At 33.2% G+C, this 144179-nt stretch overlaps 1 pseudogene; it reads right to left on the bottom strand.

Annotated features, from left to right (window-relative positions):
- Positions 1 to 19618: 19618 nt before the first annotated feature.
- LOC127538731 (transcription initiation factor TFIID subunit 7-like) lies at positions 19619 to 20319 on the bottom strand (annotated as a pseudogene).
- Between the last annotated feature and the right edge of the window lie 123860 nt (positions 20320 to 144179).

The following is a 144179-nucleotide window of genomic DNA, read 5'->3' as shown; positions in this document are numbered from 1 at the left end:
CTACATTCATTTGTCCTTTTTTCCCTTAATTGCCTTGAAATTATTGATGTTTTATTTTTCTCGATGAATTTTATTATTATTTTTTCTAGCTCTGTGAAGTAATTTCTTGGGAGTTTGATTATTATAGCACTGAATAAGTAGATTAATTTAGGTAGTATTGTCATTTTTATTATATTTGCTCAGTCTACCCATGAACATTTGATATTTTTCCAATTGATTAGATCTGATTTTATTTGCATAAAATTGTAGTGGTGTTCATGTAGTTCCTGTCTTTTCCCTTGGCATATAGATTCCCAAATATTTTGTATTATCAACAGTTATGATTGGATGGAATTTCTTTTTGTATCTCTTGCTGTTGGACTTTATTGATAATGTATAAAAATGCTGATGATGTATATGGATTTATTTTGTATCCTGAAACTTGGCTAAAGTTATGAATTGTTTCTTGTAATTTTTACTTGATTCTCTAGAATATTATAAGTAAATCATCATCTCATCAGCAAAGAATGATAATTTGGTTTCTTTATTACCTACTCTAATTCCTTTAAGATCTTTTTCTTCTCTTATTGCAAAAGCTAATATTTCTAATACATTATTTAATAGTAATGATGATAATGGCCAAATTTGTTTCATTCCTGATCTTATTGAGAATGGTTCTAGTTTATCCCAATTACTTATGATGCTTGCTTATAGTTTTAAATAGATGTTCCTGATCATTTCAAGGAAAAGTCCACTTATTCCTATACTCTCTAGAGTTTTTCTGCATCTATTGAAATAATCATATGATTTTTGTTAGTTTGGTTATTGACATAGTCAATTATGCAAATAGTTTCCCTAATATTGAACCAGCCCTACATTCCTAATACAAATCCTATTTAGTCATGTTGTATTATCCTGGGGATAACCTGCTATAATGTCTTTGATAATATTATATTTAAGATTTTTGCATCAATATTCATTAGAGAAATTGTTGTATAATATAATATATAATATAATATAATAATAAATAATGTTGTATAATAATATAAAGTATGGAAAAGAAAAAATAGAAATTGTCTCAAGAAAATTCTTTAAAAGTGGATTTGATGAAATGGAAAAAGCATATAATTCCCTACAAATTAGATTGATGGATGGAAAAAAGCATATAAGTCCTCACAAAAAAGATATTAAAAAGATGTCAATTTACTGAAAAACATAATTTGTGAAATGGAAAAAAATCAATAAACAAAACAATTCAATCAGTCATAATATAAAAGGATCTTAAAAAAGATAACTGAAGAAAATAATACACTAAAAATTAGAATTTAACAAATGCAAGTGGATGACTCAATAAGAATTCGAGAATCAGTCAAACAAAACCAAAAAAAAAAAAGAGAGAGAGAGAGAGAGAACTGAAATACCTCCTAGAAAAATAACTGACCTGGAAAATACATCTAGGAGAGACAATCTAAGGATAATTGGACTTCATGAAATCCATGATTTTAAAAAAAGAGCTTAAACATTATCTTTCAGGAAATCATAAAAGAAAATTGTCCTAATGTCTTGGAATCAGAAGGTAAAATAGCCATTGAAAGAATTCACTGATCACCTTTTGAAACACATCCCAAAATGAAAAGTTCAAAGAATTTCATGGCTAAGTTTGAGAACTATCAAACCAAGGAAAAAATGTTGCAAGCAGCCAAAAAGAAACAATTCAAATATCAACGAGCCACAATCAGGATTATCCAGGATCTAGCATCTTTCACCTTAAAAGGTGAAAGGTCCTGGAATCTGATATTCTGAAAGACAGAGGAACTTGGATTACAGCAGAGAATAAACTATCCAGGTAAATCGTTCATTTTCTTTTAGAGAAGAAGATGGACATTCAATTATACAGGGGAATTTCATTTATTTCTTATGAAAAGACCAAAGCTGAACAAAACATTGGATCTCCAAATACAAAACTCAAGAGAAGCACAAAAAGATAAAAAAAAGAAAGAAGTCTTGAGAAGTGTAACTCTTTTATGGGTATATTAAGAGAGTTTGGGTATAACTTGATTTTATTGTAATAATATGAAAAAGAAACTACAAGTGGAAAAGGAATTGTACTGGAAAAAAGAAGAAAAGGAAGGTAAAATGAAGGAAACCATATCACATGAAAAGGCAAAGAAGACTTATTATATCTGAGGGAAAGAAGAAAGGAATGAACATTGTGTGAACCTTACTCGCATCAGATTTAGCTCAAAGATAGAATATCAGACAAATTTGATTTTACAGAAAAACTAATAGAAGGGAAAATAAAAATAGTAGGGGAAAAGATGTAGTAGGGGAAAAGTGGGGTGCTGTTTGAGGGAGGCAGTGGACAGAAGCAAAATACTGGGGAGGAAGAAACAGGGAAAGAAAAGAGAAAAGCACAACTTGGGATAAATAAGATAGCAGGAAATACAGAATTAGTTATTTTAAATGTGAATGTGAATGGGAGAAATTTTCCCATAAAATAGAATTGGATATCAGACTGGATTAAAAGCCAGAATCCTATAATATGTTGTTTATATTTAAAGTAGAGTGATACATATAGAGTAAAGGCTAAAGCAGAATTTATTATGCTTCAGGTGAACTAAAAAAAGCAGGGGTAGCCATCTTGCTCTCAGATCAAGCAAAAGCAAAAATAGATCTAATTAAAAGAGATAAGAAAGGAAACTATATTTTGCTGAACAGTACCATGGATTAGGAAGCAATATCAGTACTAAACATATATGCACCAAATGATATAACATCCAAATTCCTAGAGGAGAAGTTAAGAGAGCTTCAAGAAGAAATAGACAGCTGGGGGGTCTCAACATTGCTCTCTCAGAATTAGATAAATCAAACCACAAAATAAACCAGAAAGAAGTTAAGGAAGTAAACAGATTTTAGAAAAGTTAGGTATGATAGATCTTTGGAGAAAATTGAATGGAGACATAGAGGATTATACTTTTTTCTCAGTAATTCATCATACCTATACAAAAATAATTGTGTATTAGAGTATAAAAACATCAAAATCAAATGCAGAAATGCAGAAATAGTAAGTGTAATTTTTCAGATCATGATGTAATAAAAATCACATTCAATAAAAAGCCAAGGGGAAATAGACCAAATATTTATTGGAAAGTAGATAATTTAATCCTAAAGAATGAATGGGGGAAACAACAAATCAAAGACACAATCAATAACTTCATCAAAGAAAATGACAATAATGAGAAAACATACCAAAATTTGTGGGATGCGGCCAAAGCTTTTATTAGAGGAAATTTTGTATCTCAAATGCTAACTTGTATAAAATAGAGAAAGAGAAGATCAATGAATTAGGCTTGCAAATTAAAAAAGCTAGAAAAAGAACAAATTAAAAACCCTCAATTAACAAAATTGAAATTCTGGAAATAAAAAGAGAGGATACAATTGAAAATAAGAAAACTATTAAATTAATAAGTAAAACTAAGAGTTGGTTTTATGGAAAAACCAACAAAGTAGATAAACTAACAAAAATCATATGATGATCTCAATAGATGCAGAAAAAGCAGAATACCCATTCCTATTAAAAAACCCTAGTGATTATAGGAATAAATAGACTTTTCCTTACAATGATCAATAGCATCTATTTAAAACCATTAGCAAACATCATATGTAATGAGGACAAAATAGAACCATTCCCAATAAGATCAGGAGTAAACCAAAGTTATCCACTCTCCCCATTACAATTTTATCCAATATTGTATTGGAAATGTTAGCTCTGGCAATAAGAAAGGAAAAAGAGATAAAAGGATTTAGAGTAGGTAATGAAGAAACCAAATTATCACTTTTTACAGATGATATGATGGTATTCTTAGAGAATGCTAGACAATCAACAACAACAACAACAACAACAAAAAAAAAACTACAAGAAACAATTTACAATTTCAACAAAGTTGCAGGATACAAAATAAATCCACATAAATCATCAGCATTTTTATACATTACTAACAAAGTACAGCAGCAAGAGATATAAAGAAAAATTCTATTCAAAATAACAATTGATAGTATAAAATAATTAGGAATCTATCTGCCAAGAGAAAGTCAGGAGCTATATGAACACAACTACAAAATACTTTCCACAAAAATAAAGTCAGATCTAATCAATTGGGAAAAATATCAAATGCTCATGGGTAGGCTGAGTAAATATAATAAAAATTAGAATACTTACCTAAATAAATCTATTTATTCAGTGCTATCTTTCAAATTCCCAATAAATTATTTTATAGATCTAGAAAAATTAATAAACTTTATCTGAAAGATAACAAGGTCAAGAATTGCAAGGGAATTAATGGAAAAAAATGCCAATGAAGGTGGTCTAGTTGTGCCAGACCTAAAATTATATTATAAAGCAACAATCATCAAAACCATTTGGTACAGGGCAGAGCCAAGATGGTGTAGAAGACACATGTGTCATTCTGAGTTCCCTTCTACCCTCACTACAAATTACCAAATTCAGCCTCAGAAATAGTGTTTGACTCGTAAAATCCATGAATACTGGGAGTAAAACAAATTACCAGCTGAAGATAATCTGGAAGATTGCCAGAAAAGGTTTGTCCTGATCAGGGGGAGCAGGCCAGCACAGATAGGAAGATAGACCGCAGAGGCTGGCACACTGAGCAGACCAGGGCATGAGTGATCTCCATAGATGGAAAATTTTCAGGGAGGACTCTACCACAGGTTGGCTATGCTGCTTTAGTTGCAAAGCAGTAGATCAGCATAGAAGTTAAAGCCAAAGGTAGAGTGTACTTCAAAAAAATGCCAGAATCTAACAGGATCTGGCTACACCCACCCAACATCTGGAAGTGACTCAGCATAGACCATACCACAGCTGTGTAGTCACATTCTGCAGAGTGGGAATTTTGCCCAGGACAGTTACACTTCTGCATAGTTCTTCCCAGGGCAATAGAATTTCAGCAGTGCCCAGAGTAGAGACACTTCCAGCGTGGGGCTCTTCCCAGGGCAGCTGCTGATCTGATCTGCACAATAGGGTTCTGCCTGGGTCAGTAACACTTTTGCTGCTTGCTAAACCCAGGGCAACTGAGGATCCACACAGCCAGGCTCATCCCAGGACAGAGACACTTCCACACTGGAAGTGAGAGCCAGAGCTCTCAGCTGTGCTTCCTAGGGCAGAAACACTTCCAATACAGGGCTCTTCCCTGAGCATTCCCACAGCTCAGATGCTCTTAGTAGCCCATTTGCAGGACAGCTGTGTTTTCCCGATAATAAGACCTATCCCAAAAATAAGCCCTCCCCTTACTGTGTAAAATTCCTCTAAAATAAGCCCTCCCCAAAAATAAGCCCTATTGAGATTGCTACTGTAGTGAAGGTGATCCCCTGCGCTACACGCTACATTACAGTACCCTCTGTATGCACCGTCTCCCCCTCCCCCCTGGGTGAAACCCACACCCCGAGCTGCATCCAATCAGAGCTGCAGCAGTGAGCACGTCATCCTGTTCTTCCCCAGTGATTTGCTTGCTGGTGCCATTGAGAGCAGTGCCGCAAAGGAGAGCTGAGGCAGGACAACATAAAAACCCAGTATGTAAGTGGGAGTGAGGGGGCATGATGGAGGATAAAAGGGGCATGATGAAGGATAAAAGAAGAACTCAGGGGGCATCATGGAGGATAAAAGAAGAACTCAGGGGGCATCATGGAGGATAGAAGGAACACTCAGGGAGCATGATGGGGTTAAAACATTATTGAGGGGCATGATGGAGTGAAAAGAAGGACTGATGGTCATAATTTTATTATTCTGTCTGCACGGGTCACCTGTGTTTTGGCAATTCATTTGGATGGAAAGAAAGCCACACCTCTAATCATCAGTAAGGGCAAGAAAAATAAGATTGAACATGTATCAGGCATTTACGTTCTTGAAACCGAAAAAGCCTGGTGTACACAAGCCGTTATAAGAAAGTGGATTGATTTAATGCTGCCACTTGTTATGTGAGATAACCAAAGAGGTTTGATAATCTGGGATTCAGCCAGCACTCACCGCGCTAAAGAAATGAAGAACTTCCTTGCAGAGAGAAGAATAGATCAAGTAATGATTCCTGCAGGAATGACTACCTATCTCCAGACTCTTGATATTGCAATAAACAAGCCATTCAAGGACCATTTGTGCATGGAAGTCAATGACTATATTGAAAATAGAATGGAAAGAAATCAGCGTGGAAACTTTGTGAAGCCCTGTCTGCAAGAAGTCGTAATTTGGGTGAAGATGTCATGGGATAAAATTACTGACAGCTGTGTCACCAAGGCACTACGAGCAGGTTACCTGGACAAGACATGTTCATTTAAAGAGAGCTATATTGCTGGACATGACAAATTGGGTCCACTTCTTCTGAAGGAAATAGAGGCACAAGACATCCAGGATGGAATTCAGAGTATGGACACGTATGACGATGTTGTTGAAGAAGATGACATGATCATTATTGAATAAAAGTACTTTGTTTTGTTCACATTTACCTGTTTATTAAAATTGCTGTCAATGTTCATTAAAATAAGCCCTCCCCTGAAAATAAGCACTCTGGTGTTTTTCTGTCCAAAAAAAAATAATAAGACAGTGTCTTATTATAAGAGAAACACATTATCTATCCCTGCTTTGCAGAGGAAGCTGGTAACCTCCTTGCCTGAAGGCAGACCCTAAGGGCTTAAAAAAAAATGAGTAAAAAAGCCAAGTGTAAGCTAATTATCCATAGCTTCTATACAGAAAGAGAGCAATTTTTCAACCCTGAGGAAACTAATAGCAGACTGTCTCCAGACAAAACCCCAAAGGGGGATATAATCTGGTCCCCATCATACAAGGTTCTCCTAGAAGAAATTATAAAAAATCTTAAAAGAGAGCTAGAAAAAAACTGGGGACAGGAAAGAGAAGCTCGGCAAGACAGTAGGGAGAAGACATATAATTCACTTAAAGAAAAATTTAATAAAGTGGAAAAACAAAACAACTTCCTGAAATGTGAATTGGAAAAGGTAAAGAACTCCCAGTGGAGTGCAGGGAAACAGAATTTGTGAATTGGAAAAGAAAAAGAACTCTCAGGAAAGTAGGATTTGTGAATTGGAAAAAAGAAAATAACTCAGTTAAAAAAAAATTAGTGAGATGGAAAAAAATTCCACAGAATAAAACAACTTACTTAAAAACTCAATTAGACAAATACAAAAAGAAATAAAAAAAGCTAATGAAGAAAATAATTCATTAAAAATCAGAACTGAACAAATAGAAATGAATGCTTCATTGAGACATCAAGACTCAATCAAGCAAAACCAAATAATAATAATAATAAAATTTTAAAAATCAAATATCTATTTAAAAAAACAACAGACCTGGAAAATAGATCTGATATCTATTAATAATCTCAGGATTATTGGAATTACTGAAAATTATGATGAAAAAAAGAGCTTTTACTATGTTACATGAAATCATCAAAGAGAACTGCCTAGTTATATTAGAATCAGAAAGTTAAATAGGCATTGAAAGTATCCATTGAACACCTTCTGAAAAATACCCTAAAAATAAAAACTCCTAGGAATATTGTGGCCAAATTTCAGAACTATTAGACTAAAGGAAAAATATTATAAGCAGCCAGGAAAAAAACAATTCAAATATTGAGGTGCCACAATAAGGGTCACTCAAGATCTGTCTGCCTCCACATTAAAGGATCAAAGGGCCTGGAATCTGATATTCCAAAAGGCAAAAGAACCAAGAATAAACTACCCAGCTAAGCTGAGCATTTTCTTCCATGGAAGAAAATAGACATTTAATGAAACAGATGAATTCCATTTGTTTCTAAGGGAAAAAAAAAAAAACAGATCTAAACAAAAAATTTGATCTCCAACCATAGGACTCAAGAGAAGCAGAAAAAAATAAAAAGAACTCTTGAGAACTGTATTTCTGTTGTGGATATATATAAAGAGTACATGTAAAATTTGATTTTACTGGTATAACATAAAAAAGGGAAATAGAAATGGAAAGGAAAGAGTGTCAGAAAAAGGGAAAAAGGGAAATAGAAAGAGGGAAACTACATCCCACAAAGAGATAAAAGAAACCTATCATATCTGAGGGAATTTAGAGAGGGGGAGGAACATTGTGTGAATCTTACTCTCATCAGAGTTGACTCAAAAAGAAAATAAGTGACATATTTGGTGTACAGAGAAACTTCTCTCATCTCATCAAAAAATGGGAAAGGAAAAGGGAAAATGAAAAGAGTAATAAGGGAAAGGTACAAGAAAGGGGAAGGAATTCAAAGGGTCGGGGAGGGAGCCTAAAGAGGGAGAGCTGCACGATGCAAGTGGTGCCCATAAGTTTAATACTGGGAAAAGGGGTAAGAGAGGAAAAGAAAAAGAAAAGCATAATCTGGGGATAAGAAGAGGGAGGAAATACAGAATTAGTAATTTTAACTGTAAATGTGAATGGGATGAACTCTCCCATAAAGCGGAGGTGAATAGCAAACTGGATCAAAAGCCAGAACCCTACAATATGTTGTTTACCAGAAACACATTTAAAGCAGGGAGATACATACAGAGTAAAGGTAAGAGGCTGGAGCAGAATCTATTATGCTTTAGATGAAGTAAAAGTAAAAGTAAAAAAAGCAGGGGTAGCCATCCTTATCTCAGATTAAGTAAAAGCAAAATTGATCTAATTAAAGAGATAAGGAAGGAAACGATATCTTGCTAAAGGGTAGCATAGACAATGAAGCGATATCAATACTAAACATATATGCACCATGTGGTATAGCATCTAACTTCCTAAAGGAGAAGTTAAGAGAGTTGCAAGAAGAAATAGACATCAAAACTATAGTAGTGGGAGATCTCAATCTTGCACTCTCAGAATTACATAAATCAAATCACAAAACAAGAAAGAAGTTAAGGAGGTAAGTAGAATATTAGAAAAGTTAGGTATGATAGATCTTTGGAGAAGACTGAATGGAGACAGAAAGGAGTATACTTTCTTCTCAGCAGGTCATGGAACCTATACAAAAATTAACCGTATATTAGGACATAAAGACCTCAAAATTAAATGCAGAAAGGCAGAAATAGTAACTGCATTCTTTTCAGATCACAATGCAATAAAAACTACATTCAACAAAAGGCTAGGGGTAGACCAAAAAGTAATTAGAAACTAAATAATCTCATCCTAAAGAATGATTGGATGAAACTGCAAATCATAGACACAATTAATAATTTCACCCAAGAGAATGATAACAATGAGAAAACATACCAAAATTTGTGGAATGCAGCTAAAGTGGTTATAAGGGGAAATTTTATATCTCCAGAAGCTTACTTGAATTAAATAAAGAAAGAGAAGATCAATGAATTGGACTTGCAACTTAAAAAGCTAAAAAAAAACCAAATTAAAAACCCCCAATCAAAATACTAAACCTGAAATTCTAAAATTGAATGGAGGAAAAAAGTAAAATAATTATTGAATTAATAAATAAAACCAAGAGTTGGTTTTATGAAAAAAAAAAACAATAAAATTGATAAACCTTTGGTAAATTTGATTAGAAAAAGGAAAGGGCAACATCAAATTGTTATTCTTAAAAATGAAAAGGAAGAACTTTCCACCAATTAAGGAGAAATTAGAGCAATAATTAAGAGTTGGTTTGCTCAGTTTAACGCCAATAAATTTGATAACCTAAGTAAAATGGATGACTACCTTCAGAAATATAGGCTTCCCAGATTAACAGAGGAGGAAATAAATTGCTTAAATACTCCCATTTTAGGAAAAAAATATATAGAACAAGCTATTAATCAACTCCCTAAGAAAAAATCCCCAGGTCCAGATGGATTTACATATGAATTCTACCAAATATTTTCTTTCTTTCTTTTATTTTTTTATTTTATAATAACTTTTTATTGACAGAACGAACCCATGTCAGGGTAATTTTTTACAACATTATCCCGTGCACTCACTTCTGTTCTGATTTTTCCCCTCCCTACCTCCACCCTCTCCCCTAGATGGCAAGAAGTCCTATATATATTAAATATGTTGCAGTATATCCTAGATACAATATATGTATGCAGAACCGAACAGTTCTCTTATTGCACAGGGAGAATTGCATTCAGAAGATAAAAATAATCTGGGAAGAAAAACAAAAATGCAAATAGTTTACATTCATTTCCCAGTGTTCTTTCTTTGGATGTAGCTGCTTCTGTCCAACATTGATCAATTGAAACTGAGTTAGGTCTCTTTGTCAAAGAAATCCACTTCCATCAGAATACATCTTCATATAGTATTGTTGTTGAAGTATATAATGATCTCCTGGTTCTGCTCATTTCACTTAGCATGAGTTCATGTAAGTCTCTCCAAACCTCTCTGTATTCATCCTGCTGGTCATTTCTTACAGAACAATAATATTCCATAACATTCATATACCACAATTTACCCAACCATTCTCCAATTGATGGACATCCATTTATTTTCCAGTTTCTAGCCACTACAAACAGGGCTTCCACAAATATTTTGGCACATACAGGTCCCTTTCCCTTCTTTCGTATCTCTTTGGGATATAAGCCCAGAAGTAACACTGCTGGATCAAAGGGTATGCACAGTTTGGTCACTTTTAAGGCATAATCCAGATTGCTCTCCAGAATGTTGGATTTGTTCACAACTCCAGCAACAATGCATCAATGTCCCAGTTTTCCTGCATCCCCTCCAACATTCATCATTATTTTTTCCTGTCATCTTAGCCAATCTGACAGGTGTGTAGTGGTATCTCAGAGTTGTCTTAATTTGCATTTCTCTGATCAATAGTGATTTGGAACATTCTTTCATATGAATGGTAATAGTTTCAATTTCATCATTTAAAAATTATCTGTTCATATCCTTTGACCATTTATCAATTGGAGAATGGCTTGATTTCTTATAAATTAGAGTCAATTCTCTATATATTTTGCAAATGAGGCCTTTATCAGAATCTTTAACTGGGAAGATGTTTTCCCAGTTTGTTGCTTCTCTTCTAATCTTGTTTGCATTAGTTTTGTTTGTACAGAGGCTTTTTAATTTGATATAATCAAAATTTTCTATTTTGTGATCAGTATTGGTCTCTAGATCATCTTTGGTCACAAATTTCTTTCTCCTCCACAAATCTGAGAGACAAGCTATCCTATGTTCCTCTAATTTATTTATAATCTTGTTCTTTATGCCTAAATCATGGACTCATTTTGATCTTATCTTGGTATACAGTGTTAAGTGTGGGTCCATGCCTAGTTTCTGCCATACTAATTTCCAGTTATCCCAGCAGTTTTTACCAAATTATGAATTCTTATCCCAAAAGTTAGGATCTTTGGGTTTGTCAAACATTAGATTGCTATAGTTGACTATTCTGTCTTGTGAACCTAACTATTCCACTGATCAACTAATCTATTCCTTAGCCAATCCCAAATGGTTTTGGTGACTGCTGCTTTATAATATAGTTTTAGATCAGGTACAGCTAGGTCACCTTCATTTGATTTCTTTTCACTAATTCCCTTGAGATTCTCGACCTTTTATTGTTACATATGAATTTTGTTGTTATTTTTTCTAGATCAATAAAATATTTTCTTGGAAGTCTGATTGGTATAGCACTAAATAAATAGGTTAGTTTAGGGAGTATTGTCATCTTTATTATATTCGCTCGGCCTATCCAAGAGCACTTAATATTTTTCCAATTATTTAAGTCTGACTTTATTTGTGTGGAAAGTTTTTTGTAATTTTGCTCATATAATTCCTGACTTTCCTTTGGTAGATAGATTCCCAAATATTTTATGGTATCAACAGTTATTCTGAATGGAATTTCTCTTTGTATCTCTTGCTGTTGGATTTTGTTGGTGATGCATAAAAATGCTGAGGATTTATGGAGATTTATTTTGTATCCTGCAATTTTCCTAAAGTTATGAATTATTTCTAATAGCTTTTTAGTAGAATCTCTGGGGTTCTCTAGGTATACCATCATATCATCTGCAAAGAGTGATAGTTTGGTTTTCTCATTGCCTACTCTAATTCCTTTAATCTCTTTCTCGACTCTTATTGCAGAGGCTAGTGTTTCTAATACAATTTTGAATAATAATGGTGATAGTGGGCAACCTTGCTTCACTCCAGATCTTATTGGGAAAGGTTCCAGTTTTTCCCCATTGCATATGATGCTTATTGACATCTACCAAACATTTATTTTTTTTTGTATCATAACCATTTTATTTTATTTTTTTTGAGCATTAGGTAGTGATATGTTTTTCTTTTTAATAATTTTTTATTGATAGACCGCATGCCAGGGTAATTTTTTACAGCATTATCCCTTGCATTCATTTCTGTTCCAATTTTTCCCCTCCCTCCCTCCACCCCTTCCCCCAGATGGCAAGAGTCCTTTACATGTTGAATGGGTTGCAGTATATCCTATATACAATATATGTGTGCAGAACCAAACAGTTTTCTTGTTGCACAGGGAGAATTGAATTCAGAAGGTATAAATAACCCGGGAGGAAAAACATAAATGCAAGCAGTTATCTACCAAACATTTAAAGAACAATTAACTCCAATGTTATATAAAATATTTAAACAAATAAGGAATGAAGGACTCCTACCAAGTTCCTTTTATGATACTGACATGGTACTGATACCTAAACCAGATAGATTGAAAACAGAGAAAAAAAATTGTAGACCAATCTCCTTAATGAACATTGATGCAAAAATCTTAAATAAAATAATAGTAAAAAGATTACAGAAAATCATCTCCATGATAATACCATGACCAAGTAGGATTTATACCAGCAATGCAGGGCTGGTTCAATATTAGGAAAACTAATAACATAATTGACTATATCAATAACCAAATCAACAAAAACCATATGATCATCTCAATAGATTCAGGAAAGGCATTTGCTAAAATCCAACACCCATTCCTATTAAAAACACTGGAGAATATAGGAATAAATGAACTTTTTCTTAAAGTAGTTAGGAGCATATATTTAAAACCAACACTAAGCATTATATGTAATGATAATAAACTGGAACCTTTCCCAATAAAATCAGGATTGAAACAAGGTTGTGCACCATTATCATTACTATTCAGTATTGTATTAGAAATGCTAGCTTCCTCAATAAAAGTTGAGATAGAGATTAAAGGAATTAGAGTAGGTAATGAGAAAACCAAATTATCACTCTTTGCAGATGATATGATGGTATACTTAGAGAACCCCAGAGATTCTACTAAAAAGTGATTAGAAATAATTCGCTACTTTAGCAAAGTTGCAGGTTACAAAATAAACCCACATAAGTCATCAGCATTCTTATATATCACTAACAAAATCCCACACTTATAGTTTACAAAGAGAAATTCCACTTAAAGTAACTATTGATAGTGTAAAATATTTGGGAATCTATCTGCCAAGGGAAAGTCAGGAACTATATGAGCAAAATTGCAAAACACTTTCCACACAAATAAAGTCAGATCTAACCAATTGGAAAAATATCAAATGCTCTTGGATAAGTCAAGAAAATATAATAAAGATGACAATACTCCCTAAACTAATCCATTTATTTAGTGCTATACCTGTCAAACTTCCAAAAAAACATTTTGATGACCTAGAAAAAATAACAACAAAATTTTTCTGGAAGAACCAAAAATCAAGTCTTTCAAGGGAACTAATGAAACAAGGAAAATCAAATGAAGGTGACCTAGCTGTACCAGATCTAAAACTATATCATAAAGCAGCAGTTACCCAAAACCATTTGCTATTGGCTAAGAAATAGACTAGTTGATCAGTGGAATAGGTTAGGTTCAAAGGACAAAATAGCCAATAAATTTAAAAATCTAATGTTTGACAAGCTCAAAGACCCCAGCTTTTGGGATAAGAATTCACTGTGTGACAAAAATTGCTGGGAAATTTGGAAATTAGTGTGGCAGAAACTAGGCATTGATCTACACTTAACACCATACACCAAGATAAGGTCAAAATGGGTTCATGATCTAGTCCTAAAGAATTAGATTATAAATAAATTAGAAGAACATAGAATAATTTACCTCTCAGACCTGTGGAGGATGAATATATGGTATTGTATATTAAGATAATTTAGAAATGATTTCATCATTTAGACATTGAGAATGATATTATAAGCAAATTAGAAGAACATAGGGTAGTTTACTTCTCAGATTTGTGGAGAAGGAAGGAATTTCTGACCAAAAAAAAAGAACTGGAACTCATTACTGAATACCCAAGAACTAATTTTGATTATGTTATATAGACAAAATGAGAAAGGAAGAAATAAATTGAGAAAACTTTTTTTTTAATTTAAGAGTTCTGATAAAGGCCTCATATGTAAAATATAGAGATAATTGAACTCAAATTTAAATAATTCAAGCCATTCTCCAATTGATAAATGGTTAAAGGATATAAATAGACAATTTCCAGATGAAGCAATTAGAACCATTTCTAGTCATATGAAAAAGTGCTCTAAATCACTATTAATCAGAGAAATGAAAATTAAGACAACTCTCAGGTACAGTTTTTATTTGACAAAGATGACAGGAAAAGCTAATGATGGCAGTTTAAGGGGATGTGAGAAAAATAGGATACTTAATACATTGTTGGTAGAATTGTGAATGGATCCAGCCATTCTGGAGAGCAATTTGAAACTGTGCTCAAAAAATCATCAAACTGTCCATATACCCTTTGATCCAGCAGAGTTTCTACTGGGCTTATATTTTAAAGAGATCTTAAAAGAGAGAAAGGAACTCATATGTGCAAAAATGTTTTGGGCAACCTTTTTTTGTATTGGCAAGAAATTGGAAATTGAATGAATGCCCATCAGTTGGAGAATGACTGAATAAGTTATGATTTATGAATGTTTTGGAATATTATTTTTCTATAAAAAATGAGCAGCTGGATAATTTCAGAGAGGTCTGGATTGACTTACATGAATTAATACTAAGTGAAATGAGCAGAACTAGGAGAACATGATACATGGGAACAACAAGATTATATGATGATGAATTTCCAAAACTGAAATGATTGAGATAGTTCAATAATCTTGTAATGAAGAGGTCCATCTATACCCAGAGAGAGAACTGTGGGAACTGAGTGTGAATGATAACATAGCATTTCATTCTTTTTGTTGTTGTGTGCTTGCATTTTGTTTTCTTTCTCATTTTTTTCTTTTTGATCTGATTTTTCTTGTGCAGCAAGATTATTGTATAAATATTTATACATAAATTGGATTTAACATATATTTAATATGTTTAACATATATTGAATTACTTGCCATCTTGGGGAGGGAGTGAGGTTTGGGAGGGGAAAATTTGGAACACAAGGCTTAGTAAGGGTCAATATTGAAAAATTATCCATGCATATGTTTTAAAAATAAAAAAGCTTTTTAAAAAAAGGATTAGATTATTTACTTTCTGGTTAATTTTTGGTCTATTTTCCCCTAGCCTTTTATAATTTTGTTGCATAATGATCTGAAAAAATGCATTTACTATTTCTGCCTTTCTGAATTTCATTTTGTGGTTTTTATGCCCTAATACATGGACAATTTGGGGTAGAGTTCATGTAGTGAGTGGGAAAAAAAAAGTGTATTCCTTTCTGTCTTCATTCAATTTTTTCCAAAGACCTATTATACCTAAATTTTCTAGTATTCTCTTTATCTCCTTAACTTTTTTCTTTTTTCTTGGTGGTTCAATTTATCTGCTTCTGAGAGAGGAAGGTTGAGATGTCTCAATAAAATAGTTTTGCAGTCTAATTGTTCTTGCAGGTCTCTTAACTTCTCTAGGAATTTGGATGATACACCACTTGGTGCATATACATTTAGTATTTATATTACTTCATTATCTATGGTACCCTTTAGCAGGAAGTAATTTACTTCCTTATCTCTTTTAATTAGATCTATTTTTGCTTCTGCTTTATCTGACATCAGTATTACTACCCCTGCTTTTATTATTTCATTTAAAGCATAATAGACTCTCCTCCAGCCTATTACCTTTACTCTGAATATCACTCAGCTTTGCCTCTCCAGTTTAATCTTCTTCCAGTAGAACCCTCTTTCTGCCTCATTTCTTTTCCATATTATCATAATAAAATAAATTATACCCATACTCTCTAAGTATACCCACATCAGAAAAAATAGTTCTCAAGAGTTTTTTTTTTTTTTTTTACCTTTTTATGCTTCTCTTCAGTTTTGTATTTGAAAATAAATTTTCTGTTCATCTCTGGTCATTTTATCAGAAATGAATGAAATTCACATGTTTGATTGCATGTCCATCTTTCCCCCTGAAAGATAATATTCAAATTTGCTGGGTAGGTGATTCTTGGCTTTATTTCAAGTTCCTTTGACTTTTGGAATATCAAATTCCAAGTCCTTCAATCCTATAAAGTAATCCTGACTGTGGCTCCTTGATATTTGATTTTTTTCCCCCTTCTGTATACTTGCAAATTTTTTTTCCTTGATCTGATAATTCTCAAATTTCACTACAATGTTCCCTGAAATTTTCATTTTGGAGCATCTTTCAGGAGGCAATTGGTGAATCTTTCAATGGTTATTTTATCTAAGTTCTAGGACATCAGGGCAGCTTTACTTGATGATTTTCTGAAGGATGATGTCTATGCTTTTTTTCATCGTTGTTTTCAAGAAGTAGAATAATTCTTAGATTTTATCTTCGCGATCTATTTTCCAGGTATTTGTTTTTCCAATGAGGTATTTTACATTTTTTTCAACTTTTTTCATTCTTTTGGGGGTTTTTTGACTGATTTTTGAAGTCTCATTGAGTCATTCACTTTCATTTGTTCAATTCTAATTTTTAACGAATGATTTTCTTTAGTTAAATTTTATATCTTCTTTTGCATTTGGCCAGTTGAAATGTTAAAAGAGGTACTTTGTTCATTGTTTTTTTTTTCCATTTCACAAATTCTGTTTTTCAAGTTGTTTTCTTTTTCCATTTCAACAAATCTATTTTTAAGGAGTTATACATCTTTTCCATTTCATCAAATCTCTTTTGTAAGGAGATAAATTATTTTTTTCCATTTCACTAAATCTATATTAAGGAGTTTTCTTCAGCTATATATTTTTTCTTTTCCAATCTCTCTTGCAAAGATTTCATTTCCTTTGCCCATTTTTCTCCTAACTCTATTTTAAGATTCTTTTTGAATTCTTCCAAGAGAGCTATTTGAGATGGGGACCAACTCATATCACTCTTTGAGGCTTCATATACAGAGATGATTTACCTTTACGATCCTGAGGGTTTGAGGTCTGATGTCTTTCTCCATTAAACTTTCTATGGTCTTTTTGGGTTTTTTTGCTCATTTTTTTTTGAGATTAATGTCTGCTCTTAAGGGAGAGGGGAAATTGTCCCAAGATTCCTCTACAGGTGACGGGGGCTTTAGGCTATCCCTTTAGACTGCTGACTGAATTCCAGTGTGGAGTGTGCATGGTCATGTCCTACATTATTCTGGGATTCAGAGGCTCACTATTTGCATTTTGTATTTGCATTGTTCCACTGGTTTGTAACTGGGACAAAGTAATGAAAGCTGTTGTATTTTGGCTAAGAGCCTCCTGCTAGATTCTCCAGCTTGAGTTTGACACAGCATCCTGGCTCCCTGCACTGCAATTGCAATGAACCAACTCTCACCATGCCTGATTGAAACAGACCTTTTCTGAAATTCTTCTAAAATATCATCTGGTAGAAATGTGTTAAACCCCAAATATTTGTGGATTCTTTCACTCCAAAACCAGTTCAGAAGTTTGATCTGTTATTAATCTGAAGGACACCAGGAGAAACTCAGATAAAGACCTACCCAGTCTCTGCCATCTTGCCTCTGCCTCCCCTCCCCATTTAATTGTTTTCTAAGATTGTTGAACCAATCAATGGAATCGCTTTGAGTTCAGTTCTTACAGAAAAGGTATCACCTGAAAAAAATGTTTTGCCTTATTTACAGTAATTTCAACAACATATTTTCTTTTTCCTTAAAGAAGACTGCATGCAACCCAACTTGAATCTTGAAAATGGATGGTAGACACTAAGATGTAAAAAAGTAACTAAGATACAATGTGTTTTGGCCTTAAGGAGCTTCTTTATGATGATCTTTCTATGGGGACAATAACACAATCTGATGCAAACCTTCACTGAAAAAAAAATGTTCCAAAAGGAAGCAACAGCAGACTTTGGAGTTTTCACTCTTCTATCATCACAAGGAGATATTCAGCATCAGAATGGCCCTACTCCAAAAGTGTATAAGGAAGAAGAATGCTATCATGTGATTTAATCAAAACTTCCTATTTTTTCCTGATTTATTTGAAATAGGTCCATAAGTATTCTACCTCTATTCTTAGGAGCAAAAGGCTAAGCTACCTACAATAAATTTTCTCCATTCCAGGAAATTGGAACTTCAAATTTTTAAGTCTTTGAAGGACTAGCTTCCCTGCAGCCCTATTTGTAGAGAAGTTTGAGAAAGACAGGTTATCATTCTCTTTTTCAGATTTTTTCATGAGACATTAAAGTTCCAGATCCATTTTCTCTAAAGATATTTTGTGACAAAAGCAGAAGTTGAGCTGCATTTTAAAATCCTTTTTCTATCTGCTCCTCTTCCTTTACTCAACAAATCTGCACTTGTCTGATTAATTTCAAAACTGATTAATCCATTAGGAATTAACTGAAAGAGCCCTTTTCTATTTCTACTGAAGCCCCAATCTAATTGGAAGATTTGCTGTTTTTGTCTCTCAAAAGCTTCCATTAGGAAATCCTATTTTGCTTCCTGGAATATCCTCATTAAAGGAATGGAGACTCATTTTTCAGGATAAGATTTTGAAAACCATTTGAAAAAGCACAAGTTGAGAAATTTTCAACAAAGTACAAGAGATAGACTTTTAAATAAAAATATATGACAAATCCAAATGAGGATGGAGAGGGATCATGTTACATTTTTCCTCCCATAGAAGTGTTCTTTTTTGTATAGGCTCAACCTAAGAACTTTCTAATCCACAGAAGTCAAGATAAATCCATTGTTCTTTGGGAGCTCCAAGCTATAGGTTTTCTACAACCCCCCAAGTTAGTGGTGTCTGCAGGCATAAATTGCTGCAAATTCATCCCTGCTCTTTCCTGACCTGGCACCTACCACAATGTAAATGATTTGCTCTTTTTTGAGTAGGAGAGGAAAAAAAGAAATACAAAACATCTGCTAGGCCTCCAGATTCAAATCTCTTCAGACAACGCTGCCCAGTTTTCTGATGCTCTCACAGAGCAACAGAAAACTGAGTAGTTATAAAAGTAACAGGTCAAAATCAATGGCAGATATGGACTTAAATGACCAGGCAAATGTGACTAGTCCACTAATCATGGGATTTCACTGGTCCTCAGCATTTGATCAGTGCAGATATTTCTAGAATGATGCAAAGACAGGAACAGGATGAATTCAACAATCAATAGAAATGTAGTGAGAACAATCACATTTCCACATCCATATTTTCTTCAGACCAGAGGGTGCATCTAATGTTTTCATGTATGATTCTTGCCAGGGTGAAGATCACAGTGAAATAGCAGCCAAGTCGCTCTTGTTTCTCCAGAAGCAAGTCCAGCTGTTCTGCAAGAAGCTGAGCTGCTACTTCTCTTATTCTTCTTGCTCTTTGAGCTCATCTATCACATCTTGAAGGCAGTATCATTAAATATCTCTTAAAGTTCATCATCATCAAGCTATACTTATAGCTACTCATTCCTAAAAAGATATCTAGGTTGTTCAAGGAACCATGATTATCTTTGTTCCTTTGTTTCATTTTCAGCACTGACTACCCACTGAGTACTGGTAGCTTCAGCATTTCAACTCAACTATTTCTTGACTTTCTTTTCTATATCTGGAGATTTGATATTCTTCTTGACAGTTTTCTGGAACCTTCTCTTTCTGACATTTTTCAGTGACAAAATGATGCCATGATTCCATATGAATTTCTTCTTTCTGATAAGTCATTTTTTGTTGTCTTATTTATTTTTGAATCATTAGTTCTTCCAGAATTAATTGGTTCTTCCAGAAATAGATAATGTCCCCATGAACATTACATACAAGCATCTGGCAAATATTTGCAGTATTATGAAAGATTTTCTATCAATGGTTTTCAAGCTTCCAATAATGCAGGGTAGGTCAACAAATTTGGAGGCTAATGGGACACACATATAATTCCATGATGTCCACCAGGGTTTAATCCAATCAGTTTGGATCAATTTGTCTTTCAGATTGACAATTACAGAATATATTCACAATAAAACCATATTCTGAAGATAGACACAAAATACATTGGTTCTTGAGCTCATAGGGAAGTTGCTCTTTTTTCTTGCTCATCTTTGATTCTAGGAAGTTTGGCTATCATAAGCAGTTTTCTGGATTCTGATGACCCCAAGTTTTTCATACACATGCACACAAATATACATATATATATATATATATATATATATATACACACACACATACATACACATGCATATGTACATATATAGATTATGTACATAAGTATGTGTGTATATAGATAGATATGATCTATCTATATATGTAGATATAGCTATCTAGTTATACATCTAAAGCCATCTATCTATATAATCCAAAATTGATGAAAATGAATACCTGCAATGACAACTCCATGACAGCAAGTTGTGTACCTGCTGATCTGCCCTACAAAAATGACCTTCAGTAACCAATGGCTTGATGATGATAGGAAGAACAACTATGTAAATGAGCTGTTTTCTATAGTGGAGATATTTGTGTGTGTGTGTGTGTGTGTGTGTGTGTGTGTGTGTGTGTTTATTTAGCCAATTCTAATTTTTAAGGAATTGTTTTCTTCACTAATTTTGTCCTTTCTTTTCCAAGCTATTGACTTTTTTTTAACCATAATATTCCTGCATAATTGTAATTTCTCTTTCCAAATTTTCTTCTACCTTTCTTACTTAACTTTTAAATTTATTTTTGAGTTTATCTAAAAGGATGTTTTTGGCTTAAGAACAATTCACATATAGGCTTCACATATAGGCATTTTGACACTGATTTTTTCTTCTGAGTTTCCATTTTGATCTTTCCTGTCTCCGTAGTAATTTTCTATGGTCAGGGTTTTTTTTTTTTTTTTTTGAATTTTCACTCATTTAAAAAAATATGTATATTAGCTCTGTTCCTGGAGCACAGGAGTCACCATCCTAAACTTCTTGTGCTGAGGACCATGGACCTAATCATTAGCTTTTTTTTTTTTTCTTTAGGGTCTCAGATGCATTTCATTGTGCATTGGACTGGACTGGTCTAATTTCACAGGGTTACATGACTGGCAGTTTACCTTATTGACTGGAGCTGAAGGTCTCACAGTTGGCAATACCCCAAAATTCATTTCTTAGTTTTCACATTAATTTATCATCTCTTTGTCAAAAGATGAGCATCATTCTTCTTTATTGAGCTTCTGAAACAACCATTCATCATTAAGTTGATCAGAGTTCTTTAATTCTTTCAGAATTTTTCATTTTATTATGTTGATGTTAAAATAGAACTTGCTCGTATACTTCTGATGAGTTTCTGCTGAGTTCACACAAGACTTTTTCATGTCTTTTTGAAACTATTTTCTCATTTCTTACAAAATTATAATATGCACTAAATATATAAAACCATGCAATTGTAATTGTTCCCCAAATATAGGCCTTTGTTTAGTTTTTATTTTTTTATTACAGCAAATAGAATTGCTATAATTTGAAACAAATTAAACTTTCTCTCCTTCTGTTATTTCTTTTGGATGAAGAATCAGAAAAAAATACATGAGTAGGCATGTAGTATTTTTAAAATTATTTTATCTATTTCATTAATTTTTTTTCAATTACATATAAAACTATAACATTTTTTTAAAGTGTTGATTTGAGATCTGGAATTGTGTGGCAATGTTCTTTAACATTTTTTTTAAATTAATACCCTTGATTTTTTTTCCTTATCTTTTACTAGTAAATTTTGTTCCTGTTTTTCCTAGTTCTATGAAATAATAATTTGATAATTTGACAGGGCATTGAATAAATAAATTAACTTTGATTAGAAAAGTTATTTTTTATTATATTGCTTTGGACTATCTATAAACACTTAATACTTCTTCAATAGTTTAAATCTGATTTTCTTTGTGTGAAAAGTCTTATGTGATTGTGTTCAAATAATTCCTGAGTTTATGGCAATTAGACTTCCACATGTTTTATGTTGTCTGTAATTATTTCAAGTGAAATTTCTTTTTATGTTTAAGTGCTGAATTTTATTGATAATATAAAGAAATGTCCATCATTTATATGAGGTTATTTTATATTCTCCAAATGTGCTGAAGTTGGTATTTCAAACATATTTTTTTAATTGATTATTTAGGATTCTCCAAGTTTATCATCATATCATCTACAAAGACGTTTACGCAATGCTTATTTTTATAGCTTTCCTCTGTTTTATATAAAATCCTTCTGACTTCTCTTTAATGTTAATATTCTTAGAAGACACATGTAAAATCTTCCCATGCAGAAAACAATTTAACCTTATTTATTTCCTTATACTTTCTGCATCATATTTATTTTGTTATACTTCCCTTATAATTTTATATTTGAAAATCAAATCTTTTATTCAGCTCTGCTCCCCTACTCAGAAATGCCTGAAAATTCCCTAATGCATTATATTTCCATTTTATCTTGAAGGATTATAATCAATTTTGCTGGGTAGTAATCTCCCAAGGCTTCCTCTTCCCCTTTTCCAGAAATGGTCCTCTCTTTCCTTGAGGTATGATCCAGAAATGTGCATAAAAATGAAATTGTTAAACACTTGCTATTCAGGGATTTAATTTCCTGAAAGTGTTGACAAAGTTCTATGCCTTTGAGATATGACACAGAAGTGGGTATAATAGACAATGCGATTGCCAAGTACAGTTCAGACCTGAGTCTTATCAGTTGCTAAATCTTTTTTTTTTCCCACTCTCTCTGGTTTGAGAACTTCTGAAACTTGTTACTTTTATCACATTTACTGTTCTACCATTATTGTTTCCAATATATGAGCTCTGGACCATTTTACTTACAATTATCAAATAGCTTTCTTTCCTTCTTCTATATTGCTTTAGGCTAGAAGAATGTGTCACTCTAATTTTTTGCTGACTCCTCTACTCTAGAATCCAATTGGAGGCATTATTTAAAGTTGTTTGATGGATAATATGGGAAAGCTCAGCTGAGGCACTTTCTGTACTGCATCATGTTTATTCCTGAGCATGCAGTTTTTTGCACAATTTAAGCAATCTAATATTCAAATACAAATAAATAAGGAAAAATAAAAATTTCCAACAAGTTTTTCTGATGATCTTCTTTCCAAGAATATATGAGTATGGAGTTGGAGCATTGATGTTTGTGGGAGGAGTATTTATGGAACTCATTCCAACATATAACAATAAAAAGCTGTCTTCCTCATTATTAAATGGTTTTAAGATATAGATTAGCAGTTCTTAAAGGAAGAAACCCAAGTTTTGTATAGTCATCTGAAAAAACAATTTCCAAAATATTATAATGATTTAAATGTAAAAGACAGTTTAAAAAAAAGATTCATGATGAGCAAAGAAGTTGGGTCATTCAAATAGCAAAAGCTGGAGATGAGCATATATTTGCTGCAAAGAAGCAGAGTAGCACTTAGAAGACTGACTATCTAGGTTTAAGAAGTTGTTCATAATACAGATTGAATCTAAAGTGAATTTCATAGATCCCCATCCTCAGATTCATTCACTCAGGAAGAAGTGGATTCAAATTCTGTGTCTCTCATGAAATCAAATATGGAAGCATGAATACTTTACTTTGTCTCTCAGCTTTCTAGGCAACTCTCTAAAACCATAATTAATGAGGAGTATTAATTTTTTTCAATGCATCATCTTCATATGGATTGAATCTAGTTCCAGACAAGAAACTTACCTAGAGAAGAAAGAAAAAGACAGAAAAAGACAGACACAGAGTCAGTCAGACTGAAAGATATACAAATACAGAAAAAGATCTAGAAACAGAAAAATAGAGACAAACATAGACAGACAGAGAGGGGGGCAAAAACAGACAGAGAGATAGAGGCACAGAAGAGATAGAGAAACAGAAAAAAAGAGACACAGTAAGAAACACAAACAGAAATGAAAATGGGTGAAAGTTAATAAAATACTGAAGGTATGAATTAAATTTTAAAAAACAAACTTAACAGATACGTTGCATCAACAATTTGTAACTAAAATGTTCTTGAAATATTTACTATATTTTAAATTTAATATTTCAAGTCTTAGATAACATTATGAAAGATATATTTTTATAAAATATAAGATGCACAAAGAAGTCTACTTTTGTCCTCTCCTTAAACATATAAAACATTTTTAAAGTTTACTTAAAAAATCAAAAGGCTAATTTGAGGAAACAGAAAGGTTTCATATATCCAACTTTTGAGAAAACCCAAATCACTTTATATTAATTTCCACAGAGAGGGGAAATGGGGTATTAGAATATCTTGGGATAGCTTCTTAATAGACTAATAATATCCATATGTATGATAACCAGGGACATAAATTTACAATGAATAAGGTGACTAGCTCATTTCACTTCTGGTATCATACATTTCATCATGGTAACTGCCATGTAGCAAAACTTTTTTTTTAACCTTAGTTTGCTTTTATGATATTTGGTGGCATTTCTATTTCATATTCAATAACTATTTATAAAGAAATATATCTAAATGTATTTGTCTCTGTTAAAATAAATTAACTTATTTCTTACATCAAAAACTATTTCCCTTATCATTCCTTGAGTTCTAGCTACTTCCATTTTTCCCCTATAAATGTACCACTCTGGAGGGTTATATGATGACAGAATGAAAATATAAACAAGAAAGATCACATTTATTTATTAATATTTGTGTGGCTTATCCTTCCGTATGTTAAAGTCTTCCCTCCTAATGCCCCCCAAAAAGAAAGAAAAGAAAATGAGGAAGTGTTCCCAAAAAAGGTATTTTAAAATGAAACTTAGCTCAGATTAATACCCTGTCTGTATAGCCTTATATCAAATCCTCCCATTCACATGGAAAATCAAGTTTTGGGATTTTTTCCAATGTTACATTTGAAAGAGGCCAGGAATGAATTTTTAGTATCTTGATTCAAATCTCTTCTCTAACATTTTCTATGAAACCATGGGAAAGTAACCACTTTTGAACCTCATTTTCCTGTTCTGTAAAATGAGAAAAATTAAACTATATGGCTTCTGACTTCATTGCCAATTTACATATATACTCTTATATTCTCCTTCTGGGGCAATGCCTCTAATAAGGCATACATAATTTCACACTCATACTTCAACAACAGATTGGTAAGTAATCTTTCTGGACTCAATATTTGCCATAAGCTAATCGGAATATTTATGTCTTTTAGTATCATTTACATTTTTATTACTATGATGCTGACTCATATTATTCTGCATATTCTGCTTTCTTTAAAGGTGTTTTAACTTTTCTAACCTTGAAGGCATTGGGAGTTTACCCATTCACTATATACAACTAGCAAAACATGTACATTCATGTATACATAGCTAAATATAAATGCATATGTGGCAACTGGTAAAATATGTACAACATATATATATATATATATACATAAAAATATATAACACCTGATAAGTATATATAATATATATGAACATAGCAAATAGAAAAAATACATATATAAATAGATACATGTGGTGATCTTGTTCTCAAAACGCAGCCATGTGATAAAAGTTCAGATCTTTTATTATCTCCAATATAGCCCGGTTAGCTTAGAGGTCTATCTCTCTGCTTGGTTCCAAGAGCTCCCTCCGAATGTTGCCAAATTCAAAGGTTTTGTCCTTCAGCCTCTGCCTCTGCTTTCTTTTAGCCTCCAACCAGCACAGAGATGGAATGAATATCTTGTCTCCTTCACTTGGGGCTCGGCTAGCTTTCTGGTGAGTCTTTCAGACCAGCTTGGTCTCAGTGGGGGAACTGCAGGAGCCCAGCCACCAGCTCCTCTCCAATGCAGCTGAACTCTCTTCTGCAACCAGCCAGCCAAGTGGAAAATATATCCTCTCTTGCCTTGCCTTGGAGAGAGGGCTTCTGGCATAATTCCGCTGAAATCTCAACTTGTAGCTTCTTCACTCTGAAAAACTTCTTTGACTGGCCCATTGAAGCTCTATTTATGCTCCTTCAAGAGAGGGATTGTGGGTTTTCTCCCATAGTGCTCTCTGGCCCAAAGAGCTTCGAGGGAGGTGTGAATTCACGAAGGTACAAAGTTTACTTTGTGAATCTGGCAAACTTGTGAACTCCAATGAATAAAGGTGCAAACACAAGCATTGTACTAATTAATTCTACTTAGTACCTTGTTTCAGGTTCTGCCCAAAACATCTTCTTGTAAGATTAGATCAACTCTAATTAGTTAGCAATTTGTAAGGATTCCAACAGATACACACACACATACACACACACACACACACACACACACACACACACATATGTGTGTGTGTGTATATATATATATATATATATATATATATATATCAGTTGATAAAAACACAAAGATAGATTGATTGATTGATAAATAGACAGAGTCTTAGACACATGAAATGTCTGGAGGTAATTTTAGCACCAAGCCAAGATACTATTGATAGCATATTGTACTCAAGTTGAGTGACAGATTGGGAATAAGTCTACAAAATATATTTTACTAAGAAGTGAATAAAAACTGACTATAATCCATACAATAATACCTCCCAGCTTTCTATCCCTAGCAAGATAATAGCTCAGATATATTTTATTGTAGTTATAGAACACCATCATTTAATCATTTACTTTCATAATCACAGGTTTAAACTACAACATAGTATAGCAGACATGATCTTTGCTATTCAAGAGATAGGAAATAAAAACTGAGAATTCTACACTCTAGAATAGCATTTGACATTTTAGAAAACTGGGCTCCAGCAGCTAATAAGTAAACCAAACTCACCACCTAGGAACTGAAGGAATCTTGAGACTGTCTTTCAAATCAGAAAGGGACAGAAGCTGAAGACTAAAACCTGACAAAATATCACACAATGAATCAACCAAGATGAGGAAGTAATCTCAGTACAAGTCAGGCCAACCTAAGACCTTTGATTTTATTGCAAGAGAAGACAGAAAAGCAACAACAGCCCTCAAGTGATATGCAAAACAAACATTTGATGGAATTCATAATGTGTTTCTGGAAATTATGAAGGTATTCAAGAAGAATAAAATTAGAGCTATAACATTCATTTTGCCCTTTTTAGGAAAAGATAAATTTTAAAATATCATAAGAAAAAAAATGGTATTGTAAGTGATTACTTTTGCATATTTATGTATGTATATGGAAACATATAGGATGGATAGGTGGCACAGTATATAGATCTCTGAAAGACCAAAATTCAGATCTGGGCTCAGATACTTACTAGATATGTGAACTTTGACAAATTGTTTAAACCTGTTTGCCTCAGTTGTCTCATCTGTAAAATAAGCTGGACAAGCAAATGGTGAACCATTCCCAAATCTCTGCCAAGAAAATTCCAAAAAGGGGTCCTGAAGAGTCAGAAATGATCAGAAATGAATGAAAAACCTAAACACACACACACATATTTATTGAATATATATTTTCATATATTTAAGTGTACACACACACACGTGTGTGTATATATGTACATACACACACATACATATATATATATATATATATACACAATTCAAATTGAAGGACAGATATATGCCTGTAAGCAATCAGAAGAATGCAATCATTTTGATTTACTAATTTGTAGTTTGAGAGGAATTGTTATAAACAGTGTGAGAAGCAGAGACTTCCTTTCCAAATAAAAAATACTGTGACCTCAAGTGAGCTGACTATAGGGTATTGGAATAAGTTGAAACTCACTCAATGAAATAGATATGACTTTTTCCTTTTGGTTCTAAGAGATAAGGACATTTTCTTTTATGATTTCTTAAAATTTGGTATCTGGATCTTTTCCTTAAAGATCATTTTCAGAAAATCTGGTAATTCTTAAATAATCTCTCCTGGAATTGTTTTCTAAATAAATCATTAAAAACAGTTGATTTCCCCCCATTTACATGTAAAAAACAATTTGTAACATTCTTTTTTAAGAAAAAGTTTTAAAATTTGGAACTATGCTCAAAAAGTAATCAAACTGTGCATACACTTTGATCCAGCAGTGTTACTACTGAGCTTATATCCCAAAGAGACCTTAAAGAAGGGAAATGGACCTATGTGCAAAAATGTTTGTGGCAGTCCTGTTTGTAGTGGCTAGAAATTGGAAATTGAATGGATGCCCATCAATTGGAGAATGGCTGGGTAAATTGTGGTATATGAATGTTATGGAATATTATTGTTCTGTAAGAAATGACCAGCAGGATGAATACAGAGAGGCTTTGAGAGACTTACATGAGCTGATGTTAAGTGAAATAAGCAGAACCAGATCATTATACATTTCAACAATACTATATGAGGATATATTCTGATGGAAGTAGATATCTTTGGCAATGAGAAGATGCAATTCAGTTCTAATTGATCAATGAAGGACAGAATCAGCTACACCCAGAGAATGAACACTGAGAGGTGAATGTGGACTACTTGCATTTTTGTTTTTCTTCCCAGGTTATTTTTACCTTCTAAATCCAATTTTTCTGGTGCAACAAGAGAACTGTATGGATCTGTACACATATATTGTATTTAAAATATAATTTAACATGTTTAACATGTATGAGACTGCCGGCATCTAGGGGATGAGGTGGAGAGAGGGAAGGGAAAAGTTGGAGTTGTGGAAATGTTTGTTTTATTACATAAATTGAAAATAAAATAAATTTTAAAAGAGGAAAAAGTTTTAAGTTCAAATCCTATCCTACCTTCCCTTCCTTTTCCCTCCCTTGAAATGGTATGCAATCTAATGTAGATTATCCATGTGCAACCAAGTAAAAACATGTTTTCACATCAATAATTTTGTGGAAGAAAATTTGAGAAAGATAAAAAGAAGGAAACAATATGTTTTGATCTGTATTGAGATGCCATTAGTTCCTTTTCTGGAACACAATAAGTTATTTTTGATGGTAGATCTCAAATTTTTATTTTATTTTTCCATATTTTGACTCTGATCTCATATTTTCAGTGTTTTCTTGAGTTATTAAATTCTAATTGTTCTCTTCTTTTTCTAGGGGAGTTTACTACTTGAATGTTTTCATTTTTTATTCTAAACTACTTTTTTCTTTATCAAGACTTTTTTTTTCCTCTCAAGATAATATGATCATATTTTTAAAACTGTATGGAACCTTGGAGGTCATTGATTCTACCATTCTCCATTTTATCAATAAGAAGTTTTGGCATAGACAGATTAATTGATTTGACCTTCTACCCCCACACATTCTTCAAAAAATCATTTGCTTCTTTTTTGCATGCATTCATACTTCTTATGAATAAGCAATTTTGATTCATTGTTTTCCTTCGAGTTTTTTTTTGTTAATCTTTGATTAACTCATAATCTTTTTACATATAAAATCTGTTCATTGTTAGCTGTTTCTTCTGTTGACTCATTTCTCAATTTTAGTTTCTTGATTGAGACATTCTTCTAGGGACAGATCCCATTTCCTCTTACATTAATGAATTATTGTTTAAGTTATTTTTCTAGCTTTCCTTCTATAATCTGGGTATTACTGTTCCTGTATCTTGAGTCAATGATACAATTTTCTATAGTAGCTCCAACGCAGGCCACCAAGGTACTAGTTTTTTGAATATTGGTTCCAGGGTAACTCCTGTGGGATTGTTTCCCAGGTATTAATCTGATTTTTATCTTCTCCTGTGACTCAGAAGCCAATTCCTTTAGCCCTCTTGGAAGACCCAGTATGCATGCCCTAAGTACTCTCATTTCCATGTACAATGGGTAACCAGGTTGACTCTTAACTACTCAGACCAATATAGCAATTGTTTTAGCAGACCTTTTGGATTACTTGTTTCCAAACCTGCTTGATTTATTTATTACAATTTTTTTTTATTTCTCTAATTCTCCAATATATAGTTAAGGATGGCACTAATTAATTGTTTAGGACAATCAGTTAATAAGGAAATATTACTAAGATGTTACTTTATGTAGGTAGTATACTAGACAGTGATATTTGAATTATTATTGAAATAAGTAAACTATTTTATGAAGTAGAGATGAGGAATTAGTGCATTCCAGATTGAAAACAGGGCTGGGAGTGGAGTGTCATGAAAGAAGAGAAAAATAAAAGACCACTACATCTTAGTTTATGCTTTTAGAGAAAACAATACTAAAACATGATAAAGGAAATCTTTGTAAGTTTTAATACTGATTTCTACTATATAAATGAGGAAAATATTTAACAACAATAATAACCAAATTTCACATTAAATGAAAGGATCAGTTTTGGTTCTATCTTGATAAAGATAAAATACTCAGTTTCTTTTTGTTTGTTTATTACTCCAAAAGAGTGCACATATTACATAATAGAAATATTATTTTGCAATGTGGTCAATGATGAGGTTTTGCTGTCATTTTCCACTAACTTATCAAGTATCAAAGTATGTGGACATGTTTTGGAACTTATTCTACTTTTGTTTCTGTCTCTCTAAAAAAAAAAAAGATATGGTACACTCTTCCTTTAATTCATAAAGATAGTGTCAATGTGGATTAGCGTTAATTCTTCTAGAAGTAGGCCATCTTGTTTGTGAGACAGAGATTTCATATTTAGAATGAGAACAATTAAATCAGTATTCTTGAACTACTCTAAAAACAATGTGATTTGGTAACTTTATTCTCAGTTTCTGCAATTTTGTTTTCATGATGGAAATAAAAAGACAATACTTTGGAATTACGTGGCATTTTCATTTGTTTCATGGATTATCATCATCAAAAAATTGATTCTCTCTTGTTGCTTATCTACTACACGATTAGCTAGCAAGTATGGTATAATGTTAGAATCATATAAAAATCTTTCAACTTGATAGTATCCACCAGTGAAAATGGCATAGGCTTAAAAAGCAAAGTAATCTTAATAATATCATGAGAGAGTCAAACTTTTATGAAATAAAATCAAATTAGATATTGATATTTTGGCTCCAAATTACATCACTGAATGGACATCATAGAAGAAAGGGAAAGACTTTTAGGCTATATATACTGACAATTTTTTGTTGTTGTTGTTTTGTCTTTACTATTTTCCAAGACCCACACATCTGTCACTTTTTAGTGAAATTTATTTTAAGGTAGTAAATGAGGAGCAGCTGGACATGGTATTCTCTCATATTTCTCAATTAAATATGATTACAGTTATGCTGGACTGTCAGCATATGTGCCAATGTGAATATGTCCTCCCAGTTATCACAAAGATTACTACCTTCCCATATGGCCCCAAATTAAGGTATAATGAACTGGAAATTCTAGATATCAACTCCAGACTATTGCCTTCCCTGTTAAGCACTATGTACTTAGTCTACATAGACTACATATAAGTCTACATATCAATCTTACATATTCCTATTGACCTTTCAATCTGAGTTCCATCATAGGCTTGTTGCTGTTCAGTAATTTCAGTAGTGACCAACTCTTCATGACCTTATTTGGGATTTTCTGGGCAAAGATACTAGAATGATTTTCCATTTTTTTCTCCAGCTTATTTTGCAGATAGAGAAACTGAGGTAAATGATCATACAGCTAGCAAATAATTGAGGTTATATTTGAACTCAGGTGTTCTTGACTCCAGGCCCAATATCTTTATTCTACTAATTAGTTGCCCACCATGTCAAAGAAACTACAAGTTGTTGTTGTTGTTGTTGTTTTGTATGTCATTCTAATTCTGTTTTAGTTGAGATGTTCCCCAATGTTCATTACATAACATTACTTTGTTACCTTCTGATACTAAATCTTGACTTGAACTTTAGACTTTTTAGCCACCATTAAATATGATGACTTTTAATAATAATTAATGTCATAAACTTGAATGCTTCTTTCCTTTATACAAAACTGAATTCATGTGATCTTCAAAGCCACAAGTTCTATAATTATAACCTAGAAATGTCAATTCCATTGAATGGACTGAGATAAATGTCTTTGGGTTTGTATTACCACCTAAGTATAAGAGTCTCTATATGACTACCTACATATAATTCTTTTTCAGAACCAAAAAAAAAAAATGGAACTTTTTTTTAAGTAATTACAATGTCAAATATTATGCTGAATTCAATCATTTCTATGAGTACACAGACATGGATAAGTGGGGAAATGTTATAGTGCATTTTATAGCACTGATAACTATTCATATACAAATTCATAACACATTTATAACAATGATTACTTATAACTAAACATCTAGTCCTGACAACCTGCCATTTATAGAATTAATCAACAAATATCAGACACAGACTGAGGAATCAGATGAAGTCAAGTTCTTCAGATTAAACAAAGAAGCATCATTAATCATCATAATAGCATAATTTAAAGTATCTGATTGCAATTATGAATCATCACTAAAAATATAATTTAATGTTAAAAACCAATCTTTATATTTTGTGGATACTCATCAATTTTCATTGAATACTCAATTTTGCTGCCATAAAATTGAGGATTATTATAGAAGTCATAAAAATGTTATAAAATTTTTAAACTGTGTTTAAGTAGGTCTTATGAAAAAATAGAGAATCTCTGTCTTTCTTTCTGAATATACCTATATGTGTGTGTATATGTATGCATATATACACACATATATGTGCATTTATGTACACAAATATACATATACATACATATACAAATGTTATCTGTTATTTGAAGGTAGATTTAGCCAGGTTCTGAGAGGTCTATCAGTTTTGCTTTGTAACATTTATATATTTATTCATTCATTCATTTATTTAAAACATAGAAACTGTTCAGACTAGACAACAATTTTACCACGGCAAAATGCAAAATAAAGAAAACATATTTAATGACTTTCAGTTCTACTTAGCTTCAATTTATTTGTATAATCATGGATGGTATAATGGAGGAGGGAAATAAAAAGACTATGACTATATTTTCATACTAAAAAAAATTTATTTAACTTCAAAAAATATGTCTCACTTAGCCAGTGGGGAGGTGGCTGAGTGTGGGAACAGTACAAGAATCCATGGTGGGGGGGTGTCTATGAATTAGGGAATCTACCAGGAGGCTCTTAGCCAAAATACATCAATGTTGACTACTCTGATCTCATTACAAATCAGTGGATAAGCAGACTAGCACTAAGACATCCAAAACAAATGCAGAAGTCAAATAGTGAGCCTCTGAATCCCAGAATAATGTGGGACTTGGCCATGGCCACCAAGCAAAGGAAGTCAGCAGCACCAATCCAGAACAGTCACTGTCACCTGAAGAGGAAACTTGGGACAATTTCCCCTTTGCCCTAAGTGCAGACTCCAATCTTTAAAAAATGAGCAAAAAAAAAAAAAAAAAGGGCTCTGACCACAGGTAATTTTTTTTTTATGAAGAAAGAGAAGAACTAACCTCAAACCCTGAGGACACTAAAAGCAAATCATCTCCAGATGAAGCCCCAAAATTGATATGAGTGGATTCCCAAGGCTCTTTTGGAAGAATTCCAAAAGAACCTTAAAAGAAAGTTAGAAGAAAAATAGGGAAAGGAAATGAGAACATTGCAGGAGACTTTGGAAAAGGAAATACAGAAATTATCTGAAGAAAACTTACAAATTAGATTTAATGAAATGGAAAAAAAGCATATAACTCCAAACAATTAGATTTCACAAAATCAAAAAGGAAAAGAAATCCTTGAAAAACAGAATTCATGAAATGGAGAAAAAATCCATTGAACAAAACAATTAATTTAAAATTTTAACTGGCCAAATGCAAAAAAAGCTAAAAAAGCTAACTGAAGAAAATAATTCACCAAAAATTTGAATTAAACAAATATAAGTGAATGACTTAAGGAGACATTAAGAATCAGTCAAACAAAACAAAAAAAAAATGAAGAAATAGAAGAAAATTTAAAACACCTCATTGGAAAAACAACTAGCATGGAAAATAGATCTAAGAAACACAATGTAAGAATTATTGGACTTTCTGAAAACCATGGGGAAAAAAAGCCTAGACATCATCTTTCAGGAAATAGTCAAGGAAGACTGCCCTGTTGTGCTAGAATCAGAAGGCAAAATAGCCATTGAAAGAATTCACTGATCACCTCCTGAAAGAGATTCCCAAAATGAAAACATCAAGGAATATCATAGCTAAATTTCAGAATCATCACATCTAGGAGAAAATATTGCAAACAATAAAAAAGAAACAATTCAAATATAGAGGAGCCACAATCAGATTTACCCAGGACCAAGTAAGTAGTTTCCACTTTAAAGGATCAAAGGGCCTGGAATATGATATTCCAAATCACACAGGAACTTGGATTGTAGAATCAACTATCAGAATTACCTATATAGCAAAATTGAGCTTTATCTTTCAGGAAAAAAGATGGGATATTCAATGATAATGGGTGAATTTCATTTGTTATGAAAAGATCAGAGCTAAAAAGAAAATCTGATCTCCAAATACAGAATTCAAGAAGAGCATAAAGTAGTGAAAAGGAAAGAACTCTTGAGAACTGTATTTCTATCATGGATATACTTGGAAGATGTAGGGATAATTTCCTTTTATTGTGATAAGATAAATAAAAAGAATCTAGAGATAAAAGGGGGTTATATTGGAAGAAGAGTGAAAGACATAAAATGGGGTAAATTATATCTCATGAAGAAGCAAAAAAGATTTATTATAATTGAAGAAAAGAAGAGAGGACAATGAACATTGAGTGGATCTTACTCTCATTAGATTTGGCTCAAAGACATAGGATAGTTTACCTGTCAGACCTGTGGAAGAGGGAGGAATTTATGACCAAAGAAGAACTAGAGATCACTATTGACCACAACATAGAAAATTTTGATTATATCAAACTGAAAAGTTTTTGTACAAACAAACAAATGCAAACAAGATTAGAAGGGAAACAATAAACTGGGAAAACATTTTTACAATCAAAGGTTCTGATAAAGGCCTCATTTCCAAAATATATAGAGAACTGACCCTAATCTATAAGAAATCGAACCATTCTCCAATTGATAAATGGTCAAAGGATATGAACAGACAATTCTCAGACGAAGAAATTGAAACTATTTATAGACATATGAAAATATGCTCCAAATCATTATTAATCAGAGAAATGCAAATTAAGACAACTCTGAGATACCACTACACACCTGTCAGATTGGCTAGAATGACAGGGAAAGATAATGGGGAATGTTGGAGGGGATGTGGGAAAACAGGGACACTGATCCATTGTTGGTGGAATTGTGAACACATCCAGCCATTCTGGGGAGCAATTTGGAACTATGCTCAAAAAGTTATCAAGCTGTGCATACCCTTTGATCCAGCAGTGTTTCTACTGGGCTTATACCCCAAAGAGATACTAAAGAAAGGAAAGGGACCTGTATGTGCCAAAATGTTTGTGGCAGCCCTGTTTGTAGTGGCTAGAAGCTGGAAAATGAAAGGATGTCCATCAATTGGAGAATGGTTGAGTAAATTGTGGTATATGAACTTTATGGAATATTATTGTTCTGTAAGGAATGACCAGCAGGATGAATACAGAGAGGACTGGTGAGACTTACATGAACTGATGCTGAGTGAAATGAGCAGAACCAGGAGATCATTATATACCTCAACAATGATACTGTTTGAGGATGTATTCTGATGGAAGTGGACCTCTTCGATAAAGAAAGTCTTAATTGATCAAAGATGGACAGAAGCAGCTACACCTAGAGAAAGAACACTGGAAATGAATATAAACTGCTTGCATTTATGTTTTTTCTCCCGGGTTATTTATACCTTCTGAATCCAATTCTCCCTGTGCAACAAGAAAACTGTTTGGTTCTGCACAGATATATTGTATCTAGGATATACTGCAACCCATTCAACATGTAAAGGACTCTTGCCATCTCGGGGAAGGGGTGGAGGAAGGGAGGGGTAAAATCGGAACAGAAATGAATGCAAGGGATAATGCTGTAAAAAATTACCCTGACATGCGTTCTATCAATAAAAAATTATTAAAAAAAAAAAAAAAGATTTGGCTCAAAGAGAGAATATCAGACATATTTAGTTTCATAGAGAAACTTGTCTCATCCTATTGGGAAGTAGGAAGGGAACAGGGAAGGGAAAGGAAGAGGCTAATAGAAGGGAAAACAGAAGTAATAGGGGAAAGGGGAAAGGGGGAAGGGCTATAAAAGGGGAGAACTGTTTGAAGGAGGTGATAATCAGAAGGATAGAAAGTCGCGAAGGAAAGCAAAAAGTATAATTTGGGAGAAATAAGAGAAATTCCATTTAAAATAGCTGAGGATAATATAAAATATTTGGAAGTCTACCTGCCAATGCAAAGTCAAGAACTATATGACCACAATTACAAAACACTTTCACAGAAATAAAGTCAGATCTACTCACTGGGAAAATTACCAAGTGCTCATGGATAGGCAGAGCTAATATAATAAAAATGACAATATTACTTAAATCAACTAACTAATTCAGTGCCATACCACTCAAACTTGCAAGAAATTACTTTGCAGAGCTAGAAAAAAAAATAATAAGGAAATTCATCAGGAAGGATAAAAGGTCAAGAATTTTAAGGGAATTGATGAAAAAATGCAAATGAAGGTAGCCTAGCTGTACCAGATCTAAAACTATATTATAAAGCAGCAGTCATCAAAAAAAGTTTAGCTTAAGTTTAGCTTAGCTTTAGCTAAGAAATAGATTGGTCAATGAGTAGAATAAGATATTAACAGGACAAAATAGTCAATGAATATAATAATTTAGTGTTTGACACACCCAAAGACCCCATTTTTGGCATAGGAACTCACTATTTGACAAAAACTGCTGGGGAAATTGGAAATTAGTATGGCAGAAGTTAGGCATTGATCTATACCTAAAACCCTATACCAAGATAAGATTGAAATGGATTCATGATATAGACATAAAGAACGATATTGTATGCAAATCAGAAGAACAAAGGATAGTTTACCTCTCAGTTCTGTGGAGAAGGAAAGAATTTGTGGCCAAAGAAGGAATGGAACACATTACTGCATGCAAAATGGATAATTTTGATTATATAAAGTTAAAAAATGTTTGTATAGACAAAACCAATGCAGACTAGATTAGAAGAAAAGAAAATTACATCCAAGGATTCTGATAAAAGCCTCCTTTCTAAAATATATAGAGAATTGACTCAAATTTATAAGAATTCAAGCCATACTTCATTTGAAAGGCTATAAACAGAAAATTTTTAGATGAAGAAATTAAAAGCATTTCTAGTTATATGGAAAGGTGTTCTAAATTACTATTGATTTAGAAAAATTCAAATTAAGACAACTTTGAGACACCACTATATACCTTTCAGATTGGTTAAGATGACAGGAAAAGATAAGGACAAATATTGGAGGGGATGTGGAAAAACTAGAACACTAATACATTGTTGATAGTACTATAAACAGATGCAAACATTCTGGAGAGAATTTAGAGCTATGCCCAAAGGGCTATCAAATTGTGCTTACTCTTTGATCCAGCAATGTTTCTACTGGGCTGGTATCCCAAAGAAATCATAAAAAAGGGAAAGGAACCCACATGAACAAAAATGTTTGTGGTAGCCCTTTGAGGTAGCAAGAAACCAGAAACTGAGTAGATGCCTCTCAGTTGGAGAATGGTTGAATAAGTAATGGTTTATGAATGTTATGAAATATTGTTTTTTGTTTTTGTGTGGGGGGGGTTGTTTTTTGTTTGTTTGTTTTGCTGAGGCAATCAAGGTTAAGTGACTTGCCCAGGGTCACACAGCTAAAAGAGTTAAGTGTCTGAGGCCAGATTAATAATAACAATCTAATTCTGAATAGACTACTCTTTAGTTCTTTGTTCACTGTCAGATAGCTTCTGGCCTCAGCCTAGTCCCAGGTACCAAATTCCTGAGAAGATCTCATAATCTGTTGGTCAGTAAGAACCAAATTCCAGAGACCACTCTTTGGTCCTGCCTCTGGGCCATGAAATTAGCATATCTATAACATGAATAATTAGATAACTATGTCTCTTTGCTTCGGTTTCTTTGCTAAATTCTCTTGGAATTTAGGCTACTTTTAATGGTATTACAATTACAATAAACTTTGCCCCTTTACCAGGAAATAGGTTCAAGCCTGCAAATTCTTTTGAGATACTTTATGATACTGGTCTATTATCCCAAAATTTGGGGGTTCCTTTTCCAACCACAACAAGGGAAAGGGAGGGAAAATATTTGGAATACAAGATTTTGCATGGGTGAATTTTAAAATTATCCATGCATGTGTTTTGAAAATAAAAAGCTTTAATAAAAAAAGAAAGATTGTTTTAACTTAACATGCATTGAGTTATCCAAGAAGAAAAAGATCAGAAGCAGCAACACTTGAACTTTGAACTTGCATGTTAGCTATGTGAAAAGAAAAAAAGATGGGGCAAGAGAGAAGAGTTATTTTAGAGGTTAATTATCAGGATTTGGCAAATGATTACATATGGAATGGGAATAAGAGATATTTATTTTTCCTCAAAGATGTCTTTCACTTATTTGAGCTTAGCCATTATTTTTAGAAAGAATAACCATAGGCACTGGACTCATGATTTCATTGGTAAATGGAATCCCCAGAGAGGAATTTCTTTTACCAGGATAGTTCAGCATCTCTTTAATGTATGGACATAAGAGAAGATCACAAAGAAAATACACATCAAGAGGCAAAAGCAGAATTTACTTCTTCCTGGCTACGTAGTCAACTCTATACATTCAGCATGCTAAGTTGCCTTCAGAAAATACCTTTTAAATTGTTGCATTCGTAAAACTGAACTTATATGTTGCTTAAAAAGAGATGATGGAGTGTGGCATAGGCAGTTAAAAATTATTTACTAAATACTCTCTGCCAGGTATTCTGCTAAATATTGGAGATATAAAGTCACAATCACAAATCAAAATCACTCTATTAGAAAAAATCTGAGAGCCAAATACACTAACAGCTGAAGGAACTATGAAAATATTCTTGTACAAGAAGGGCTTTGAGCTGAGCTTTTTGTTGCTGCCATTACTGCCAATGTTATTGTTGCTGATATTTATTTGAATGAAGGAAAGTGAAAATGACAAAAAAAATAAAAATAAGGTACAGTGCTACAAGGTTCAAAGGACTAATGAGTTTATGGATGACAATAAAAGTTTCATAATTAGAATTTTCCTTTATCCATAAAACAGTTGAGAATATTTTTCAGTGACATTATCAGACTGATATTTGAAAATAATGTTGATAACTCTGAAGAAATGTTAATTTACTTCCAGTATTTACATGTTTTTTTTTAATTTACTTGACTTTGACTAGAATCTCTAGATGTTCTGATATATATATATATATATATTTAAAATTATACCTTAACTTTAAAATTGAAAACTTGTTATTGATCATTTGCAAAATATACTGACATGGTTTAAGTTTAATGATCATGGCCTCAAATAATAGCTCTACTGCAAGATGTCATCATATTCTAAAAAAAAATTGTGAAAAGTAGATTGCTGATAGATTCTACTCTATAGAAACAACACTGTATTTAATCACTGAGCAATCTATCTACCAGAAAGTTCTCATGTATCCAATAATTCTTTTAGTCACCTTTATTTAGGAAATGTATATAAATTTTTTTCATCAAAATTGTTTTGTTGAATTTCATTTAATCATTTTATGAAAGATTAGCAGACTTTCTTAATCCCTATGCCATTGTAGTAAATAAGTGAGCAAGGGGGATTGAATTATGCACTACAAACTGAATGACTGCCCTTCCTCCCACCAGATCCCATAGCTACTTGGTAAACTTGCCCAGTAATAGACCAAATATAAGGGCAGGGATCTCTGTGCTCTTAATCAAGTTATGCATGCTCAATCATACACCAATGCCACTTTAGCCCATGCTTTGTCACAGGACTGAAGGAAAAGAGAACCTTATATTTGCATGTCTATGAGTAATATACCATCTGATGTGCTCTTTGGGTATTCCTCTTTCTTCTCAAAACCTTGGTCATGGTATGCTCAGTAAAAATTTATTTATTGTTTTTTTTTTCTTTTGCACTTTTAAAATAATAACAAAATTATCTAGGATTTCTAAGTCGCTCTGAGATTTGTAGTCTTTTACAGATATTTTCTCATTTGATCTTCACAAGAACCATATAAGCTGGATTTGTTTTAAAGATTTGGATACGGAGGTTGAAGGTTAGATGACTCATCTAAAGTGAAATAACTAATGAGTTTTTAAAATGGAATTTGATTTTAGGTCTTTCTGAGTCCAAGTTCAGAACTCTATGTTCTTTGGCTCATAGCTGCCTACAAATTCCATTTCATATGGGTTGGCTGTAAGAGAAAGAAATCTATCAATAATATATAATTTTAATAGATTCATTTGATATTCTTGACTTTTGTTTTCCCAGATAAATTTTATACTTTTTTTTCTAGTTCTACAAAATAATTTTTGATAGACTGGTAAATTAACTTGGCTATTTGTCTGATAATTTAGATAGGTCTTTTTTTTTATGTGAAAGTGATCTGTAATTCTGTTCTTATACTTTTTGGGTTTGTCTTTTCAGAAAGACTCCAAGGTATTTTGTATTGTCTCTAATTACTTTCAATAGAATTTCACTAATTCTTCCGGCTGGGTTTTCTTGGTAGTTAATAGAAATGCTGATAAACTATGGAGATTTATTTGTATTCTGCAATTATGGTGAAGTTGTCTATTTGTTTTTCAAATAGATAATTCTATATTGTTCTTCATGTACAATTTCATATCATCTGCAAATTTTGTTGTCTATTTCTTCCCATAACATTTAACTTTTTCTTTAAAAATTTGGGTATCCTATCATTTGATGCATATCTGTTTGGTATTGATATTATTTATGGTTCTTTTAAATAAGCTATTGTTTCCCTGTTTATCCATTTTAATTAGGTCTTGTTTTTTGAGTAATCTGAGATCGTGATTTCTACCTCTGCTTTTTTTTTTTTCTTCAGCTGATGTATAAATTCTGCTCCAGTCCCATGTTTTCCATTTCCATGTTCATTAAACCAGAAATCCCCATACCAAATCATGATTTACTGATTTTCCATCTCTCCTTCCATCTTTTATTAAAAAATACTAAACTTCATAAGCAATAACATAACCAATTCTTTGATCATTTCAATTCTCTCTAGGCCATATCTTCTACACTAGCCATTCTCTCCTCTATTCCTCCTCTTGAACTCCTTGGTTGTAATGTCCTGGTTAGCTTCCTGAAAATCTTTGGACCAGCCTTCCTTTCCATAGAATAATCACCATGATAAAGGTGATAAGGTCCAAAAGTCTTTATTGTCTCCTTCACAGTCTGTCTCCTTGACTGGGGTCTGGGCTAACTTTCTGGAGGCCCTTCAGATGAGCCTTGGACTCAGTGGGGGAAGCAGGAGAACAGGCCAGCTACCATGAGGTTGATGAAGATGGAATGTCTCTCTAAGTCAGTTCTTGTCCTTGTTGTCTCTTATATATGATATTATAATTACACTATTATAGGTGTGAATCTTGTGGAATAGGTGTCAATCTTGTACAACTATGTTAAGTACGAAGTACATGTAAAACTAGATAACCATTATCTTATCAATTCCACTGAATTAACACCTTGGTGTAGGACTAAATCAATCATACTGAGCCTTAAGTATACTTCTCCAAAGTTCTGACCTATTACATGACTGAGTTGGTCAACCAACTCAGTTTTATAATATCCTCTTCTCTTGAAACCCTAACCTTCTTATCATATCACATATTATCCCCAGACAAATTTCACTTTTGGATCTCTCCCACTATTTGCTGCCTTTCTTCTTTCACATGTGCTATGGAACAAAAGTGGAGAAATTCACTCAAATATTCTCATTTAGTTATACTACAATTTTTGCTAAACAAATGCAACTGGGAGTTCAAAGCTGCTAGATAATCTATACCTTCCACATCATCTCACCATTTTCCTAACTTTTACATCTCTACTGGACTTCTGGATGTTCCATGAATCAAACATTCTGTTTTTAGACTCTGGCCATTCTTTCTGCCTGTTCCTTGTGCCAGGAATTATATCCTTCTTCTCAAATTTTTCTAACTGACTTCCATAGCTTTTAAGTAGCAACTAAAAATCTCAACTTTGATGGGAAGCTTTCTCCAAAGCTTCTTATTTCTCTTCATATTAATGACTTTCTATTTATTCAGTATGTAATTTATCTGTACATATTTGTTTGCATTTTTCTTCACTATTGAATTGTAAGATAATTGAGGGTAGATTCTGCATTTTGTTTCTTCTTTTTTAATTTTTCTGAGCCTAGCACAACGATGTTCTTCAATGTGCTGGGCACACATTCTTAATAAATATTCATTATTTGATTGAATATAACAACATACAATACATAAATACAGTCATATACATTTAATGTATATTACCATTTAATACATAATTATTGAATTTTTTTAAAAGCATGGAAATAGTTTTTTATAATAATGAATGTCTTACATGTAGACTATGAAACTATATCATTTAAATTAGGAAATCCTAACTGAAATGATCTGTTCCTGAAATTGAAGTAGTTATTGTTTTATTCAACTTGAAATTCAATCGGCATGAAAAAGACAGGCAAGAATCCTGGAAAAAGGATAATGTTATCATAACAGAAATTGTTTTCTCAGTCAACATGGGGCAGACTTACTTCTACTTTATCCCTTCTCAAAACATGTTACTTGGTGATAGGTTTACTTTTATCTTTATAAATATGTAATAACAAATTCACTTTTCTAGGTTTCATCTTATTTTACAAAATAAAATCTCTCAGTGGTTTAATTATTTATAACTACCCTTGGATCTTTTCCCCCTCAAAAAGTTTACTTTTTAGATTTAGTAACATTAATTTCATCATAGTAGCAATTCATATTTTAGTTGGGGAAAGGCATATGAACCCAATAATGTGTTCAAGTGAATCAAAAGACTTAATTCTGTTGTTCTGGTTGTGAGATCCAATGGCATCATTAAATATTTAAGATCAAAATTTAAAATGTAAAAATCTTAATTCAAATTATTAAATTTGTAAAAGAAATGTTAAATGAGTTTACAAATATTATAATTTCTATAAGTGATGGGGGGATATAGAACTAAATTTGGAGTAAGGAAGGTCCAAGTTTTGTCTTTGACAAAACTTCTGTCTGATAATTAGCAAGTCACTTAATCTTTCATTGGACCACCTACGTTTCTAGAAATACCTTAGTTATGCATAAATGATTAAATTGTGTCACTATGGGAGTTTTACACACTGAAATTTAACTATACCAATAAAAATATAGTTTCACAACATAGAAACAAACAGAAAAATAAAATCCTGAGTCAAAGAAATATATTATCAGAAATAGAAATAGAACATCCATTTTGGCTATCAACTGACCAGAACTAGCACCCAAAAAAGTAACATATTAGATGACTCTTTTGTGAAGGTTGTTAACTATATTGAAGGAAGAAATACTCACATTGTGAATACAATGTTCTTTGAAATATTAAAGTTCTAGACCCTACATAAAGAAAAGTAAAATTTTCTTTAAATTTTTAAAAGAATATCTTTTTTATCTCAGTAATATTATACTCTTAATGGAAAATCAGATCATTTGCTCTGCAGTTATACAAGTTCATTTTGGCATTTCAGACAAATCAGTATTCTGATTTGTCTGAAATGCCAAAATGAATACTGAAAAGAACTTGTATTATCATTTCTGAGAAAGAAAGAAAAAAATAAAAGGGGGGGCAGAGAGAGAAAGAGAGAGAGACAGAAAGAGAGAGAGAGAGAGAGAGAGAGAGAGAGAGAGAGAGAGATTCTTTGCTCATGTCCAGATAGCTTTTAAAGTGCTCTAAAAATACTTATATAAATGCAGAATCCATGAAAGTGTAATTGCCCCTGGTTCATGTCTCAGTCAGGTTAATAGGTCTACAGACTTCATTTAGCACCACATTTTAGAGTATCATAAGTTTTAAACTTAGTTCCATGTTGACAGCTTAATGGTCAAATAAGCAAGGAGTTAACTTACTTTTAACTTCTAAACCTTATGACCTCTCTTTTAGAACCATAAAATAGACATTTTAGCATATCCCCCTTTTTAATGTAACTTTCAAACTTCCACATGTTGCAATGTCTAAAACAGCTGTCTGTGTTTACTTTAGAAGCCTTCCAAAATATTTTTCTTCTCCCTCCCCAGCTTTCTTTGTGATGTTCTTTGTGAAGATAGAAATGTCAGCAGATCTGTTGTGTCTCTTCCCTTCTATTTTTTTTAAAGTCAAACTTCAAAGTCATTTTATAGATCCTATAAGCAAAAAATGGGAATTCCAGCAGGTTGAGTAGGAGCTCTATCTTTAATGGTTGTCAAGGTTTTTATACATATTAACCCCAAACTCGTCATTGTACATCATCCCTCAGATAACCAAAGGTGAATGGATTATATCATTCCATTCCAGACATTGATATCTTGACTTTCTCTTTGTTAAAATTTTGAGATATTATATAAAATCATCTAAGAGATCTTTAAAAATTTTTATTTTTACTCATTTATAATTTAAAAATGCTACATATATATTAAAGAGTTGATATTTATGAAGCCCCTTAAAGTTTGCAAAACAGGTTCTACAGAAGGAATCATACATGCACTACATATTTGTACAATGTGTTTCATTGTACTATGTATATGTTCATACAATATATTTGTATAAATTGCACCTGTAAAGCAAGTTCTATGACAAAGTATGGTCTCCGTTTTATGCTTTTGAAAATTCAAGTTGAGACTTGAATTGAAATCCAACGAAATTTTTTCAGAGGAAAGATTTAAATTCAGAAATTTGTGACTTCAAACTAAATTTGGGCATTACCTATATTATCAAAGGCAAGACTGAGATAATTCTCTGGACTGTGGCAATGCATGTTCCATAGCCATGCAACTTCACATGAAATGGGAATGAGAGATTGGGGGTGATGGCAGAGAAAAATCATTAAAAATTGCTGGGATCTGATATGGATACTTATATATAAACAGAGAGAGGAAAGAGAGAAAGAGAGAGAGAGAGAGAATACCTGTACATATTTATGCTTTTATTTTTTCTAGGTATTATAATTTCTTAGCATTTTTGATATCCATTTTAAAATTAGTGAATTTCAAGAAAAACAGTAGTATATAAAATTATGTTGATTATCACTTAATTCTATAGGCAGAGACTTGTTTTACCTAATTTTGTATCCTCACCACTAAGTGCAATAAGTGGAATATAGTAGATATTTAATAAGTGGTGATTGATTGATTGATGGAGATAGTATGTCCTATCATTATTTCTGATCTGACTCAAATATTATTGGATGTCTGTATCTCAAGAAAATCACAAAGGAGGGGAAAGCATCCACACGTACAAAAATGTTTATAACAGATCTTTTTGTGGTAGCATAGAATTGGAAAACAAGTGAATGCCCATCAATTGGGGAAAGGCTTATTAAGCTATGTATGCATACCTGTTTATATGTAGGTAATGGGATAATGCTGTTCTATAAAAAAATTATTAAGAAGTTGATTTTTGAAAAGCCTAGACAGATTTACATGAACTGATGCTAAGCAAAATAAGTAGAACCAGAAAGACATTGTACACAGTAACAGCAAGATTGTGTGATATTCAGCTGTGAAAAACTAAGCTTTTCTCAGTGATTCAATGATCCAAGGCAACCCCAATAAACTTTGGATGAAAAATACCATCTGCATCCAGAAAGAGAGTTATGGAGGTTGAATGTAAATCAGCATGTGCTATGTTCAGTTCTTTTTTTTTCTCTCTCCTGTGGTTTTTCTCCTTTTGTTCTGAATTTTCTCTCTCAATATTATTTGGGAAGAAATGTGTCCTTAAAAAGTTAGTAAACATGTGTTACCAGAAACAAAAAAATAAAACAATAAAAAAACTTAAAATACCATTGGATGGATCAGGAAGAAATCCAATTGCCAAGTAGGTAGTGTACACTGCAAACTTCTGTCATCCTGGCCTCACTGGATTCTTCCTAATTTTTTTTTCAAGAACTGTTTGGTTGTATTACAGAATTAGTAAAAGTGAGAAAATTTGAGAAGATAAGATTGGTCCCAAGTTGAGATCAATTGTAAACCCCAAACAAGGGAATTTATGATTAGAACAATAATAGCTAGTGATCTTAGAGTGCTATAGAGTTTGCAAAGTTCTTTATATAAATTATCTCACTAGATTTTTATAGCAACCCTCTGATATAAGTGTTATGATTATCCCTATTTTACAGATAAGGAAATTGAAGAAGAAAGAGATTAAGTCATTTCTCCAGAGTTCCACAGCTAGTAATTGTCTGAGGCAGGATTCACACTATTTTGACTCTAAATGCTATGTTCAGTCCAGTGCAATCCTCAGCTACTATGATTATGCTTTTTCCCAAGAATCCAGAGATAATTAACCACAGAATGGATTGACTTACAGAGTAACCAGGTAAGATGCATGCTAAAGGATAATAATCACTTTGGCAACTTCATGGAAGATGGATTGTGGATGGGAGGGATTTGAAGTAGGGAGACCAATTAATAGATCATTTCAATAATCTAAGAAAGAAGTGGTGGCTATATGAGCAGATGAACGGAATCAGATGTTGATATAGGGGGGATATAAATAACAAAAATTGACAATTGATTAGATATGCAGGATGTCCTGAGCTTCAGTACCACATAATTTAAAGATATTTAAACTGTATATCTGAAAAATATTTGAAACTCAACATCTCCAAAACTGATTTCATTTTCTTCTCCCCCAATCCACTTATACTTCCCATCTCTCATTTGCTCTATTAAGAGTATAAGCTTTAGAATCTTAGCATTATCTCATTATTGATGACTAATCCTTATCTTATCCCATATATAAAATCAAACAAAAAAAGTGTTGTCTTTGTCTCCATGATATGTTTCACAAAATTATTATTTTTTAACTCATAAAGTTCAGACCCTCATCATTTTTTGCCGGCTATCTTATTCAGGCCCTTATTTTTTTTTTGCCTGATTTATGGTGATGGTTTCCTAATTAGTCTTCTGAGGGCAAGCTCCACTCCAACACATCATTCATACAGTTGCCAAATTTCCCTCTCTCCCATCCCCTGCAAAGGGCTAATCGAAATGTGTCATTCCCCTAATCAGTTGCTTCCTATTAACTCTAGGATCAGTCATATCTCATATCTCCTCTACTTGATTTTTATGATCTAGTTTCAATATTTCTTTTTAGTCTGATTTAACTATCTTTTTTTACAACAGTTTATCATTTAAGAAATTTAGACTGCTTGTTGAACAAGACATACCATATCTGTCTCCATATACTTTCACAGCTGTCTCCAAATATTTGGAATCTATTCCCTTCTTTTCTTATACCTGTTCAGATCTCTTATTTTTGTTCAGATCTTATTCATGTGAAGATGGAAGGAGTTTTGCTAACCATGTGGAATGTGGAAGGCCAGTATTCTTAACTAATCTAAGAAAACAACTAAAGGTATAAATTAGATATGATAAAATACTTAATATATTTGGGAAGAGTGATATTGTATAATCATTGAAGGAAGGTAGGAAATGTCTTGTGATTGGATGAAAGAATCAGACATCTTTTTGGACCAATGAATAATAGAGAAAGCCAGCTTGAAATTAAACATTCTCTTAGGAAGCTAATAAAGTAGAGATTATATTCAGTAATGGAACTGAATGACAATTCCATTAACTTCAGATGGTCAGAAGACATATCAGTTAAAGGTAGCTTCAGGACTTTCAAAGACATTAACTCCTGGAACTCATCAGAAAACTGCATCCAAGGAAATATGAGATATCTACCAAGAGGAAAAGATAATTTACTGCCAATTTGTATGTCAATTTAGCCTTTGGATACATGTGCTCTCTACATTTGAGTTCAATCTCATCAAAACCTCATATGTTCAAGAAGAGAATTTTCTTCAATTGGGACTATTTCTATCACAATTGTTCTTGACATTTTAGCTTTGTGGTAACCTGTTTAAAGCTAATAAATATGACTGATAATTACTAAAGAGTCATACTGTGGAGAAGGTGCTAACACAAAATACTACCAGAAAAAAACACTGTGACCCTCATTTTTATTACCCATGAATTCCAAAGGGAGAAGTGAGTCAGCTTCCCTTTAGGGCTCATATACTGTGAGAATCTAGAAAAGGTATTCTTAAGAGGTTCAATTCATTTACTTAAATTCTCAGCTCAAATACCTTTTTAACTGACTCAAATTCTCAACTGTTACTATCCTTCATCTTTTTTTGAAAAGTCCTTGCCTTTGTAATTCTAATGCTGAGCAGAATGCTAGGCTTTTTGGTTTGAGTTAGGAAAACAAAATATAGCCTTTTTATAAATTCTATGGCTTTCCTAAGTTGTTGGAATAACATAATGAAGCAATTTAAAGACATTCAAGAACAACTCCTGGACATTATATACAACTTCAATTTGCTTTTAAAATGTATAGTCTTTCAGATCTCATAGCAAGGAAGAAAAAAAGCAGTTCTTCGAAAGCAGAATATACAGTGTGCTCTCTAGCATATAGAAGTTACATCTTTTTTAGCTATGATAAGCATACCAACCATTTTATTTCTTTCCCAATTCTTAGGCAAGTTTAAAAATTAAATGCTGTTAAAAATTTAAATGCTGAAAACAGACATTTTAAATGGCCCTTTCCATTCCTTAGTCCCAGGAAATGTCAAGTTAGTTTGACAGTATTTCAAGATTGAAACATGAACTCATAATGTATGTTGACTGAGGATTATTTATTGTTACTTTTGTTATTTTTGTTATTATTATTAACGTATTGCTTTTGTTATCATCATTATTTTATCAGACCTGTGCTTTCACTGATATAGATAGCTCCCTATAAGGAATTCTCCTTACCACTGACAAACAGCAAGTATTCTGCAATTTATAGTAATAGAATGTTGCCTATGATTTAAGAAATAGTGGTGTTTTTTGAAGGTCTCATAGAAACTACATACATATATACTCACATAATACACACATATACACAGATGTATATATACACATATATATAGATATATACACATGTACACAGATACAGGTAAATGTATAAAGATAGATAGTAGAGACAAATAGTAGAAATGAAATATTGGCCATTTCAGAAATTGTAAGATTAATTCAGTACTTACTAGTCAAACACTTTCCACCAAAATGTGTAAGAAATTTATACCATCTGTCTTCCAAAATCTTTGTCATTGTTCACATTAGAGCACTGATATATTTTCAACATACTTTTTAATTTCATGGAATTAGGACTTCCGGGTAAGATGGTGGAGAGGAGGCTCACAGCTGCATAAGCTCCACGCTTTCTCTCACTATCCATTTCATTACAAGCCTCTGAATCAATGCTTGACTGAAAAAAAAAACCCACAGTTACCAAGAGAAGCCATCCTTGAGATCCGCCAAGAAAGGTCTGTCTTTACTGGAGGGCTGGGGCGGTTTTAGATCGGGCGCAGGCGGCGGGCAGCGGCAGTGAGGGCACAGGAGCAGACTGGAGAGGGGGTGGAGAGTGATCGTAGCCTTCTCTGCGGGGAGAGCTTCGCTACAGGTTTGGATACTTTCCTCCGGCAGCAAGTCAACAGCCCAGCAGAGAAGCTAAAAACACCGGGGCTGAAGAATACAACCCCAAACAGCTGGAGTCTCTCAGGACCTGGCCGCCCCCCTCTTCCCCCCCCCTCAGTGACTCAGCACGCTTTGGGATCTCAGAGCGCAGGCGCAGCACAGTCCTGCTAGTGCCTCACTGCTGCCCCCTGCAGTCTGTAGAGGAAGCTCGATAACACACCCAGCCCCCCCCCCCCCAAAGAAAGACTCCAGTTTTTTCTGTTTTTCTTTGGTAGTTTGTCTCTGATTAATAGACAGAATGAGCAAGAAGCTGAAGAGGACTTTAACCCTTGACAGCTTCTACACAGATAGAGAGCAGACTCTAAATCCTGAGGAGACTAAAAACAGGCAGTCCCCAGGTGAATCCCCAAAGGAGGAGATTGTCTGTTCCTCAGCACAGATGAACCTCATAGAAGTGATTAAAAAGGCTCTCACAAGGGAGCTAGAAGAAAAATGGGGAAAGCAGAGTGAGGCTTGGGAAAAGGAGAGGGAGGCTTGGCAAAAGAGCCTGGAGAAAGTTAAAGAGAGAGTGGATAAAGAAGTAAAATCCTTGAAAAATGGGATTAGTGAACTGGAAACAGAAAACAGCTCTCTAAAAAACAAAATTGGCAAAATGGAAAAAAATTCCACAGAACAAAAGAACTCAATTGGACAATTAGAGAAAGATTTTTAAAAAGTGAGTGAAGAGAATACTTCACTGAAAATCAGAATTGAACAAGTGGAATTGAATGACTCGAGGAGACAAGAAGAATCAGTCAAGCAAATCCAAAAAAATCAAACAATGGAGAAAAATGTGAAATACCTTCTGGGGAAGACAACAGACCTGGAAAACAGATCCAGGAGAGACAATCTGAGAATCATTGGACTCCCAGAAAAACATGATGAAAAAAAGAGCCTGGACACTGTCTTCCAGGAAATTATCAAAGAGAACTGCCCAGAAGTCATAGGAACAGAGGAAAAAATAAACATTGAAAGGATTCATCGATCACCCACTGAAAGGGATCCTAAAATCAAAACACCAAGGAATATAGTGGCCAAATGCCAGAACCCTCAGATGAAAGAAAAAATATTGCAAGCGGCTAGAAAAACCCAATTCAAGTATCAAGGAGCCACAATAAGGATCACCCAGGATCTGGCAGCATCCACATTAAAAGATCGAAGGGCCTGGAATATGATATTCCGAAAGGCTAAGGAACTTGGTATGCAACCAAAAATAACTTACCCAGCGAGAATGAGCATCTTTTTCCAGGGAAGAAGATGGACATTCAACGAAGTAAGCGAATTTCATCTATTTCTGATGAAAAAACCAGAACTTAACAAAAAGTTTGATCTACAAATATAGAACTCAAGAGAAATCTAAAAAGGTAAAGATTAATCTTGGGAACTATATTTTGACTATATAGATGTATAAAGAATACATGTATACCTTGTTCTAGAAATTGATGTGGAAAGAACATTGTACCAGAAAAAGGGTAAAGTGGGGGTAGTACATCTCATGAAGAGGCATAGGAAACCTATTATATCTGAGAGAAAGAATGGAGGGGGATGAATATAGTGGGTATCTTACTGCCTTCAGAATTGGCTTTAAGTGAAAAATCTTAAGACATATTCAATCTATGGTGAAACTTCTCCCATCTCATTGAAAAGTGAGAAGGGAAAAGTGGAAAGGGAAGGAATAAGCTAAGCGGAAGGGAATACGGGAACTGGGAGGGAAAGGGGTAAGATAGGGGGAGGAACTCTAAGGCAGGGGGAGGGACACTAAAAAGGGAGGGCTGTGAGAAGCAAGGGGTGCTCACAAGCTTAATACTTGGAAGGGGGGAAAGGGGAAAGAAGGGAGGAAAGCATAAACCAGGGTTAACAAGATGGCAAGTAATACAGAATTGGTCATTCTAACCATAAACGTGAACGGGGTAAACTCCCCCATAAAGAGGAAGCGGTTAGCAGAATGGATTAAAAGCCAGAATCCTACAATATGTTGTTTACAGGAAACACACCTGAAGCGGGGAGATACATGCAGGTTAAAGGTAAAAGGTTGGAGCAAAATCTACTATGCTTCAGGTGAAGTCAAAAAAGCAGGGGTAGCCATCCTGATCTCAGATCAAGCTAAAGCAAAAATTGACCTAATTAAAAGAGATAAGGAAGGACACTATATCTTGCTAAAGGGTAGCATGGATAATGAAGCACTATCTATATTAAACATATATGCACCAAGTGGGGTAGCATCTAAATTCTTAAAAGAGAAACTAAGAGAGCTGCAAGAAGAAATAGACAGTAAAACTATAATAGTGGGAGATCTTAACCTTGCACTCTCAGAATTAGATAAATCAAACCACAAAATAAATAAGAAAGAAGTCAAAGAGATAAATAGAATACTAGAAAAGTTAGATATGATAGATCTCTGGAGAAAATGTAATGGAGACAGAAAGGAATACACTTTCTTTTCAGCAGTTCATGGAACCTATACAAAAATTGACCATATATTAGGACATAAAAACCTCAAACTCAAATGTAGTAAGGCAGAAATAGTAAATGCATCCTTTTCAGACCACGATGCAATGAAAATTACATTCAACAAAAAAGCAGGGGGAAGTAGACCAAAAAATAATTGGAAACTAAATAATCTCATACTAAAGAATGATTGGGTGAAACAGCAAATCATAGACATAATTAATAACTTCACCCAAGAAAACGATAATAATGAGACATCATACCAAAATGTATGGGATGCAGCCAAAGCGGTAATAAGGGGACATTTCATATCTCTAGAGGCCTATTTGTATAAAATAGAGAAAGAGAAGGTCAATGAATTGGGTTTGCAATTAAAAATGCTAGAAAAGGAACAAATTAAAAACCCCCAGTCAAACACTAAACTTGAAATTCTAAAAGTAAAAGGTGAGATCAATAAAATTGAAAGTAAAAAAACTATTGAATTGATTAATAAAACTAAGAGTTGGTTCTATGAAAAAACCAACAAAATAGACAAACCCTTAGTAAATCTGATTAAAAAAGGAAAGAGGAAAATCAAATTGTTAGTCTTAAAAATGAAAAGGGAGAACTCACCACTAACGAAGAGGAAATTAGAGCAATAATTAGGAGTTACTTTGCCCAACTTTATGCCAATAAATTCGACAACTTAAATGAAATAGAAAAATACCTCCAAAAATACAGCTTGCCCAAACTAACAGAGGAAGAAGTAAATATCCTAAACAGTCCCATCTCAGAAAAAGAAATAGAACAAACTATCAATCAACTCCCTAAGAAAAAATCCCCAGGACCAGATGGATTTACATGTGAATTCTACCAAACATTTAAAGAACAATTAACTCCAATGTTATATAAACTATTTGAAAAAATAGGGATTGAAGGAGTCCTACCAAACTCCTTTTATGACACAGATATGGTACTGATACCTAAACCAGGTAGGCTGAAAACAGAGAAAGAAAATTATAGACCAATCTCCCTAATGAATATTGATGCTAAAATCTTAAATAAAATATTAGCAAAAAGATTACAGAAAATTGTCACCAGGATAATACACTATGACCAAGTAAAATTTATACCAGGAATGCAGGGCTGGTTCAATATTAGGAAAACTATTAGCATAATTGACTATATCAATAACCAAACAAACAAAAACCACATGATCATCTCAATAGATGCAGAAAAAGCATTTGATAAAATCCAACATCCATTCCTAATAAAAACACTTGAGAGCATAGGAATAAATGGACTTTTCCTTAAAATAGTCAGGAGCATATATTTAAAACCATCAGTAAGCATCATATGCAATGGGGAAAAACTGGAACCTTTCCCAGTAAGATCTGGAGTGAAGCAAGGTTGCCCACTATCACCATTATTATTTAATATCGTATTAGAAACACTAGCCTCGGCAATAAGAGTCGAGAAAGATATAAAAGGAATTAGAGTAGGCAATGAGGAAACCAAACTATCACTCTTTGCAGATGATATGATGGTATACCTAGAGAACCCCAGAGATTCTACCAAAAAGCTATTGGAAATAATTCATAATTTTAGCAAAGTAGCTGGCTACAAAATAAATCCCCATAAATCCTCAGCATTTTTATACATCACCAACAAAACCCAACAGCAAGAGATACAAAGAGAAATTCCATTCAGAATAACTGTTGATACCATAAAATATTTGGGAATCTATCTACCAAAGGAAAGTCAGGAATTATATGAGCAAAATTATAAAAAAGTCTCCACACAAATAAAGTCAGACTTAAATAATTGGAAAAATATTAAGTGCTCTTGGATCGGCCGAGCGAACATAATAAAGATGACAATACTCCCTAAACTAATCTATTTATTTAGTGCTATACCAATCAGACTTCCAAGAAAATATTTTATTGATCTAGAAAAAATAACAACAAAATTCATATGGAACAATAAAAAGTCGAGAATCTCAAGGGAATTAATGAAAAAAAAATCAAATGAAGGTGGCCTAGCTGTACCTGATCTAAAATTATATTATAAAGCAGCAGTCACCAAAACCATTTGGTATTGGCTAAGAAATAGATTAGTGGATCAGTGGAAAAGGCTAGGCTCACAAGACAGAATAGTCAATTATAGCAATCTAGTGTTTGACAAACCCAAAGCCCCTAACTTCTGGGAAAAGAATTCATTATTTGATAAAAACTGCTGGGATAATTGGAAATTAGTATGGCAGAAATTAGGCATAGACCCACACTTAACACCATATACCAAGATAAGATCAAAATGGGTCTATGACTTAGGCATAAAGAACGAGACTATAAATAAATTAGAGGAACATAGAATAGTTTATCTTTCAGACTTGTGGAGGAGAAAGAAATTTGTGACCAAAGATGAACTAGAGACCATTACTGATCACAGAATAGAAAATTTCGATTACATCAAATTAAAAAGCCTTTGTACAAATAAAACTAATGCAAACAAGATTAGAAGGGAAGCAACAAACTGGGAAAACATTTTCACAGTTAAAGGTTCTGATAAAGGCCTCATTTCCAAAATATATAGAGAACTGACTCAAATTTATAAGAAATCAAGCCATTCTCCAATTGATAAATGGTCAAAGGATATGAACAGACAATTTTCAGAGTATGAGATTGAAACTATTACCACTCATATGAAAGAGTGTTCCAAAGCATTATTGATCAGAGAAATGCAAATTAAGACAACTCTGAGATACCACTACACACCTGTCAGATTGGCTAAGATGACAGGAAAAAAAAATGATGAATGTTGGAGGGGATGCGGGAAAACTGGGACACTAATGCATTGTTGGTGGAGTTGTGAACGAATCCAACCATTCTGGAGAGCAATCTGGAATTATGCCCAAAAAATTATCAAATTGTGCATACCCTTTGATCCAGCAGTGTTTCTATTGGGCTTATATCCCAAAGAAATACTAAAGAAGGGAAAGGGACCTGTATGTGCCAAAATGTTTGTAGCAGCCCTGTTTGTAGTGGCTAGAAACTGGAAAATGAATGGATGTCCATCAATTGGAGAATGGCTGGGTAAATTGTGGTATATGAATGTTATGGAATATTATTGTTCTGTAAGAAATGAACAGCAGGATGAATACAGAGAGGACTGGCGAGACTTACATGAACTGATGCTAAGTGAAATGAGCAGAACCAGGAGATCATTATACACTTCGACAACCATATTGTATGAGGACATATTTTGATGGAAGTGGATTTCTTTGACAAAGAGACCTGAGTTTCAATTGATAAATGACGGACAAAAGCAGCTACACCCAAAGAAAGAACACTGGGAAACGAATGTAAACTATCTGCATTTTTGTTTTTCTTCCCGGATTATTTATACCTTCTGAATCCAATTCTCCCTACGCAACAAGAGAACTGTTCGGTTCTGCAAACATATATTGTATCTAGGATACACTGCAACATATCCAACATATAAAGGACTGCTTGCCATCTAGTGGAGGGGGTGGAGGGAGGGAGGGGGAAAAAATCGGAACAGAAACGAGTGTCAATATAATGTAATTATTAAATAAAAAAAAAATTTCATGGAATTAGAAATGTAGGTATTTGGAACTTTGAAATGTCTCCCTTTCTGCTTACTACTTCTCTGTCTCCTTGTAGGATCATGCATGCTTCCATTCTCTTCTCTCTTCCATGTCATGGTACATACAGCTGCCAAAATGCAATTTGTAGGTCACAGGGCTTACCATGTCACTCCCCTACTCAAAAATCAGTAGTTCCTTGAATCTTTTAGTCTGAAATACAAATTTTTATTGACATTGAAGCCCTTTACAAATCAGTTCCTACCTACTTTTCAAAATTTCACATTTTTCCTCTTTATTCATTCTACATTATTGTCACACTATCTAACCACTATTCTTCAAACTCGGAACTCCATTTTCTACCTGCTTGACTTTATACAGGACATGTTCTATGCCTAGAATGTTCTTTCTCATAATCCTAATTGCTTGGAATCCTTAGCTCCTTTTAAAACTCAGCTCTGATGCTACTTCATACTTAAGTTTTGTTTTGTTTTGTTTTTCTGATCTTCACGTGTATTAAAACCATACCAATTATTTTTAGAGTTTATAATTATTCAAGAATGTCTTTGCTTCATTCTTTCACTTTAAATGTAAACTGTTTGAATACTAGACTTTTCCTTTCTTTCTTCCTTCATTTCTTTCTCTTTCTTTTTTTTCTTTCTTTCTCCCTTTTTTCCTTCCTTCCTTCCTTCCTTCCTTTTTCCTTCCTTCTTTCATTTCTCTTTCATCCATTCAATGTTTCTCTCCTTTTTTTCATTTATTTTCTTTTTCCATTTTTCTATTTGTTTTTTTCTTTCAGCTTTTCTTTTCTTCCTTTCTTTCCTCATTTTTTTCCTTTCCTTTCCTTCCTTTTTCCCTCCCTCCTTCCCTCTCTGCCTTCTTTTATTTTTTCCTTTATTCCTTCTTACTTTCTTTTCTTTTCTTTTCTTCCTTTCTTTCTTTCTTCTTTCTTTTCTTTCTTTTCTTTCTTTCTTTCTTTCTTTCTTTCTTTCTTTCTTTCTTTCTTTCTTTCTTTCTTTCTTTTCTTTCTTTACATTGCCATATCCTGTTACTGAGTCTTGAGAAGAACAGGAATTCATTAATATCTTGTTCAGATAAATTCTGGAGTTGGCCTCTCTGGTACATACCCATTTTCTTTATTAATTATCTAACTTCTTGTCAAGTACTCAGGACCTTCATGATTTTTCTTTGAAATCCTCTTGCAATCTACATTTAACCTTCATTTATAAACCTCTTTATAAATGGACAGATCTTTTAGTCCAATTTAATGTAAAATAATCTTTTTTTTTGTTCTTGCTTCCATAATATCCATAATATATTATGTCAATTAAAATAATTTAGTCTTTCCTACTAACATGTATTAGAAATGTCCATCCTGATAAGTTCATTGATCTTTTTCTGTCACTTTCATATATTTGTCTTTTTCTCCAATCTGGTCCATAATCTTTGGTATATTTTAAATTTTATTTTTATATTAAGAAGAGCTAAATTCTATAGGAAAATAATTATTTCTGTTGGTTTGGATAATTGTTTCTATGATACAACAATCATTCAAATGAATTCTATGACAAAGAATTTTTCATCATGTAGAATAGTTGTCCCAGAAAATAACAGTTGTTTACTACTTAAATTATACCTATTACAGACTATCATCATACTATTTATGCCTTCCTGTGATATTCAAAGTGACTATATTATTTGTATATTATACTGGAGTAGAAATAAAAATAATCCTATCAACATTCTCCTTTATTCTTCCATTTTTAATGGTCTAACATATATATATATAGATATTATTTGCTTGGTGCTGAGGCGGATAAGTCAAATTTGTAGAATTTGGATTTGGTTTGGGAGTCAATGCTTAAGCATTGTAAAAAAAAAAAAAAAAGGCAGTTGTGCAACAACTCTGAATATATTCTGTCCTTGAGAAATGACTCTGTGGGGCCAATGTGGTAAAAAACACAACAATGATCCAGTGTCCAAAGTCCATAGTTTTCGGAAGAAAGAGAGTCTAGTTTAAGACATTATCAATGTCAAGAACTGTATAATAGATGGTAGGAAGAAAAGAAAACAGCTAAATGTGTCAATTTGACTTTATTAGTGAGTTTGTTGCTTTATTAGTAATTTTTATGGACTTCTCTGTTTCGTTAGTGCATGGCAAAACCAGGTTAATAAAGCAATTTTTTTTCTCTTTAAGCATTGTCTTAAAGGAATGTGTAATAAGCATTATTCCACCAACCATTATTTTCCTGAATATTCTCTATTTTGTCCTCTATTCCAATTGGAATCTCCTTTGTCCTTAGTTCTTTGTATCCAGACTTACCCTCACTGTCTCTCCCAATTGTAAAGTCACGAATGTTCTGTGATCACTTATCTATCATTGCAGTGAGTTTTCATACCAGTGAGGAGGTCAATGGAGTGGGGTTCTTTCTTCAAAATAATCCTTAATTATTATATATTTTCATTTTGTTCTTTTGCTCCCATCATTTCTCCAAATACTACTTGGGCTGAAAATGTTTTGTTTGTTTGTTTTTTACAAAGAAAATGTTAATAAATTCAGCATTCCGTGATATAGTCCCTGCTTCAAGCCAGATACTACATCCTCATTTCTGAAGCTGTCCCTGATCTCCAATATATAAGTGATATCACCCTTCTCAAATATCCCACTACACTAAATCTGGAATAATTGTTGTTAATGTTGTAGTTTTATTCTAATTTGTATCACAGTTATTTATGGTCACACACTAGCTCTCATATTAGATTTTAAACACTTAATGGCTTATTCACTGCTTTATTGTTAGATGAGAATTGTCAAGTACACAATAGACTTTTGAGAAAAATAATAATAATAATTTAATTTCTTGGTGAAGTTATGTAAGTCCCCATTCCTGAAGGTAACCAGTGGTTAAATGAGAGGACACCATTTCCCCCATTCGCTCAGGCTTACAACCTAGTTGTCATCTTTATGTCCTCACTATTTCCCCTTCTCCTATATCTAGGGAATTTCCAAGACCTTTTATCTCTATTTTTGTTTCACGGAACAGGAATCTTGCCTGATTCCTCTTGTAACGCTAAAACAACCATAGGTATAGACTCTTATTTTCTGAAATAAAGCTTTAGAAGTCTTCTTAGTTGTACTGCATTCCATTTGAATTAGGGCTGGAGTTTTTTCCAAATACTGAGAAAGAACAAGTTACAGTGAAGATATGAAATTGATAAGTGTTGGCAATAAATTGGATATGAAGGGTCAAGGACAAAGGAGAATCAAGGATGGTTCTAGAGTTGGAGATTGGGGGACTAAGAATAGATCAGAAAATAGATCAGAAAAAGGGAGAAAAAAGAAGTGTAAGGTTATATCAAATAAAATATGTATATGTATGTAAGGATGAATAAGTCCATTTGTATATGGATAAGATATGTATCCTTGTGCATATTGTTTACATATATGTTTATTTTGAGCTACACACATAAATACTGATTTTGACAAGTATAAATATGTGAATGAGAGAAAAAGAGACAGAGATAGATAGAAGAAAGGAAACAAACATTTGTTAAGCACTTATTAATTGGTCATTGGCCTTTCTGCTGGAAGAGGACTAAAATGGCACAACTATGTCAGAGTCAAGTTACAGCATGTCTGATTGAGGCTACTGAAAACAATACAAGCTGGAATAGCTCTACCACAGATCAGATACAATTGGTCCATATGAACATTTGGAATAGAGATGTCTCTAAAATTTTGAATCTCTCATTTCTTGTGAGCTACTACAATTCTACTATGTTCAAAGAGCTCAGTGCTTTCTTTGATGTGGACATTCTATGCTGTGTATCCCTGTCACAGAGTTTTCTACAACTTCTTCTGATAATAGAGTGCCAAATCTAGAGTCAGGAAGATTCATTTTCATGAGTTCAAATCTGTCCTTAGATACTTACTAGCTGTGTGACCATGGAAAAATCATCTAACTCAAACTCTTTTCTTAATTTTGTTAATTGCAAAGTTAGAAAAGTAAAAGTAGTTACTCTGCTAAGAAAACCCCAAATGGAGTCAAAAAGAGTCAGACAAGACCAGAAACAACTGAATAACAATATTATGACTTTATATGTATTAGCTCATTTGAACTCATTATGGTCATATGGTAACTCGATTTTAGAGTTGAGGAAATTGAGGCAGATAGATGTTATATGATTTGCTCATATAACCAAGCTAGTAAGGGATTCTATTTAAACTCAGATTTTCCTGATTACAAGCTGAGTGCTCTATCCACTGTGCCTTGAGCAGAAAAAAAGTCATGCAACAAGGCATATTCCATAAAGTTTTAAGGTCACAGTTAAGTCTAGAGCTATTAGTCCATGGGGGTCTTTTAACCTTTGTTGCATGACACATTGCTATTTAGCAATAACTCCAAAAATGCAACAAAATTAGCTTATTTTATCTAACAACAAATCCCATTATAAAAAAGAAAGCAAATAAACATTTTTTTTTTAGAGAGAGAACAGGAAAATTAAGGGTAAGCCATGTCAGCTTTCCAGAAGCAAGATAGAAAACAAGTTAAAAATGGATAATTCACCAAGTTCCAATAAAAGTGACCATCAAGAAATGGATAAAAAACACAAAGCTGGAAATGATTATGATTTTACTCAATTTGAAATAGTGATATTCTTAATTTTCACTCATCAGTCCTCTGTCTATTCATCTACTAAGTCCATTCACCTTCTAGGGCTCAATAGTTCAAAGATTTCTTCTATCTTCTACCTCCCTCTTACACATACACATACACACACACACACACACACACACACACACACACACACACTACAAAGAGCTCCCATTTTGCCTTCTCCAAGTTGTCTAAAGATCAGATTTTATATAATGGAGGGGAGACAAAGAATCAGACAGAGACAAAAAAGATGGAGGCAGAGATGGAGAAGGAGATAAAATACAGACTCAAAATACAGAAAGAAAGAAAGTAGTAAAACAAAATAGGAAAAATAGAGGTATAATGCCCATAATGATAAATGTGGTACCTTCTGAATCCAATTCTCCCTGTGCAATAAGAGAATTGTTTGGTTCTGCACACATATATTGTATCTAGGATATATTCTAACATATTTAACATGTATAAGACTACTTGCCATCTAGGGGAGGGGATAGAGGGAGGGAAGGGAAAAGTTGGAACAGAAGTGAGTGCAAGGGATAATGTTGTAAAAAAAATTACCCAGGCATATGTTCTATCAATAAAAAGTTATAATAAAAAAAGGGAAAAAATGAAAAAATAAAATTATGAAACCTGTCACCATGCTTATAGTAAATCACTGGAATATTCACTCTATAATTCAAATTATCCCAAACTTAAACCCTCATTTAATCTGAGTTACTATAAAGCAAATCAGAATTAAAAAAAGAAAAAGATTTCCAACATCTCCTCTAGATAAACTCACAAATTTTAAAGCACTCAAAGTTTGAAATCCCAATGAAAACATTTTTTCCTCCATCTCAGTGGGGAGTCACCCCATTCTGTGTTTTACAGTACTCTTCTCTTTCTCATGGTGTGATAGATCACATTACCTCTGCCCATGCTGGAAAATGGGATGTTCTGTCTCCATGGTATTGTTATTATTATATGCAAATGACTCAGCAGGAGCTGGGCAGAAGAGAAAGGAGTATGTTGGAGGCCTCAGCTCCTGACTTTCTTTGAAACTTGTGTCCTGTGATTTCATTCCCAGGAATTGATATCTATTTAACTGTCCATTAAGAAGGTCATATGGCCTGCTGAATAGAGATATTAGCAGATGGAGGCTTCTATGACTGGATAATGTGTCAATGGAAAAAGCCAAGAGAAGAAAACCTGTTATAACTTCCAATACTTTAGTCTCTATACATGACTTGGAGGCAACACAGATTTGGGGTCACTCAGGGCTCAAATTAAAGTCCTTTCACTTACTATATGTGGTTCTGGCCAATTTCACTATATCTGTCAAATGTGAGAGTACAACTAGATGATCTAAGTCCTGGTCAGTTATAAATCTGTAGTCCTAATTCTGTTTTCCCACAGTTAATCTTTCTATTTTCAAGGTTTTAAAGTGGTTGTTTTAATCTACAGAAAGAGCCAGAGTTCATAGAAGATCTTTGTTTGATTTCACCTCTGAATTTTAACTAGAATTAACCTCCCAGAACCAAGATTTCCTCCTATCTTAAATTAAGATATTCGTTTTACTACTGATCTCTGAAGATTGGGGGGTGGGGATAGGGTAGTGTGTGAGGATGTAGAATAGAATAATTTGCTATGGAATTTTTCTCTTCTATCACTATAATAACGATAAATGTAGTTGTTCAAAGAACCATACAAAATGATCTATTATCATTATTATTCCCAGATGTATGCTGAATTGATCAAATATGAACTAAAATTTTTGTTATGTATAAATATGAATATGATTCACTTAACAATGTGAAGCAGCATACTAACAGGATGTCAGGGTTCTTTAAATATTCTTTCCTTCTATTTTCCATCCCAAAAGAAAAGAATTTGAAAGAAAAAAATTATTGATACTTTGTTGTTTTTACATTGCAGTTATTTATTCTTTCATCCCACTCCCCTTACTTTTAATGATGGCAAATATTTAAGAAAAAAAAAAGATGAGTGACTTATAATGACCCTACAATTATACATAATTGTGCATATTATATATTAGATAGATATGTATATTGTATACATATATTTTACACATACAATTCTACATTCAGATGCAGATTTTTTAATGGGATAAATGGTGAGTTAAAATGGCTTTTCTTTTAAAGATTGGATCATAGCGTTATAGGTAAGTTATATAGATGTGGAAATTGAGGCCTAGAGAAGTCAAATAGACCTCTTTATTTCAAACTGAGTGTTCTTTGACTATATGGGATGTTGTGTTAGTACAATGAATGAGTGTGTCTCTACAAAACAAAAATTATTTTGACATATTTGTTTTTAACTGTATTTTATTGTTTTTAAAACTATATTGTTTTTAAGTTTTTAACTGTTTTTAATTGTTTTCAACCACATTCTGTGATCCAGCCAAACTGATTTTTCTGTTCCTCAAATATGACACTCTCTCTTACCTGTGATTTTTGTACTAAGCAGCTCATGTGCCTAGTATACATTTTTTTCCCCTATAAAACCATCCCCCTCTATATACAAGTAATTTCTCACTTCCTTGAAGATAAAAGTTTAATCATCCTCTTCTGCATTATTTTTTCTTATTCCTCTCAATTGCTAATGACCTCCTTCTACCCTATACTTAACCACTCCAGATATATTCATGTGTATTAACTTATTATTTGCAAACTATATGTTTTTGTATGTATGTGCCTCCTCTTTCAAAATATAAGGAATTCAATGGCAAAGGTTATTTCATTCTTTGTTTTATATCTTAGTGTCTAGCATAGATTAAGTGTTTAATAAATATAAATTAATTTGTGGTTAAGTGGGGAGGGAAATGAGTAGTGGAAAATGTTGTAATTTAAAAACTCTTAAGATAATAAAAAATACACATACACAAGTAAACTCATTCACATATAGATATGTAGATATCTATGAGTGTTCTTGTAATACATATATTTGTATACATACACATATATTTATATATATATATATATTGGGTGAGAGAAAACAGAGAAGAAGTGAAAGAGGAAGAGAGAGAGAAGGAGAAAAGGGGGAGAAAGACAGAGAAAGAAAGAATGAAAGAGAGGGAATGGAGGAGAGGTGGTGATAGGCAGAATGGTGATACTATGTAATTGTAAAGGAATGGCCAACATCTTTCTTGCCAAGTTTAACAAAGGACTCTGTCCTTTTTCCAATCTAACATTCCTCCAGTCGAGGTAATAAAATCTCTGAAATTTTTCCCATAGTGCTATGTTTTGTTCTACATAAAATTTCTGTAGTCTATGACCAGAGAGAGTGGTAGCTAACAAAGTACATTCAGCCTTCCTTGTGGGCAACTTATTGCCCTGAAGGTGAGAATAAGAATTAGGGAGATCTGAATTCAATTCAGGCCTCAGTCACTAACATATATACTTACAGTAAAGTGATTTCCTAAGTCACTTCATCTTTACAAGACTTAGTTTTCCTGATCTTTAAAATGAAAGGTGGATACAATGGTCCAAAGTTCCTTCAAGATCTAAATTGGTTGTCCTGTGACAAAAGGTCTTTAACATTGTAAAAAAAACTTTTGAGAAATTGTCTAATAATCTGTTCATTTTTTGCCCAAAATCAAATTAATTCCATCAGAAATAAAAGGTCATCCCATTAAATCTGCAGCCATCTTCAGTGTCCTGATCTATAGTTAACCATTGGTCCCAAATGGCTGTGGGAGACAAAGACTGATGACTTTGAAACTCCTTAGATAGGGAGTTGATATAGTATGCCTCAGTTAAGTAACAATTATGCTATGCATTTTATGAAACTATTATATGCCTGGCTTTGAAATTTCTTTAAAAATGTGAACTGTTGCAGAGTGGAGTGATTACAATCAGGAAAACCATTTACAAAATGATTAAAAATGAAAGTAGAAATACCTCTGAAATACTCAAAAATTTTTATCAATTGAATGATCAACCACTATCCTGGAAGAGCAATAAATCAGGCTCTCTAACTCTTTGCAGAAAGGTTTTGGATCAGAGATACAAAATAAGATATATGTTTATTGACATTAGTGACATATCTAATATATGCAGATTTTATTATTTTTCTATTTGTAATAAAAAAGTTCTTTTTAGGGGAATGGTGATGTATAGAGAGTACAAAGTGTGATAATAAGAAAGAAAAGAAAGAAAATATTATCAATAACATTTTTAAATATGCAGAAGAAAGTTAAAAAGGGAACATAACCAAGTCTTTGTTACTATCATCATATTAAATTTAATGTCTAAATATCATGCTTTGAATATTAATTTCATGATTACATATATAATATTTTATTTTATTTTTTTCCATATGGAAATTTGCATGTTGGCTGATGTTTGATAAATTCATTTTTAACTAAGAAACATTTTAAAAGAGCATTGCAAGGACATTCATTTGACTTTATTCCAATGATGTCTCTAAAAGATTGAGAGAGCTTTGTATTCTGTTAACCATCATTTCCAAAATCGCTATTATTTTCACCAAAAGTTACTAATCAGCAACAAATGGTAACATTGTACACATTACCAAACCCCCAAATATGCTGTTATTACCCTGTCATATGTCATCAGCAAACCCCATTTGTAAAAGGAAATCTATTTTAAACAACTTGTCAGATTTAATTGGTATATCCTGTAAAATAATCCCTAATAAATAAATTTGTAAAGACTTTAACATAATATGAATTGTTTTCTTAGAATATCAAATATGGCATTGTCACATTCTTTTAAGTTTTAAAATTAAGGGATAAGAATTCTCTCATGATGTATTATGAACAGATTTCTAACTCAATCTTAGAAGTGTTTATGTTCTGACTATAGACATTCTGAAATTTTCAATTTTAATTGCACACATATGGATGTGTACATATATGCGTTGTCAAATGCATGTTTATACAGTCACACACTTATATGTGCATATTTATATCAACTTTCATTAATTTATACTTTTAAACTAATAAAATATATACAAGTATATATTAAAATATATACAAGTAAATATATGCATGTATATACTATTCTGTCAATTTCTATTAAAATGCAAAATTTCATTTGTGCATGTATGTATATGTGTATAAATTTATGTGTGTATATGCAAGTAAATATACATATTACTTATAGCAGGTGATTTTTCTGAAGGTCAGAAATGAACATACTCAAAAATTACAAAAATTCAAATTTACATTATAATCAAGGAGTATCTTTCTTATAATATTCTTTCATAATAATTTCTTTTTTAATCATAGCTTTTTATTGACAAAAATCTGCATACTGACCCCTGCAAAAGCTTCTGTTCCAACTTTCCCCTCCTTCTCTCCACTCCCTCCTCTAGATGGCAGGGAGCCCCATATAGCTTAAATATGTTAAAGTATATCTTTCATAATAATTTCAAATGCATTTGTATAATATCTGTTTGAGAGAAAATGGGGTAGAGGAATACAGCATGCATTCTCTCTTTTACAAAATAAAGAAATAAGGGGCAGCTAGGTGGTGCAGTGGATAGAGCACCAGCCCTGAAGTCAGGAGGATCTGAATTCAAATCTGGCTTCAGACACTTTTTGATTTTGGGCAAGTCACTTAACCCCACTTGCCTCAGCAATGATAATAATAAATAGAAAAATAGTATTTCAGGGAAATTACCTCTTCTTATCATCTTTTTTTAGTTGAGAGAAACAACACATCTATCAGACACCAAATAACCTTAGACTTAATTTATCAATGAATATCACATGTTTGATAATGATTTAATGAGTCTGAATAAATTATCTTGCTAATTTAATTTAAAATATTTTCCATTATGTAGAGACAAAATCACTAAGCTCATGGAATAGTGGATCACATACTCATCTTAAAATTTAGAAGACTTGAACTCAGTACTCCCACACACCTCTCAGACTGATTAAGATGACAAAAAAAAAAATAGTGAAAAATATTGGAGGGAATGTGGGAGAACTTGATAAAGTTGTGAATTGATTCAACCATTCTGGAGAGCAATTTGGAACTATGCCCAAAGGACTATCAAACTGTGCATACCCTTTGATCCAGCAGTATTTCTATGGGGTCTGTATCCCAAAGAGATCAGAAAGGAGAGAAATGCAAAATATTCATGGCAAACCTTTTTGTGGTGGCAAGAAATTGGAAACTGAGTGGATGACTATCAATTGGAAAATGGCTGAATAAATTGAGGTATATAAACATTATGGAATATTATTGTTCTATAAAAATAATCAGCAGTTTGATTTTTTTAATTAAAGCTTTTTAGTTTTTTATTATTATAGTTTTTTATTTACAAAACATATGCATGGATAATTTTTCAACACTGACCCTTGCACAGTCTTCTATTCCAAATATTCCCCTTCTTCCCCCCATCCCCTTCCCCTAGATGGAAGGTATTCCAATACATGTTAAAATATATGTTAAATTGAATATATGTATGCATACCCATACAGTTATCTTGATGCACAAGAAAAATTGGGTCTAAAAAAAATAGAGAAGGAAAACAAAAAATCAAGCAAACAACATCAGAAAGAGTGAAGATGCTATGTTGTGGTTCACTCACTTCCCATAGTTCTCTCCCTGGGTGTAGATAGCGTTCTTCATTGCTGAACAATTAGTCTGAATCAATTCATTGTTGAAGAAAGCCATGTCCATCAGAATTGATTGTCATATAGTCTTGTTGTCATGTATAATGATCTCCTGCTTCTGCTTGTTTCACTTAGTGTCAGTTTATATAAATCTCTCCAAGCCTCTTCGAAATCATCCTGCTGGTCATTTTTTACAGAACAATAATATTCCATAATATTAACATACCATAATTTATCCAGTTATTCTCCAACTCATGGGCATCCATTCAGTTTCTAGTTTCTAGCTACTATAAAAAGGGCTGGCACAAACATTTTTTGGTTCCCTTTTTCTCTTTTAAGATCTCTTTGGGATGTAAGCCCAGTAGTAATACAGCAGATTAATTGTAGAAAGACCTATAGAGACTTATATGAACTGAAATTAAGTGAAGTGAATTGAATGAAGAATTCATTGTATATGGCAATAGCAAGATTATATAATGATCCATTCTGATAGATGTGGCTCTTTTCAACATGAGATGATTCAGGCCAGTTCCAATGATCTTCTGATGAAGAGAGCCATCTGCACCCAGAGAGAGGGCTATGGGGACTGAATGTGGATCACAACATAGTATTTTCCCTCTTTTGTTATTGTTTACTTGCATTTTGGGTTTTTTTACTCATTTTTTTTAACTTTTTGGTCTGATATCTCTTGTGTGGCATAATTGTGGAAATATGTATGGAAGAATTGCATATGTTTAACATATATTGGATTATGACTGTCTAGGAGAGGATGTGGGAGGAGAAGGGAGGAAAAAATTTGGAACACAAGGTTTTGCAAGGATTTGTTGAAAATTACCTATGCATACGTTTTGAAAATAAAGTTTTAATAATGTAAAAAAAAAAGATGACCTCAAAATCCATGTATGTTAGTGGCTATGTATCCATAGGGAAAGGTACTAAAGTCTCTCTAAGTCAGTTATGTCATATTTAAAACTCATGGAACCCTGTGATTTCTAAGGTCCCTTCCAATATGGTCAATTAAAGAAATACTAAATGGACTGATTAAAATATCTACTTAACCCAGATTAAACTAATTGGACTAAATGTTCATGTAACCACCATATAAATAAAATAGCCACCAAATGAGTGAAAAATTTAATTTCTCTCAAAAAAGTTTTATATTTTATCTAAAAATTGCCAAAAATTGTATTCACTGACATTTATACCCACTGATAGACAGAAGCAAGTATCTGGATATGAATGTAAGATACAGCAAATACATTTGTTTACTGCTTAATATGATAGGTCCACTACTATTATCTTACAATGATACATCTTCCAGGCAAAAAGATAAACTGGAGTTCTAGAAAGCTATGCCATTTCAGGAAAAAAAGAAACTTCTAGTTGAGTTTAGCAAGATGGAAAAAACAAAAGAAAAAAAATTAAAAGTAGAGATCTTCTGAAGGATGCAAGTCCACTGATCAACCTAGTCACATTAGAAAAGATTGAACAACAGGACATAAAGGTTTGCTTTGGCCCCAGCAACTTGGGAATGTGTCTATTGAGTCTTGGATCAGCTGTAATTATCAGATGGCAACAAAGCTTCAGATCTTTTAAATAGTGAATACTACAAAGTACTGAAGTACAGTAAATAAATATGGTATATACATCTATATATGTATATATACATGTACACACATGTATAGAGTAGGCAGATATTTGCATATGGATGTCTACCCTTTCAATCATCTTTCGGAGAACTTTCAATGCATACAAAGATGGATCTGCAGGTATATAGGTGTATAAATACATAAGTAACCATTCATATACATTTATAGTGCATACATGTATGAATGAACATAATAGGTATGTTTACAGATGAATGTGTTTCTGCTTCTTTAGAAATTTTCTTAGAGCCTTTTCATGTTTTCAATGTATTTTTTTTACTTAAAATTTTAGAAAGATTTTGTTTCTCCTAACAAGTGTCCTTCACTAGATCTTCAATGTGTTTATTTCCATATCTGCTTCTTCAAAGATGTTTATTCATTTAGTATTTGTGTGTTTATTTCCTATATTCTTCAAGCTCTCAAAGAGAAGATATCTCTCAGGGTCAAAATGGAGCATACTTCAGATCTTACAATGCTTATCCACATGTTGTTTTGTTGTGTTTTGTTTAACATCAAGTCAAATGGGTAAACCATGGCTAAAAGGACCATATCCAAATGACTGTCAGATTGCATTTCTCATTGTTAATCATTGCCAGGCATTAAGTTACAAGGCTATGTCAGGTCTCATTTGATCTAAGGGATTTTGATTTTATTTGCCAACATTAAATTGATTCTTCTCTAAGATAATTATAGAATGGACACAATATCTTCCTTTTCCTATAGCCAAGTTATTCAATTTCTAGTGTAGGCTCTATAATTATTAACAAATAATTATTAAACTGCCTATATCTTTTGACCTAACAATAATACTACAATGTCTTTTTCCAGAGACAATTAGTGAAAAAGGAAAAGAACTTTTTTTTTTTATTCTAAAACATTTATAACAATTTTCTCTGTAGTGACAAAAATTGGAAATTATGGGGATTTTTATCAATTGGGGAATTATTGAACAAGTTGTCATCTTTGTGATGAAATATTTAATTGTATAGCATCTTATGGATAACATAACTTATAAGAAATATTATATTTCTTATGTTATAAGAAATGTTGAGCTCAATGATCTTAGCAAAACATGAAAGGAAAAAATGAAATAAAGAGCAGTGAGGACTTCCAGCCAAGATGGTGGAGAGGACACATACATCTATCTAAGCTCTTTCTTTCCCTTAAAATACTTTTTTTCATGATATGGCCTCAGAATTGGTACTTAACTGAAAAAAAAACCATGAATACATTACCAACAGAAGATACCTTCAAAATTAGCCAGAAAAGATCTGGTTTTGCTTGCAGGTAGGATGGTTAAACCAGGCGCAAACTGCAGGCAGGCAGCAAGAGCACAGAAGGCAGCTGATATTGAGCAGACTGGAGAGGGGAAGGGTGTGGTCGCAGGCACTGGAAAATTTGCGGGGAGAACTTTACCCAGTGTGAACTTCTTTGCCTTGGAAGCAAGCCAGTAGATTAGCAGAGAAGCTACAAACACAGGGAGTAAAGACTTCAATCTCAAAACACTGGGGTCTCTCAAGACCTGACTAGGCCCCCCCAACACCCAGAGTGACTCAGTATGCTCCCTGAGTCTCAGAGAGTGGCCATTTTGCAGGCAACGCAGCCATTACTGTTCCACTGTTACTTCCTGTAGTCTGTAGAGGAAGTTTGGTTACCACACTGCCCAAAAAGCCGACTGCATTTACTTTTTTGTTTGTTTGTTTGTTTTCTTTTATTCTTTTTTGTCAAAATGAGCAAAAAATTAAAACAAACTCTAACTATAGATAGCTTCTATAGATAGAGAGTAGACTTCAAATTCTGAGGAGACTAAAAACAGATTGTCTCTAGATAATCCCCAAAAGGGGATATGATCTGATCCCCATCACACAAGGCTCTTATAGAAGAAATTTAAAAGGCTCTTACAAGAGAGCTAGAAAAAAAATGGGGAAAGGAAAGGGAAGTTTGGCAAGAGGGTCTGGATAAGTTATCCCACTCATTTGAAGATAGAGTGGATAAAGAAATCAAATCTCTGAAAAACAGAATTAGTGAATTGGAAAAGGTAAACAATTCCTAAGAAAACAGAATTAGTGAATTGGAAAAAGAAAATAGCTTTCTAAAAAAATAAAATTGGTGAAATGGAAAAAAAAAATTCCATAGAACAAAACAATTCATTTAAAAACTCAATTGGACAATTACAAAAAGAAATTTGAAAAGTAAATGAAGAAAATAATTCATAAAAAATCAAAATTGAACAAATAGAAATGAATGACTCGAGGAGACACCAAAAATCAGTCAAGCAAAACCAAAAAAATGAAACAATGGGAAAAAATGTTAAATACCTTCTTGGGAAAACAAGAGACCTGGAAAATAGATCTAGAAGAGATAATCTGTGGATTATTGTACTTCCTGAAAATTATAATGAAAACAAGAGCTTAGACATTATTATCTAGGAAATCATCAAAGAGAACTGCCCAGATGTTATAGAAACAGAGGGTAAAATAGACATTGAAAGAATTCATCAATCATCTACTGAAAGAGACTGCAAAATCAAAACTCCAAGAAATATTGTGGCTTAATTCCAGAACTATAAGACCAAGGAAAAAAAAATACTACAAGCAGCTAGGGAAAAAAAAATTCAAATATAGAGGAGCCACAATAAGGATTACTCAGGATTTAGCAGTATCCATATTAAATAATCAAAGGTCCTGGAATCTGATATTCTGAAAGGCTAAGTAATTTGGTATGCAGCCAAGAATAACTTATCCAGCCAAAATGAGCATTTTTTTCCTAAGAAAGAAGATGTACATTCAATGAAATAGGTGAATTTCATCTATTTCTGATGAAAAAAAATGGAACTAAACAAAAAGTTTGATCTGCAAATATAGGACTCAAGGGAAGCATAAAAAGGTAAAAAGAAATCTTGGGAATTATATTTCTGTTATGAATATACATAAAAAACACATGTATACATATATAAAGAACACAGTTATAATATAAAAAAGAAACTAAAAGTGGAAAGGAAATTGTACCAGAAAAAGGGTAAAATGGGATACTACATCTCATGAAGAGGCAAAGGAAACCTGTTATATCTGAAGGAAAAAAGAGAGAGGGATAAATATAGTATGTATCTTTCATCAGAATTGGCTTAAAGAGAAAAAATATTAGACATATTTGATTTACAAAGAAATTTCTCCCACCTCATTGAAAAGTGGGAGGGGAAAAGTGAAAAGGGATGGAGTAAGCAAAGCAGAAGGAATCCAGAAATAAAGAGGAATAATGTGTGTAGAATCAAGAGAACATTTTACTTCCTAATGATATTGTTTTAAGAACAACTTCGAGTGAATATATAATTTTGACTATTTTACATACCCAAATTAACTACAAAGGACATATGAAAGAAGATGCTGTCTTCATACAGAGAAAAAACTGATAAATAGATTTTACATATAATTAGGTAGATATATACAGAAATATTTGATTTTAGATAGATAGATAGATAGATAGATAGATAGATAGATAGATGGAGAAATTGTTAGGATTCTTATAAAGCACTAAGTCACTGGAATTGATAGAGACAATAATTATCTAAATTAGAATGGTTCAGTATAATTGATCTGATCCTACAAGGAGATGTTATGGGTCAGAACTTGAAATAAGGTAATAAGTGGAATTGAGGAGACAATGGTTAAATCTAATTTAGCATTGATTTAATCCCACAACAAATAATGGTTTCCTATTGATATAATGATTGGTGTATACTCAGTGTACAGCATATAAGCAAGAAGCTTTCAAGGCCAGACACAGAAGCCCACTAGAAACTCTCAGAGCCTCAGCCAGGATTCAGTCAAGCAGATTCACAAGCCAGAGAAGGCAGCTTAAGCTCTCAGAACCAAGACTACAGAAGGCCTCTAAGAAAAACTAGCCCCAAGTGAAGGAGATAAGACTTTGAAGGATACAATAAAGGATTTGGACTTTAAATCCTGGCAGCATTTGGGGTGATTACACTGAACTGAAACTAAGGCTGCTCCCAGAAGCCCCCCAGGAAACTTCATAATTTAGAGAAGAATATTACATTTGGAAACCTGCTCCCAGAGAACTTTATATTTTAGAGAAGAAAATTACAAGAAATATTTGTGTCCAATGGTAACTATTTTAGGACTACCATTTTTTAGGGCAGTGGACAGGGAAGAAAAAAATGAAAGAAAAGAAATGTATGTGATAATTTCATTATATATTTAAAAGGAATAGCAATTTAATATAATAGATTCAAAATGTCATGGGCAATCATATTTTATTACATGTTATTAAAATGATTAACCATTTCATCAATTTAAAATTAAATAAATAAATATTAAAACAAAAGCTCATACTTTCAAACTTTTTCTCATATAAAACACATTTGACCTCCTAATCTTTCTGCATCCCATTGTACTTGACTTTGATGGTCACTTCTGATTCAAAATTTATGCTTCTATGATCTGGAATACTAAAATCCAGTGATATACCACTACTGTAACCTTAACCAAATTATTTTCTGTCTGTTTTTCTTTCTCTTTAAAACAATAATATTGTAATGAAGTTGACTCAAAGTTTTCTTCCAGCTCTAAATCTGTTCAGCTTGCTATTTTTTTTAATTACCAATTTATTTGTTTCAGTGGTTGGTGTACATGTATTTTCTTAGTTTCTGCTTTAATCTCTCTTGAATGTATTTATTTCAAATGTTCTTTTTTGTTTTCAGAAGGAGAAAATGCTTTGCAGTATTAGCATCCGGTATCCAAAAGTTCTTAGATTCAATGTATTTATTGAAGAAAAACTTAGAAGAAAAGGGAAGAGGAAAGAAAAAAATTAAGTTGACCAAGATGTCAAGAGAAGGTATTTATGATTTGAATTTTCTTTTAAATTATAATTGGTCTATTTTCATTTTAATACCACTTTGAAAGCAAAGCTGAGAACCAGCTTCCTGGTAAATGATGGAGAACTCATATCTATCCACAAACAGTTTGATAATCTGAGTATGATTCATAAAAAAAAACAGAGAATCTAAATCACAAATTCTCAATCAAAAAAGGAAGGGATAACAACTTCTTTGATTTGGGGACATTTATTCAAAAAAATGAAATTTATTTCCCTAAAGTCCTTCTTCCTTGATAAAGTAAGCATCTTTCTTGACAGGAGCATTTTTCTCTTTTTTTCTCATTTTGATAATATAACTATTGCAAACGACTTTCAATAGCAATGCATTTCTTTAAAATGTACCAAGCATACCCCATATGCTTAAGAGAAAATGTCACTTGAGAAAGGACTGATCAACGTGTTTGTCCAAACATTAACCAAGAGATTCAGTTCTTTGAGAAATTATTACTTCTTCCATTTTTATTTTTAAATATCTCTTCCTCAGTCCTTTCCTACTTTCCCATCTCAATTTAAGAAATAGGCAATCTAGTTGTCTACTAGATGCCAATCATTTGGAATTCTTAAAGAAAAAAAGAATAAAAAAAAAAAAAACTTGCTCTCGAAGATTACATTTATTTGGGAGGATGCAGTGTAGTGAGGTGGTGCTTTGAATAGTGCAGGGCCTGGAGTCAGGAAGACTCATTTTCTTGAGTTCAATTTTGGCCACAGACACTTAACTAGCTGTGCAACACTGAGCAAATCACTTAACTCATTTGCCTCAGTTCCTCATCTGTAAAGTGAGTTAGAGAAGAAAATGGCCAACCATATCTTTGTTAAGAAAACCCCAAATGAGGACAGAAAGAGTCAAATGCAGCTGAAAACTCAACAATACATGTACCAGATATTGTGTGAAACACTAGGGATTTATTGTTCAATCATTTTCAGTCATGTCTTTCTCTTTAAGACAAGATATAAAAAACCTTTAGAGCCTTCAAGGCACTTAGAATGGAATTACAGACAGCATTTAAAGATGTTTGGATCAAAAGACTTTTATAAAGAAAATAGTAAAGTACCTTAAAATGTTAAGTAGTGTGTAAAATATAAAATAATCATAGTAGAAAAAAGGTATGAAGTTACATTTAACAACATATTCTTTGAAATAGCTAATAATAACATTTACATCTTCTGCTATACATTATAGGACACAGAAATTTTAATTTCATTCTACAATCACAATCTAAGCAAAAGCAAGTCTATTGAGGCCATGAAATTTGGCAGTTGAATTTTCCTGAAAGAAAGGCAGATAGGTAAGGCCAGGCAAAACAGGGTTAAAATTGGTACAGCTGGGGATCATTAACAAAAATCATGATTGAAAATAGAGTCTGCAAGAATCTCAGGGTGGGGTTGTCTCTGATCAAAAAGAAAAGAGAGAAGGAAAAGTGGACAAATCTCAGAAAAGAAAGTATTCTAATGCCGCTGTAGAAAAATGTGATTAAAGCTATTAAAAAAAAAAAAAGAAAATGAGAATACTAAACAATATCTTGAATATCTACATAAAAGAAGCACATTTATATTTTTTAAGTAAAAACACCCTTAATGAACTTTGGATGTTAAATCAGGATGTAATTCCTATAACTACACCATTATTATATAGTGAAATCTTTTCCCTAATCCAACATTCTATCAACTAGGCTATTCATTAGCTCTTTGATACATTTACTGTATGAAGATAATTGATGCTCATCAACATCACCCTGAAATGCCTTCTCAATTAAAGAATGGATAAATTATGCTAAAGATCATTTTAATGTTAAATGTATTTAATTATAGTGCATTCCTTTAAAGTTAGTTGTATATTTTAGCTATTTACATGCTCTGACAAAAAGATAAAATTTTATGAGATTTGAGTTTACAAATTTCTTTCTGCTTATCAATGGATTTTCAAAATGAAGATGCCTTTTGGCTCAGGAATTAGTCCATCTATAAGAATTCTATTTTGGATTCCAAGAGAATACTGAATAATTGATAATTTTCAGTCCATATTTAACTATACCAGCTTTGGAGAAGAAGGAAATGAGATGGCACTGATAAAGACTATTTCTTGTCTATAATGGACCAAAAAATATAAGTGATTTTGTGAACGGAGAGAATCCAGAGAGAGTCCACAAGTTGATATCTGTAATAGCTGCAATTCCCAACCATTTTTAAATTTTGTAATCCATTTATAAAATTTGGTATATTTATTATATTTCCTCATGTATAAAATATAGTTTAGTTATGTATTTCCAAGTTATATATTTCATTATTATACTAATACTTATATATATGTATATATATATATATAATTCTAAAACAAAAATTTGAAATTAAAAGAATAGCATTTATTGGAATTTATTCTTCCTACATATTATGTATATAGAAAATATGTATTTATGGACGTGAGTGAATATATGATATACATGTAACAAATACAGAGGTAACATACATATATATGTATATATATACATATATATATGTTCATATATACAGATACTCTAATGGGTGTGTATTTCTGAATGTATACAATGCTGTTTACTTCCATACTACTTTAGATAAGGATTTATTAAACTTTCTTTTTACAATTGTGACCCCTTTTATCCCCATTTTTTGAAATGACACTGTGTATATAGATATATAATCAAACATTTACTAAAAAGAAATCATAATTTTGTGACCCCCACATTCAGTCATATGACCTCATATGTGGTCATGATCCATAGCTTAAGAGACTTGGTTTTAGAGTCCAGATTATTTTCTTTTTATTTATATTGTAGTTCTGAACAGATAGTAAGGGCTTAATAAATACTTACTTATTAATGAGATAAAGCTAAACTGTTTTAATCCTGGAGTTTATAAAAATAATCTGAATACCCACAGGACAAAATAAATATAACCTCAAAGGAAAACCACAAGAGAAGGAGATCAGCAGCTGTTAGCATCTCACATCCTGGTTTCTTCTCTTTGTTTTCTGTGACTACATTAGATGGAGTTGAGAAGGGGGAAGAGGCATAGTTTCCTTAGATTCTTATAAGGAATTTTTTTATCAGTTCTTTATAAAGAAAAAGAAATATTTTTTTCAAAATAGTCTAAAATTGCTACAGTAGTAGGAGTAGGAATGGTGGTGGTGGTGGTGGTGGTAGTGTGGTAACAATAGTAGTGGTAATAGCAGCAGTAGCAGTATTTTTTATAGTATGATGATAATGATGAAGCTTTATGAAGAACAACATATTTAGAAGAGAAAGGTGATAATAATGATTGAGAGTATCCTCTTCATATCATATCTGAAGCATTGTGTTCAGTTATTAGGATCATATTTTAGGAAGTAATTGACAAGTTGAAGAGTCCCCAGAGGTGACTGAAATCCATATGATAGAATCATTTTCTTCCAAGTACAGTTTTTCATGTGAAAAAAATAAGGCCTTAATATTTCTCCACTTTGATCATTTAAAGAAAGTCAATATGTTTCCTATGCTAAAGACCCACTGATTTCAAAAAGGAAATTGTCCTTGGGAAGTGACTATTTAATATGACTATATTCATAAAATATTTTCTCTCTTACAGATGAAATAAGAAACTCCACCCAGCTCAAAAGTTTCCACAGTCATCATTAGACTCATGTCTGTTCATGCTTTACGTTGCTTTTCAGTCAGCTAGGAATTATGGGGGGAGGGTGTTTTTTATTTAAGTGACATGTCAAAAATATTTGTAGACCTTAAAATATCATTTTTTTCTTTATGAGCTGATATGTAGACAGAGTGCTAAATAGCAGGAAAGAGAGAGAGAAAGGGGGGAGGGGATGAGGAATAGAGGGATAGAGGGAGGTAGGGAGAGAAAAAGAGAGGGAGGGAAGGAAAGAGAGAGGGAGAAAGAGAGGGACAAGAGAGAGGGAGAGGGAAGACCAGAGGGAAGAAAAGAGGGAGGAAAGGAAGGAGCCAAAAGTTATATAAAGATAAATAGAAATCAGAAACAGTTTTACAGTGAGATTCTCTATAAATATATTATCATGCCATAGAGGAGATAGTCCTGGTTTGGGCATCAATTAGTCCTGGATTAAAAAAAATAGCATTGAAACTCATTAGCTTTGTGGCTCCTAGGCAAGAGACAACCTTATTTTGCCTCCAACAACTCCCCAAGATTTTTCCATTAGGTGATAAAAGGGTTTTGATCTTCAAAGGGATTATTCATATAAGGAGCTCTCTTTATTGCTAAAAATCATGGGTCTTTGGCACATATCTTTGTGAAGCTACAGATATAGACACAAATATGCATGTATTATATTGTATAAATAACTACAAGTTGGTACAGTAAATAGAATGTCAAGTTTGGAGTTAGGGAAACTCATCATCATGAGTTCCAATATGGTCTTAGACATTTAATTGCTGGAATTAATAGTCTCTGGACTATTCACTTAACTTGGTTTGACTCAGTTTTCTCATCTATAAAATAAGCTGGAGAAAGAAATGATAAACCACTCCAGTACCTTTGCCAAGAAAACTCCAAATAGAATCACTGATGCGAGTGAACAGCATAAACTATCTAGCAAATGATATGGATTCATGTTATATTGTATGTGATACTTTGATGTCTAACAATATTGTATTCATTTTTGCATGATTACATGATCTGTAATTTCCATGACTGGTGAAATTACCTATACCAATGTTCCTCATTGCCTATTCCACAACTCTTGGTCTTGCTGTCTGGAATGCTGACTAAGAGGTTAATTTACCTACTTATAGTCATATAATCATTATGTGGCAAAAGCAGGACTCAAATTCAGATCAGGATGATTTCAAATTTATATATAAATTTAGGAAAGATAGGTGATACAGTGGATAAAGCACTGGCCCTAGACTCAGGAGGACCTATGTTCAAAATTCAGTCTCAGAAACTTAATAGCTGTGTAACAATGGGCAAGTCACTTAATCTTGATTTCCTTCCTCCCCCCCCCCCCAAAAAAAGAAATTTTATATAAACTCCACCAAGTTGCTTCTCATAATGATTGTTAAAAATATAATAAATTAACATACTTCCTTTTACTCAATAGCAAAAATACCATTTTGTTTCCCCATCGCCTTGTGTATTCCTAAAAACATATGCTGCCTTTTTAGAACAGATGGAAAAGAGCAGAAATAAGGTATTTTATTAGTTAGACTTTCCCTTGTTTGAAAAGAAACGTGTGAAACATTGTAGGAAAATATATTTTTAAAAATATTTTGCTCTCAAAAGAAAGTACATGTTTTAATTTAAAGAATAGCACCCACCCCTGGTTTTGTCCTTCTTCTAGGAAAGAGAAGCACATACTATATTTTCTTCTCCATGAATACCCCTTGAAGGGCTGGCTCTTATTTCCTTCACACATTGGAACATTTGAGTAAGGCCAAACCCTGCCCACATGAAGGATCAGCATAAACTATATGAGAAGTTCAATTTGGTTGGATGAATTTGAGCACATCACATATATCCCACATCCCACATAAAAGTTCTTCTGAGAATATTGGCCATCTTCATTGACAGAAAGGAACCCTTCTATTGCTCACCAACTACCAGTCCTTGGATTTGCTTTCAGCATGGAAAATAAGCTTCAATTTTGCCATTCTCTGACATCCCCCACCCTTTGACCATCCTGGCAGAAAAGAGGACCTCCTTTGCAGTTCATATGATAATACTTCCATGATTTCATTGAAGTTACCTCATAAAATATAATGATAAACAGAAGGGTTGCTCTTTTTTTCAAGTGGGAATATTTTCTAAAAAATAGTGTAATTTCCCCTGTGGTTTGTTGTACCATATGGCTTTCTCCCCTGAGTTAGACTGGAATATTTTTAGAAAAATGATTGGATTTATTATCCTTTACTTTTAAGTTCTTCCTGCATCTCCTCCATTCCCCCACAACCACTGAAATGTGATGCAACTTTCACCTCTAAAACACAATTAAAATTAACATAGGGGACCATTCTGATGATGGAGGACTGGTCAGGCTACCACATTCTTAGAGCTGTCAAATGGTATTAAATCAGAATGAAGATTCCACTTCAGGGTTTGCTAAAATTAAACTTCTCAATTCTAATAACTATTTGCTATTTGCATAAATTTTTTAAAACATGTGTTTGTATACATATATAGTAAATATATCAATCATATATAATGAATATTACATATTGTATGGTGTATATGTACATGTTTTATATATATGAAATGTATATGTATATATTTACCATGTATAGACATTCTAGTCACTTCATTTGAATATTACTTAATTGAAGATAATGAGAGTAGTAAGTGTATTCTCTCTTTTGCATAAGCTGTACTAATTTCTCTTTAAAAGGGTATCATCATCCCAAGATTCTTTTGGTCCCAATGATCTAAGTATCTATCTGTGTATCTCACTCCCTCTCAACATCTATACATTTGGGTGTATATGTGTGTATATACTTATGTATATGTGAATATATACATACATATGCACACACAAAATTAGGTAAGGCAGTCTGTCTACCACAAGCTTCTATTCTCTGTAAATGATTAAAGAATTAAAAAGAAGTCTTAAATTTGGATTTAGCTGTTATTTTTACCCAGTAGATCTTGTTCTGAGATACATTCCCTTATCCAAAGCAATTATATGACAAATATGGGATGAGAATATGGCAAAAATGTATTTCCTTTTTTATATCTTTTCATTTAAAAACCAATTTTTTCACATATGTTTATAATTAATTGTTATAACAATCCCACAATATTATTACAGAAGATTTGAAAGATGGAAAAAATTACCTTAGGATGAAAGAAAAATGTTTATATTCACCAAATTAAGAATGGGCAGAGGTAAGATTAGTATAGTGTTCTTTTCCTCTTACATCACATTGCCAGAAGGGCAAGTTTATGACTGATATAAAACACCCACACAAATGTAAGAAATGAAAAGTTCTGGACACAGATAATAAGACTTTTAAAAAAAAATTTTCTCTGCTCAAGCAGTTTGGGGGGCTTTTATAACCCTGAGATAAAGCAAAAACTCCATTTGGTAGTGAAAATTGAAAAATCTGGTTCCTACCTATCTAAATTCAGTTCAGATTTGTCTTCAAGACACATTCTATATTTCATTCAAATGCTCACAGATCTTGACTCCTGTGTCCCATTTCTGTGTCTTTTTATGGGAAATTCCTTTTTCCTAGAATGCAAATCTTCTCAGTTTCATCTTTGTGCCTAATCTATGGTCCTCTCATTGGTCTGATCAATCACATTGTATCTTAGTTCCAACCCAGTGATGTTATTTTGGTCTTCTTAGAAAATGAAGGACAACAAACAGCACTACTTAGAATAACTATCTCCCTTCAAGATTCAAATCAAGAGTAACCTGCTGTTTAAAATCATGTTTTTAGTGCTTGCTTCCCACTTAAATTATCTCATAAATCACACCCCAAAATTGTAAATCTTTTGAGCAAAAAAATTGCTTGATTTTCATGCCCACGCACATTCTGAATATATTACATAAAGATTTGGAATAGTTGTCAGTAAATTTAATGATTTTTTTAAATTAAAATTGAATTATTTTAGAGTATATAACCAAATCTGATAGTTTAATATAAACTTCCCAAAAGAATTTCCTTTAACTAATTCTTAGTAACTGAGATCAATTTATCCCCACAGTCTATTTTGAGTTCACTGAAAAGAAAATAAGGTCTTCACCAGTGCTTCATTTTAATGAATCTTTGTTCTTTTGAGATTCTACTTTCTAACTTATTCTTGTAACTTTTATTTTAAGGAGACTTTGTAAGATTCATAACAAATAATCATGATTTTTCATTGTGAATTTCTCACTATTCTCTTTTTATATGACTTTTGTCACTTTCCCATCCTGTTGGAATCCTTACTAACTGCTAACTAATTAGAGTTGATCTAATCTTACAAGAAGATGTTTTGGGCAGAACCTGAAACAAGGTACTAAGTAGAACTACCCATAATCCCTCTCTCTGGAAGGAGCATAAATAGGCCAATGGGCCAGTCGGAGAGTTCTTCAGAGAGGGAAGAAGCTACAAGTCGGGATTTCAGCAGAATTACGCCAGAAGCCCTCTCTTCAAGGCAAGACAGATTCAACTTGATACTGGCTCTGGAGGCTGAAGAAAGCAGAGACAGAAGCAAAGGACAAAGCGGCAAGAGCTCTTGGAACCAAGCAGAGAGATAGGCCTCTAAGCTAACCGGGATATATTGGAGATAATAAAAGATCTGAACTTTTATCACCTGGTTGCGTTTTGAGAAGAAAAAGCTCACAACATTTTGGCGCCCAATGTGGGACTGATTCAGATCCATCTGAACTAGATCACAACATTTTGGCACCCTGAACGTGGGGCTGACAAGACCCCCTCAGTGGATTTCAGTGGAAAAGCTCCAATCCTGATTCAAGTGGAAAAGCCTCTGATCCTGATCCAGTGGAAAAGACTCTTCAACCCAGAAATTAGGGTGAGTGCAATAAAGAAATTTTGCTAAAAGAGTTAAAGTAGAATTTCATCTAAGATGGGACAGATATTTAGAAAACAGCCTTCTGTTTCTGTTCAAGGAAAATGTTTAGAGAGCATTGTCAAAATTATGGAAAGCCAAGGTTTAATTATAAGTTTACAGCAAATCACTGAACTTTTACAAACTGTAAAGGACAAATGTCCTTGTTTCTCTCTTGATAAGGAATTAGATCTAAATGAATGGAAATTGGTTGGAGAGGATCTTTGTCAATTCTATGATAAAAATGGCCTAACTCAATAATTAATACATATAATGTCATACAATTGGCTATAAGAAGTTACTTAAGTGATAGAATGATGAAAAGGAAAGTACAGGAGGAAGAAGTGCCAACTTTACTAGGTGAAAAGGAGGACGAATCAGATGAGAATGGAGTTAATTACAATTCTGAGTATGATACTTCACAGCAGGAGGAATTAGGTGATTCCACATCTCATGACCCTCCCCCGCAATTAACCCTTCATGGTGGAACAAGGGGAGGGAGAGAGACAGAAACACAGTCAGCTTCTCCTGTAAAGCAGAATTTCACAAGATTAGAAAAAGCATTAATTAAAGCAAAAAATGAAGGAGAAGGTATATCTGATTTTATAAATGCATATCCTGTGATTGAAGAGCTCAACTCCTCAGGTCAAAAAGACAGAAAATACACTCCTTTTAATTTGGGAAAAATTAAAGATTTGAAAAAGGGTTGCACTCTTTATGGGGCTACATCATCTTATGTGAAGATGTTACTGGATAATTGTCTTATGAAATCCTAACCCCGAATGACTGGAAATCCATAGCGAAAACTTGTCTAGAACCGGGACAAAATTTATTGTGGCTTTTGGAGTTTCGTGAATTATGTAGGATTCAAGCCCAACGCAATAGGCAAACAGGAGCTATTGTACAAGTTGCTTTTGACCAACTAACTGGAGAAGGTCAGTATGCAGAGAGTTCAGAACAGATTTATTATCCCATAACAGTGTATGAGCAAATTTCTAAGGCTGCAATAAAAGCTTGGAATTCTCTCCCTGGACAGAAAGATGGAAATAATGCTTTCACAAAAATAGAGCAAGGTCCCGATGAGCCTTTTGCAGATTTTGTGGGACGTTTACAAACAGCTGTAATAAGAACCATTGGAGACAATGCAGCAACAGAAATAATGACTAGACATTTGGCTAAGGAAAATGCCAATGAGATTTGCAAGAGAATTATATGGGGGCTAGACAAAAATGCTCCTTTAGAAGAAATCATTAGACGCTGTGCCACAGTGGACATAAATGCTTATTATGCCCAAACTATGATGAACATGGAAAGACAAGGTCCTTCTTGGCAGAGGAATTCTAGAGAAACTCGTCGATGTTTTCAGTGCGGAAAAATTGGACATTTGAGAGCTCATTGTAGATATGGAGATAGAGTGAGAAGACAGAGTGAGAGAAAACCCAAAACCCCATGTCCAAAATGTAACCAAGGCTTTCACTGGGCCTCTAAATGTATATTGACCCAGAGGAATGAGAGGCAGGGCCCAACTCTAAAGTATCAATCAAAGGACAGGTGGGGCATGATAGCAGCTGAGGTTACACCCAGAGAGACTTTAGAAATTCAGGATTCTGATGTCATCAACCAACAGAAAAGCAATCAGGATTACAGTTGGGAAGAATACAGGCCTTTTAAGACAACAAGACAATATCCAATGCAAACGACTCCAATGTAATTACCAGATGATGAGGAGAAATCCCACATTTGGTAAATAGAAGGGAATTAGATTAACTGCTTGGGGAAGAGGATCTGCTTATATTTCCACAGGTGGAAAAGGAATCAGATGGCTAACAATGAGACTGTCAAAAGAACTTTAAAATCTTCAGCTTTCAGTTCCTGAAAAACTAGGAAGAATCACTGGATTCCCTGAGATGAAAAATTGTTGATGAGACTTTTTGCAGTACTTCAGAGCTTACAGGAATTATTAGATTCCTGGCGCATGAACTAATGGACAATGGATTCCTTATGGACTATTTCTAGGACTTATGGACATTTGTAAATTTTCAGGTCGATTTATGTTGTTACATTACTACTAGCCTGTGTTATATTGCTATGTACTTATGTAAATTATGTATAATGCCTCCATATTGATGGATTTATGTATACCATGTATATCTGTTACAAAGTTCTGGCCCATATTGATGGATTTATGTGTACCCCTTCAGAAACCCCCTATGTTTTAAAACAAAAGAAAGGGGGAGATGTTGGAATCCTTACTAACTGCTAACTAATTAGAGTTGATCTAATCTTACAAGAAGATGTTTTGGGCAGAACCTGAAACAAGGTACTAAGTAGAACTACCCATGATCCCTCTCTCTGGAAGGAGCATAAATAGGCCAATGGGCCAGTCGGAGAGTTCTTCAGAGAGGGAAGAAGCTACAAGTTGGTATTTCAGCAGAATTACGCCAGAAGCCCTCTCTTCAAGGCAAGACAGATTCAACTTGGTACTGGCTCTGGAGGCTGAAGAAAGCAGAGACAGAAGCAAAGGACAAAGCGGCAAGAGCTCTTGGAACCAAGCAGAGAGATAGGCCTCTAAGCTAACCGGGCTATATTGGAGATAATAAAAGATCTGAACTTTTATCACCTGGTTGCGTTTTGAGAAGAAAAAGCTCACAACACCATCCCATTCTTACAAAAAAATGATTGTGAAAAACTGTACTCAAAGCTCAAGTTCTACAGCTAATGCAATCTACTTGCAATCCATTGCTCCTTTCCCCACAAGAAAAGTGTCATAACATTTTAAAAGTTTTTTTTTTTCCTGTCTTTTAAAAACCTTTCAAAAAATGACCTTCTAAAGAGAGAGTTTATTTTGCTTGTGACTTTATCCTCCATGAAACTACTTTTTCCTCTTCATTATCCCCTCCTCTACTTATTCCAACCTGTTTCCCTGTTGAGGTGAAATATACAATTTTTTAAAAATCTCTATACTCAAACATCCTTTGTCTGATTCAGATGAAAATGAGTTGTTCCACCATTATCCATGTTTGCATGCAATAACAATAATAATGATTATTATGAGAATTTATGTAGTCATTTAAGATTTGCAAAGCACATTATATGTGTTAATTTAATTTCTTCTTTTAACAGTTCAATGTGAGATAAGCGTTACTATTATTCCCATTTTATAAGCAATGACAATAAAATAGACAGAGGTTGCAACTTTCTCACTATTGTATCATGAGTCATTGTCTGGTAAAGAATTCAAACTCAGATGTTCTTGATTCCAAGGATTGTATCTTATCCACTGAATTCTGTACTCATTCTTTTAGATCCTTCAATTGTGCAAAATGATTACACCTATTAATTATCCTTCCCTGGTATTTTACTTTTCCCCCTCCTTTTGTGTCTATTTCTAAGATCAATGAATATGTTTTAAATGCAAGCAAACAACTTGTGAGCCTTCAATCTTATTTTGTTGCTATTTTTCAGTCACGTCCAAATCTTTGTGACCCCATTTCGGATTTTCTTGGAAAAGATATTGGAATGGTTTGCTGTTTCCTCTAACTCATTTTGCAGACGGGGAAATTGAGGCAAACAGGATTAAGTGACTTGCCCAAGGTCACATAGTTAATAAGCATCTGAGGCTGGATTTAAAATGAGATCGTTCTGACTTCAAGGCCAGCTCTCCATCCAAAGCATCAATTTAGCTCAACAAATGACTCTTGAAGCATCTTAAATTCAAAGGAATTATTTGAAATTTCTCATCCTGTTAGATCATACTCTAATCATCATCCCATGGTACCTTATTTGTTTTTCTTTTTTATAAATTCATTTATCTTTCTATGTTTCACTTGATTCTATATTTTCTTTTGATTGTACTATTTGCATTTCAGAGTATCTTTACTTTCAGAGTAGCTTTGGATTCCTAGGTGGCACAATAAATGGAATGTCAGGACTGAAGTCAGGAAGACTCATCTTCCTGAGTTTAAATCTGGCCTCAGATATGTACTACCTATTTGACCCTGGACTAGTCACTTAACCATATTCAGTTTTACCTTTTGGTATATAATATTTTAATATTTCTTGTTCTTTAAATAATAGTCATATAGTATTAGGTATTGACTGGAACTCTTTCACATTTTACTTTTTTAAAATGCCTGGTACCTCTATATTTGGCTATAATATTTCTGGGAGTTTTTATTGTGTGGTTTCTATCAGAAGGAGAACTGAAAGGATTCTTTGGATTTTTCACTCTGCGCTTACGTGCTAATAGTTCTGGGGGATTTTTATTCAGTTCTCCAGAATTTTCTGTGGGAGAAGTTATTTTTAATCGTTGGATAACAGATAATTTCTACTTCACAGAGAACATTTATTAGTCACTTACTATGTAGCAAGTATTAAGAATTCAAATACATACAAGAATATTGCCACTTTTAGGGGTTTATATTCTAACAGTGAAGACAACACATAAATGGTGAATGGAAAGGAGGAGGCATTGGACCTGTAAGGAAGCATGGATATTGATAAAGAAGTGGATAAATTCAAATACAGCACTCAAGAGAAGCAAAAAAAGGTAAAAAGGGAAGGAAAAAGCTCTGTTTATAAAATGTTAAAATTTTTACATCCCTATATGGGAAGATGATATGTTTGCCTCTTGAGATCTATATCTTTGTTAGGGGTATAAGTTAGAGGGGATAGGTATAATTTGACTTTGTGATGATACAAAAAGAAATTAGTGGTGGAAAAGGAATTGTACTGGACGAAGAGGAAAGGAAAGGTAAAATGGGATAAATTATATGACATGAAGAGGTCAAAAAGATCAAATCAACAATGAGAGAAAAAAGGGAGGGGAATGAGCTTTGTGTGAACCTTATTCTTAGTGGATTTGAATTAAAGAGAGAATATCAGAGTTATTTAGTTTAATAGAGAAAGCTGTCTCACACTATAGGGAAGTGGGAGCTGAAAGGGGAAAGAAAAGGGGAAGATTAATAGAAGAGAGAACATAAGTAGAAGGGGGAAAGGATGAGAAAGGGGAAAAACAGATTGAGGGAGGTGATGGTCATAAATAAAACACTGGGAAGAAGGTTTTTTTTAATTATTATTATCGTTTTCTTGGGTGAAGTTATTAATTATGTCTATGATTTGCTGTTTCACCCAATCATTCTTTAGTATGAGATTATTTAGTTTCCAATTATTTTTTGGTCTACTTTCCCCTGGCTTTTTGTTGAATGTAATTTTCATTGCATCGTGGTCTGAAAAGGATGCATTTACTATTTCTGCCTTACTTCATTTGAGTTTGAGGTTTTTATGTCCTAATATATGGTCAATTTTTGTATAGGTTCCATGAACTGCTGAAAAGAAAGTGTACTCCTTTCTGTCTCCCTTACATTTTCTCCAGAGATCTATCATATCTAATTTTTCTAGTATTCTATTTACCTCTTTGATTTCTTTCTTATTTATTTTGTGGTTTGATTTATCTAATTCTGAGAGTGCAAGGTTGAGATCTCTCACTATTATAATTTTGCTGTCTATTTCTTCTTGCAGCTCTCTTAATTTCTCTCTCTCTCTTTTTTTTTTTTTTAGAATTTTAAAAAATAGTTGTATTGTCCTTTTTTTTAAATTTTATTTAATAATTACTTTATATTGACAGAATCCATGCCAGGGTAATTTTTTTACAACATTATCCCTTGCACTCATTTCTGTTCCGATTTTTCCCCTCCCTCCCTCCACCCCCTCCCCTAGATGGCAAACAGTTTTATATATGTTAGATATGTTGCAGTATATCCTAGATACAATATATGTTTGCAGAACCGAACAGTTCTCTTGTTGCACAGGGAGAATTGGATTCAGAAGGTAAAAATAATCCGGGAAGAAAAACAAAAATGCAGATAGTTCACATTCGTTTCCCAGTGTTCTTTCTTTGGGTGTAGCTGCTTCTGTCCGTCATTTATCAATTGAAACTCAGTTAGGTCTCTTTGTCAAAGAAATCCACTTCCATCAAACTATGTCCTCATACAATATCGTTGTCAAAGTGTATAATGATCTCCTGGTTCTGCTCATTTCACTTAGCATCAGTTCATGTAAGTCTCGCCAGTCCTCTCTGTATTCATCCTGCTGGTCATTTCTTACAGAACAATAATATTCCATAACATTCATATACCACAATTTACCCAGCCATTCTCCAATTGATGGGCATCCATTCATTTTCCAGTTTCTAGCCACTACAAATAGGGCTGCTACAAATATTTTGGCACATACAGGTCCCTTTCCCTTCTTTAGTATTTCTTTGGGATATAAGCCCAATAGAAACACTGCTAGATCAAAGGGTATGCACACTTTGATAACTTTTTGGGCATAATTCCAGATTGCTCTCCAAAATGGTTGGATTCGTTCACAACTCCACCAACAATACATTAGTGTCCCAGTTTTCCCACATCGACTCCAACATTCATCATTATTTTTTCCTGTCATCTTAGCCAATCTGACAGGTGTGTAGTGGTATCTCAGAGTTGTCTTAATTTGCATTTCTCTGATCAATAATGATTTGGAACACTCTTTCATATGAGTGGTAATAGTTTCAATTTCATCCTCTGAAAATTGTCTGTTCATATCCTTTGACCATTTATCAATTGGAGAATGGCTTGATTTCTTATAAATTTGAGTCAGTTCTCTATATAATTTGGAAATGAGGCCTTTATCAGAACCTTTAACTGTGAAGATGTTTTCCCAGTTTGTTGCTTCCCTTCTAATCTTGTTTGCATTAGTTTTATTTGTACAAAGGCTTTTTAATTTGATGTAATCAAAATTTTCTATTTTGTGATCAGTAATGGTCTCTAGTTCATCTTTAATCACAAATTTCTTTCTCCTCCACAAGTCTGAGAGATAAACTATCCTATGTTCCTCTAATTTATTTATAATCTCGTTCTTTATGCCTAGGTCATGGACCCATTTTGATCTTATCTTGGTATATGGTATTAAGTGTGGGTCCATGGCTAATTTCTGCCATATTAATTTCCAATTATCCCAGCAGTTTTTTATCAAATAAGAATTCTTATCCCAGAAGTTAGGGTCTTTGGGTTTGTCAAACATTAGATTGCTATAGTTGACTATTCTGTCTTGTGAACCTAACCTTTTTCACTGATCAACTAATCTATTTCTTAGCCAATATCAAATGGTTTTGGTGACTGATGCTTTATAATATAATTTTAGATCAGGTACAGCTAGGCCACCTTCATTTGATTTTTTTTTCATTAATTCCCTTGAGATTCTCAACTTTTTATTGTTCCATATGAATTTTGTTGTTATTTTTTCTAAATCATTAAAATATTTTCTTGGAAGTCTGATTGGTATAGCACTAAATAAATAGATTAATTTAGGGAGTATTGTCATCTTTATTATGTTCGCTCGGCCGATCCAAGAGCACTTAATATTTTTCCAATTATTTAAGTCTGACTTTATTTGTGTAGAGACATTTTTATAATTTTGCTCATATAATTCCTCGCTTTCCTTTGGTAGATAGATTCCCAAATATTTTATGGTATCAACAGTTATTCTGAATGGAATTTCTCTTTGTATCTCTTGCTGTTGGGTTTTATTGGTGATGTATAAAAATGCTGAGGATTTGTGGGGATTTATTTTGTAGCCAGCTACTTTGCTAAAATTATGAATTATTTCTAATAGCTTTTTAGTAGAATCTCTGGGGTTCTCTAGGTATACCATCATATCATCTGCAAAGAGTGATAGTTTGGTTTCCTCATTGCCTACTCTAATTCCTTTAATATCTTTCTCGACTCTTATTGCCGAGGCTAGTGTTTCTAATACGATATTAAATAATAATGGTGATAGTGGGCAACCTTGCTTCACTCCAGATCTTACTGGGAAAGGTTCCAGTTTTTTCCCCATTGCATATGATGCTTACTGATGGTTTTAAATATATGCTCCTGACTATTTTAAGGAAAAGTCCATTTATTCTTTTGCTCTCAAATGTTTTTATTAGGAATGGATGTTGGATTTTATCAAATGCTTTTTCTGCATCTATTGAGATGATCATATAGTTTTTGTTTGTTTGGTTATTGATATAATCAATTATGCTAATAGTTTTCTTAATATTGAACCAGCCCCGCATTCCTGGTATAAATCCTACTTGGTCATAGTGTATTATCCTGGGGATGATTTTCTGTAATCTTTTTGCTAATATTTTATTTAAGATTTTAGCATCAATATTCATTAGGGAGATTGGTCTATAATTTTCTTTCTCTGTTTTCAGCCTACCTGGTTTAGGTATCAGTACCATGTCTGTGTCGTAAAAGGAGTTTGGTAGGACTCCTTCAATCCCCACTTTTTCAAATAGTTTATTTAGCATTGGAGTTAATTGTTCTTTAAATGTTTGGTACAATTCACATGTAAATCCATCTGGTCCTGGGGATTTTTTCTTAGGGAGTTGATTGATAGTTTGTTCTATTTCTTTTTCTGAGATGGGACTGTTTAGGATATTTACTTCTTCCTCTGTTAGTTTGGGCAAACTATATTTTTGGAGGTATTCTTCTATTTCATTTAAGTTGTCAAATTTATTGGCATAAAGTTGGGCAAAGTAACTCCTAATTATTGCTCTAATTTCCTCTTCGTTAGTGGCGAGTTCTCCCTTTTCATTTTTAAGACTAACAATTTGATTTTCCTCTTTCCTTTTTTTAATCAGATTTACTAAGGGTTTGTCTATTTTGTTGATTTTTTCATAGAACCAACTCTTAGTTTTATTAATTAATTCAATAGTTTTTTTTTAACTTTCAATTTTATTGATCTCTCCTTTTATTTTTAGAATTTCAAGTTTAGTGTTTGACTGGGGGTTTTTAATTTGTTCCTTTTCTAGCATTTTAGTTGTGAGCCCAATTCATTGACCTTCTCTTTCTCTATTTTATACAAATAGGCCTCTAGAGATATGAAATTTCCCCTTATTACCGCTTTGGCTGCATCCCATACATTTTGGTATGATGTCTCATTATTATCGTTTTCTTGGGTGAAGTTATTAATTATGTCTATGATTTGCTGTTTCACCCAATCATTCTTTAGTATGAGATTATTTAGTTTCCAATTATTTTTTGGTCTACTTCCCCCTGGCTTTTTGTTGAATGTAATTTTCATTGCATCGTGGTCTGAAAAGGATGCATTTACTATTTCTGCCTTACTGCAGTTGAGTTTGAGGTTTTTATGTCCTAATATATGGTCAATTTTTGTATAGGTTCCATGAACTGCTGAAAAGAAAGTGTATTCCTTTCTGTCTCCATTACATTTTCTCCAGAGATCTATCATATCTAACTTTTCTAGTATTCTGTTTACCTCTTTGACTTCTTTCTTATTTATTGTGTGGTTTGATTTATCTAATTCTGAGAGTGCAAGGTTAAGATCTCCCACTATTATAGTTTTACTGTCTATTTCTTCTTGCAGCTCTCTTAATTTCTCTTTTAAGAATTTAGATGCTACACCATTTGGTGCATATATGTTTAATATAGATAGTGCTTCATTATCCATGCTACCCTTTAGCAAGATATAGTCCCTTCCTTATCTCTTTTAATTAGATCAATTTTTGCTTTAGCTTGATTTGAGATCAGGATGGCTACCCCCGCTTTTTTTACTTCACCTGAAGCATAGTAGATTTTGCTCCAACCTTTTACCTTTAACCTGCATGTATCTCCCCGCTTCAGGTGTGTTTCCTGTAAACAACATATTGTAGGATTCTGGCTTTTAATCCATTCTGCTAACCACTTCCTCTTTATGGGGGAGTTTACCCCATTCACATTTATGGTTAGAATGACCATTTCTGTATTACTTGCCATTTTGTTAACCCCGGTTTATGCTTTTCTCCCTTCTTTCCCCTTTCCCCCCCTTCCCAGTATTAAGCTTGTGAGCACCACTTGCTTCTCACAGCCCTCCCTTTTTAGTATCCCTCCCCCTGCCTTAGAGTTCCTTCCCCTATCTTACCCCTTTCCCTCCCAGTTTCCGTATTCCCTTCCACTTAGCTTATTCCTTCCCTTTTCACTTTTCCCTTCTCACTTTTCTATGAGGTGGGAGAAGTTTCACCATAGATTGAATATGTCTAAATTTTTTCTCTTAAAGCCAATTCTGAAGGCAGTAAGATACCCACTATATTCATCCCCCTCCATTCTTTCTCTCAGATATAATAGGTTTCCTTTGCTTCTTCATGAGATGTAGTCCCCCCACTTTACCCTTTTTCTGGTACAATGTCCTTTCCACATCTAGTTTCTAGAACAAGGTATACATGTATTCTTTATACATCTTTATAGCCGAAATATAGTTCCCAAGATTAATCTTTACCTTTTTAGATTTCTCTTGAGTTCTATATTTGTAGATCAAACTTTTTGTTAAGTTCTGGCTTTTTCATCAAGAATAGGTGAAATTCGGCCAAGATGGCGGAGAGGAGGCACACTGCGGTGTAACTTCCCTGTTTTTCTCTCACTATCCATTTCATTTCATGCCTCTGAATTAATGCTCGACTGAAAAAAACCATACAATTAATTACGAAGAGAAACCATCCTTGAGACTTGTCAAGAAAGGTCTGTTTTTGCACGAGGGCGGCGACGGTTATTAGATCGGAAGCAAGCTGCAGGCAGCAGCAGCAGCGAGAGCATGGAAGGAGGCTCAGAGCCGAGCAGAGCGGAGAGGGGGTGGGGCGTGATCGCAGCCGTCTCTGCGGGGAGAGCTTTGCTACAGGATTAGATACTTTGCTCCGGCAGCAAGTCAGCAGCCCAGCAGAGAAGCTAAAAACACCGAGGGTGAAGAATACAACCCCAAACAGCTGGAGTCTCTCGGGACCTGGCCACCCCTCCCCCACAGTGTCTCAGCACGCTCTTGGATCTCAGCGCGCAGGCGCAGCACAGTAGGACCCGTGCCTCACGGCTACCCTGCCCCTCCCCCAAAGAAAGCAGCCTCCATTCAAGGGTTTTTTTCTTCTGTTTCTTTGATAGTTTGTCTTTGATTATTAGACAGAATGAGCAAGAAACTGAAAAAGACTTTAAGCCTTGACAGCTTCTATACAAATAAAGAGCAGACTCCAAATCCTGAGGAGACTAAAAACAAACAGTCCCCAGGTGAATCCCCAAAGGAGGAGATCATATGTTCCTCAGTACAGATGTATCTCATGGAGGAAATTAAAAAGGCTCTCACAAGGGAGCTTGAAGAAAAATGGGAAAAGGAGAGGGAGGCTTGGCAAAAGGAGAGAGAGGCTCTGCAAAAGGAGAGGGAGGCTTGGCAAAAGAGCCTGGAGAAGTCAGTTAAAGAGAGAGTGGATAAAGAAACCAAATCCTTGAAAAATAGGATTGGTGAACTGGAAAACAAAATTGGCGAAATGGAAAAAAATTCCACAGAACAAAAGAACTCAATTGGACAATTAGAAAAAGATTTTTAAAAAGTGAGTTGCATACCAAGTTTCTTAGCCTTTTGGAATATCATATTCCAGGCCCTTCGATCCTTTAATGTGGATGCTGCTAGATCCTGGGTGATCCTTATTATGGCTCCTTGATACTTGAATTGGGTTTTTCTAGCCACTTGCAGTATTTTTTCCTTTGTCTGAGGGTTCTGGCATTTGGCCACTATATTTCTTGGTGTTTTGATTTTAGGATCCCTTTCAGTAGGTGATCGATGAATTCTTTCAATGTCTATTTTGCCCTCTGTTTCTATGATTTCTGGGCAGTTCTCTTTGATAATTTCCTGGAAAATAGTGTCCAGGCTCTTTGTTTCATCATACTTTTCTGGGAGTCCAATAATTCTCAGATTGTCTCTCCTGGATCTGTTTTCCAGGTCTGTTGTTTTCCCAAGAAGGTATTTCACATTCTTTTCCATTGTTTGATTTTTTTGGATTTGCTTGACTGATTCTTGCTTCCTCGAGTCATTCAATTCCATTTGTTCAATTCTGATTTTCAATGAAGTGTTTTCTTCTCTCACTTTTTTAATATCTTTTTCTAATTGTCCAATTGAGTTCTTTTGTTCTATGGAATTTTTTTCCATTTCACCAATTTTATTTTTTAGAGAGCTATTTTCTGTTTCCTGTTCACTAATCCTATTTTTCAAGGATTTTATTTCTTTATCCACTCTGTCTTTAAATGAGTGGGATGACTTCCCCAGACTCTCTTGCCAAGCCTCCCTCTCCTTTTCCCATTTTTCTTCTAGCTCTCTTGTGAGAGCCTTTTTAATTTCTTCTATGAGGTTCATCTGTGCTGAGGAACAGATGATCTCCTCCTTTGGGGATTCACCTGGAGACAGTCTGTTTTTAGTCTCCTCAGGGTTTAGAGTTTACTCTCTATCCATATAGAAACTGTCAAGAGTTAAGGTACTTTTCAATTTTTTGCTCATTTTGTCAGAAAAGAATCAAAGACAAACTAGCAAAGAAAAAAAAGAAAAAAAACCCTAAATGGAGTCTGCTTTTGGGGGGGAAGGGGATGGGTGGTGTTACCGAGCTTCCTCTACAGACTTTGGGGGCAGCAGCGAGGCACTAGCAGGACTGTGCTGTGCCTGCGCTCTGAGACTCTGAGAGCATGCTGAGACACTGTGGGGGAGGGGTGGCCAGGTCCCGAGAGACTCCAGCTGTTTGGGGTTGTATTCTTCACCCCTGGTGTTTTTAGCTTCTCTGCTGGGCCACTGACTTGCTGCCAGGGCAAAGTATCCAATCCTGTAGCAGAGCTCTCCTCGCAGAGACAGCTGAGATCACACACCTCCCCACCCCACCCCTGCCCCCCTCGGGTCTTCTTGGCTGTGAGCTGCCTGCCAGGCTCTCACTGCTGCTGCCTGCCCTCAGCCTGTGCCCGATCTAAAACCATCCCTGCCCTCTAGCAAAAACAGACCTTTCCTGGCGAATCTCAAGGATGTCTTCTCTTGGTAACTATTTGTGGGGTTTTTTTTTCAGTCAAGCATTAATTCAGAGGCTTGTAATGAAATGGATTCTGAGAGAAAACGCAGAGCTTACACAGCTGTGTGCCTCCTCTCCACCATCTTGGCTGGAAGTCCCTGGGGAGAAGGTTAAAGGGGAAAGGAAAGAGAAAAATATAACTTGAGGAATATAAAAGGAAGATAAGCTATAACAGAGTTAGTAATTTTAACTCTGAAGCTGAATAAGATAAACTGTCTCATAAAACAGAAGCAGAAAGCAGACTGGATTAAAAGCCAGAATTCTACAATATGTTGTTTATAAGAAACACATTTAAAACACAGCAATACATATAGACTAAAGGTAAGAGGCTGGAGCAGAATCTATTATGCTTCAGCTGAAATTTAAAAAAATAAAATAAAAAATAAACAGGAGTAGTGATCCTGATTTCAGTCCAAGCAAAAGCAAAAATACACGTAATTAAAAGAGATAAAAAAGAAAAGTACATTTTGCTAAAGGGTGTCATAGATAATGAAGTCATAGTAATACTAAACATATATGCATCAAGTGGTATAGCATCCATATTCCTAGAGGAAAAGTTAAGAGAGCTGCGAGAAGAAATAAAAGGTGAAACTATACTAGTGGGACAGCTCAACCTTGCTCTATCAGAAATGGGTAAATCAAATCACAAAATAAATAAGAAAGAAGTTAAGGAAGTAAATAGAATTTTAGCAAAGTTAGGGATGATAGACTTTTGGAGAAATTGAAGGGGACAGAATGGAAAATACTTTTTTCTCAGCATTACATGAAACCTACAAAAAATTGACTATGTATTAAGGAATATAAACCTCAAAATCAAAGGTAGAAGTAGTAAATATATTTTTTAACTCATAATGCAATAAAAATTACATGTAATAAAGGGCCAGGAAAAAATAGACCAAAAACTAATTGGAAACTAAATAATCTGATCCTAAAGAATGAATGGTTGAAACAAATCATAGACACAATCAATAATTTCATCCAAGAAAATGACAATGGACAACATATCAAAATTTATGAGATGTAGCAGGTCTTAAGGGAAATTTTATCTCTCTCAATGCTTACTTGCATAAAATAGAGAAAGAGAAGATCAATGAATTGGGCATGCAACTAAAAAAGCAAGAAAAAGAACAAATTAAAAGCCCCAATTAAATACCAAATTTGAAATTCAGGAAAACAAAAGCAGAGATTAATAAAATTGAAAGCAAGAAAACTATTTAACTAATAAACAAAACTAAGAGTTGGCTTTCTGGGAAAAATATATATATAAGCCTTTGGTTAATTTGATTAGAAAAAGAAAAGAAAAGAAATGAATTAAATTACTAGTATCAAAAAATGAAAAGGCTGAACGTTCTCCCAATGAGGAGGAAATTAGAGCAATAAGAGGTATTTTGCCCAACCGTATGCAAATAAATCTGATAATCTAAATAAAAAGTATGAATACTTACAAAAATATAGATTGTACAGATTAACAGAGGATGAAATAAAATACTTAAATAGTCTCACTTTAGAAAAAATAAATTAAACAAGGTATTAATCAACTTCCTAAGCAAATGTTGAGGGCCAGATGGATTTACAAGTAAATACTATCAAACACTTAAAGAACAATTAATTCCAATGCTATGTAAACTATTTGGGAAAATAGGGAAAGAAGAAGTCTTACCAAATTCTTTTTATGACACAGATATGGTGCTGATAGCTAATCAAAATGGGGTCAAAACAGAGAAAGAAAATTATAGACCAATTCCCCTAATGAATATTGATGCAAAAATCTTAAATAAAATATCAGCAAAAAGAATACATCAAATTTTTCTCATGATAATACACCATGACCAAGTAGAATGTATACCAAAAATGCAGGGCTGGTTCAATATTAGGGAAACTATTAGCATAATAGACTATATCAATAACAAACCTAACAACTCATATGATTATATCAATGGGTGTAGAAAAAGCATTTGACAAAATCCAATACCAATTTTCACAAAAGAATACTAAAGAAGATAAAAATAAATAGAATTTTCCTTAAAATAATAGTAGCGTCTATTTAAAACCATCAGCAAGCATCATATGTAATGGGGATAAACTACAAGCATTCCCAATCACATCAAGGGTGAAACAAGTTTGCTCACTATCAGCATTACTATTCAATATTATATTAGAAATCTTAGCTTTAGTAATAAGAGAAAAAAAATAAATTAAAGGAATTAGAGTAGATAATGAGGAAACGACTATCACTTTATGCAAATGATAGATGGTATCCTGAATGAATCCTACTGAATCAACTAAAAAACTACTAGAAACAATTCACAACTTTAGCTTGCAGGGCACAAAATAAATCCACATAAATCATCAGCATTTCTATATATTACCAAAAAAGTCCAGCATCAAGAGATACAAGGAGAAATCTCACTTAAAATAACTGTAGATAACATAATGGGAGTCAATCTGTCAAGACAAAGTCAGGATCTATATGAACACTTTCTATACAAATAAAGTCAGATCTAAACAGAAGAATATCAAATGCTCATGGTTAGGCTGAGCTAAAATAATAAAAAATGACAGTTCTACCTAAATTAATCTACTTATTCAATGACATACTAATTAAACTACCAAGAAATTACAGAGCTAGAAAAAAAGGATTTAAAAAATTCATCTGGAAGAACAAAAGGTCAAAAATTTCAAGGAAACTAATGAAAAAAATTCTTTTTTTTTTGTGACCTATCTGTACCATGTTTAAAACTATGTTCTAAAGCAGTGATCATCAGTTTGTATTGCTAAGAAATAGAATAGTTGATCATTGGAAGAGGTTAGGTTCACAATACACAATAGTCAATGACTAGAGTAATCTAATGTTTGTCAAACCCAAAGATCCCAGCTTTTGAGATAAGAAATCACTTTTGACAGACACTGCTGGGAAAATTGGAAACTACTATGGAAGAAATTAGAGCTGGACCCACAACTAACACCTTATACCAAGATAAGGTCAAAATTGGTTTATGACATAAAGAGTGATAATATAAATAAATGAGAAGAACAAAGAATAGTCTGCCTCTTAGATCTGTGGAGAAGGAAGGAATCTGTGGCAAAAAGAAAGAATGGATTATGAAATGAGAAATTGATAAATTGGCTCAAGGAAGAAAAATACTTATACTTCAACTTAAAATAGGAATATATTTTACCCAAAGTAAGTAGGAATGGAAGAAGATAAGGAAAAGAAACATAGAAAATAAAATTATAATAACATGAAGCTCTGTGTGTGTGCACATGCTTATATGCACTAAATAGCATAGTGTCCAAATTCTAAAAATTAAGTGAATTACAAAAGAAAATAGGTAAATAGTAAAACTCTACTAGGGGAATATTCCAAATTTCTCCTTTCATATCTAGATAAATTTAGAAATAAAACTTAAAAAAAAGTAAAAAATGATAAAATCTTAGAAAACTTACATATGATAGATTGCTGATGAAAACTGAATTGGAATACAAAGGAGTATAGTATCAGTATAACAGAAATGACAATTATATCCAAGTTAATTTACTCATTTAGTGTCATCTCAATCAAACTATCAAAGAATTACTTTATAAGGTTAGAAAAAAAATATAATAACAAAATTCATCTAAAAACAAAAATCTAAAATAGCATTTTTTTTTTGTTTCTTACATTTCAATCTCCATTTGCTAGGTAAGTGGAATAGATTAGATATAAAATACTCAGAAGTAAATAACATAGTAGCCTAATGTTTGAAAACCTCAAAGATTGAAACTTTAAGATAAGAACTCAATATGTAGCCAAAATTTCTGAAAAAACTAGAATAGAGTTTGGCAGAAACTAGGCATAGATCAACATCTCGCACTATATACTAAGATAAGGTAAAAATGGATAAATAATATAGACATGAAAGGTGATATTAGGGCAATAAAGCCAACAAAAATATAAAATGGGGCTCTAAATAAGGAAAGATTTTGCCCAAACCAAAAAAAAAAAAAAAATAGAGAGAGGCTCAGGGAAATATAATACATAATTTAGATAACATGAAATTAATAAAAACTTTTGCACAAACAAAACCAATGTAGCTAAAATTAGAAGGAAAAGAGAGAACTGGGGAAAATTACAGCAAGTTTCTCTAATAAAGGTTTCATTTCTTAAATATAAAGGAAATCCAATCAATGTTATTAAAGTAAGAGCCATTCCCAAGATAATAAATAGTCAAAGGATTCAAAAAGGATATTTTCAAAAAAAGAAAAATGCTCTAAATCAAAACTAATTAGAAAAATGAAAATTCAAATACCTCTAAAATACCACTCAAATGTATTATATAGCTAGCTTGAGAAGAAAATGACAGATTCTGGGGAAGATATGGATAGTTGTAAACTAGTCCATTCTGAAGAACAATTTTGGTCTATATTCAAAGTGGTATAAAATGTGCATAATCTTTGACTTAGCAACACCATTACTAATCCTGTATGCCAAAAATCTAATAAATAACTAATAAAAAGGAAAAAGATCTGTTTAAGCAGTGTGTGTGTGTGTGTGTGTGTGTGTGTGTGTGTGTGTGTGAGAGAGCTTTTTTGGTGATGGCAATGAATTAGAAATTGAGGAGGTGACCATCAATTGTCAAATAGTAAAAACTTTTTTCTATATGATTTTGATTGCACATTATTTGCTATGAGAAATGATGAAAAGAAAATTTTCAGCAATGCCTGGAAGAATTTTTATGAAATTACGCAAAATAAAGGGAACCAAAGGGATTGCATTGTACAAAGAGCAAGAATGTAAAACTTAACAATTGAAAGATGTATCTACTCTGAGGGACCAACAGAATTTGTAACTTGAGATTTTTATTTTTTTTTACTTATAATTGGAAAATATTTGGTGAAATAAATAAAAACATTTTTAAAATAATATTTTTTCAGCACACAAAACTGACATCCATAGTGGAATGAACATTTAATTTAGTAGATTTTTCATTGTATATGGTATATTAAAATATCTGCTCTATTAATAGGAATGTGTGTTAATTTAGACCTTCTGGATGAAAATTTTCTTATCTATAACTCTGAATTCTTAAATATTTTATTTCATGCATGTAAACTATCTGAGAAGCTATTCATAGACTTTAACAGACGGTTGTAGGAATTTGTGATACCCAAAAGATTAAGAATCACCAGAATAAAGTTTTTTTAAGTGTTTTTTTTAATATTTTAATAATTTTTTATTGATAGAACGCATGCCAGGGTAATTTTTTACAGCATTATCCCTTGCATTCACTTATGTTCCGATTTTTCCCCTCCCTCCCTCCACCCCTTCCCCGAGATGGCAAGAGTCCTTTACATGTTGAATGGGTTGCAGTATATCCTAGATACAATATATCTGTGCAGAACCAAACAGTTTTCTTGTTGCACAGGGAGAATTGAATTCAGAAGGTATAAATAACCCGGGAAGAAAAACATAAATGCAAGCAGTTTATATTCATTTCCAGTGTTCTTTCTCTAGGTGTAGCTGCTTCTGTCCATCTTTGATCAATTAAGGCTCTCTTTATCAAAGAGGTCCACTTCCATCAGAATACATCCTCAAACAGTATCGTTGTTGAGGTATATAATGATCTCCTGGTTCTGCTCATTTCACTCAGCATCAGTTCATGTAAGTCTCGCCAGTCCTCTCTGTATTCATCCTGCTGGTCGTTCTTTACAGAACAATAATATTCCATAACGTTCATATACCACAATTTACTCAACCATTCTCCAATTGATGGACATCCTTTCATTTTCCAGCTTCTAGCCACTACAAACAGGGCTGCCACAAACATTTTGGCACCTACAGGTCCCTTTCCTTTCTTTAGTATCTCTTTGGGGTATAAGCCCAGTAGAAACACTGCTGGATCAAAGGGTATGCACAGCTTGATAACTTTTTGAGCATAATTCCAAATTGCTCTCCAGAATGGCTGGATGTGTTCACAATTCCACCAACAATGTATCAATGTCCCTGTTTTCCCACATCCGCTCCAACATTCCCCATTATCTTTCCCTGTCATTCTAGCCAATCTGACAGGTGTGTAGTGGTATCTCAGAGTTGTCTTAATTTGCATTTCTCTGATTAATAATGATTTGGAGCATATTTTCATATGTCTATAAATAGTTTCAATTTCTTCGTCTGAGAATTGTTTGTTCATATCCTTTGACCATTTATCAATTGGAGAATAGTTTGATTTCTTATAGATTAGGGTCAATTCTCTATATATTTTGGAAATGAGGCCTTTATCAGAACCTTTGATTGTAAAAATGTTTTCCCAGTTTATTGTTTCCCTTCTAATCTTGTTTGCATTTGTTTTGTTTGTACAAAAACTTTTCAATTTGATATAATCAAAATTTTCTATGTTGTGGTCAATAGTGATCTCTAGTTCTTCTTTGGTCATAAATTCTTCCCTCTTCCACAGGTCTGAGAGGTAAACTATCCTATGCTCTTCCAATTTATTTATCATCTCATTCTTTATGCCTAGATCATGAACCCATTTTGACCTTTAAAGTTTTTTTTTAAAGCTCCCCTTTCTAGCTACTATGTTTTTATTTGAGAAGTTATTCTGAATCTTTGAGTGTGTGTGTGGGGGTGGGGGTGGGTGGGTGGGTGTGTGGGGGTGGGGGTGTGTGGGTGTGTGTATGAAAGAAAGACAAAGAGGAGAGAGAGTGTGTGTAGTTTATTATCTCAGAAGTTTAGAAGAATCAAGCTTATATAAGATTTAATCAGAAAACCAAATTGTAGATACTAAAAAGGGATAAGTATCCCTTGATAATGGAACGTAAAAAAGGAATTCAAGTATCAGAACAATATATATTCACAAGTTTCCATCTACAGAAATGTAAGCTTTCATCTCTTAAAAATTAAATTTCTAGCTTTCTTGTTGCCAAGATAACCTTGACAACATAAACTGGTGCACTTTTGGTCTATTTTGATCCACTGCCAAATAGATTGAAACAACAGTACCAAGACAAGTGTGAAATTACCTTTTATTCATCTTAATGGGGTGTTAAATTTGAAGTCTAATTATACATTCTAGGATTGTCAAGCATTGTTAAACACTTTGCTGTTAATTATTGCACAGAAACCAGAAATGTGTAGTTAATGCACTGAGAACAGTTTAGGTTAATATGTAATTCTTTCCTTTCTTTCAAGGGAATTATTGAGACATTTATACTCTTTACAGAGACATTCATACAATATACAATCAAAAAGTTCAAGCTCTCATTCTGATGATATTTGCAGCTTAGTTATTTATTAGCTTTTTAAGATTTGCAGAACACATTAATACATTATTTCATTTAATCCTCATCTGAACTATTTGAAGTATTTTATACATAAAGAGACTGAGGCAGAAAGACCAATGGATCTATCCTTATTTAGTGACCTAGTAAATTTATGAAACTTGATTTAATTGAGGATAGTGGGTAATGTGTTGGTCTTTCATAAAATAAATCAACATTTAGGATCTGCATCAGACGCTTATTAGCAATATGATTATAGCACCATCATTTTTGTTATCAGTAAAAAGATTAAAGATATTAAAGGTGATGTGAATAAAGCTCTTTTGCAAAACTCAACATGCTATTTATCATTCATTCCAGTTTAGAAGAAATATTTTGAAGAGAACATTAAAAGTATGCAACATTCATTCAATATGCATAATATATGTGTGTATAATATATACACACGTGGATTTTATCTATAGATAAATGCATATATAATGAATACATGTGCATGTGTATGTGTATGATATAAGAGATATGTAGATAGATATTGGATCAATAGATTGATAGTTCTACAATCTCGATAGGCTAAGATCACAAACTTCCCTAGGATAAAGAGATAGCAGGAATGGTAGGAAGATGATAAGTTTCCTGCGAACCACAAGCGTTTAGACTGTAAGCTGCTGAGGCATGGCCTTACTATCAAAATCCTTGGTGTTTAAAATCTTGTTTTTCTTTGCTATCAACGAAGAACAAAGTAACATATGGATATATTAAGTATATGGATATGTGGGTGTGTGTTGCTGTGTATGCATATATATAGACATATGTATGTGTGTATGTATATATTTACATTCTTAATCAATAGAATTTAAACTCCTGGAGGGAATCTTTTGCAATTAACATGTTGCTTCCTTGATTGATCTGTATAGTGTTGTGACCAATGTTTATTGATTAATTGACTGATACTCTTTATGATGAGATATTGTGAGAGAAGTTAAAAACAACTCAAGTTTTCCTTTCTTTGTTGTAAAATGTTTCTGTCTTTGAGTAACTCTATTGGGGGGCAGCTAAGTTGGCACAGCAGATAAAGTACCAACTCTGAAGTCAGGAGGACCTGAGTTCAAATCTGGTCTCAGACACTTAATACTTCCTAGCTGTGTGATCCTGGGCAAGTCACTTAACCCCAATTGCCGCAGGGGGGAAAAAAGATAAATAATTCTCTATTTAAGACAAGAACCTGACTAATTCCCAGATAAGGAGACAAGGCAGTAAAAGTCATAATATGCTTTTAGACTTATAAATAAGTTCCTTTATCCCCACCATAGATACCTAATAGCAAATAGTTAAGAATTTATCTTTGCTTTCTAAAGTAAGATGATTAATCAATGTTTATTGATTAAACATTGTGTGTTTATTGATTAAACACGTGTGTGTGTGTGTGTGTGTGTGTATACATATTCTTTGGAAATTTTTTTCCTTATTTAAAATTAAAGTGTGGAATAATCTTTTTTTTTTCCTTGAGCTCCTTTCAGGGGCATATTGAAAGCATTAACAGCAACTATAATTACCTCTTCTAATGGACTAATGGATAAGTACCATCTAATTCAAATCACTCCATCATTCTAGGATCAGTACCTTAAGCACTTATAGACTTACTATATAAACATCAAATTAATCATACTTTTGACTATTATTTTCTAAGTATTTTTAATCTTTAAAAGTAAGATTTTTTCTGTTTCCTTAAGGAGACAATAATATTCTCAGGTTTGGGTGCTATGTTTTCATTTCTCTTATATCAAGATTCAGCTATATCCTTCTACATTAACTCTGTACACCTTAAGCATGAAATATCTGTGATCATTGTTGTTGCTGTTTATTCATTTTTCAGGTCTGTTTGAGTCTTTGTGACTCCTTTGGAGTATTTCTTTGGTAAAGGTATAGGAGTTATTTTGCCATTTGGTTTTCTAATTCATTTTACAAATAAGGAAATTGAGACAAACAGGGTTAAGTGACATTCAAGTGCCCCACAAATAATAATTATCTAAGGCCAGATTTGAACTTAAGAAGAGGAGTCTACCTGATTCCAGATCCAGCATTTTATCTTTCACTTTACTATTATAGACTGACTGAAAAATGCATTAATAGTTTGGAAGGAAATCCAGAAACTCTCTCCAAATTTTTTGAGGCAAATGACTCCTTAATTAGACATATTGCATAGGTTTGACTCCAATGAAACCATATTTGGTTATAAAAATTCATTTGGTTTATCTTTATCATGTTTAATGTACAGCTCTAGTCAATTCAGAAGGACATTCGAGACTTTCATATTCAGAGATTCACCATGATGCCACTATGTTTCAGAGTCAAAAAAACATATTCCCTAGGAGAGTGGCCTGAATTGTGTGGTAGTCTCATGACATTTTAGTATCAAAGGGACTTTTCTGAAGATTTCCTTGGGGAAGAAAAATGTAAAATACATCATTGGAAAAATGCAGGGAGGACTCTACCACAGGTTGGCTGCTTTGCTTTGGTTGCAAAGAAGTAGATCAGCATAGAAATTACAAAAAGGCCAAAGGTAGAGTATATTGCAAAAAATTCCAGAATCTAACAGAATCCACCCAGCACCAAAAGTGATTCAGCATAGACCACAGCACAGCTGCCCAGCCTCTGCTGCACAGGGCTTTTGCCCAAGGCAACCAACTTCTGCACAACATGGGGGGCTCTGCCCCTGGAAGCCACAAATCTGCACAGCAGCAGGGATCTGATCCACACAGTATGGTTCTGCCCAGGGCAGTGACACTTTCTCTGCTCAGCTGCTAGTCCGAATGAGCTGCTGATCACACAGCGGAGCTCTTCCAAGGGCACTTCTGCAGTTCCATTGCTCTTAGCAGTCTGTTTGCAGGACAGCTACTGTGTGTGTGTGTGTGTGTGTGTGTGTGTGTGTGTGTGTGTATCCCTGCTCTGCAGAGAAAACTGAACCCCCTTGCCCTGAAGATAGATCCTAAGGGCTTAAAAAAAAAAAAAAAGAGTAAAAAGGCTAAGCATAGGGTAATCATCAATAGCTTCTCTACAGAAAGAGAGTGGGTTTTCAAACCTTAGGAGACTAATAGCAGACAGTCTCTAGACAAAACCCCAAATGGGGATGTAACATGGTCCCCATCACACAAGGCTCTCCTAGAAGAAACTGTAAAAAATCTTAAAAGAGAGCTAGAAGCAGAATGGCGAAAGGAAAGAAAAACTATGCAAGAGAGTACAGAAAAGGCTTATAGCTCACTTAAAGAAAAATTTGATAAAGTGGAAAAAGAAAACAACTTCTTGAAATGTGAATTGGAATAGGCAAAGAACTCCCAGGGAAACAGAATTAGTGAATTAGAAAAGATAAAGAACTTCCAGGAAAGTACGATTTGTGAATTGGAAAAAGAAAATAACTCAGTTAAAAAAAAGAAGAAAGAAAGAAAGAAAGAAGAAAAAAAAAATTAGTGAAATTGAAAAAAAAATCCATAAAGCAAAACAACTCATTTAAAACAAAAAGAAGTAAAAAATCTAATGAAGAAAATAACTCATTAAAAATCAGAACTGAAGAAATAGAAATGAATACTTCATTGAGATATCAAGAATCAGTCACGCAAAACAAAAAAAAGAAAAAAAAGAAAAAATAGAAAAAATGGTAAATATCTACTTGGAAAAACAACAGACCTGGAAAATAGATCTACGAGAGATAATCTGAGGATTATTGGACTTCCTGAAAATTATGATGAAAAAAATGTCTAGATACTATTTTACTCATAAAAGAGAACTGCTCAGACATAATAGAATCAGAAGGAAAAATAGACATTGAAAGAATTCATTGAATACCTTTTGAAAAAGACTCTAAAATAAAAACTCCAATGAATATTGTGACTAAATTTCAGAACTATCAGACTAAGGAAAAAATATTATTGGCAGCCAGAAAAAAAAAAATTCAAATACTGAGGAGCATAATAAAGGTCACTTAGGATCTAGCTACATTCATATTAAATGTTTGAAGAGCCTGGAATCTGATATTCCAAAAGGCAAAAGAACTTGGAATGCAGCCAAGAATAAACTACCCAGCTAAGATGAGCATTTTCTTCCAGGGAAGAATATGGACATTTAATGAAACAGGTGAATTCCATTTGTTTCTAATGAAAAAACAGAGCTAAACAAAAAATTTGACCTCCAGAAATAGGACTCAGAAGCAGAAAAAGGTAAAAACAACCGTCGAGAACTGTATTTCTGTTATGGACACACATAAAGACTGCATTTATAATTTAGTTTTACTGATATCATATAAAACGGGAAGTAGAAATGGAAATGGCATAGTATCAGAAAAAGGGAAAGGGGGAGGTAAAAAGAGGAAAACTACATCCCACGAAGAGGCAAAGGAAACTTATTATATCTGAGGAAATTTAGAGAGGGAGAGGAACACCGTATGAATCTTACTCTCATAAGATTTGACTCAAAGAGAAAGTATTAGACATATTTGGTTTACAGAGAAACTTCTCTCATCTCATTAAAAATTGGGAGAGGAAAAGGGGAAAAGAAAATAGTAATAAGGAAAAGGTACAAAAAGAAGAAGACATTCAAAAGGGGTGGGAGGAATTCTAAAGAGGGGGAGTTGGGTGAGGCAAGTGGTGCCCATAAGTTTAATACTGGGGAGGGGGGTAATGCAGGTAAGAAAAAGAAAAGCATAATCTGGGGATAATAAAATGGCAGGAAATGCATAATTAGTCATTTTAACCATAAATGTGAATTGAGTGAACTCTCCCATAAAGTAGAGTCAGCAGACTGGATCAAAAGCCAGAATTCTACAATATGTTGTTTACAGGAAACACATTTGAAAAGGGAGATACACACAGAGTAAATGTAAAAGGCTTGATCAGACTCTGTTATGCTTCAGGTGAAGTCAAAAAAGCAAGGGTAGCCATCTTTAAGGAAATTATATCTTGCTAAAAGATAGGATAGACAATAAAGCAATATTGATACTAAACATATATATCCACCAAGTGGTGAAGCATCTAACTTCCTAAAGGAGAAGTTAAGAGAGTTGCAAGAACAAATAGACAGCAAAACTATAGTAGTGGGAGATTTCAACCTTGCACACTCAAAATTAGATAAATCAAACCAGAAAACACATAAGAAAAGAGGTAAATAGAATATTAGAAAAGTTAGGAATGATAGATCATTGGAGAAAATTGAATGGAGACATAAAGGAGTACATTTTTCTCTCAGCAGTTCATGGAACCTGTACAAAAATTGATCATATATTAAGACATAAAGACCTCAAAATTAAGTGCAGAAAGGCAAAAATAGTAACTGCATTCTTTTCAGATCACAATGCCATAAAAATTACCTTCAACAAAAAGCTGGGGTAAATAGATCAAGCAGTAACTGGAAACTAAATAAGCTCATCCTAAAGAATGATTGAGTAAAACAGCAAATTATAAACAAAATTAATAATTTCACACAAGAAAATTACAATAATGAGACATCATACCAAAATGCAGCCAAAGTGGTAATAAGGGGAAATGTTATATCTTTAGAGCCTTACTTGAATAAAATAGAGAAAGAGAAGATCACTTGGGTTTGCAACTTAAAAAGCAAGAAAAAGAACAAATTAAAATCCCCCAATCAAATACTAAATTTGAAAATCTAAAACTAAAAGGAGAAATTAATAAAATTGAAAGTAAAAAAAAAAACTATTGAATTAATAAATAAAACTAAGAGTTGGTTTTATGAAAAAAATCAATAAAATAGATAAACCTTTGGTAAATCTGATTAGAAAAAGGAAAGAGGAAAGTCAAATTGTTAAGAGGGAGAACTTTCCACCAATGAAGAGGAAATAAGAGCAATAATAAGGAGGTATTTTGCCCAATTTTATATCAATAAATTTGATAACCTAAGTGAAATGGATGACTACCTTTAAAAATATTCCCAGATTAACAGAGGAGGAAGTAACTTGCTTTAATAGTCCCATTTCAGAAAAAGAAATAGAACAAGCTATTAATCAACTCCCTAAGAAAAAATCCCCAGGCCCAAGCGGATTTACGTATGAATTCTACCAAACATTTAAAGAACAATTAACTCCAATGTTATATAAACTATTTGACAAAATAGGGAATGAAGGAGTCCTACCAAATTCATTTTATGACATGGTACTGATACCTAAACCAGGTAGATTGAAAACAGAGAAAGAAAATTATAGACTAATCTCCCTAAATGAATATTGATGCTAAAATCTTAAATAAAATATTAGCAAAAAGACTACAGAAAATCATCCCAGGATAGAAATATCCCAGGATAGAAAATCATCCATGACCAAGTAGGATTTATACTGGGAATGCAGGGCTGGTTCACTATTAGACCATATCAATTGACCATATCAATAATCAAATTAATAAAAACCATATGATCATCTCAATACATGCAGAAAAAGCATTTGGTAAAATCCAAAATCCATTCCTATTTAAAAAAAAAAACACTTGAGAGTAGAGAAATAAATGGATTTTTCCTTTTTTTTTTTTTTTTAAGGATAAATTGTATTTATTTGATCCTAGAATCAATAAGAAGCCACTGGAATTTATTAGTATGGGAGTGACATGGTCTCACCTTTATGTCAGGAAAATCACTTTGGTGACTATATGGAAGATTAATTGAAGTGGAGAAAAGCTTGAGGAAGGGTGAATAGTCATGGAGTTACAATTAAAAGGGAGGCCATTGAATACAACATCCTTACTTTATTTTTTGTTTTTTTTGGATTCTTTACTGATTCTTTTTTTTTTTAATTTTTTATTTAATAATTACTTTATATTGACACTCATTTCTGTTCCGATTTTTTTTCCCCTCCCTCCCTCCACCCCCTCCCCTAGATGGCAAGCAGTCCTTTATATGTTGGATATGTTGCAGTATATCCTAGATACAATATATGTTTGCAGAACCGAACAGTTCTCTTGTTGCATAGGAGAATTGGATTCAGAAGGTATAAATAACCCGGGAAGAAAAACAAAAATGCAGATAGTTCACATTCGTTTCCCAGTGTTCTTTCTTTGGGTGTAGCTGCTTTTGTCCATCATTTATCAATTGAAACTCAGGTCTCTTTGTCAAAGAAATCCACTTCCATCAAAATATGTCCTCATACAATATCGTTGTCGAAGTGTATAATGATCTCCTGGTTCTGCTCATTTCACTTAGCATCAGTTCATGTAAGTCTCGCCAGTCCTCTCTGTATTCATCCTGCTGGTCATTTCTTACAGAACAATAATATTCCATAACATTCATATACCACAATTTACCCAGCCATTCTCCAATTGATGGGCATCCATTCATTTTCCAGTTTCTGGTCACTACAAACAGGGCTGCTACAAACATTTTGGCACATACAGGTCCCTTTCCCTTCTTTAGTATTTCTTTGGGATATAAGCCCAATAGAAACACTGCTGGATCAAAGGGTATGCACACTTTGATAATTTTTTGGGCATAATTCCAGATTGCTCTCCAGAATGGTTGGATTCATTCACAACTCCACCAACAATGCATTAGTGTCCCAGTTTTCCCGCATCCCCTCCAACATTCATCATTATTTTTTCCTGTCATCTTAGCCAATCTGACAGGTGTGTAGTGGTATCTCAGAGTTGTCTTAATTTGCATTTCTCTGATCAATAATGATTTGGAACACTCTTTCATATGAGTGGTGATAGTTTCAATTTCATCCTCTGAAAATTGTCTGTTCATATCCTTTGACCATTTATCAATTGGAGAATGGCTTGATTTCTTATTTTTGTTGAATGTAATTTTCATTGCATCGTGGTCTGAAAAGGATGCATTTACTATTTCTGCCTTACTACATTTGAGTTTGAGGTTTTTATGTCCTAATATATGGTCAGTTTTTGTATAGGTTCCATGAACTGCTGAAAAGAAAGTGTATTCCTTTCTGTCTCCATTACATTTTCTCCAGAGATCTATCATATCTAACTTTTCTAGTATTCTATTTACCTCTTTGACTTCTTTCTTATTTATTTTGTGGTTTGGTTTATCTAATTCTGAGAGTGCAAGGTTAAGATCTCCCACTATTATAGTTTTACTGTCTATTTCTTCTTGCAGCTCTCTTAGTTTCTCTTTTAAGAATTTAGATGCTACCCCACTTGGTGCATATATGTTTAATATAGATAGTGCTTCATTATCGATGCTACCCTTTAGCAAGATATAGTGTCCTTCCTTATCTCTTTTAATTAGGTCAATTTTTGCTTTAGCTTGATCTGAGATCAGGATGGCTACCCCTGCTTTTTTGACTTCACCTGAAGCATAGTAGATTTTGCTCCAACCTTTTACCTTTAACCTGCATGTATCTCCCCGCTTCAGGTGTGTTTCCTGTAAACAACATATTGTAGGATTCTGGCTTTTAATCCATTCTGCTAACCGCTTCCTCTTTATGGGGGAGTTTACCCCGTTCACGTTTATGGTTAGAATGACCAATTCTGTATTACTTGCCATCTTGTTAACCCCGGTTTATGCTTTTCTCCCTTCTTTCCCCTTTCCCCCCCTTCCCAGTATTAAGCTTGTGAGCACCACTTGCTTCTCACAGCTCTCCCTTTTTAGTATCCCTCCCCCCACCTTAGAGTTCCTCCCCCTATCTTACCCCTTTCCCTCCCAGTTCCCGTATTCCCTTTCGCTTAGCTTATTCCTTCCCTTTTCACTTTTCCCTTCTCACTTTTCAATGAGATGGGAGAAGTTTCACCATAGATTGAATATGTCTTAAGATTTTTCACTTAAAGCCAATTCTGAAGGCAGTAAGATACCCACTATATTCATCCCCCTCCATTCTTTCTCTCAGATATAATAGGTTTCCTATGCCTCTTCATGAGATGTACTACCCCCACTTTACCCTTTTTCTGGTACAATGTCCTTTCCACATCAATTTCTAGAACAAGGTATACATGTATTCTTTATACATCTATAGTCAAAATATAGTTCCCAAGATTAATCTTTACCTTTTTAGATTTCTCTTGAGTTCTATATTTGTAGATCAAACTTTTTGTTAAGTTCTGGTTTTTTCATCAGAAATAGATGAAATTCACTTACTTCATTGAATGTCCATCTTCTTCCCTGGAAAAAGATGCTCATTCTCGCTGGGTAAGTTATTTTTGGTTGCATACCAAGTTCCTTAGCCTTTCGGAATATCATATTCCAGGCCCTTCGATCTTTTAATGTGGATGCTGCCAGATCCTGGGTGATCCTTACTGTGGCTCCTTGATACTTGAATTGGGTTTTTCTAGCCGCTTGCAATATTTTTTCCTTCATCTGAGGGTTCTGGCATTTGGCCACTATATTCCTTGGTGTTTTGATTTTAGGATCCCTTTCAGTGGGTGATCGATGAATCCTTTCAATGTTTATTTTTTCCTCTGTTCCTATGACTTCTGGGCAGTTCTCTTTGATAATTTCCTGGAAAATAGTGTCCAGGCTCTTTTTTTCATCATGTTTTTCTGGGAGTCCAATGATTCTCAGATTGTCTCTCCTGGATCTGTTTTCCAGGTCTGTTGTCTTCCCCAGAAGGTATTTCACATTTTTCTCCATTGTTTGATTTTTTTGGATTTGCTTGACTGATTCTTCTTGTCTCCTCGAGTCATTCAATTCCACTTGTTCAATTCTGATCTTCAGTGAAGTATTCTCTTCACTCACTTTTTTAAAATCTTTTTCTAATTGTCCAACTGAGTTCTTTTGTTCTGTGGAATTTTTTTCCATTTCGCCAATTTTGTTTTTTAGAGAGCTGTTTTCTGTTTCCAGTTCACTAATCCTATTTTTCAAGGATTTTACTTCTTTATCCACTCTCTCTTTAACTGACTTCTCCAGGCTCTTTTGCCAAGCCTCCCATTTTTCTTCTAGCTCCCTTGTGAGAGCCTTTTTAATCACTTCTATGAGGTTCATCTGTGCTGAGGAACAGATGATCTCCTCCTTTGGGGATTCACCTGGGGACTGCCTGTTTTTAGTCTCCTCAGGATTTAGAGTCTGCTCTCTATCAGTATAGAAGCTGTCAAGGGTTAAAGTCCTCTTCAGCTTCTTGCTCATTTTGTCTAATAATCAAAGACAAACTACCAAAGAAAAACAGAAAAAACTGGAGTCTTTTTTTGGGGGGTGGGGGGGGCTGGGTGTGTTATTGAGCTTCCTCTACAGACTGCAGGGGACAGCAGTGAGGCACTAGCAGGAATGTGTTGCGGGTGCGCTCTGAGATCCCAAAGCGTGCTGAGTCACGGTGGGGGGGGCGGGGGCGGGGGAGGGGGGGCGGCCAGGTCCTGAGAGACTCCAGCTGTTTGGGGTTGTATTCTTCAGCCCCGGTGTTTTTAGCTTCTCTGCTGGGCTGCTGACTTGCTGCCGGAGCAAAGTATCCAAACCTGTAGCGAAGCTCTCCCCACAGAGACGGCTGCGATCACTCCCCACCCCCTCTCCAGTCTGCTCCCGTGCTCTCACTGCCACTGCCCACCGCCTGCGCCCGATCTAAAACCGTCCCAGCCCTCCAGTAAAGACAGACCTTTCTTGGCGGATCTCAAGGATGGCTTCTCTTGGTAACTATATGTGGGTTTTTTTCAGTCAAGCATTGATTCAGAGGCTTGTAATGAAGTGGATAGTGAGAGAAAGCGTGGAGCTTATGCAGCTGTGAGCCTCCTCTCTGCCATCTTAACCTGGATTTTTCCTTAAAATAATCAGTAGCATCTATTTAAAACCACCAGTAAGCATCATATGAAATGGGGATAACTGGAACCATCCCCAATAAGATCAGGAGTGAAACAAGGTTGCCCACTATCACCATTACAATAATATATTGTATTAGAAATGCTAGCTTTGGCAGTGAGAGTTGAGAAAGAGATTGAGCAAGAGTAGGTAATGAGGAACTCAAATTATCACTCTTTGCTGATGATATCATGGTATACTTAGAGATTCCCAGAGATTCTACTAAAAAGCTATTAGAAATAATCTGCCACTTTAGCAAAGTTGCAAGATACAAAATAAACCCACATAAGTCATCATCATTCTTATATATCACTAACAAAATCCAACAGAGTTACAAAAAGAAATTCCATTTAAAGTAACTACCAGTAGTATAAAATATTTAGGATTCTATCTGCCAATGGAAAATCAGGAATTATAGGAGCAAAACTACAAAACACTTTCCACACAAATAAAGTTAGATCTAACCAATTGGAAAAATATTAAGTGCTCTTGGATAGGCCAAACGAAGATAATAAAGATGGCAAACTCTCTAAACTAATCTATTTATTTAACGCTATTCCAATCAAACTCCCTAAAAACTATTTTAATGACCTAGAAAAAATAACAACAAAGTTCATATGGAAAACCAAAGGTCAATAATTTCAAGGGAACTAATGAAAAAAAAAAATCAAATGAAGGTGGCCTAGCTGTACAGATCTAAAATTATGTTATAAAGCAACAGTTAGCAAACTATTTGATATTGACTAAGAAATAGACTAGTTGATCAGTGGAATAGGTTAGATTCAAAGGATAAAACAGTCAATAAATTTAATAATCTAGTGTTTGACAAACACAAAGACCCCAGTTTTTGGGATAAGAACTCACTTTTTGACAAAAACTGCTGGGAAAAATGGAAATTAGTACGGCAGAAACTAGGCATTGACCCACACCTAATACCATACACCAAGATAGGGTCAAAATGGGTTCATGACCTAGGTATAAAGAATGAGATTGTAAATAAATTAGAAGAACATAGGATAGTTTACCTCTTAGACCTGTGGAAGAGGAAGGAATTTATGACCAAAGAAGAGCTAGAGATCATTATTGATCACAAAATAGCAAATTTTGACTATATCAAATTGAAAAGTTTTTGTACAAACAAAACAAATGCAGACAAGATTAGAAGGGAAACAATAAACTGGGAAAACATTTTTACAATCAAAGGTTCTGATAAAGACCTCATTTCCAAAATATATAGTGAATTGACTCTAATTTATAAAAAATCAAGCCATTCTCCTATTGATAAATGGTCAAAGGAAATGAACAGATAATTCTCAGATGAAGAAATTGAAACTGTTTCTAGCCATATGAAAAGATACTCCAAGTCATTGTTCATCAGAGAAATGCAAATTAAAACAATTCTGAGATACTACTACATACCTGTCAGATTAGCTAGAATGACAGGGAAAGATAATGCTCAATATTGGAGGAGATGTGGGAAAACAGGGACACTGATACATTGTTGGTGGAATTGTGAATACATCCAGCCATTCTGAAGAGCAATTTGGAACTATGCTCAAAAAGTTATCAAACTATGCATACCCTTTGATCCAGCAGTGTTATTATTGGGCTTATATCCCAAAGAGATTTTAAAGAAGGGAAAGAGACCTGTATGTGCAAGAATGTTTTTGGCAGCCCTCTTTGTAGTGGCCAGAAACTGGAAACTGAGTTGATGCCCATCAATTGGAGAATGGCTGAATAAATTGTGGTATATGAATATTATGAAATATTATGGCTCTGTAAGAAATGACCAGCAGGATAATTTCAGAAAGGCCTGGAGAGACTTGCATGAACTGATGCTAAGTGAAATGAGCAGGACCAGGAGATCATTATATACTTCAACAACAATACTATATGAATTATCACTTCTAATGGTCATGGCTCTTTTCAACAACAAGATGAACCAAATCAGTTCCATTTATTCAATAATGAATAGAACTAGCTACACCCAGTGAAAGAACTCTGGGAAATGAGTGTGCAAAATGGTATTCCCAATCCCTTTATTTTTGTCTGCCTGCATTTTTTATTTCCTTCTAAAGTCTGATTCTTCTTGAAATCAAAGCAAAATAACTGTATGAATATGTATACATATATTGTATTTAACATATACTTTAACATATTTAACATGTATTGGTCTACCTGCCATCTGGGGAAGGGGTGGGGAGAAGGAGGGGAAAAATTGAAACAAAAGGTTTTGCAATTGTCAATTATGAAAAATGACCCATGCATTTATCTTATAAATAAAAAGCTATAATAAAAAAGAAAGAAAATTAAAAAAAATAAAAATTATTGATCTACCTGAAGATCATGACCAAAAAAGAATTTAGGTAGCATTCTGCAAGAGATTATCAAAAAAACAACAACATCAGCAACAAAAAATCTCTTACCCTGTTATATTACAACCAGACAGCAAAATAATCAGTCAATGAAACCATCAATCACCTCTAGAAAGAATACTCATTAAAAAAAAAAAACCCAAGAAACATTATTGCAAAACTTCAGCACTATAATTTCAAGGGGAAAAACATTTCAAATTGCTAGAAACAACAACTCAAGTATTAAGGAACAATAGTAAGAATTACTCAGAATCTGGCAGTTTCCATAATAAAGATTTGCAGGGCCTGGAATACCATATTCCAGAAGACAAAGGATCTGGAATTATAACTAAGAATCAGTTGATTCTAGGTACTTATCTAGTGAGATTAAATACCATCTTTCAGGGTAAGAGATGGATCTTAAATAAAGGAAGATACTTTCAAAATTACTATTAAAAAAAAAAAACAGAACTAAACAGAAAATCTGAAATTCAGACACAGGCCTGAAGGATCATTGAAAGGTGAACAGAGGGAAAATACATATGATTTAAAAGTTAAACTGCTTACATCCTTAGATGAGAAAATGGTACTTGTAAATCTTAAAAACTATAAGGTTTATTGGAGCAATCAGAGTGAACAGAGAGTGGAGGCATGAATTGACTCTGATGTGATGATACAAAGAAAAAGATTAATGTCTTTTAAATGGTGGGGAAAGATTGTACTGAAAGAAAAGGAAAGAATAGGTAAAATGGGATAAAATAGATAACATGAAGAGACATATAAGACCTTTTTCAATAGGGATAAAGAAGAGATGGGCTTAATTTCATCAGATTTGGCCCAAAGAATGAATAATATGTTCTCTTAGCTGGGCATAGATATTTCTCTTACCTTATAAGAAAGTAGGAGGAGAAAGAAGAAAGAAAAGGGAGGTGCTATATAGCAGGTAGGGCAGAAACACTAGGAAAAAGGAGTGAGAAAATAAAGAGTGGTAATAGAGGGAGAGCAGGTTAAGGGGCATGGTGGATTAGAAACAAAACACTACTAAGGAGGGACAGGGTGGAAAGAAAGAACAAAAGTATATACAGGAGAGAAAATAGAATGGAGGGAAATACAGAACTGTAATTATAACCATGAATGTGAATAGGATGATCTTTCCAAAAAAAAAAAAAAAACTGAAGCAAATAGAAGAGTGGATAAAAAAACAGAATCCTACAATTTGTTGTTAGCAAGAAACACATTTGAAACAGAAAGGTACATAAACTAAAGATAAAAGGCTGGAAGAAAATTTATTATGTTTCAATCAAAGCAAAAAAAAAAAAAACAAAACAAAACAAAGGTAGCATTTCTGATCTCAGATGAAGCGAAAGTAAAAACAGATCAAATTAAAATATATAAGGAAAGAAATTAAAAAGACTACCATAGACAATGAAGTAGTATCTGTACCAAAAAGCTATGCACCCACTGGTACAGCATCCAAATTCTTAGAGAAGTTAAGCCAATTTTAGAAGAAATAGATAGCAAAACATACTATTGGGGGACCTCAACCGCTCCCTCTCAAATTAGATGAATCTAAACACAAAATAAACAAGAAAGAAACTAGGGTGTCTAATAGGATGTTACAAAACTTAGATATAATAGAACTCTGGAGAAAATTGAATAGGGATAGAAAGGAATGCATCCTTTTCTCAACAGTATGTGGCACCTACCCACAAATTGAGCATATTAGGGTATAAAAGCCTCACAATCAAGTACAAAAAAGCAGAAATAGTAAATGCTTCCTTTTCTGAACATGATGCAATAAAAATTATATTCAATAAAGGGCTAGGGAAAGATAGACTAAAAACCAGTTCTAAATTAAATAATCCAATTCAAAAGAATTAACTGGTCAAACAACAAATCAGGGAAACAAACAAAAAATTTGTGCAAGAGAATGACAATAATGAGAGAACATGTCAAACCCTGTGGGGTAGCAGTCAAAACAGTTCTTAAGGGAAACTGTTATATCTCTAAATACAAGTTACAAGAATAAAAGAGAGAAAGAGAAATTGGGCATACAACTAAAGAAACTAGAAGAACCATTTTAAAAAACCTCAAATGAATACCAAATTAGAAACTGATAATCAAAGAAGAGTTAACAAAATTGAGACTAAGAAAACTTTTGAACTAATAAATGAAATTAAAAGTTGTTTTTTTTTTAAAAGCCAACAAAATAAACAAATCTTTGGTTAATTTGATTAGAAAAAGGAATTAATAAAACCAAATTACCAGTATCAAAAATGAATAGGGTGAACTTAACACTCATGAAGATGAAATTAAAGCAATGATTAAGAGTTATTTTATTTTGACCAACTATGTGCCAACAAATCTTTCTATGTAAATTGCCCAGATTAACAGAAAAGAAAATAAATTACTAACAAAGTCCCCATTTTAGAAAAAGAAATTGAACAAGCCATCAATAAACTTCCCAGGGAAAAAATCTCCAGGACCATACAGATTTACAAGTGAGTTCTACAAATCATTTTAAAAAAATTAACTCCCATACTATGCAAACTATTTGGAAAAATAGATAAGAGTCCTGCCAAATTCATTCTGACACAAATATGGCACTGGCACCTAAACCAGGAAGAGCCAGAAAGAGAAAGAAAATTACAAATCAATCTTCCTAATGAATAGTGATGCAAAAATTTAAATTAAAATATTAGCAAAGAGATTACAACTTCACAACAGGATAAAACATTATGACTAAGCGAGATTTATGCCAGGAATACAGGGCTGCTTCAATTTCACCAAAAAAAAAAAAAAAAGATTGCCATAATTGATCATATCAATAACAAATTAACAAAAATCATATGATAATCTCAATAGATGCAGAAAAAGCTTTTGAATATATGCAGCACCCATTCCTATTAAAAACATTATAGAGGATACGGAAAAAGGGAGTTTTACTTACAATTATAGGCAGCATCTATCTAAAATCATTAGTAAACATTATTGGTAATGGGAGAAGCTAGAAGCATTCCCAATAAATTGAAGAGTAAAACAAAGATGTCCATTATCACCACTATTATTCAATATTGTTCTAGAAATGTTGACTTTCACAATAAGAAAATAAAAAGGGGGGAAGGGAATTAAAATAAGCAATGAGGAGATAAAACTAACATTCTTTGCAGATGATACTTAGATATACTTATATATTTAGAGATATACTAATATACTTAGAGAATCCAAAAACTTCCTGGAAACATTTCACAGATTTAGCAAAGTCACAGAATATAAAATAAACCTAGAAGAATCTTAAATATTTCTATATGTTATTAAGAAAAACCAGAGATAAAAGATAAAGCAAGAGATAAAAAAAATCCATTTAAAATAACTGTAGACAAAAATTTATGTATTTGGGTGTTTACCTGCCAAGAAAAACCCAGGAATTATATTAACACAATTATAAAACACTTCCAACACAAATAAAGTCAGATCTAAACCTTTAAAAAGAATCAAGTGTTCATAGGTAAGTTGAGCTAATTGTTCTACTTGTTTAGTGACGTACCAATCAAAGTGCCAAAAAAAACTACAGAACTAGAAAAAAATAATTGCAAAATTCATCTGAAAAAACAAAAACTAAAGACTATCAAGGGAATTCACAAAAACAAACAAACAAAAAATGCTGGCCTAGCAGTACCATACCTAAAATTCTATTATAAAGTCATAGCCAAAAAAAGAAGAACAAGAACATATTGTTGGTGGAGTTGTGAAATGATCCAATCATTGTGGAGAGCAATTTGAAAATAAGCCCAAAGGACTATAAAACTGTGCAAACCTTTGAGCCAGCACTGAATCTAGGGCTTGGGTCTGTATTTCAAAGAAATCATAAAGGAGGGAAAAGGATCCATATGTGCAAAAATGTTTGTAGCTGTTATTTTTGTGTTGGCAAAAAAATGGAAAATGAGTAGATGCCCATTAATTGGGAAATGACTAAATTATGGTATATGAAAATAATGGAATATTATTGTTTATAAAAACAATGAACTAGCTGATTTTAGAATGGCCTGGAAAGACTTAAGCAAATTGATGCTGAGCAAAACAAGCAGAACCAGGAATACATATATACAATAAAAGAAAGATTGTGGAATGATCAAGTATGAAAGATTTAGTTTTTCTCAGTGGTTCAGTGATCCAAAGCAATTCCAATAAACTTTGGATGGAACATGCCATTTGCATCTAGAGAGAATCAATAAATGTTATGTTCATTTTTCCCCTTCTTTTTCTTCTGTTTTATTTTTGTCTCATGGTTTATCCTTTTTCTTCTGATTATTCCCTCTCAACATGACTCATAAGGGAATATGCAAAAAAAATTTTTTTAAAGAATGAACAAATATTGTAATTTATCACAAATAAGTAAATAAACAAGTGGGGAAGGGAAGTGGGGGGGGGGAGAGTGTACATGGGAGATAGACCTCATATTTATAATACAAAAAGCCCTGGACAGACAAAACTATGATTGCTTCCAATCTACTATCTATACCATGTTATGCACAATTAGGATTACTAATTAGATCAGATAGAAAATTATTTCAAATGAGAAACTTTAAGCAATTTCTATTTGATCAGATAGATAACAGACTCTGACTATGTCAGGAAATTTAGGAGCCCTATCTTGCTTTCTTATACCTGGCACACACAGACACAACCAACTGTATAATTCTCCTACTTGTGGCATAGTGTCAGGAAATCAGGAAGGCCTGAATTTTAATTTGAATTTTGATATTTACTTGCCATGAGATCCTGGGAAAACAAATTAAGTTCTTGTTTGTTTAAAACAAAGGAAGTGCTTTGCATAGCAATTGGTATATTATAAATGCTATATAAATTCACATTTTCTTCCTTTCATACTCATCCTCTTTAATTTAAAAAAAAAAGTCAGTCCTTTCTTGTAGTCATTATTCAGTTTATCAAACACTATGCTATGCTACTGCTTCTGCTTTTATTTTTTTTACTGCTTTTATTTGCTTCTGTACATTATGAATCTATCTGCCCCACCATTTAAACTCTGGTTTATTTGGTTTTCAAATAGCATAAAATCATTTTTAATGATTGCTGCTTTGTAACACAATTTGAGACCAAGGAATAGATGATAATTTTTTTGTACTGGCCTTTTACTTTTTAGCCTTAGGACTTTTATCTTTTTTTTTCTTTTGTGTGATTATTTTAGCCTTAGTACTTTTATCTTTTTTCTTTTGTGTGATTATTTGCAAAAGAAATGGTGTATGGGGTCAACTTGCTATTTCGTTGGCATAGAAAACTACTAGTAAGAAAGCTCTCTTTAGCCATATGGAGCAGAATCACTTTTCAATTTATAATCTTAATAAACCCACTAAGGAAACTTCCTAAGATGACTGAGCAATTACATAAACTCATCCATTTTTCCGGAATTGTATACTAAATAGGTTTCAAATGATGTTTTTTAATCAAAATCTACATAACTCAAGAAAAATTCACCACATCCTACCTTATAGCATAAACAAGTCACACACACACACACACACACATTATGTATGTGTGTGTGTATGTAAATATATATATATATATATATATATATATATTACAATAATATTCCATTACCTTAAAGTACTACAACTTGTTCAGGCATTCCCCAATTGATGGGTATCCATTCTTTTTCTAATTCTTTGCTATTATAAAAATAGCTGCTATAAAATATTTTTTGCATATGCATGTCCTTTTCCTTTCTTTATGATTTCCTTGGGATACAAATCCAGTAATGGCAATGCTGCATTAAAGGTTATGCACAGTTTTATAGTGCCCTTTCGGTGTAGTTCCAGATTGCTCTTCAGAATAATTGGATAATTTCACAACTCCACCAACAATGCATTAGTATCCCAGTTTTCCCATATCCCTTCCCACATTTATGATTATCTTTTCTTATCATGTTAGCCAATCTGAAGTGTGAGATGATTCCTCAGAGTTGTTTTAATTTGTATTTCTCTTATCAATAGTGATTTAAAGCATTTTTCACATAACTATAAATGGCTTTAATTTCCATCTGAAAATTGTCTGTTCATATACTTTGGCCATTTATCAATTAGGGAATGCCGTGAATTCTTAAAAATTTGAGACAGTTCTTTACATAGTCTATATATGAGACCGTAATCAGAAACATTGGTTGTAAAGATTTTTCCTCAGCTTTGTACGTCCCTTTTAATCTTTTTCTGCAAAACCTTTTTAATTTAATGTAATCAAAGTTGTCCATTTTTACTTTCATAATGTTCTCTAGTTCTTCTTTGGTCCTAAATTCCTCCCTTCTACACACATCTGATAGGTAAATTATCTCTTCTTCTCCTATTTTGTTTATGGTATCATCCTTTATGCTTAAACCATGTATCCATTTTGACCTTATTTTGGTATAGGGTGTGAAATGTAGGTCTGTACCAATTTTATGACATATTATTTTCCAATTTTCCTAACAATTTTTGTCAAATAATGACTTCTTATTCCAGAAGCTAGAGTTGGGGATTTATCAAATGCTAGAGTGCTATAGGCCTTATTATGTCGTGGGTATTCAATCTATTCAATCAATCCACCACTCTATTTGTTAGCCAGGGCCAAGTGGCTTTGCTGCCTGCTGCTTTATAATATAGTTTTAGGCTTGGCACTGCTAAACCAACATCCTTTATATTTTTTTTTTCATTATCTCCCTTGATATTCTTGACTTTTTGTTTTTCCAGGTGAATTTTGTGGTTATTTTTCCTAGTTCTATAAAATAATATTTTGACAGTTTGATTGATATGGCAGTGGATCAATTTAGGCAGAATTGTCATTTTTATTATATTAACTCAGCCTAGCCATGAATGATAGATATTTTTTTCCAATTGTTTAGATCTGATTTTATTTGCGTGAGAAGTGTTCTTCAATTGTGCCCATATACTTCTTAGATTTGCCTTGGCATGTAAATCCTAAGTATTTTAATCTATAGTAATTTTAAATAGAATTTCTCTTTCTATCTCTTGTTGGGCTTTGTCAGTAATAAATAGAAATGCTGATGATTAGTATGGGTTTATTCTATATCCTGCAACTTTGCTGAAATTGGAAATTTTTTCCAGTAGGTTTTTGGATGATTTTCTAAGATTCTCTAAGTATATTATCATATCATCTGTAAAGAGTTATGATTCCTTTCATTTCCTTTTCTTTTGTTATTGATAAAATCAACATTTCTAGTACAATTTTGAATAGTAGTGATAATGGACATCCTTGTTTCACCCCTGATCTTTTTCGGAATGCATCTAGTTTCTCTTCATAACAAGCCTGCTGTAAGGTTTAGATAACTAATGCTTTATCCTCTGCTCTCTACTGTTTTGTAGGAATGAAGATTGTATTTTGTCAAAAGATTTTTCTGCATCTGTTGAGATTATCATATGAGTTTTGTTAGTTTTGTTATTAGTATGGTCAATTATGGCAATAGTTTTCCTGATACTGAACCAGCCCTGCATTTCTGGGTTAAATTCTACTTGATCATAGTGTATTATCCTGCTGATAAATTGTTGTTATCTCTTTGCTAATATTTTATTTAAAATTTTTACATCAATATTCATTAGGGAGATTGGTTTGTAATTTTCTTTCTCTGTTTTGGCTCTTTCTAATTTAGGTATAATTATCATATTTGTGTCATAGAAGTAACTTGGCAGTACTCCTTTATCTATTTTGTATATAATTTATGTATTATTGGAATTAATTGTTCTTTAAATGTTTAGTAGAATTCATTTGTGAATTCATCATGCCCTGAAGATTTTTTTTAGAGAGTTCATTAATAACTTGTTCAATATCTTTTTTCTTACTAAAATTGGGTTATTTAAGTATTTTATTTCCTCTTCCTTTAACCTAGGCAATTTATCTTTTTTAAATATTGATCCATTTTGGTTAGATTGTCAGACTTGCTGCCATAACATTGCACAAAATAACTCCTAATTATTGCTTTAATTTCTTTTTCACTGGCAGTGAGTTCACCCCTTTTATTTTTGATGCTGATGATTTGTTTTATTTTTCCTTTTTCTAATCAAGTTGGCCAAAGATATATCTATTTTGTTACTTTTTTTGTAAAACCAACCCTTAGTTTTGCTTCTTTGTTCAATAGTTTTCTTAATCTTTATTTTATTAATTGCTCATTTGAGTTTCAAATTTTCTACTTTGGTATTTAATTGGGGGGTTTTAATTTGTTATTTTTCTAGCTTTTTTATTTGCATGCTCAATTGATTTTCTCTATTTAATTTACATAGCTATTTATAGATATAAAATTTCCTCTATGAACTTCTTTGGCTGCATCTCATAAGTATTGGTATGTTGTCTCATTATTGTAATTTTCTTGGATGAAATTATGGATTGTTTCTGTAATTTGTTGTCTGGCCCCATTCATTCTTTAGAATTAGATTGTTTGATTTCCAATTGGCTTTTTGGTCTATCTTTCCCTGGCCCATTATTGATTTTTTTTTTTTGCATTGTGTTCTGAAAAGGAAGCATTTACTATTTCTGCCTTTTTGTATTTGACTGTGTTTTGTGCCCTAATATATGGTCAATTTTTGTGTAGGGTTGATGTACTCCAGAGAAAAAGGTGCATTCTTTTCTATCCTTTTTAACTTTTTTCCAGAAGTCTATCATACCTAGGTGTTCCAGGATGCTAATAATCTCGCTAGTTCCTGTCTTGTTAATTTTGTGGTTAGATTTGTCTGGTTCTGAGAGGGGAATGTTGAGGTCCCCTACTAGAATAGTTATGCTGTCTATTTCTTCTCATAAATGGCTTAAAATTTTCTCTAGTAATTTGTCTGCTCTACCACTTGGTGCATACACATTTACTTTTGTTTCTATATCATAATTTACTTTATCTGTATATACTATACACTTTATCAAGATATACTTTACTTCCATATGTCTTTTAATAAGATCTATTTTTATTTTTGTTTTGTTTAAGATCGGAATTACTATTCCTGCTTGTTTTACTTCAGCTGAAGCGAAATAAATTTTGTTCCACCCTTTTACCTATACTCTATATGTATGGCTCTGTGTCAAATGTGTTTCTTGTAAACAACATATTGTAGGATTCTGTTTTTTAATCCATTCTGCTATTTGATTTCATTTTATGGGAGTGTTCATCCCATTCACATTAACAATCATGATTACCAGCTCTGTATTTCCCTCCATCCTATTTTATCCCCTGTATATACTTTTGTTTTCTCTTTCCACCCTGCCTGTCTTGTTTTTTTTTAAGTCTTGTTCGGTCCACCTACTACCTTTTCTCTTCTCAAGTCTTCTTCCTTCTCTTCTTAGAGGTTTTTTAACTAACTCCACCCAATACTTTATGCTCTGTAAATCCTTCCCCTCTCCTCTTACCTTTTTTCCTACTCTTTCTGATCTTCATTCTATTCTGTCCCTCCATTTTCTTTTCCTCTTTCTCCTCCTATTTCTTTATAGGATTAATTTAATTTCTATACCTATCTGAATGACTGAATCATTCCCTCTTAGAGCCAAGGATGATAAGATCAAACTTCAGAGAATTGGCCCCTTAATTGTAACAAGTCTTTTAAACTTCTTGGTGTGAACTAATTGTCCCATTATGCCTTCTCCTTCTCCTTTTCCCATCCCTCATATCAGAGTCTATTCACAAATATATCCTCATTCCATGCCATAACCTACTTTGTCTGCTACAATGTCAAATATAATTCTCAAGAGATACAGATTTTGTTTTCTTATCGAGGATTGTAAACAGTTTGACATTTAAATATATATTTTCCTTTGTTTAGCTTTCTATGGGTCTCTTCCGTCCTATGTTTGTAGATTTTTTTGTTTAGTTCTGTGTTTTTTTTCAATAGAAATGATTGAAAGTTTCTTACTTCATTGAAGCTCCATCTTCTGCCCTGAAAGATGATGATGAATTTTGCTGGGTAATTGATTCTAGGTTATAATCAACCCCAGGTCCTTTGCCTTCTGGAATGTGATATTCCAGGCTCTCAGATCATTTATTGTAGATCCTGGTTAATCCTGACTATTGCTCCTTGATATTTTCATTGTTTTTGTCTGGCAGCTTGCAGTATTTTTTCCTTGACATTATTTTTTTTGGAGTTTCACAACAATGTTCCTTGGGGTTTTCCTTGTGGGACCAGAGTTGATCAATGGATACTTTCAATTAGTAATTCCTCCTCTCTATAATATTGGGGCAGTTTTCTTTAATGACTTCTTTTTTTGGCCATGGCCTTTAGGTAGGACAATAATTATTAAATTGTCTCTTCTAGATCTATTTTCTAGGTCGACTGTTTTTTTTTTTTTTTCCCAATGAGGTATTTCACATTTTCTTCTACTTTTTCTTCTTTTTACTTTGTTTGACTGATTCTTGCTGTCTCACAAAGTCATTAGTTTCCATTTGCCCTGTTCTAGTTTTTAATGTATAAATTTCTTCAGTTAGCTTTTGTATCTTTTTCCATTTGGTTTATTCTACTGTTTAAATAGTTGTTTTCTTCAGACAAGTTTTTCCTTCCTTTTCCAAACTGTTGACTCTTTCATGAATATCTCTCATTTCTTTTCTCACTTTTTTCTTCCTCTCTTATTTGCCTTTTGAAGTATTTTAAGACCATTTCCAATAGCCCTCTTTGGTCTTGAGATCAATTTATCTCACTCTTTGAGATCTCTTCTGTTGACATTTTTCCTTTTGTGAATTATTGTTTTGGTCTGCTCTGTCACCATAGTCATTTTCTATGATCAATGTTCTTTTCTGTTTCTTGCTCTTTTTCTTTCCTTTTCTTTTGGTATTTCTTTTTTTTTTTTAACTTTTAAGGTCAAACTTTGCTCCTGGGATAAAGTGGGTGCTGTTGCCAAACTTCTTATGCATCTCTGATTCTTGACTTTGAGCATAGGGGCCCTTTGTGTTTATAAGGGGTAGCTTTGCCAGCTCTTTTCATGAAACAGCCTGGTTTTCCAGAGTTTGTCTTATGAGCTGGGACTGAAAGCTGCCTCCCTAATTTGGTCCTCTACTGAGTCAGGATCTTAGTTGCTGCTTTGCTATGATTAAGACTCTCTCACCAGCTTTCCCAGAGTCTATATGATCTGGACTGAACACCCCTTTCACCCTAGTGAAACTGACCTTTCTTGAAGTTTTTTTTTTTTCAGTCTATCTTGAGCTGAAGAATGGTTTCATTCCATTAGACTCTGTTCAGAGGCTTGGTTTTATGTGTTTTTTTAAGGGAAACTGGGAGAGCTTAATCAGTTTCTTGACTTTACTTCTCAGACTTGACTCTGCCTCCTTGAAATTTTTGATTAATTTATTAGGCCTCTGTTTTCTCATCTGTAAAATGGGAGATCGTCTTACAAGCTTGTGGATTCTTTTCTGGATTGGTCCACAATATAAGCATCCACATTTTGGCATCCTATAATAGCTCCTGATTTCTCTCTTTTATGTCAAACTAACAAGATACATATTCATTCCTAAAAAGAGTATGGTTTTCCTTTACTGGTTTTTATCTCATGATTACACAAATAGTATCTATTATTAAAATAAACATACCTCTGAGATATTATGGATTTGGTTCCAGACCACTGCAATAAAGTGAATATTTCAATAAAATGAGTTGCATGAATTTTTTGGTTTCCCAGTTCCTATAAAATTTATATTTGTGCTACACTGTAATTTATTAACTATGTAATAGCATTATGTCTAAAACAACCTTACCTTAGTTAAATGTACATACCTTAGTTAAAATATTTTATTGCTAGGAAATGCTAACCATTATCTGAACATTTAGTGAGTTTTAATCTTTTTGATGATGGGGTTTCTTGCGTCACTATTTATGATTGTTAACTGGTTAGAGTAGTAGTTGCTGAAGGCTTAAGTGTTTGTAGCAATTTCTTAAAATCAAACAATGCTTGCCAGATATTTTGACTCTTTCTTTTACAAAATTCTTCTCTGTAGCATGTAGTGCTGTTTGATTGCAGTTCACCAGTATTGTATCTTCTTTCAAAACTGGAATCAATGCTCTCAAAATCTGCTGCTGCTTTATTAACTAAGTTTATGTAACATTCTTCAATTTTGTGGTTTCTCTGGGAATAGGGAAGCCTAAAGAAAAGGAGACAAATGGGGCAGGGGGGACAGCCACACATGATGGGAAAGTCAGAACATAAACATTTATTGATTAAGTTATCATCTTATATAGTCACAGTCCTTGACCTTCCCTCCCCCAAATTACAATGATTATACCAAAAATCATTGATCACAGATGATCCTACCAGACACAATAATAATGAAAAAGTTTTAAATACTATGAGAATTGCCAAAATGTGACAGAGACATGATGTGAGCACATGCTGTTAGAAAAATGGTACCAATTAGACTGGCTTGCTACAAATCTTCATTTGGTAAAAAGGGAAGGAAAATACCATATCTATGAAGCACAGTGATGTGAAGCACAATTAAATGAGGTTTGTATTATCCAACTAAATTCTCTACTTATTCAGAAAGCCTTTTCCAACTCTCCTTAATTATAGTGGTTTTCTTCTATTATTTTCTATTTTCCCCGAATATATACAATACATACATATAGATACACACACATATACACACACGTGTGTTTGTGAGACAGACAAATACAGAGAGACAGAGACAGAGACACAGAAAGAAAGCATTTATAAGATAGTCATTCTTACCACTTTTTCAAGTACAGCTCTTAGCACAGTATTTAGCACATAGAAGGGACTAAATAAATATTGATTGGTTATATTTTCCAAAAAATAAAGAACATTAATCCCCAAAATTTTGCTTTATATAAATGTCAACCAATGCTTCAGTATTCATACATTGAGTAACAACTCTATGTATGCAAGGTATAGTGCTATGAAATTTGCAAATTGATAATCACATAAGGCATATCCCTGCCCTTGAGAAACTGTTACACATTTCATTAAGTGGAGGTTGCAAGGGTAGGGGCTATGGAAATGTTCTTAACAGTTGGATTAGCACAATCAATAAATGGAAAATCAATAAATACAGGATATATTTAAGGACTGACTAGCTCAGTGTATGTTGAATATAGAGTATAGTTAAGGCTTCTTAAGCATGAAATTCTCATTTTTGAAATTGATAACTGTTTTTTAATATAAATGGCTTCTTTATAATATTATGTATTTTATTTTATTCATGTAATAAAGCTTATTTTGAAGTGTCCAGATTGATCAAGTAATCTGTTACCAAATAAATGAATAAAGAAAGTGAGACAGAGAGAGATGAAAGAAAGAAAGAAAGAAAGAAAGAAAGAAAGAAAGAAAGAAAGAAAGAAAGAAAGAAAGAAAGAAAGAAAGAAAGAAAGAAAGAAGAAAGAAAGAAAAAGAAAGGAAGGAAGGAAGAAGGGAGGGAGGAAAGGAAAGAAAGAAAGAGAGGAAGGAAAGAAAGAAAGAGAGGAAGGAAGGAAAGAAAGAGAGGAAGAGAGTGAAGGAGGAAGGACAGAAAGAAAGGAGAGAGGAAGGGAGGGAGGGAGGAAGAAAGAAAGAAGTAAGAACCTTTATTATAGAGGGATTTTATAAAGATGGTAAGAGCAAGTAAGGGCCAGACTGTGAAGTTCGTAAGAGGTTTTGAAGACTACTCAAGAGAACACTGGGAAGTACCAGAAATTTTCATGGAGAAGAGAGGCATGATCAGAGTAAAAATTACCTTTGTTGATGATCTATGAAATTATCAATCATTATCTGTTGATGCCTATTCTCAGATCTAAAATCACTTTAAGTACTCTCAATCCAGCCCCATGATATTGCAAAATATCATTTAGGATATTGTACTCATCCACAATGAATAATCTTAAATTATTCATTTTAGAATCCTGAGATATTTTGATAGGACACATACCTTTAAAACATATTTACAATATTCATTTTCCCACTTATCATTAGAATTCAAAATATTCAGGAGTAATTATTCCATTGATTTTTAGACCAGCTCATTCTACAAATGAAACACCTTTTACTTCTGCTCCTTGTCTAGTTCATTGGTTGTATATGTTGGGTACTGAGAGTTCTAGACTGGTGATAAATCATTCATCTATCTTTCAACTGTCAGTAGAGGCTGACAGATTCTTCAAGAAAAAGGAGATAAATTACTGGTCACAGAATACATTCCAGCCACAAGATTTCAGCAGAAATGTGTTTGCCTTTTAAAGGACCTATGAAAAGACTACTAAAGCTATTTTTTACATAGACAATTCATTGAAAGTTCCTCCTAGCATTTCTATTTACATTATTTTTAAAAAAAGTATCATTTTCAAAGTCTGATGGTTATTTTGTTAACATTGAATTATCAGTGTTTTAGAAAAAAGATAAGAATGTTTTAGAAAGGAAGTAGGTTATACTTAACTAACGCTCTTTATGAGTTTGATTATATATGTAATTTTTGTCCCAAAGTCCTTTGGTATGGGACTTTCTCCTCACTGCTGGGAATGAATGATTTCCCCCTCATGCATGCTTAAAGGGGAGTTGAAAAGAAGAAGGAAGCTTTGATTATCGGTTTTCTTTGGGATTCTTCAAGCTTCAAGTCATTTAGGGTGTTTCCAATTTCCAGAAAAAAGATAGAAGATTCCAGTCCTACTTCATATTACTGAAGGAAAAGACTGGGAAGTAATAAAAAGAGCCAACAGTCTGAATAATGCTCTTGATCCCAGCATGCTATGTTAGAGACTTCAGTATTTTTTTTCTCTCTGGGATGAGAACTCTTCTTCTCTCCAGAATGAACTAAATAGACTTGCTTCCAAAGGGAAAGTTTCTTCACTTTATATTGTCTAATATCAATGCATTTAATGTATAATATATTAATATAATATAATGTATAATTGAATAATGATCAGAGCTCATAGTATAATATATTGTATTGTCTATTCCCCTATGTGAATATTCCTTGATTTCTGTTTTGCTATGATTTTGGTAAATGGGCTTCTTAGCTATTTGCTACATATGTTCATTTTGTAACTGGTTTTAAATAAGAAAGGGCAATCCTTGGATATATGGCATAGGAGCCCCTTGTTTTGCCCCATGAGACACAGAGTTCTAAAGTTAGGTTGAATCTTATCATATCTCCTACACTAATGATATTTAATGAAGTAGAAAAATGAAATTTTAATCCAGTACCCCCTCTCTCTGAGAACAGGATGGCCCCTGGTACCCACATTCTCTGCCCCTTCCTAGTAGGAATAAAATTACTTTTGGAAGAAAATGGATGAAGGAGAAGCTAAATAAGTCTATTCTTGCTCTCTTTAAGCTACAGTTGGGATTCTCTCCATGAAATGCTTCCTCTTAGTATATATGACCAATCATATAACACTTGCTAGGAGTAAATGTATTTTATTAGTCAATGGTGGTTTTAAATATAGTGATGATATTAATCTACATCATAAATATAAATTGGTATGCATCTAAAATTCTTTCTGATAACTATTTGTAATGCCCACGTATTTTAAAATCAGACAGAGTCAGGAATTCAGGTTAAGGGAATATCTTCAATCTTTATTCTTTTTGAGGTGAAGGGGGATTGCAATAGCAATGTGAGCAACTGCGACAAGAAGCCAGCCAGCAGTCTCTTTCTGCTTCTCTCTCTGTCTCTCAGCCTCCACCCACCAAAATCGTCATTTCCTATACAAAACATCAGGACTTGAGTGGGCGGGGGCCATTCTTTCTCCAAGCATATATATTAATAGAGTATGGTCCAATTACTATTTAGCCTCATGTGCTTGGGACCTCAGTGCATCAACTCGAGCTTCAGCCCATTACAGCTATTCTCCTCCCTATTGTAGATTGACTCTTTCACAGGGCAACTACTACCCAATGTCCTTAATTTGGGGGTATTCTATCAGTCTACATTTCTAAACCTATACCTGAAAATTCCCCACAAGTGAGATTACCCTTTATGCTCAATAGTCACAATTTCTCTACATCAAAATAATTTATTAAGCTGGCATACTAAGAAAAACGGAAAGCATTCTCCTGTTCCCATAAACCTGGGACTTGCCTTCCCTTCCACAAATATACATAGAATTCATAAAGGAGAGATGACACAAACTTAAGAGTATACTGGCAATGAGGCACACAAGTGGAAAATACATGTAAACAAAACCAGTAATTATCTTATCTCCTTTTTCTCATACTTTAGGGCCCCAATACCCTTTCTTTTCTCACAGAATGCCTACACTGCTCCCTTACCTTTCACACATCCATTTCTGATAAGTTCATCACTCATTTAGAGTTCTTATATTTATTCTTTCTCTTGAATTTTCTCTACATATTTCTCTTGAATCTATAAGAGGCTCTCTTCTCTGCTACTTTTTCATTCCTTATACCTCATTCATAATTGCTGAAATATTACTCTCCAATGTCTTTTGTATCTCCATAGAGAATGTGTATCTCAACTCATGATTTAACTATGATTTAAACTTTCCAGAGCTGATAAACTCTTCAACTATCTCTAAGATTTTATTGACATAGGTTTCTAAAAATCTCCAGGGGTGAAGTAAATCTTTACCAGATAGCACCTTCAAGTCCCATAAAAGTATTATAAGTAATAGATAGTAATTGTAATCTGTTAGCATATTAATATCTCATTGACTCTTTTTCTACCTCTTTCTACACTTCCCTTAATGATATATACTGGTGTAAAGGGAAGTATCCAACCTCCCCTACTATATGTGGGTGCATTTGTTCTGAAATGAATATTCTGAAATATTTTCCCCTCATAATATAAATTTTTAAGATTTCTGCCCAGTGTAACTTTAAGTTAGTTTGTGTACATGATTTTGGACTAGAGCTCTCATTTAAAGCAATCTAACTAGTACATCTTGAAATCATAAAAATATCCTTGATTTTCCTGACTCCATGTCTTTAATCAAATTATCCCATTGTAAGTGAACTGCACTAATAGACATAGCATTACATATCACTGATGCATACTAAGTAAATAAGCAATATTCTACTTTTCTAGACATTTGGGAGCAGGAGAAGATGAAGAATAATGGATCTAAATTTGAGATTTTATTATTATGGAGAAATTCTACCATGGAAATTCCCCGCAGCTATAGTGATCTGAAACTTATGTTAATTAAGATTTGTCTCAATTTGTCCAAAAAGATTAATTGGGTTAATTTGATCATACAGGTAAAGATATGTCACTAGTGTATCATAAACTCTGGTCTTTGCAAACCCAAGTTTGATCATCTATCCACTGTGCCTTCTTGAATCTTGTACTAAAATGTTATTCTCTGAAAAAGTTAATATCAATTAATTAATCAAAGTAACTATGATGTTGCAAGCAATTTACTAAGCACTAAGGATACAAAGCTTAGGAGGTAAGAGAGAAACAAAAAACCTCGATCTAAAATGTTTTACAATCAACTGCAGACACAAGCTGTGCATTAATAATATACTAAGTCAATACAAATACCAATTAATATAGTACAAATAATAAACCAAATAAATATAAAATCAGATGGGAAGAGCAGGTTTGAAGATCAAGGAAAATTTTATAGAGCTTAAATATTATTATCCTCAAAGGCCATAATTAACTACAGTATTATCATAAATTGACTGCTTGAACTGGAGCCAGAAAAGTAGAAGTACAATCCAAGACTTTTTTTTTTTTTTTTTACTTGTGATCATTCATTAGTTACTTAAATTCTCAAGAGCATCAGTCCTCACCTCCTTGAATGATGGCAATAATAATAACAGTAATAATGATGATACCTTACTACTATAATTTGGTTATCTTAAAGAAAATCTTTTATAAACATAAAATGGCATTGAAATGTGAGTTATTAGAATAGCATAGCATTATAGGTTGTATTTTTTACTTACAAAGCAAAATAAGTCCAAACTAAAACAGTTCCTTATTTTTTCTTTCATTTGGGAGGATGTAAACTTAATTATAATATAGATGCTATTTTCTTAACTGATTGGGAGAGGGGGAGATGTTGAGAATGGCCAAGGCCATTCTGAAGACTAATACTAGCCAACCTAACCTAACTGCCATCATTCCCAAAGACAGATGGTGAATCTGTCAGCAGTAGCATTCTGTATAACAACAGTCCAGATGCTTTTAAGCTCTCCATGAGAAGCTGTTCCTCCCCTGAAGTGCACCAATGGGCAAGATTCCAGAACAAGATCCCTGAGGCAATTAGCTGTCTCTGAATTCAACTCCAGCTGTCCGGGAAGTCAAATGAATGCAGCTTGTTTGGGTCATATACCATTTAATGCAAAGAGTCTGTTCTATCTTTATCATAAAGGCAGCTTTCTACATTTCCACCTAACTATGTACTAATGAGAAACCAGTGTGACCTTTATAGTTCACAATAGAAACTTTACTACTTTGTTATGGATGAAATATGTTTTATTTGTCAATAAAGGAAAAAAAAAACAGTTGGCATAATAATCATTTGTCTTTTTGTTATTCTGCATCTGTCCATTGCTATGAATAGAAAGCCTAATAAGGCTGATATTTATAGACCTTCAGGTGCAAACTGAGCTCAAGAGAATGTAGAATGCACATCAGACCATTAGTATTAAGGCTTTGTAGTGTCGAGGCCCTTTGTTTAGGCTGATTGTAATATACCATTGAACAAATTTGGTAATATACCATTAAACAAAACTACTAATGGAAGTGAAAGATTATATTATCCAAAACAATGTTAATTGTAAAGAAGAAAAAAAAATCCTAAGAAAGATTATAGGGAAATTATGCTATAATATACATATGGATATGAATTTATAATATTCACAAAACAACATTGGGAGCAAACTAAAAATTTGTGAAATGGGTAAACAAAGCATGGTACATACTTGGTGTAGAATATTGTGTTGGCATAAACAAATCAATATTAAATGGTGGTCCTGCAGTAGAAAGACTACTGTCTAAAATAAAACTGTCTGACTTGAATCCATAACTCTATTACTGACTATACCCAGTGACATTGAGTAAGCTCTTCTGTATCTGGGCCTGATGATTTTTCATCATTAAAATGAAAGGGTTCAAATAGATGATCTCTGAGTTTCCCTCCAATTCTAAATTTATGATTATATGAAAGTGCTTATAGACTTACCACTAGTCTTGAAGTTCACAAGACTTGTCTTTGAATCTTGACTTTATCCCCAACTATCTGTAGGGACTTAAGTGAATTAAAAATATATCTTCCTTTCACTATATTATGAGTATGAAGTGAAGTTTTATGTATAAAAATGTAAGTCATTAAAGCATCATTTTAAGCAAAGTAAGAAGGTAGTGAACCACACCCCACACTAGTCATTGGTTTTACATACTTGGAGCTCCTGGATTGCAGTTTTCTAAAAGTAAGAAGTGCCTACTGTATAATTTCCTAATATTACAAACCAGGAGGGAAGGATAAGTCATTTTAAGAAATTTCAATTTGATGAGAAAAACATAGAGACAGACAGAAGGCCAGAGAAAGAGAGAGAGAGAGAAATAGACAGAAAGACAGACAGAGAGACAAACAGACAGACAGACATAGAGAGTAGACAGTGTGAGAAACTAAAGATTTGAGAAAAGATTCAGTATTGGAAAATGAAAAGAACAGATTAGTAAATCTATTATTAGATGTAAAACTAAGTATAAAGATACGTTTTGAAACAGAAGACCTTTTCATACAGGAAAGTACAAGGGGGCAATAAATTCAGAAGACTTTATATCTCAATATATTCTGATGCACACTGATTCTGAGAAAGTCATTTAGTCCTTGAACCACTCTGCACTTACTATTCTAATCAACTGAGTACATAGTGAAGAGTTCCTGCAATATTTTTTCTCATAGAGTTACAATGGAAAGTAATTGACATACTTTAAAGGAGTATATATAAAAATAATAGCTTCTGGTTATGCTATTAGTCTTATTATAACTATATACATATATATATACATTATACATATATATTCTATATCAGCATCAGATAATCAAAATGTATGATGGGATAAAGTTAGAAATGATCACAGGTCAAGTTGCTATCCTCCTATTATCTTTTTAAGTTGAATTATTTCTAGATTTTGTAAAAATGGATAATGCTCCATTTGCTCCAAAATGCTACTTTGCATAATAATGATGAACCATTAACAAAGATAACAGACACCAATAATCTCTAGAGTAGTTCAGAAAAATAAATTTTAAAAAATAATACGTGAAGATCTTTAAATGGACAAAGATTAGAGGTGGGAGAATTCACAAGAATATAGGTAATTTTTAAAAATTATACCATACTTTTCAAAAAACAATGGATCATCTGAAAAAGAGCCTTGGAGATTGAACTTCAAATGCAGTTGGAAATTAAAGGAACAATATAAAAACAAAATTAAAAAGAACCACACAAATGGAAGCACACTCATTATCTTTGCAAGACTAAGCAATTATCTTTAAAATCAGAATTCATGTGACAGGAAGTATTCTCAATGAAACACACATTAAAAAAAAAAAAAACTACATAGCCTGCACAATCATACAGAAATGATATTTTCTATGCATTTTAGCGTAAAGAAAATGTAAGAAAGATTTTTTTAAGGCAGATACTGGATTGAATTCCAAAATTCTGAAAGTAGTCAGGGGTGAGGATGGGTGAAAATCATTGATAATAGTTATATATCCTTGTTGGTTTTCTATACTTAAATTCACAGTGATCAAAAGAACCCAGTGATGATAAAAAAAAGTGGTACAGAAAAATAAACAAAACAAATGAATGAATGAATAAAAAATGTGTGTGTTCTCCACTTACTAATACAAATAATTTTAAATAACCTTTTATCTGCAGGATGCATTATCAAAGCAAGAATTCTTTTGTACATATTTTCAATTTTATATGTTTGGTAATATTTCTCTCATTTATTGAGAATTGAGGTACACAGATTTTTTAAAATCTAAATTTAAATAGAAATTTCATTTTGAAGACAGAAGGAAGGATCCACAAGTCTCATTATTAGTCTAAAAATTTATGCAAAATGAATATAACTTTATTAGAATGTGTACTTCTTAATTATTGCCATTGTTGTTGTCTCCTTCTTATCATTCTCTTCCCTGGAATGAATTCAGATAAGAACTGTCCAATGGCAAGCTAGCTTACTACTATTTTGCCTTTATATTATAAATTACAGAATATGCTATAACTCATTTCACTTCTTTTTGTAATAAAATAAACAGATTATGATATATGCTCATCATCATCAGCTCAGCTAAAAAACCTCATTAAAATGCCAGTAGAATTTAAGATGATGTTAATAAAATTATCTTATTCTGCTTCCATATAATTTTAATTTCTTCTGTCTGTCTCCATTTTAATACAAATTTGATTTTTTTATTTTTATTCATAGATTGAAAATTATTAATATTTTTATGGAAGTGTCTATTAAAATATTGCTCTTAAATTTTTATGAATTAATATTATGTCCAGGAAATTATGGTTAAGTTTATCTGTAATAATGATCCAACTCAATTGTAGTTTAATTGTTAAATTTTCAATATTATTTTATTAGTATATTTCTGCTTTTATTGTTGCCTGTCCATTTATGAAAAATCATGGACTTCTGATTTATACTTCTAAACACCAGATTAAATCTTACTAGATATTCTGACAATGTTAAGAATTTTTTTAGTCTACAATGAAGTGTCACATACTCACCATCATTTTCTTGTGAATGACCTTCATTAGGAAGTCTAGATTCAATATTACAATAATCTTTTTCCTCCCTCTAGGCCAATGTGGCTCATATAGAGACAATGATAGGATGAGTCACTGTCTTCTCATGTTGTTCTATATCGAATGTTTTATAATTTATTACACAAATGGACAAATTAATTAAATCTAGCTGAATGAAGTTCTTGTTATAAACGTATTCTCTTTAAACCTATTGAAAGCATGCTTGGCACAGTTCCAGTGACATACAGGAATGATGCTTACATTATCCTCATCTCACATGACTTTGATCTACATGAAAAGTTTCTATATTTTAAACACTTTTATCTTCTCCCAAAGATTTAGAAGATGATGAGTTTTTAGCATGAAAACATCTATTAAAATGTTAGTTTGTTTTTTAATCAATTATATATATCCAGATGATTTTAAATAATTACTCATTTTGTAAAATATAAAAATATTAAAGTCTCATGCAAAATTTTTTCACCAGATCATCCTAAGAATTTGGTAATTGCTACTGCCAGTGCTTAGAATCTGTAATGTGTTGATTTTGGATTTTCTTTTCTTTTTTTTTTTTGATATTTATTGTTTTCATACTCTTCTCTGACATTACCAAGATGTTCTCTGATGATACCAGACATAATCTGATATTGACCATCATCTCATACCTAGACTTCTGCAACAACTAGATGGTTGGTTGGTATGCTTGTAACAGGGTTCTCCCTACTCTAGTCCATTCTTCATTCATTTGTCAAACTAATCTTCCAAAAGTTCAGATCCAACTTGTCATTCCCAATTGCTCCCTGTGTCCTTTAGGACATTATGAAATCTTCTGTCTGGCATTCAAAGCTCTTCATACCACCACTCACCCAAACATTCTAGTCTTCTCGCATCTCATACCCAACTATGTACACTGCAGTCTATTGAAGCTGAGCTGAGCTCACCTGAACCACTCCATCTCCTGATTCTCATGTATGTCTTCCCTGCCTGGAAGATTTTATCTCTTCATTTCAGAAACTGGCCACTCTCACTCTATCCAAAGAAAAAGTTCAAGTTAGAATTTTTTTTTCTATTTTTCATCACTATTGTTAGTCTAGGAAAAAAAAAAATGATCACTTTTGTTAAGTGGGAGAGGAGTGGCTCACTCTACATATCCTAGTCATCATCCTTCCCATCAAATGCCAGTTTCATAAAAGAATACACATATATAGGAGCAGCTAGATGGTGCAGTGGATAGAGTACCAGCCTTGAAGTCAGGATGGCCTGAGTTCAAAGCTGGTCTCAGTCACTTAACACTTCCTAGTTGTATGACCCTGAGCAAGTCACTTAACCGCAATTGCCTCAGGGGAAAAAAAGAATACACATATACAGAATAGTCTGCACATATATCCCCTACACACACACACACACACACACCCTTCATTGGCAGGACCAAATAGAATGAGAATATATCAATATATAGTATAGATAGATAAATATAGATATCTAGATATCCATATATCTATATCTATCTTTATATCTATATCTATAGTGAAATTTGCTCTTCCATTGGGAATAAGATATCTAAAGTCAGCCAAAAGAGAATAATTGACCTCTCACTCAAAGGTAAATTCCCCCATTTTCCTAGTGCAAGAATTTCATATTATAGACATGATCTCTATATAGTCTTCTTCTAAGAATCTTTCTTTTCCTTCAGAGGACTGTCTTTTCTCTCTTGAAGCTAGAAGAAAGAAGACCAGGATCTCTCACCAATTCCTCCACACAAATAGAAAAATATCACTTAATAATCAATCACCACTAAGAAGAAAGGAAATGAACTTTGAGCTATAAGTTAAAATAGTTTTGTTTGCATGTTTGTTTTTCAGTTCCAACTGAAAGGGGGAAGTTGAAGTGGGATTGGACATCTTAATTTTGCATAAGTAAATATTCAACAGTTTATGGAGTTTGTATTTGTTCCCACTCCCCCAGTTCAGTAACTAATGATCAATCTGCCTCTAGTGAATAAAACTTCCAATTGCTCCATAGGCTAGACAATATCTAAAAGTTTTTCTGTTATCATTTTCTCTGGGTTAGTCCTCAATTTCTCCTTTGCCATGACACCCAGAAAGAAATAGCTTACTTTTCTTTCTTATTCCAAACTTATGTAAGTCTCTCTAAGTTCCAATCACATCCTCAGTTTGTGATATTTTCTCCATTTTTTCCTGGGGCGGGGGGAATGGATGAAAAAGAAAGATTTAGGGTTAGGGTTAGATTTTTTTCCCCCTTAACCTGAATTCCTGACTCTGGCTGATTTTAAATACACAATCATCACATGTATATCTCTTTATTCATTTTGTTTGTTGTTCTTTATAGAACTATAATATTTCCTTATATTCCTTTACTATTATTTATTTACTCTTTTTCCAATCAGTGAATATCTGCTTTATTTCTAGGTCTTTTCTATCTGCCAAATTATAATGATATAAATATTTGGGGCATTTTGATCCCTGGGCTAAATATCTCAGAGTTGACTCTATGGTTAAAGGGTAAAAATAACTAATTCATTTTGTTTTCATAATTCCAGATGGCATTCCAGGTTGCTGTTCCTATTCACCAATCTCTCAAGAAATTATTGATACACCCATCTTTAAATAACAATTTCTCATATTTTATGATCTTTGTCAATAACTGGGTATGAGGTAAAAGCTCAAAATTGTTTTATTTTTTTGACATCAACAATTTGGACTATTCATTCAAATATTAAATTATTACTGATTTTTCTTGTTTTTAGTTTGTTAAACTTTTTTCTATTTTAAATAGGATTCAGATAGCATTTATGATACTATGATATTCATTTAATTTGAGCACACAGATATAACTTTTATTTTATGTTAAAGTACCATGTAATTTATATTTGCATTTGACATACTTCTTGAGTTCTAAATCCAAGTCTTCTCATTTTAATCATTTTTTTTTAAATCTAAATCTAAACCCTTCCCTCTGAAAAATGAACTATTAGCAATTCAATTTCAAAATGTTTCTGCATACAGAGTACACTAATTCAATAGTCAAAACTATGCCAAAGCGATTAGTAGGAATGGTATACCAATCTCCATCAAAAAATTTCCTGACACGCTGCCCAGGATGAATAAAAACAGTGGACAGCTTGCCACAGTGAGATATCCTGACCCCCATCTTCTACAGGGAAAAGCCCCAACATCTGTTACAGTATATAAATAAAGGCAGGTAGTGAGGTATTAAGGGATGCTTCACAGAAAAGAATCTGAACTCCTAAGGAGAAAAAAAAGTCACAAAAGTGGCTCTTTTGCAAAAAATACAAATATATTTCAAGTGACAAGGCAATGACTACAGGATATACTAGATGTACCAAATATGCATATTACAAAGCCTGATTATAGGGTGAGGATCAATGTAGATGTCAGAAGACCATAGAACACTGAAGAACAATATGAAAAGTAGAGACAAATTTAGAAAAGAACCTGTATGTATCTGCAAGACATTTTCCCAGTGAAAACATATATAAGGAATGATCTCAGAGCAATATTTAAACATAAATCAGGACTGAAGACCTGAAATTTGGACTCACATCTTGTTTAATTAGCTCTAATAATTGGATTAAATTGTTTTGATTGAAAACTTATAGTAGGATAAATAAAATCTCCCAAAGCACCCAACTTTTGGAAAGTTCTTGGTTAAGAGGCTTTTCTTTCCATCATGTCTAAAATTTTCTCTCAGCAATGTCCTCATTACTTTTATTTCTTTCCTCTGGGACCAAGTGAAACAGTTTAAGTCTTCATTCACTTGACAGTCCTTCAAATATTCAAAGAAAGGTAACATATAGTCCAAAATCTTCAGTTTTTAAGGTATATATGTTCAATTGTTTCACCCTTATTTTTATGGTTTTTGGCCTTGAATTTATACACCACATGCTCATCATACTTCGGTGATTCTTCTCTATTATAGTGATGTCTTTCTACAAAACTGGCCAGAGATGAATGTAATATGGTAGATGTGGTTTGGTCTGGGGATAATACAACAGAATACCACTTCTCTAATGGAGAAGACAATGCCACTATTAATGCTACCTAACATTATCTATTTTGCCTACAAAATCACACTTTTTACTCCTACTGACTTCCAGAAGACCCTTACATCTTTTTGGACTAATTATAATATAGTTTTGTCTCTTCAAGTTGCACTTGAAAGTTTAATGGAATTAATAAAAGCAATAGTTTCAGAGAAAAATGGGAAGGCTTGAGTCAACTGATGCAGAGAAATGTGAATAAAACCAGAAGAATATTAATACAGCAACAACATATTTTAAAAAGAGAAAAAAAATTGAAAGACTTGAAAATTCTAAAATGTAATAATTTCAGATATCTAATGAGAAAAGATACTTCCCATTGTAATCAAAAGAGTAATTGACTTACAGGGCAAAATTTGACAAATTAAAAATACAAATTAGGTGTATATTGGAAGAGTGTTCATTTCTTTTCCTTGATTTAGATTATTTGTTACAAAGATTGTACTTTTCATCTTTATTTCATAAAACCTGTTCTCATAAAGAATTGTTTTTAAATGTATGTCATTTCTTACATTGGAATTTAAAGGTGAGAACTGTCATTTGATCTTTCCTGCTGCCTCCCTCCCTTTCTTGTTAGGGTCCCAATTGACTCTGAATGTAAATAGCAATCATTTTTGCTTTGGCCAAAAATCCTGAGGGTCTTTTGCAGATTTATATTCTCTCTCTCTCTCTCTCTCTCTCTCTCTCTCTCTCTCTCTCTCTCTCTCTTTCCCTCTCTCCATAATATTTTATATATTATCATATATTATAATATCATATTATTATATATTTATTATAATATATATTAGGTGAAAGAGGAGATTCTTTACCTCATTTGCTATCCAGCCTTAACTGAATGGGTACAGTCTCAGTCAAACTGAGATCTTTTGAAGATCTTAACTTACAAAGGCCAAAGTCTCCCATTTTATCCAAGACCATCTTCAATTGTCTTGATCTATATCTTGCCACTGGACATGTTTGGCTCTGAAGGAGAAAGTGAAGCAAGTAAGCTTGCATAGCCCTCCCTCACTTAAATCCAATTCACTTGCATGCCATAGCATCACTTCCCTAATGTTATGGTCCTCAGCAGCAATACTTTGTCCAGTGCCTAGATCATAATTGTATTATCAATTCTTTATCTATCATAACAAGAAGTTAAAAGTACAAATAGGAAAAGGTCACTATCAAAGTATAGTTACAATAACCTATCACCTTTTGGCAATAAAACATCATTGGTTTTTTTTTATATGACTTTTATTTCTATAGCACATTATATATTTGTCTAAATATTTTCACCTACATTTTATGTAAATGTTTTAATAATGGTATATGTTTGACAGAATAAATTTTATGAGTAAAGGAAGGTGATGTTCAAAGTTTAATTTCCTGAAGATTTCAGTAAATTGCAGAGTTGGGTTTAGTTTTTTGGTGTCAAATATAAAAATTCATCTTGTGGTTTAAGTACCATTGGGTACTACATAGGCAAGATAGGATACAACAGCCAGCAGCTGCTATTCTCTGTTGTATTGCCAGAATCAGGTCCTGTGAGACCCAGGGGGAGGGAGGCGGGGAACAGTAAGAGTCTCATCACAATAAATTTAAAGCAATTTTTGACATAGTCAGGAACAGATGTCTAAGATTGTGAGAGTCGTTATATACAATTTATCAAATCAACATCTCTTTTCCAGTTTCTGAAGGCCATGGAGTGGGATTACTAATTATAAACTAAATATTGAACAACAATATAATGAACCAAACTTGTTTTATAATTATTATAGAAGGAATTCCTCACCAAGAGATTCCTATATAGTAAGATTTCAGGCATGGACACATATATGAAATAATAATAATCTCTGTATTTTTTCTGGTTCTCTTTTTTCACTTTTAATTACATTATAAAATTATTTTCCAATTTCAATTCCCTATACTTGTTGATCCTAATTGCATCATAGTTTTTCATTACATTTAGATAGAGCAATTCATATTTAACTGTTTCTGTATTGTTATTTGAGTATGTTGCTTTCACTTTGTTACAAGTGACAAACAAGGATGCTATAAAAAATTCTTAAACAAAAATGTTTTTATTTTAGCTTTTTTTTTAATTTTGGCTTTATAAACAAACTGAAAGATTGTCCTCCAAAAATATTTGCTATGTTTCTAAAATTATTTTGTCAATATATAAGTTAACCTGGTTCTGCACAACCCTACCATCATGAAATCATTGTTTTTATTCATTTTGGTTGCTTTTATAAATGTGAGGAACTGCTATATAGTTTCTCTCTGTATGTCTATCTCTTTATATATGCATATAGTAACACACATGTATGCACACATACATTTTACATATTTGCATAAACATACAGATGTTACATTGTGTATCGGAGGGGGGTTATATATATACATGTAGTTATTTCTATATTATGTACCTGTAGATATGTATAATATATATCCATTATTAATATATTAATATTACATATTATTAATAGTATATTATTAATTATATTAATGTATATTAATATCATATTAATATAAAGATGTATGTCTATAATTTTATAGATTTTAGAATATATGTGTATATATAAAATTTATAATCTAATTAGAGAGAGATGTTTAAATAAATACATAGATATCCCTTCCATTAAATTAAGAACTCCATGGGGGGGGGGGATAGCTTTCTCAATTTTACCTTTATCTCTCCAGAATTCTGTGTTATGATTATCCCAAAGAAAAGAAGAAGAGGGAGAGAAATTGCAGACTCACAAGCACTGGCACACTTTGATGTGGAAGCCCATATTTGTAGCTGTTACCTTCAATACATCTCTGATGAAGGCAAAAACCTGCTTTTTGAAACCTATTTGTATAGGTCATCTGTGAGCTTTATAAAAACAATTTTCAATACTCAGAAGCTACTAAAATACACCATCCCTTTATTAAATTGAAAGATTAAAATCATTCAAACTTTTCCTCATAAATGTCTAACAGTCAAGGAGCTATTTAGTTTGATATATAATCTTAGTGGGCCTATATGCTTTCAGATATAAGAT

The sequence above is a fragment of the Antechinus flavipes genome, chromosome 5 (assembly GCF_016432865.1).
Source record: "Antechinus flavipes isolate AdamAnt ecotype Samford, QLD, Australia chromosome 5, AdamAnt_v2, whole genome shotgun sequence".
NCBI classification, from domain to species: domain Eukaryota; kingdom Metazoa; phylum Chordata; class Mammalia; order Dasyuromorphia; family Dasyuridae; genus Antechinus; species Antechinus flavipes.
The sequence above is the reverse complement of the archived record's forward strand: the minus strand, read 5'-3'. Positions and strand labels throughout refer to the sequence as shown.